General features: G+C 45.5%; 1 protein-coding gene across 1 annotated transcript; it reads left to right on the top strand.

Annotated features, from left to right (window-relative positions):
* The first annotated feature begins 1,582 nt into the window (after nucleotides 1-1,582).
* Nucleotides 1,583-40,567, top strand: CD58 (CD58 molecule). Its single transcript, XM_036864580.1, has 6 exons — nucleotides 1,583-1,596; nucleotides 1,798-2,294; nucleotides 23,421-23,717; nucleotides 32,399-32,668; nucleotides 37,848-37,919; nucleotides 40,540-40,567. The coding sequence occupies exons 1-6, from the start codon at nucleotides 1,583-1,585 to the stop codon at nucleotides 40,557-40,559; spliced, it is 1,170 nt and encodes a 389-aa protein (XP_036720475.1). The 3' UTR covers nucleotides 40,560-40,567.
* Nucleotides 40,568-121,896: the final 81,329 nt, after the last annotated feature.

The following is a 121,896-nucleotide window of genomic DNA, read 5'->3' as shown; positions in this document are numbered from 1 at the left end:
CCTGCCACAACTGGAGAAAGCCCTCGCACAGAAACGAAGACCCAACACAGCCAAAAATAAATTAATTAATTAATTAAAAAAAAACAAACTGGACCTCTCAACACTAGTCACAGGATGTAAAATACATCCAGCCCTCCTTTGGGTGGCCAGTCCTCAGTATATGGATAGGGCCTTTTAGGCCAGCTGCCTAATGCACTGCAGGTCCAGCCTTTCTGAGCCACTTTTGACTAATGAAGTCTGCTAGACCAGGCATATAAGGGCTTCTAAAAATGTTTGCTGGAAGCACAGCATCTCTCTTGATGAAAGAGCTGGCAATGGTTCGTTGGCCAGAGAAGCAGCCAAACAAGGAAGACCTACTGAACCATTCCTTACCTGGTACCTGGAGACCATGACCTGGGGAATACTTCCCAGCCCCAGGTGACTGGGCAGTCCTCTCCTCAGCCCTGCTCTTGAGGGGGTTGACAGCTTTTGCTGGCCAGTCCAAACAGCAGTATGGCTGCCCATCCTGTATGAAAGGGTAAGAGTGGTACTTTGGACTTACCCTTGGTTGGACTCCCAGTTCTGCACCTTACTCTGTGTCCATGGGCAAGTCATTTACCTTCTCAGAGCCTCAGTTTCCTAATCTGTAAAAACAAGGAAAGCAATAAGATTAAACTAATGCAGGTAATGCACTTAACACAGGGCTTGGCTCATAGTAAGTACTCAACAGATGTTTGCTGTTATATCACTTCCCAGCTCAAAAACTTAGGGGCTCCCCAGTGTTTAAAGGTCTGATCCCATCTTACCTTTCCAGGTTAGCCCGAGTTCTTACCAGTCCAGAGCAGAGGAGAAACTTGATCTTCTCACATTTTGTGCTACACACTGTACCTGCCTTACGTTCCCAATATCTTCAGATGATAGGGAATGTCTAAGCTCATGGTACAGAACATCAGTCCCAGAAATTTCACGGATATAGACACCTTTTACAATTTCATGGCTAATGTAAGAAATAATTTATGAAGGGCAGTTCAAGTGTCTTGAGTGGTTTGGGGGTCCCCACCTGAAGATGATGGTAATGACAGCAACAATAAAGCACACTTCCACCGCTTCACAACTGGCAAACATGTTGGTGTTTGTTAGGACATCAGGGAGTCCCGTTCAGGAGTCCAGTTCATGGGAGGAGTTTCCTGCTCACATGGTAACGAAGAGTTCCCTGAACTGCAATGGCTGAGCAGGGATCATTCTGGTGCCACTGTCTGAAAGAAAGGGGGCTGACCGGGAGGCTGATGCCAGTAGCTGGTTCTGGGAATACAGTGGTAACTGAGTCTGGGATCAGATGGATTTGAGGGGAGAGGACTGGCCAATAAGATGGGGAGTTCCAAGCGCCCACTGCAGCACGAGGGAGAGAGGTTTGGGGAGGCCAAACGGCGAGGGAGTGAACAGCCCTGACTCCCCAGCCTGAGGGCCAGTCCACAGTAGAGATGGAGGAAGAGTGAAAGAAAGAGGAAACGGAGAAGGGAGAAACCCAAGGCTGGAAATCCCAGCTCCCAGCGAGGGAGTGTTGTGGTGAGGTCCGTCTTAACGAAAAGGTGGCTGCGCTTGAATGAGGAGAAGCAGGCACTTGTGTGTGTGTTGCGGGGGGGGGGGGGAATTGGGGCCGCACCAGGGCACCCCACACAGTCTAGCAGTCGTCTAGAATGTTGCCCGTTTCCTTTTGTCTTAACATTTGAGGAAGCTGTCTTGTCCAGGGTCGTAGTAGCGAAGTGACTGGCAGGAAAAGCGAGGCTGCGCGACTGCGGCTGCTGGAAAGCGCTGAAGGAATAAAGCGCTTCAGAACCTCCCCCTCCCGGCACAGAGCTCTGCTGTCACCTCCAGCCGAGTGGGGCGCAGTTTTCGGGGAGCGACGGTCCGATACCCCCGGCTATGGGGGCGCCTCCATCACGTCCCAAATGCCAAGGAAAAGTGCGGGAGGTGCGGGAGGAACGAGGATAAACCTGGTTGTGGAAACGCAAGCTACTTTTGGGGGAGAGCTCCACCGAGCAGGGCGGGGGGCGGCAGAAGGGCAGGAAGGACCCGGGGCCCAGGCCGCGTTCTCGGGAGGGGGGAGGAGTCGCGCGCCAAGACGTCATCCGGGGCCTGGCGGGACGCGCGGGGCGGGGCGCACCGCGGGGCGGGCTCTCTCTCCCTCTGGCAGGCCGAGGCGACGCCCGGCTGGGTCCCTGTCGCGGAAGCTGGCCCGTCCGCTATGGCCGCGGGGAGCGACCCGGGGTGGGCCGTGGGGGTCCTCGGAGTGGTCTGCCTGTTGCTCCGGTTGGGTGAGTGGAGGCCTCCCCCGGGAGCCCGCGGGGACCGGCAGCGCGGGGTGTCAGTGGCCCCAGGGCTCCGGGGCCGGGTGGACGGGCGCGGCCCGAGGCGGCTGCAAGGTGGGGTGGTGGGGATGGCGTGGGGCACGCAGCCCGCGCGCGGGATCTGGTCGTGTCACCCACAGGTCTCCCTCGGGTGGTCAGCAGGAAACGTGGACCGCAGGCTCTGAAGCCTGTTTGGGAAAAAGAGGGACGGGACTCCGTCTCGTTCACCTCCCCTGCGCTCTTTCCTCCCTCTGGGGATCCTTCTTAACCTCCATGATCCTCGATTCCCGCTTGTGTTCCTCCGGAAGGGGTGCCTTTTCAGTGCGACTCAAGTGACTAAGTTACTACTTCCAGCCCAAGGTGCCGTAGCGCAGAACTTGAGGGGAACTTTTTTCACTGCTTCCGCAGCCCGGGAGCTTGACTAGGGCGGGCCTCCCTGGCCAAGGACCGCGCTGTCTGCGGGCGCGCCGGCCTCCGCGCTGGGGTGGACGCGCTGCGGCCAAAGCCAAGTCCGCCCGCGCCCACGCGGAGGGCGGCAGTTCAGAGCTGCCCTGCGGCAGGAAGGCGAGGGCCTCGATTCAGAATTCCTAGGGAGTGACGGCTGGTCCCCTTTCCCCTCCCTTCCGGACATGAAAGGACTAACATGTGAGTGTCTAGGACTGTGTTCATCCCTTTCACGCTTCCTCAGCTAAATCGTCACGGCAGCGCCATGAAATAGCTATCTTTGTCTCCATTTTTTACCTCCTCACCCTTATCAACCTCCCCCCACACAGGCCCCTAGTTAAGTCATAACCAAACCCCTGAAGCATAGTAACAACCCCCTTAACTAGTACTTCTTTCCTTGGAATTTCCTGCCACCGGCCCCTTAGCCCCCACCCCTCTCCCCTCTCCACTCTACGTTTAGCGTTTATTGAGTGCCTTTGGGGTGCATGCATCTATGGCTTACAGCCTGCGGAATGAGGGGTTGAGATACGCTCAAAAGTACCTACAGTGTAAGGCACAGAAGTAAATGTAAGAGAGGTAAAAGTAAAGTGCTGTGGGCGTGCAGAGGGAAGACGGCAACATCTTTTGTGAAATCAAATATCTTTTGTGAAGCAGAAACTTCATGGAAGGGAGGGTATTTGAACCTGGCCTCCGAGGACAGGTGGTATGTGAACATGCCATGATGTGGGAAAAGATTCCAAGAGCAGGAGACCAGGAAAGAAAGACAGGGGAGCAGGGTGTAGAGGGTGACCTTGGGCAGTAGGGAGTCATCAGTGTCCCTGGAGAGTTGCAGTGCCCACGGGAGCTTGAGGCCCCCTGGGGGAGCCCTGAATGTCCCCTTTGGGAGTTGGGGTTCTCTTCTGCAGGCAAAGGAGACCTCTTTCTGGACCTGACAGGATCAGAGCCATCCACTTAGGAAGAATGATCTGGCAGCAGTAAAGAGAAATGATTGTAGTTGAGAGGAATCGGAGGTGGGGGACCAGGGCAGGTACCATCACAGACCCCAAAGAGCTGTGAGGGTTTCATATGCTGGTGGCTGTGGGCAGGAGGGAGAGGCATATACAGAGGTTGAAGGGATGAGGTAACTCCTCCAGAGGCACGGGTCTCTCCCTGGTCCCAGAATGCGCCTTTGGTCACTACTGCCTGCTCTATGCTCTCTCTTCAACTGAAAACCCAGTTTACCCATCAAGCCACACCTCCTCTAGGAAGGTTCTTTGAACTAGCTGGTTTCTCCCACCTAATTCATTTATTTATTCAGAGGTCATTTCGTTCCGCAAGCATGAATATCGCCTTCTCTGAATAGGCTTTGCGCTAAGGGAAACTGTGTAGGTCTGCAGTGAGTCCTTTGGGGGCCAAGCCCACCTCACTAGGGAAAGCTGCCTAACAGTGATGAACAGTATCTGCTCCCAGAGAGATGCCTGGCCTCTGACCTGGCCCCGCCCCTCACAGTTAAAACTTCTGTAAGTTACCTTACTTCTGTGTGCCTCCATACCTTTGCCTTTAAAGAGAGCGCCACTCACATGAGAGAAAGGATAATAATAATATCTGCTTAACAGAATGATTGTGAGCATCAGTCATTCAACACGTACTTATGGACTATCAACTATGTGTCAGCACTGGGAAGCTTACATTATAGTGGGGGAGAGACAGTAAGGAAATAAAGCAGTAAATACGTAGTTGTTGGGTGGTGGTGAACATTTACTAATATAGAGATTACTAGTGCAGAGGCAAGGGAAATGGCAGTGGTTAATAGTTCCTTTTAATTTTTTAAAATTCTGGAACATTTAAAATCTTTAGAATAGTTGCAAAAATAGTAAAGTGAACACTTACACACCTTTCTTCTTGAATCACCACTTATTAACATTTTATCACATTTGGTTTACATCTCTCTGTACACCCACACCCACCCAGTTAACTTTTTTGTTGTTGTTGTTAAATCATTTGAGAATTGCAGTTCTTATGACAATTTAACCCTGAATATTTCAACATAGGTCTTCTTCTTTTTTTTTTTTTAATATTTGTTTATTTACTTTGGCTGTGCCAGGTCTTAGTGGCGGCACGCGTGCGGGATCTAGTTCCCCAACCAGGGATTGAACCTGGGCCCCCTGCATTGGGAGCGCATAGTCTTACCCACTGGACCACCAGGGAAGTTCCAACATAGGTCTTCTAAGAATAATATGTCTGCAGTTAAGCCCTGGCACCATTATCACAGTCAGGAAATACAGCATAATACAATACTGTTTTCAGATAGGGTCCAGAAGCCAATCTTGTATCACACACCAGATTTGGTAGCCATTCCTCTTTAATCCCCTTAAATCTAAAAATCTAAACTGTTGCCAGCTTCTTTTTTTCTTTTTCTCTTTTCTACTTTATGATATTGCCCTTTTTGAAGGGGTCTGGACTAGTTTTTTTTTTAATAAAAATGTCCCTCGATGTTGAAGTACATGCTTAGATTCTGGTGTAAACATTCCTGGGCAGGAATTCTCACAGGTGTGCATCTCATCAGGCTGCAGATGCAGTCAATTTGTCTCATTATTGGAGATGTTAATGTTGATGATTTGGTTAAGGTGAGGTCCACCAGATTTCTCCATTGTAGAGGAGAAAATACAAGCGTGTGAATACAGATTTTGCATGCTCGGTTCCAAACCACTGGAAATACCGCAATAAAGCAAGTCATACAAGTTTTTTGATTTCCTAGTATATTTAAAAGTGATGTTTATACTATACTGTAGCCTATTAAGTGTGCCATAGCATTATGTCTAAAAAAATGTACGTACCTTAATTAAAAGATACTTTATTGCTAAAAAATGCTAACCACCATCTGATGGTGCAGAGTTGTCACAAAACTTTAATTTGTAAAAAACACAATATCTACAAAGCACAATAAAGCAAAGCACAATAAAATGGGTATGTCTGTAATACCTGATTCTTCAAGTAACACTTTGAGATTGTTTGAATATGCTGTTTTCCAACAATCTTTCACCCAATGTTTTACAACCCAGTGGCGATTCTTCCCACTAAAATGTTTGTAGATAGCAATTTTTTAATCCCTATTTTCTTTATACTTTATTGACATTCTTCAGTAACAAAGAGCTTCTGCACCTCCCTTTTTTATTTTTAAAATTAATGGTTTTTTTTGTTTTGTTTTTTTAATTTTTATTTATTTATTTATTTATTTATGGCTGTGTTGGGTCTTCGTTTCTGTGCGAGGGCTTTCTCCAGTTGCGGCAAGCGGGGGGCCACTCTTCATCGCGGTGCGTGAGCCTCTCACTATCGCGGCCTCTCTTGTTGCGGAGCACAGGCTCCAGACGCGCAGGCTCAGCAATTGTGGCTCACGGGCCTAGTTGCTCCGCGGCATGTGGGAATCTTCCCAGACCAGGGCTTGAACCCGCGTCCCCTGCATTGGCAGGCAGACTCTCAACCACTGCGCCACCAGGGAATCCCTGCACCTCCCTTTTTAATTTTTTTTTTTTTTTTTTTTTAGTACTAGTAAGGACTCGTGTATTATTTAAGATGGCATTCCTGTCATTTTTCATTTTGATGCTCAGGGATTCTGTATTTGGCAAGTGGGAACCCTTCGAAGTTTCAGTGTCCTTTTGCCATGTTTCCCTCAGTTTTGAGCACTTCCTTACTTTCTGGTGTAGAAGGGTGTTCTGGACTCATTTTGTACTTTTCCTGACTCAGCCTTGGAATCATTAGATTCCTTTTTCCTTTTAGTGGGGGATGGTATTTAGAAATTAAGACCTGGGTGCTAGGTGTGCTCAAGACTCTTGGAGCCATAGCTTCTGGCCCTGTCAGTTTTCAGTGCTAGGAAATAGTTTTCACAAAGTCAGGCATTTATCTGGTTACCGCAAAGGCTAATCCAACAATTCAGTTCTTCCTTTTCCTCCATTCCATATTAGTACCTCCCTTCCCCAGGGTGAGAGTTCTATTCTTAGTAGCATTAGTATATTTTCCTAATCTACATTAAACACAAACTAATTCCATAATTGCTATGCCAATACTACTCCCAAGCACAAACTTTATTAAATACAGTTCAAGATTTCTTAGCAGTTCTTTTTATTCTTTCATATATCCCACTAAATATGTATAGAACACTGTATTTTCAAGTTATTTGAATTTTTCTTCTGTGTGGTTATGTTATCAAAGTGATACATAGTTGCATTAATTTGTTTCTGTCTCTTCAGTTTTAGGGTTTCCCCCACCTTGATTTAATTTTTAAATATGTAAACTATTAACATGGTTCAAATCAAAACCATATACAGCTGGCCTTCCATATTTGCAGATTCAACCAGCTGCAGATTAAAAATATTCAGGAAAAAAAAAAATTCCAGAAAGTCCCAGAAAGCAAAACTTGAATTTGCCACATTCTGACAACTATTTAAATAGCATTTACATTGTATTAGGCATTATAAGTAATCTGGAGATGATTTAAAGTACATGAGAGGATGTGCATAGGTTATATGCAAGTACTGTGCCATTTTATATGAAGGATTTGATCATCCTCAGATCTTGGTATCCACTGGGATCCGGGAACCAATTCCCTGTGGATACTGAGGGATGACCATAAAAAAATATGCTCAGAAATTCTATTCCCACCCCTTCCTCTCCCCCCATAACATATAATTTGTTTCAGTTTTATCTTTGTTTATTTTTGTAGTTATAAACAGATACATATGTTTATTTCTAACTCCCTTTTTTAAACAACAGTTAACATACTCTGTGTACTCTTTTGTACCTTGTTTTTGTCAGTTAACCATATGTCTGGAAAATCATTCCATATCAGTTCATAGAGATCATCCTCATTGTTTTACAGCTGCATAGTGCTCCATGGGATGGAGGTATGATATTTCATTGTCACTCTCTGGTGACTAGTATTTTATATAGTGTGGTCAGGGGAGAGTCTCTTTAAAAGGGAAACAGTTGAGTGTAGACTTAAAAGGAAATGATGGAGCAGGCCAGGTTACCATCTGGGAGAGTAGTATTCCAGACAGGACAGCAGCAAAAACCCTGAGATAGGCTTCAACCATTCAAAGAACGTCGAGGAGACCACTGTGCTGGAGAGTAAATAGGAAATGAAGTTGTACAAGTAGTCAGGGCTGGACCCTAGAAATAAAGTTTTGTGGGCCCTTTTTTTTTTTTTTAATAAATTTATTTATTTTTTGCTGCGTTGGCTCTTCGTTGCTGCGCGTGGGCTTTCTCTAGTTGCAGAGAGCGGGGGCTACTGTTCGTTGTGGTGCACGGGCTTCTCATTGCAGTGGCTTCTCTTGTTTCGGAGCACAGGCTCTAGGCACGTGGGCTCAGTAGTTGTGTCTCGTGGGCTCTAGAGTGCCGCAGGCTCAGTAGTTGTGGCGCACCGGCTTAGTTGCTTTGCGGCATGTGGGATCTTTCCAGACCAGGGCTCGAACCCATGTCCCCTGCATTGGCAGGCGGATTCTTAACCACTGCGCCACCAGGGAAGTTACCTGTGGCCCTTTTAAAGACTAACTCTTTTTTATTCCCAGTGAAATAGGAAGTCTCAGAGAGTTATGAACAGGAGTGAAATTGTGTTGAGTTGAGTGTTTAAATGAATTATTCTGGATGCTGGGTGGAGGATAGTCCTTGCTGATGAAAAAAGAGAAGCAGGGAGACCAGTTAGGAGGCTGCGGGAACAATGACTGGGTGGGGGTGGGTAAGAAATGACTGGGTGGGTGTGGGTAAGAAATGACTGGGGTTGGCGTGAGGAATTGGAGATAGCAGGGTGTGTTTTGAAGGTAGGGCTGGCAGGATTCGGCACTGGATTGCATCAGTGGGTAACATGTGGACAGGACCTAGGTAGTGCCGGGCAAGTAGCAAGCTCAAAAATAGGAACTGTTGTATTAGTTAGCTCTCATTAGCAGAGCCTGCCTTATTCTGCTGTGGTTGACCTTTTATGGATCCTTTATCTTGCCAGTTGTCTCTCCAGCTAGATTTTAGATCCTTGTATGCAGGAACCGAGTCATACACTACTTCATATAAAGTTTCTTTCATTGATTTATTTTAGTATTTTTAACAACACAAATTCTTAAATCTGGACATTAGATGATAAAGTATTGGTCAAACATTTCTCCATTTTAAATTATTATCTCACATTATTATGTGAGACTTGTTCATATGCTTTGCTTAATTAAGATTCAGAGAGCCTGTGAGGTTTTATTTATGAAAGGTAATCCAAATCAAAATAGTGTTGTGTTTTCCTCTCGAAAAAACTAGATCCAGTATTATAATGGGGTGTATATAATAGTTGCCCTGAATTAAGCACATGCTCTGTGCCAAGTGCTGTGCTTAGAGTTTTAGATTTTTGTTTTCAGTTAATTGTCACACCAGTTTTATAAGGTAGAGACTGTTAAGGAGGAGAACAAAGTTGAGGTAGGTTAAGTACCTTGTCCAAGTTCACACAACAAATAAGTGGTAGAACCTGCTAGCACTTAGGTCTATTTGACTCAAAGTCTATGTATTCCCAACCCAAGAATAGGTAAGCAACTCTTTGATGATTGGTGCAGCCATAGTTAACCTCTTACATGTAACGTATATATTGTCCAATATAATTTTGCTAAAGCGTGCGAAATTATATAAGACAGCAAATTACCAATCACATAGATTGTATTCAATATCGTAATCTACAGTAGAGGGGTGGGGGAACCTTCTTTGGGCCATAGAATTCAGAATGGGGGTTTATTTATGTATTCATTTATTAACATCTTGCCATAATTATACTTTCTTTATACACCCACACATCACTCCTGAATGCTTTGGCATAAGCCCAATAACATAATATTTATAAAAATTAACAGTAATCTCATAATATCACTTAACTTCTACTCTTATTCAAATTCCTCCAATTGTCACAAGAATGTCTTTTTTTAAATACCAGGATCTAATGAAATTTCACATTTTTGCATTTGTTGCTGTTTTAGTTTATTTTTGACAGGTATCTTTTAGGAATTTTGAAAAAGACTTACAGCTACTTTTAAAGAACTAGATCTAGGAATTTGTTTTATTGCCTTTTTTTTACTGTAATTAAAAAAAATTGAATTGTACACTTTATTATTGTTATTTGTTTTTTCCCTTTTTAAATTGACTTACAATATTATCGATACATTAGTTTCAGGTGTAAACATAGTGATTCAATATTTTTTTACATTACAAAATGGTCACAATAAGTCTAGTTACCACCTGTCACCACAGAAAGTTATTACAATATTATTGACTATATTCTCTATGCTATACATTACATCTCCATGACTTATTTATTTTATAACTGGAAGTTTGTACCTCTTAATCTCCCTCACCTATTTCACTCACCCCCTCTATCCATCTTCCCTCTGGTAACCACCAGTTTATTCTCTATATCTATGAGTCTATTTCTGTTTTGAATGTTTGTTTTGTTTTTTAGATTCCACATATAAGTGAAATCGTATGGTATTGGTCTTTCTCTGTCTCACTGATTTTACTTAGCACAATACCTTCTATATCTATCCATGTTGTCATAAAAGGCAAGATTTCATTTTTTATGGATGAGTAATAGTCCATTGTATATAAATACCACATCATCTTTATTCATTCATCTATCAATAGACACATAGGTTGCGTCCATATCTTGGCTATTGTAAATAATGCTGCAGTGAATATTGGTGTGCATATGTTTTTTTTCCAGTTAGTGTTTTTGATTTCTTCAGGTACACAGAAGTGAAATTGCTGGATCATATGGCAGTTTCTGTTAATTTTTTGAGGAACTGCCATACTGTTTTCCATAGTGGCTGCAACAGTTTATGTTCCCACCAACAATGCATGAGGGTTCCCTTTTCTCTGTCCTCTCCAACACTTGTTATTTGTTGTCTTTTTTGATGATAGCCATTCTGACAAGTGTGAGGTAACATCTCATTGTGGTTTTGATTTGCATTTCTCTGATGATTAGTGATGCTGAGCATCTTTTCATGTGCCTGTTGGCCATCTCTGTGGCTTCTTTGGACAATGTGTTTTCAGGTCCCCTTCCTATTTTCTAATCAGGTTTTGTTGTTGTTGTTGTTGTTTTTACTATGGAGTTGTATGAGTTCTTTGTATATTTTGGATATTAACCCCTTATCAGATATATCATTTGCAAATAGCTTCTCCCATTCGGCAGGCTGCTGTTTCATTTCGTTGATAGTTTCCTTCCCTGTGCAGAAGCTTTTTAGTTTGATATAGTCCCATTTGTTTATTTTTGCTTTTGTTTCCCTTGCCTGAGGAGGCAGATCCAAAAAAGTATTACTAAGATGGATGTAAAAAAAGCATACTACCTATGTTGATTTCTAGTCTTATAGCACTGTGGTTGGAAAAGATGCATCATATGATTTTAGTCTTCTTAAGTTTATTGAGACTTGTTTTGTGGCCCAGCATGTTATCTGTTCTGGAGAATATTCTATGTGTACTTGAAAAGAATGTGTATTCTACTGCTTTTGGATGTAATGTTCTATATATATCTATTAGGGTCATCTGGTCTCATGTATCATTTAAGGCCAATGTTTCCTAAATGATTTCCTGTCTGGATGATCTGACCATTGATGTAAGTGGGACATTAAAGTCCCCGAATATTATTGTGTTACTGTCAATTTTTCCCATTATGTTTGTTAATATTTGCATTATGTATTTAAGTGTTCCTATGTTGGGTGCATATATATTTACAATTGTTTTATCGTCTTGTTGGATTGGTTCCTTTATCATTATGTAATCTCTTTCTTTGTCTCTTGTTACAGTCTTTGTTTTATTTTTTTAAATTAATTAATTTATTTTTGGCTGTGTTGGGTCTTCGTTGCTGTGTGCAGGCTTTCTCTAGTTGCGGTGAGTGGGGGCTACTCTTCGTTGTGGTGTGTGGGCTTCTCATTGTTGTGGCTTCTCTTGTTGCGGAGCATGGGCTCTAGGCACGCAGGCTTCAGTAGTTGTGGCGCACGGGCTTAGTTGCTCTGCGGCATGTGGGATCTTCCTGGGCCAGGGCTCGAACCTGTGTCCCTTACATTGGCAGGCAGATTCTTAACTACTGTGCCACCAGGGAAGCCCCACAGTCTTTATTTTAAAGTCTGTTTTGTCTGATGTAAGTATTGCTTCCCCAGCTTTCTTTTTATTTCTATTTGCATGAATACCTTTTTCCGTCCACTCACTTTTAGTCTATGTCTTTAGATCTGAAGTGATTCTCTTATAGGCAGCATATAGATGGGTCTTGTTTTTTTTTTTTTTTTTTTAATCCACTTAGCCACTCTATGTCTTTTGGTTGGAGCATTTAGTCCATTCATTGAAAGTAATTATTGATAGGTGTGTACTTATTGCCATTTTGTTAATTGTTTTCTGGTTGTTTTTATGATTCTTTTTTGTTCCTTTTTTCTCCTTTTGCTCTCTTTTCTTGTGATTTGATGACTGTCTTTAGTGTTATGTTTGGATTCTTTTCTCTTCTTTGTGTATGTATCTATCATAGGTTTTTGGTTCCCATGATGTTCATATATAACTATATAATGAGTCAATTTTATGAGATTATTTTAAGTTGATGATCTCTTAAGTTTGAACACATTATAACAACCCTGCGTTTTTGCTCCCCACCCCACCCTCACAGTTAATGTTTTTGATGTCATGTTTTATATCTTTTTGTTTTGTGTATTCCCTAACTTTTTATTAAAGATATAGATGATTTTATCGCTTTTGTCTTTTAACCTTCCTACTAGCTTTTTATGGGGTTGACCTTTACTGTATGTTTGCCTTTACCAATGAGATTTTTCCTTTTTTAGTTTTCATATTTCTAGTTGTGGTCTTTTCTGCTTAGAGAAGTCCCTTTAACATTCCTTGTAAAGCTGGTTTAGTGACACTGAACTCTTTTAGCTTTTGCTTGTCTCCTTCATATCTGAATGATAGCCTTTCTGGGTAGAATATTCTTGGTTGTAAATTTTTTTCCTTTCATCACTTTAAGTACATCATGATACTCCCTTCTGGCCTGCAAAGATTCTGCTGAAATGTCAGCTGAAAGTCTTATGTGAGTTCCTTTGTGTGTACTGGTTGCTTTTCCCTTACTGCTTTTAAGATTCTCTTTTTATCTTTAATTTTTGCTGTTTTAATTGCAATGTGTCTTGGTGTGACCTCTTTGGGTTCATCTTGTTTGGGACTTTCTGTACTTCCTAAACTTGGATGTCTGTTTCCTTTCTCAGGTTAGAGAAGTTTTTAGCTGTTATCACTTCAAACAAGTCTTCTGTCGCTTTCTCTCTCTCTTCTCCTTCTGGGACCCGTATAATGTGAATGTTAGTATGCCTATTGTTGTCTCAGAGGTCTCTTAAACTATCCTTACTCTTTAAAGTTCTTTTTTTTTTCTGTTCAGCTTGGGTGAATTTCACTACTCTTGTCTTCCAGTTCACTGATGCATTCCTCTGTGTCATCTAATCTACTGTTGATTCCTTCTAGTGTATTTTTTAAATTTCAGTTGTTGTATTCTTCAGCTGTTTGAGTCTTCTTTATATTTTCTAACTCTTTGTTGAACTTCTCACAGTGTTCATTCATTCTTCTCTTGAGTTCACTGAGCATCTTTATGATCATTACCTGAAGTCTTTATTGGTTAGATTGCTTATCTCCACTCACTTAGTTATTCTTTGGGGGTTTGTCTTGTTCCTTTGTTTGTTATATATTTCTGTCTCCTCATTTTGTCTAATTCTCTGTGTTTATTTCTATGTAGCGGGTAGGTTGGTTACGCTTCCTGGTCTTGGAGAAGTGGCCTTATGTAAGAGATGTCCTGTGGGGCCCAGCAGGACTCTCCCCTTCCCCTTTGGTGACTAGAGTTATATGCTCTAGGGTGCCGCCTATATGGGCTGCATGCACCCTTCTGCTGTGGCAGAGCCAGCTACTGTGGGCACCTGACTCCACTGACTTCCCTGACTCCATTGGCTGCCAGGCCCCGCCTGGTGTGGAAGCTGCTGGCCTGCTGGGGGGTGGGGCTGGGTCCCAGCATGTCTCACTGTAATGTTTTTTAATTCATGTAGGCTTTGATGGTAGGCATTGCTTTCTCTGTTTTTTTTTTTTTAACATCTTTATTGAAGTATAATTGCCTTACAATGGTGTGTTAGCTTCTGCTTTATAACAAAGTGAATCAGTTATACACATACAATATGTTCCCATATCTCTCCCCTCTTGCATCTCCCTCCCTCCCACCCTCCCCATCCCACCCCTCTAGGTGGTCACAAAGCACCAAGCTGATCTCCCTGTGCTATGTTGCTGCTTCCCACTAGCTATCTATTTTACATTTGGTAGTGTATATGTGACAGGGTAAGAGAGTGTCATGGACATATATACACTGCTTTCTCTGTTTAAAAGCAGAAAGTTTGCCAGCATGCATCAGCCCTTGTTTGCACGAGTTTTCTGTCTTTTGGTTTCTTCTCATGTTGTTTTGTCTTGAGTACAGAAGGCTTTTTGAAGTTTTTACTTAAGGGCACACAGCACCTTAGATTCTGCAGTCACAGATAAAAGCTTCCATCTCAGGATTGAAGGTGAAACCTGGATACAGCCTTTTCCATTTGCTCAGACAAGTTTTAGTATGAGGTGTGACTAAAATAGTGATACCGTCCCCCCAGAAGTGTGGAAAACATTTTAGCAGTTCCTCTTTGGAGATAAGTTTCAGTGCCCATCTACCAGACTCAAAGGAAAATGTCCTTTAGCTACTTTATGGGCATGGGATTCTCTCCTTTGGCCTCTTTGTTTTCTTGTTTTCAGTCCCTTTCCCTTGTGCGCATTGGCCTTCTCCTTCTCCATGCTGCTCGTGCCTGTGCTGATGAGCTCTTAGCCCAAGGACTCTGGGGCTCAAAATGAAACCAGTGAAAGTGAGGGGACCTCTTGCCCAGAATCACTGTAAGAAATCATGTCTGCTCCCTGCCCCCATTTGAAAGTTATTAGTTCCGAGTTCTATCCTTTGTGACCTTGATCTATTCTGTTTAGCAAGTATCCATCTGAGGGAACCAAATTATTTTGATAGGCTTGTTCTGAGGAAATGAACCCGTTTTGGTTCCTAGTGACTTTCACTTTTCATAATGTTCCCCTGAATGTCTGTTAAGAACAGTGTCTGAATTTCCATCAGCCTCTCTGGTCTGTAGTTTCTGAATGTTTTTCCCATGTAACAGTTAAAAACTAGAAGAAAAAAAAATGAAGTTTACTGTACACATTCAGAAAATAATAAGAAATTCATATTAATAAACTAATAAGGCTCTGTCATCATAAATTAGTTGTAATAGAGTTTCTCAACTATGAACTGAGTAACTAGAAAATAATAGGGATTATAAAGAAATTTTTAATGAAATGGTCAATAGCATATTGAAATACCTTTAATCAGACTTTGGAGAATAGATTTTAAAAGACTTGCAGAGTATTAAATAGCTCTAGTAAGAACCTTATTCTCCAAAGCATGCTGTAGGTCTCAGATATATCCTATCTAAGACAAGAACAGTCAAAGGCAAATGTGGCTTTTGAGCGTGTTGTGATGTGGGTATCTTGAAAGAGCTGGCCAGAGTAGTGCTGTTAAATAGAAATATAATATGAAACAGGTAAAATTAATTTTAATAGTATATTTTATTTAACCTAATATACCCACAGTAGTTTCATTTCAACATGCAGTTGATATAGAGAATGTTAATGAGAGATTTTACATTCCCCTTTTCATACTTGATCTTCAAAGTCTGGTGTGTATCTTATACTAACAACACATCTCAATTTGGACTAACCATGTGGCATGGGCTCACGAGCCGCATTGGCTAGTGGCTACTGAATCGGACTGCACAGATGGAGAGGGGAATGTCTTGTGAAAGGAGGATTTTTAAGTGCAAGAATAAGGGGTTAAAAAGGCAAGTATTTTAGCATGACAGGAAACAGGGACGTTCAAGAGGAAGTTGATTTAAAGAACAAACATCTTAATTCTGGATGCACTCATCCAGGAGACAAGGAATAGCTTGACAACTGAGAGCATATGTGAGGCGAGTTCTGTGGAGTTTCTGGGATTGGGGGACCACGGGGTTTATTGTCTGTTGGGAGCCAGGGGGCTGCAGTTTCAGTCTGAAATAGATGAAGACAGGGCAGCCATGGTGGCATATCTGAGACCAGCAGATTTCTGCCTTTAGCACTCATGGAAGCAGAAATCACTGACTGGGACCGGATGCAGGTGGAATTGACAAGGAAGGACCAGGCATCTCACACTGTGGCTGACAGTGCAGGCTTTGGAGCTGGCCACCTGTGTCTGGACACCAGCTCTGCCCTGGACCAGCTGAGTGACCTCGGTCAGCTTCGGAACCTCTTTGAGCCCCAGTTTCCTCAGCTGTAACTTAGTGGTTCTCACTCTTTGAATGCTCTTCCCCATATGCTCAAGCTCACTCCCTCGTTTTTTCTGGGCCCTGCTCACATTGCCAGCTGTGACCACCTCACATATAATGGCAACCTCCCTTCTCATCATTAATCCTCCTCCCCAATACACTGCTTTATTTTTCTCAATAGCACTTAACATCACCTGTGATACTTACTTTTCCATTTAATGTGTTCCTCCCTGCCCCCCGTCCCCACCGTCACCAATAATGTAAACTCCAAGAGGGCAGGATTCTGTCTGATTTGTTTAGTGTTGTATCCTAACTGCTCAGTACAGTGCCTGGGACATAGCAGGTACTCAACAAATATTTGGTGAGTGAATAAATGAATAATAAGACCTACCTCACAGAGTTAAGTTGAGGAATAAATGAGCCTATCCATCCATCTATCTATCTCTTGGAACAAGTGCCTGGCACATAGTGAGCCTTCAGGAAGTGTGCTGCTGCCGTCGCTGTTGTTGAATATTATTATTGAGGCTGAGTTGGCCTAGGGCTCATTTGGATTGGATTTATTAAGAGCTAGGTTAAAGAAACGAGCTACACTAAACTTCCTTGAGTGAAAAGACTGTGCTCTTCTTTTGATGACCCACGTACCTGGTGAGCATATTTCGTATGCCAAAACTGGGACATGGGGGCTGACAAACAGAATGTTTGTAGACTTAACGGGACAGATTGTTTGACACCAGCACTGACGTAGACACGTGAGGAGAGTGGCTGCTCTCCGTACTGTGAGCATGTGTGTTTGTGTCTCCAGAGACTTAGTTTCCCAGGCTGCCACCACTCCAGTACCCCAAGTGGGTGTCAACTGAAAGTGTGCTGTGATGCTGAAGTGAGAGGAACAAGGTCATGGTCACAAGCCCCTGTCTGCAGGAGAAATCCAGCTGCTCACTTGGGTACAGAAATGCCCAAGGCCCTCCTATCTCCCAGCTTGAATGAATCTTTAACCGAATTGTCGTTATGGTGTCATACACACAGGGGGAAATACCAAGATTTATGTATTTGGGTACTGAAACTCAGGGGATTTTTTTTTTCTTTTCATCAAATGAATTTTTGCCTTAACTGCTAAAATCTGCAGCCATGTGGAACCTTGAAGAAATTTTAGGAAGAGAAGGAAGTATTTTAAAATCACATTGTTCGTTTCTAAGAAAAAAACTCCAGAAAAACCTTTCCTCCAAATCCCAGAAGAGTGGTTAGCTCGTCTCTCAGCAATGGCATCAGTGAAAAAATTGCATCTCCTCAAACCTCAGACAGGGTGTTAACATTGACGAAGGGCTGATATCCTGAGTGGGTGTAAGCTTATCTGGTGCAGTGCCCTGAAGCCCACAACATGTGGTAGGTGAAACCTAGCTAAACCTGAAGGGGACGGGGAGTGAGGAGCCAGCAGACCCTCCAGTCTTGCTTTGGTTCTGGAGGCAGGCAGTTGGGGAGGAAAGAGTTCTCTTCTGACTGCATACGAAGGGTCCCAGGCCATTTATTCTGCAGCTTCAGTTAAACGTCTCCACCTCTCCTTGCTGAGTCATGGTTCTTCAACCGGGTTCCACAGCGATTTGAGGTATTGCAAAGCTCAGGGTTTGGGGTGACTATCAAATATTGTAATTCTGTCAGGAAGCCCTGCCTTTTAGACTACATTTAAGTTGTATTTAAATCAGTTTAGTTAATTCACTCAGCAGATATTTATGGAATGTCCTTCACGTGCCGGGCAGTGGGGATGCAGCGAAGATGGACAACAGCCCTGTCTTTGTCCTCATGGGGCTGGCCTGACTAGGGGATACCCCTCGGCTCAGATTGGAGTTAATTGCCATCTAATTCCATAAAATTTGATTTTTGTGTTCACATAAATTTTGAACGTCCAGCATTTCTTGGAAACTTAGAAGATCTGGCAATTTCCACGTGTCCACGTGGGTAGGAGCTGAGGAGCCTCTCCCTAGGCGAGCCAGCCTCACTAGAGCTGCAGTCTCCACTGCTCCCTTTTGGGTCACACCTGGCGCGTCCGTGGCGCCTCTGTTGGCTGAATGGCTGGTCTCTATCTCAGGGCTTCATTTGCTCGCTCTCACAGGCTTCTCAGCTGCTCCTGTGATTTTGTGTCCTTATTTACTTCTTTGTTTGCCCCTTGTTTTCTCCCCACACACCCCGCTCCAGCTTTTCTTCCTTCCTGCATTCGAGTCTCTTTTGTCCCCTTACCCTCTCTTACTTTTTCACATGTCACATATTACTTGCCATCACACATGAGAAGTGCAAACTCTTAGACCTTACTTTCAACTTAGTTTCTCTTGGTCCTTAATTATGAAACCCTGTCTCATTTCCCACTGAACATCTAAAATTATTTTTAAAAAAACAACAGCATTATGAAACTTAGGTTTAAATTTGGGTTCCCATGTAACATTTTGGAGATTTGGGTTCATCGCTATCTTGCTCAATGAAATCTTCTCAATTTCCTCATGTATATGAGGATGGGTGTGGGGCAGGCCGGGGTCCTCTGAGGACCTGTCCAGCCCTGACATTCAGTGATTTGGTGACCACTGAGCTTATGCTTCACTTCTAGGTTTCAGAGGTGTGCTTCACTCCCGACTAGAATGGTTTGACTTTCTCATTCCCAACATCTGCTATTCCCATACGTTCTAGAAATTGCATTCTGACATACCCTGTATCACGTCACTGTCTTTAATAGCCATATACCACATAGCTAGCCAAGTAAGAAGCAATGGTTAAAAGTCAGACTGTCTGGGTTCAAAAGCAGTTTCACTACTTAATTAGCTAGTCAGTTAACGTTTGTGTGTCTCAGGTTCCTCATCTGCAAAATAGGGTTAAAAATAACAGCTGCTTGATATGTTGTTTTGTTTTTTTTTAGTTTTTTTTTTCTGTCTGTCTATCTGTCTGTCTATTTATTTATTTATTTATTTTTTGGCTGCGTTGTGTCTTTGTTGCTGCGCGCAGACTTTCTCTAGTTGCAGCCAGTGGGGGCTACTCTTCGTTGTGGTGCATGGGCTTCTCATTGTGGTGGCTTCTCTTGTTGCGGAGCATGGGCTCTAGGAGCACAGTCTTCAGTAGTTGTGGCACGCGGGCTCAGTAGTTGTGGCTCACGGGCTCTAGAGCACGGGCTCAGTAGTTGTGGTGCACGGGCTTAGTTGCTCCACAGCGTGTGGGATCTTCCAGGACCAGGGCTCGAATCTGTGTCCCCTGCATTGGCAGGCAGATTCTTAACCACTGCGCCACCAGGGAAGTCCTGATATGGTTTTTGAGAGGATTTGCTGAATACATATTTGTAGAGTTCTTCCAACTGCCTAGTAGATAGTAAGTGCTATATAAGTGTTTGATTAAATAAACTAAAAATAGCAGTCAATCTAAATCCCAGGACCTGGGACTTCCCTGGTGGTCCAGTGGATAAGAATTCACCTTCCAATGCAGGGGACGCGGGTTTGATCTCCGGTCGGGGAACTAAGATCCCACATGCCGCGGGGCAACTAAGCCTGCGTGCTCTAGAGACCGCACGCCACAACTAGAGAGCCTGTGGGCTGCAACTACTGAGCCTGCATGCTCTAGAGCCCACACGCCATAACAAAGAGCCTGCGCGCTGCAATGAAAGATCCTGTGTGCTGTAACTAAGACTCAGCGCAGCCAAATAAATAAATAAATATTAAAAACAAAAATCCCAGGACCCAAGTGAAAATGCGCAGAGAAATTTGTGGCTGGGAGTTGGGGGAGGTCCCATTTCATTAACCCAATAGTTACTATTACCATATTTTCTAAATCAAAAATCAGGTCACTTTGTCTGCAAAATATTTGAGTTCCACTTTGGACTTCAAGCCCTGTGAGAAGAACTATCAAAACTGGGTATAATGATGATGTTTTGTAAGACTACAAGAGTCTTTGAAATTGGAAATGAACGCAGTACATATAGGTATTAGGTACCCTCATATCTTTCAAAAGAAAAGATCATTCAGTATTCTTCAAAGCAAATAAACCTCTAACAGTTAAAAAAATTCTGTCTAGCACAGAATATCTGTTTAGGCAATCACTGATACATTTTCCCCCTACCTCTATCTCTCTCTACTTTGAAACAGCAAAAACTCACTCTATGCCCAATTCTCACACAGCCAGGGTCACCTACAGTGAATGCATTGATGGTGGCCGCCTGAATCATTGAAAGCAAAAGAGGGAAAACCCTGTTGAAAGCCTACTTCATTTCAGCCATTGTGTGAAGACTCTCAGTCTTATTCAAACCTCAAAACAATCTTTTGTGGTAGGCATTATGATTTGTTTTTTAGGCTGAGGAAACCTATTGTGGCAGAACTTTTGAAGGTTCACCCTGGGCGCATCTGCCTTGAAAGTCGGGGCCCTTTTCATTTTGCCCTCTGGCATGGTAAGGTAGCATCTCTGTGGTCCCTTTTCTGACCATTCACTGTTATCAGCAAAGTAACCAACTCACTGCTGACTCCTTTCCTTAGCTGCTGTTTGTTTGCTCGTTCTTTCATTCGTTCAGGGTGTGTGACCTTGAGAAAAAACTCACTCTCCTTTCTCCTATTCTTTTTCATTGGAAACAGTCGTATTGGTAACTTACCTTAGGATCAGTCTTGGAGGGGCAACAGAAAAGGCTTTACTATAGGAAGGAAATGGTAGACATAGCATCTAAAAATGTGATGAATCCCAAATCTGTATCTTCCCCTGGGAACCCCCAGACCTGTGGACCCTGCAGCCTCCTGGACAAGCTCCACGCAGATGTCTTACAGGCCGCTATGCTGCTTAGCATCCGTCAGTCAGCTGACGTCTGGGTGAGGAGGGGGAGGAGAGATGGCCAAGCAGACAGAGGAAGAAGCGCCTCTGAGGGGGCAGGTCCTGAATCAGGAAGGCACTTGGCGCGTCTGAGGAAATAAAGGCAGTTCCAAAAGGCTCAAAGGAAGAGAAGGCTCAAAGCAGTTCCGGAAGGCTCAAAGGGGGGAACGGGTGGGGAATGAGGCTGGGGAGGCCGGCAGGAGCCAGACCACAGGGTCTGTGAGCGAGGGGCCGGGCCGTGTCCGGTCTGTTCTGGTCCCTCAGCTACCATAAGCCTGCTGAGTGACCTGGAGCAATTGATAGGTCTCCCGGGGCCTGTTTCCTCATCTGAGAAATGGAGTTAGCAACACCACTGCACAGGGATGTGGAGAGGATTAAAAAGGGACACGAGTACGTGAACACGTAACTGGCAGAGGGTAAGCATTCAGTAACATCTTCTTCCATTTTTCTTGGTGCCCTGTCCTTTCACCTGTGAAATGGGGGTAATTTGACTGACTAATTGTTGGAGTTTTCTTCCAGCGCAAAATGACTATGATTTTTTCTGAACTGGTCTCCCCCTTTTTCCACCGTTAGCTCCATTCCAGACTTTTCTTCTTCCTGTTCTCAAGCCCAGGAAACATCACCTTCCCCTGGGAAAGACAGAAGCCAGCTTTATGCAGCCAGGGAGGGGCAGTTCAACTGAGACCTCTTCTCTTCCTCCACCACCCTACTTACTCTCATCCGTTCATTCATGTATTCATTTACAAGACATTTCGAGCCGCCTCTATTGTATGTGGATAGACTCTCACCCCTCAAATCTTATTCCTTTTCATGCCTTTCCATGGGCTCTGGTTGATTGGGAGAAATAGTGCATGGTCAGGAAAACCACAGAAGGATGCTGGTATATTGCAGGCAGCCTCCCTTGATTAAGGGAGGTGGGTTCTAAAAATCCTTGCACATAGACAAATGGGGCGTATTTGCTTCTTATTTGAAATTACTGGACACAATTGCCTGCAATTGGTCTATTTAATATTTTTGATTTTTCCTGTGCTCTGTCAATTACCCTGATTGCTTCTAGGCAAAAACTTCAATCAGTCAAGTTTTAATTTCTCTTTAATGTCTTTCCCCTAACAGCTGCTCTTCTCTCTTAACAAGAAAGTCAAGTCTGGAGCAAGATGCATTGAAGCCCATTTTGGGGTATCAAGAATATCCCAATCTAGTAGTAATAGTAAATGTTTAACAACTGGATTGGTGTGGAGGAGGTGGGAGGTTCTGATTTGAAGCATGAGTCAGTTTCTCTGCTATAAACACTCCCATTGTGGTGCACTCCAAGCTCTCCAGGCTTCACTGAACGGAGTCCAGCAGAGAGGCTAACAGTTGGTTCCAACACGCCACCGCACCCAGGCCTTGAGACCTTAATCTTCATCACACTCCCTGACTTCCTTCCTGGTCATTCTGATTTCAGTTAATGGCACCTCAGTCAGCCAAAAAAGAGGCCTGGCAGTCACCATTAGCTCCTCTCATCCAATCACTAAATCCTGTTCATTTCCCTCTCAAATGTAGAGTCTGTCCACTTATCCATCCCCACCGCCAGCACCCTGGTCTGGTCTCCCGGTCCAGCCTTCTTTCACCGCTACCGCACTGACTGCTCTTCTGGGTTTTCTCTGCCCTCCATCCTTACCCTGTCGACCAGTGTCCACCCTGCAGACAAGGTCAACCTACTGAAACTTAAATTATGTCATGCCGGTCTGCTGTTTAAAACCTGTCCATGACCTTCGCTTGCCGTTAGGATAAGTTCCAAACGCTTAGCATATCTTACCGGACACGGCCCGGCCCCTCACTCACAGACCCTGTGGTCTGGCTCCTGCCTACCTCTCCAGCCTCATTCCCCACCCGTTCCCCCCTTGCTCTCCTCCTTCGAGCCTTTTGGGACTGCTTTTATTTCCTCAGACACGCCAAGCGCCTTCCTGATTCAAGGCCTGCCTCTTCAGAGGGGCTGCTTGGCCATCTCTCCTCCCACTCCTCACCCAGCTGTCAGCTTGCAGACTCCTCTTATCTTCCGGTGGTTTGCTGTCCTGTGTCAGTTTCAGCGTGATTTCCTAGGAAAGGCCTTTGCCTGGGTGGCTCTCCTTGCCTGCTCAGTGTCTCCTCCCTTGAGGGCCTGGAGTGACACCTGTCTTGTTTGCCGCCATATTCCCAGCATCGCCCACAGTACCTGGCACGTAGTTGGTGCTCCATAAACGTTGAATCCATTTCTTGTATTTATGTGGGCCCCAGTTCCCTATTAAAGAATAAACTCTTACAGGGTCAAGCATGTTCTCCTTCTTGTACTTTTTATCAGCAGTTTATCAGCTTAGTACAAAAAGTAGCTGACGAATAATTTTTACCACTAAATTTAATCATTTTCCCCCCACAAGGTATCTTGGAAGATAATTTTCTGCTTTTGATCAAGTCATGCTATTTTCCCTAACCAATTTCTTTTTTTTCCTCCTAGATTTCATTAGCTGTGATTCCCAAGTAATATATGGAGCTGTGAACAAGAATGTAACTTTATACGCATCAAGTTTTAAACCCTTTAAGGAGATCGTGTGGAAAAGAGGAAAGGATAAAGTTGTAGAATGGGATGACCAATCTGAAGTCAGAGCTTTTCTATCTTTTAAAGATAGAGTTCATTTAGACACTGTGTCGGGTAACCTCACAATCTCCAAGTTAACACAATCAGACGAAGATGAGTACGGAATTGAATCCCCAAGTGTTAGAAATAACAGCAAGTTCACCCTCAAAGTGATCGGTGAGTATCCCATAAATTGGTTTGTTCAAATGGCAGATTTCTAACTATTTTAAGAGACTAATACTAATCATTGGTTTATGAGAAATAAAAATTAGTCATCATAGGGACTTCCCTGGTGGCACAGTGGTTAAGAATCTGCATGCCAATGCAGGGGACACAGGTTCGATCCCTGGTCTGGGAAGATCCCACATGCTGTGGAGTGGCTAGGCCCGTGCGCCACAACTACTGAAGCCCACACGCCTAGAGCCCGTGCTCCCCAATAAGGGGGGGCCACTGCAATAAGAGGCCTGCGCACTGTATCTAAGAGTAGCCTTCGCTCTCTGCAACTAGAGAGAGCCTGCGTGCAGCAAGGAAGACCCAACGCAGCCAAAAAAAAAAAAAAAAAAATTAAAAAAAAAAAAATTAGTCATCACCTGTTGTCAGGGTTTTCCTCTCTTTCCAGTACACAGGAGCCACTTTCAGCTCCCTTGTCATCCTCTTGGTGAGGAGAGGATGTGACTGAGGTCAGGAGAACAGCGCAAGTTGGGCAGAGCTGCTGGCAGCAGCATCCCTTGTCTTGCTGGGAATGTTCTGGAAAGGGATGTAGTGGCATCAATGAGCTCAGAACTCTGAACCATGGATAGTTGGTGCTCTATAAATTAGAGTTCCTGCTTCCCCTTGCAGCTCGCACAGGAGATGGGATTTTTTTTTTCCTCCTCTATCACTTTAAACTGGAACTGGGGATAGGATACAGGTTCCTCTGTGCTTCTTGCTGATGTTTCCAGGTTATTCTCCTTCCCTCATCTCTAAAGCACTTTCCTTGTTGCAGTCATCCAGAGGCTGATGGGTACACTTTAATGTTTCTTTTTTTCCCCAGTTTTATTGAGAAATAATTGACATCCATCACTGTACAAGTTGAAGGCGTACAGCATGGTGGTTTGATTTACAGGCACTGCGAAATGATTACCACAGTAGGTTCAGCTAACATCCGTCTTCTCATATAGATACCAGAAAAAGAAAAGAAAGAAAAAAAGAAAAAAAAGGAAAAAAATGTTCTTCCTGTGATGAGAACTCGTAGTATCTTCTCTCTTAACAACTTACCTACCTACCGTACAGCAGTGTTAGCTGTAGTCATCATGTGGCACATTGTATCCCTAGTATTTATATGTTTTATAACTGGAAGTTTATACCTTTTGACCACTTTCCTCCAAATCCCCTTCCTCCCACCCTCCACCTCTGGTAACCACAAGTCTGATCTCCTTTTCTATGAGCTTGGTTTTTTTCTTTTTAGATTCCACTAACTCTAAAAAGATTTCTAGAGATTTCTCTCTTTTTAGAGATCCTACAGTATTTGCATTCTCAGTCTGATTTATTTCACTTAGCATAATGCCTTCAGGGTCTATCTATGTTGTCACAAATGGTAGGATTTTCTCACTTTTTTTTATGGCTGAATAATAGTCCATTTATATATACCACATCTTCTTTACCCTTTCATCTGTTGATGGACACTTACAATGTTTCCATGTCTTGGCTGTTGTAAATAGTGCTGCTAAGAACCTCACCCCAATATTTCCTGGTTATTTTAGTGCCTGGTTCCTTTTCACTGTTTCTGGTGTTCCTGCTGTCATAATTCTTGGTGCTTGTAGTATTTAAATAAAAGTTCTTTCTAATATCCTGACTTCTTAGTCCTTGCTCTCCTCTCCTGTAATGATCTTCTCCTTCACTCTGTCTTACCTCTCCCCACAGATATAATCTAGAACTTGTCTTTACCAGTGATTCCATTCCCTCCATCGTCTCAGTATCTCAGTTCCACTTCCTCGACTGGAAGCTCAGTTCCTCTGCTCTGCCAGCTCTGACAGTCCTTCCCCCACGGATGCCCTCCCCGCCCTCCTTCTGCAGCCCCAGTGCTGTGCTCACTCCCTGGGCTCACTCTGTTGCAGACACACATAGCTTCTTTGCTCCTTTTCTGATTGGTCATGCTCAGTGATTGAACTTTGAATGGACGAGCCCAGGCCAGCCAGGTTCAATCCAACGTTCTGTGCTCACGCCTTGTAGCTGCAGAAAAGCACATCACCTTGCAGAGTCCCACACTTTAAAATTCTGGTTATTTACTGCAACTAAACCCAATATGTTCCTAGTGTCTTCACTCACCCACTCCCAGCAGTTACCTTTCCTCTCCTCAAACCTTGAACACCTCCTTCTCCAGACCCACTCCTCAGCTGAAGGCTTTGCTTCTTGTTTCACTGAGGAAAACAAGCAACCAGAAGAGAACTTCTACAAGCTCTCACCACCAGCCTATCTGCTTACCTGTGCCTGACCCTATATACCCTGTTCTCTACCATTCCTGTTTGGCATTTCTTATTTTCAGCTTGCTGAGTTCTCATCTGGAGCCAAACCCTCTACTTGTGCCCTGGATCCCACCTCCTCTCATTATACTCAGGGATGTCACTTCTATAATTCTACCCACTCTCTCCTTACAGTAATTTCCTCCACGAGCTAATGGCTCATTCCCATCAGCATACAAATAAGCGATTATCTGTACCATCATTGCAAGCCCTCTTCTGGCCCCTCTCCTCCTCCACCTACCACCCACTTTCTGCCTTCAGTTTATAGAGAATCTACTCGAAGAGCTGTCTATATACCCCCTTTCTCCTATTCACTTTTAACCTACTCCAAACAGGCTTTCATCCCCACTGCTGTACCCAAACTCCTCATGACTTCCTCATGAATACATCCAGTGACTCATTCTCCATCCACATCTTTCTCTCAGAAGTTTTTGAAACAGCTAATCACTCCCTTCTCTGTGAAACATCTCCTTCACCTAGCATCTAGGCACCACCCGACTCCGGTTTCCTTTTAACTCACTAACAGTTCCTTCTCAGTTTCCTTTGCTGGTTCGTTCCCTCATCCTCTTGCATCCCCCAACCTCTTTTTTTTTAAATTTATTTTTGGCCACGTTAGGTCTTCGTTGCTGCACGCGGGCTTCCCTCTAGTTGCGGTGAGCGGGGGCTACTCTTCCTTGCGGTGCGCGGGCTTCTCATTGCAGTGGCTTCTCTTGTTGCAGAGCATGGGCTCTAGGCCTTCAGTAGTTGTGGCTCGCGGGCTCTAGGGTGCACGGGCTTCAGTAGTTGTGGCACATGGGCTCAGTAGTTGTGGCGTGCGGGCTCTAGAGCTCATGCTCCATAGTTGTGACGCACGGGCTTAGTTGTTCTGCGGCATGTGGGATCTTCCCAGACCGGGGGTTGAACCCGTGTCCCCTGCATTGGCAGGCGGACTCCTAACCACTGCGCCACCAGGGAAGTCCCTCCCCCAAGCTCTTAACATTGGCGACTTCAAGGCTTAAGCCTTGGACCTCTTCCCTTCTCTGCCTGCATTCACACGCAGGTGGGTGGGCTTATCACATGTCAGGGCTTTAAATAGCATTCAGTGCTGATAATGCATAGATTTAGAGCTCTAACCCAGACCTCCACTGAGCTCCTTAGGTGTTTATCTGACTGCCTACTCTGTCTCCACTCAGATATCTAAGTGGCCTCTCAAATCTCACATGTCCAGAAGTGAGCTCATGACCTTTCCCTCAAAACCTGTTCCTCCCCAAATCTTCCCCCTCTTGGTTAATGGCAGCTCCATCCTTGCAGTTGCTCAAGCTGAAACCTTGGTATCATCCTTGACACCTCTCTTTCTCTTGAACACCATATTCACTCCACCAGAAAATTTTGTTGGTTCTGCCTTCAAAATATAACCAGAATCTGACCACCTCTCATCACGTCCTCTGGTCTGATCCAGGACTGCTTCATTCTCACCTGGAGGATTGCAATAGCCTGCTAATTGGTCTCCCAGCTTCCACCCTTGCCCCTCTACAGTTTAATTTTAAACACAGAAGCCAGAGTGGTCTTTTTTTAAAAATTTTATTTAATTAATTAATTTATTTTTAAAAAAATTTATTTATTTATATGTATTTTTTGGCTGCGTTGGGTCTTCGTTGCTGCGCACAGGCTTTCTCTAGTTGCAGCGAGCGGGGGCCCCTCTTCATTGCGGTGCGCGAGCTTCTCATTGCAGTGGCTTCTCTTGTTGAGGAGCACTGGCTCTAGGTGCGCGGGCTTCAGTAGTTGTGGCACGCGGCCTCAGTAGTTGTGGCTCACAGGCTCTAGAGCGCAGGCTCAGTAGTTGTGGCGCACGGGCTTAGTTGCTCCATGGCATGTGGGATCTTCCCAGACCAGGGATCGAACCCACGTCCCCTGCATTGGCAGGCAGATTCTTAACCACTGCGCCATCAGGGAAGTCCCCAGAGTGGTCTTCTTAAAACAGAAGTCAGATCACATCACTCCTCTGCTTAGAACTTTCTAGTGGCCCCATCTGACTCTGAGTTACAGCTAAAATCTTTACAGTGGCCTACAAGGCTATGTGAGATCCGGCTCCTGTGACCTCCCCTTGCTTTTCTCAGATGTCCTAGTAATGCTTTTGCCTCATAGCTGCCTTTTCTGTGCCGCCACCCAGCACAACTCAACCTGTACCCATCTGTCCCCTCTGCTGCGTCACAGTTGCACTTGTTTTATCCAAGATGTGGGTATAGTTCTAGGCCTACTTCCTCTATGTTAAAGGGTGTTTTAGGAAGATCCAACTGGTGGCAAACTGTGTAAGATGGTTTCCAGGGGATGGAGAAGAGGCAGAGTGCAATATAGCAGTTCAAGTCTGAGCTGTTTGAGGTGGTCTCAGTAGAACAGGATATAGCTGGATGAATAGCTGTCCCTCACCGGTTCAACTACCCAGTATCGGAGACAGTGGGAGGAAGAGAGAATTTCTCTGTTGTTCACCATTGTACCCCCAGAGCCCAGCAAAGGATTTGAATAGGTAATGGGCACTCAGCAGATATGGAAGCAATTGATCTGGATGATTGGGAGGTGGGATGCGCAATTTACAGTAATGGGGGGGTCTCAGACTGGGTGACTGGTTTGTCCAGGAGATGATGAACTCCTTTTAGATAAGTGAAGCTTGTTAAGGTGTGCAGGCATCCTGTTAGAAGGATCAATCAATGCCTTTGAAGAAGCAAAATCCTTAAAACCTGCAAGCTGGAGATTTGGCAGTTGTAGGGCAAGCAAACAAAAAGATTGATTCAGAATTTAAGTTAGAATAGAATGCATCTTACGAGCCCCTTTATAGAGTTTGTAAAACTGAATTCGAAACATTTAAGTTTTTCTTTTTAAAACTTGATGAAATGTTTAAGAGTAATAATTTAAAAATAATTTAATTTTAAAAATTCCATGGTGACTCAACAAAGGTGCTGGATTTTGGTAGTTAGACTAACTGGATAGTCCTTAGGAAGCTCAGCAAAGGCCTGCAGAGGAGCAAGGTGCAGGGGAGGCGAGTTTCAATCAGGAGGCAATGAGTGATATTGGCCGTTAATGTGTTGACTTCAAGTTCTGGTTTGGGAATCGGGGTTTTAGCCTGTGGGAGTGGAGAGCCACTGTATCTGATACTGGAGCAGAGAAGTGCCTTGATGAAATATATTTCTGGAAGTTTAATCAGATGGGAGGTATTTACGGTGGATTAGAAAAAGGAGACGCCAGGTTGGAAGCTACTGTGATCATCCAGGTAGACAGAGGTGTTAGTAGTAGATGTTTGGAAAGGAAAGAATCAGGAGACACTTCCAAGAAAGAGTTAATAAGATTTAGATTTTGGTTATAAAAATACATACCTGAGGGCTTCCCTGGTGGCGCAGTGGTTGAGAGTCTGCCTGCCGGTGCAGGGGACACGGGTTCGAGCCCTGGTCTGGGAGGATCCCACATGCCGCGGAGCGACTAGGCCCGTGAGCCACAATTGCTGAGCCTGCGCGTCTGGAGCCTGTGCTCCGCAGCAAGAGAGGCCGTGATAGTGAGAGGCCCGTGCACCGCGATGAAGAGTGGCCCCCACTTGCCACAACTAGAGAAAGCCCTCGCACAGAAACGAAGACCCAACACAGCCATAAATAAATAAATAAATAAAAATTAAAAAAAAAAAAATGAGACAAATAATTCCTGGAAAAAAAAAATACATACCTGAATGTCAAAACGATTAGTCATACTTTTTTTTTTTTTTTTTTTTTTAGAAATGAGGAAGTCATACTTCCGTGAGGGTATGTTAAGACTAAAATAATAAGACTCAGTAATCTTCCGGAGACACCAGACCCTTTCAGAAAGGATATTTTAGACAGGGGGATTTCCTGGCACCTCTAGGTTCAGAGCACCTACGTCCTTCTGTGTAAGTGAACATCTGGCTTTCCTCCTTCCCTCAAAGTCCCCTTAAAAATTTCCACCATCAGCGTTTAACAGTCCTTGCCCATCCTCTGATAACCTTTATTGCATGGAGGCTGGTAGTGTTCAGGTAAATAGAATTAACTGCTCTATCCTTAAAAGGTCTGGACTGGCATATGACTTTTTATTAAAGTTTATGGAAATATACAAATGTCATCAGATATGTATAAGAAATTCTCATTTCTTACAGAATAGTGAGCTGAACTCATTAATTATAAGTTGACTAAGTCTTAGGGATGAAGTAGGCACATCTCTTGCCAGTTGCTTAAGGCACAGATGTAACTAATATTTGTTAGATTATAGCTGTGGTAAGTCCCGTCATGGGCAGCGGGACATTGGCTGAACTAGATCAATAAACTAGAATCTGTAACAGACCAGGTGAACTTTTCATCTTCCAAACTGAAACTCTGTACCCATTAAACACGAACTCCCCTTTCCCCCCTCCCCCAGTTCCCTGGCAACCACCATTCTATTTTCTGTCTCTAAGAATCTGGCTACTGTAAGAACCTCTTATCAGTGGAATCGTGTAAGATTTATTCTTTTGTGACTGGCTTATTTCACTTAGCATAACATCTTCAAGGTTCATCCATGTTGTAGCATGTGTCTGAATTTCCTTTCTTTTAAGGCTGAGTACAAATGTGATTTTGAATGATCATGGTTAGGATTATCTGTGGTTTTCCAGTAGACCATGGGATTCTGAAGTGATTATTAGAAGAGGCTCCAAATTGCTACTTGAGCCCTGGGCTCAGCAGTCATTTCTGCTCAGAACCTGTTCTTGGCCAAATCATGAAGCATGGCTTCTGGGCCTTCCAAGTGTCCCCTCCCCTTCCTTATCCCTTTTCCCTTGAAACCAAGCTTTGTTGGTGCCTGCCTCTGCCACAACTCACCACTCGTCACCCTGCTTACCGATAGCAGGTAGTCTGCAGTGAATACACACTTGTGTGTGTGTATGTATGTGTGTCTTAGAGTTCTTTTAACTAAAAAACACAACTTCAAGGCAGCATGTAATGAATTATGTGAGCTAGATTAAACCTAAAACTTGAGGAAACGCCAAGCAGAAAGGGAAGTCGCGTGTGACTCAGGTCTAACAAGACAGGCTGGGTGTGTTATTTAACTGAGCCAGAAAGAATTCAGGAGGAGAAGAGGGAGGCAAGATGAGATGAACATATTTATTTTTTAGATTATTAAGTGGAGCTTGTGTTCCTTTGTCTTAGAAAATATTTTAAATGACAGCATAGTATCGCATCATCTTGATGAACTTTAATTCGCTTTTTAGTAGATGTTTGCAAGGTATTGAAATTTTATTAGCCAAATGCTACCATGACCAATTTTTGTATCTTCCATATATTTTTACATGTTTCTCAAATCTCTTATGATTAGTTTTTGGTGGAAAGGAGAGATGCAAGAAGGTATATGAATTAATAAATAAACCACTGACTAATGGGGTGAGCCGATTGGCTTTGAGGTTAAATTTAGAGGGTGATAGTGGCGTGTCATGACTTTTGTCTTATCCATCCTTGCAACTCCAGCTGCCTTAGCCAGCAGGAGGTGCTTCCAGAATAAACGTGGGGATGAGGCCTCTAGACCGACAGCACTGTGACAAGTGCCATGCCCTCCTCTACCTCAGGGTGGGGCCAGCCCACAGTACAGCTCCTCAGGACCTTTTGCAAAATCCTTTGAGTCAGGTGTGCTTTGGAATTCAGCCTTCTTCAGATTTTAGAAAGGCAATACATATAAACTGTTTCCTCTGTGTGTGTTAAGAAGCACTTCACTTAGTTATGGAGAGCCGCTTACTCAAGCATGTAAGTATTTTTAGTAAAACATGGTAATAAATATTTGTGAAAAATCTTTTGGCTTTCAGAACTCTGGATTTCAGAATTGAGGATAAGTGATTTGGGGCCTGTATCTGTGCTGAATTTGAGCAGATAGATCTGACTCAGAAGAAGAGAGAATTCTCTCCCCTTGGTGCTCAAGGGGGTGGACTGCTCGTCTTTTCAAGCTCATAAGGAAATTAGGAGCTCGCTCTTTTTTTTTTTTTTTAATTTTTGGCTGTGTTGGGTCTTCGTTGCTGCACACGGGCTTTCTCTAGTTGCAGCAAGCGGGGGCTAGTCTTCATTGTGGTGCACGGGCTTCTCATTGCAGTGGCTTCGCGTATTGCAGAGCACAGGCTCTAGGTGTGTGGGCTTCAGTAGTTGTGGTGTGCAGGCTCAGTAGTTGTGGCACACGGGCTCAGTTGCTCCGTGGCATGTGGGATCTTCCCGGACCAGGGATTGAACCCATGTCCCCTGCATTGGCAGGTAGATTCTTAACCACTGTGCCACCAGGGAAGTCCCTGGAAGCTCTTTCTGAATTTGCAGATGAGGAGTCTAAATATTACTCTTTTCTGTACTAAACATTACTTTTTTTTTTTCCCAGAGTCTCTTCCATCACCAACACTATCTTGCGCATTGACTGACGGGAACATTACACTCCAGTGCATGATCGTGGAAGCTTACGACACCCATGTAGAACTCATACAGTACTCCTGGGACTGTCCTTCGACAATACAGTGTCAGAGTGGCTCAAAACCATCTGAAGCGTATGTTACGAAGGAAGGTGATCTTTCACAGGAAATTCAGTGTATCATTAGCAATCCATTATTCAGAAGGACAACGTCAATCCTTTTGTCAACCTGTGTCCCGAGTGGTAAGTGACTGCATGTGTCATGGTAGAGATCCTATATACACGCGGGGTTCATGGACCTACATACAAGTAGTGGCTCATGAATTGCATACCACAGATGCAGTAACTAACATACACTTCATAAATGTGAAACTTAAATTGAGTTACAGTTTTCACAGACACTTTATTACAGATATAAAGCTAATATTTTTTAGTACTTTCTGTGTCAAGTACCATTCTAATACATATGTTAATTAATTCCATCCCCACGCAATCTAGTAATTATCCTTATTTCATGAGGAGAAACCAAGACATAGTTGGGAGTTTAAGTTGCTTGTCCAAGGTCAACAGCCAGTAAGTGGTAGAGCCTGGTTTTGAAATCAGGCCATCCGGCTTCAGAGCCCATGCTCTTAATTATTCACAATACTGCTTCCTAATATTCTTCATTACCACTGTGTTCTTCAAGGTTGCACACGTGCAACAGGAAGGTGCCTTCAGGGACTTCCCTGGTGGTCCAGTGGTTAAGACACCAAGCTCCCAATGCAGGGGACCTGGGTTCGATCCCTGGTCAGGGAACTAGATCCCACATACATGCTACAACTAAGAGCCCGCATGCCGCAACTAAGAGCCCTCATGCCGCAACTAAAAGATCCCACACGCGGCAACGAAGATCCTGTGTGCCGCAACTAAGACCTGGCATAGCCTAATTAATTAATTAATTATTTTCAAAAAAGTGCATTCAATACGTTTGTCTAGGCTAATGCTTGGTTAATAGCATGACAGTCTGTCTCAGCTATGGTCTTTTTATGTTGCTTAAGCATCATGTATATTTGTAATTTACAATTCTTCTTATCTGTTTTATACATTATACCCCCAGTTTATAAACAGACGGATCAGTAATTTTAAAGTGGTTCACTAAAGCATAAGAGATGAAAATGGTAAATACTGTATTTCAGGATAATATCACAATTGTGAGGTGTGAACAGGATTCTAGGGCAGATAAAAAATGTGAGTCTCCTTGGGCTGGGGTAGGGTGATTCTGCAAATAAATATTTTTCTTTTTTTAAAAAATATTTATTTAGGTCACTTAAGTAATGGAAATAGAATCGAAATTTAAGTCTTCCGATTTCTGGAGTTTTTTTCCATGACACCATCCTGACTCTTTATATTATATATCTCAAAATAAATCAAATTAAAAAAATGTTTTTGGACTGATTCACGGGAATTGACTAGTGAGAACCATACCATGTTAAATGAAAGTACAGACTGTGGAAGATTTTATAGGACTGAAGATCAAGTTTCTTCAATAAATAAATTATAAGGGGAGGAAAAAGAGAGGTAATGGGGGGACTTAAAGTTTAAGGAAATTTAAGAAACATATCAATTAATTGCAATGTATGGACCTTATTAGGTCCTGATTCAAACAGAAAAGAGTGAAAAACAGGAGCAGTTTAAACAGAGATCCCATGTTTGATGATGTTGAACACAATATTTTAAGTCTGATGATGCCATGGTTGTGTTTTACAAAGAATCCTTATCTTTCGGAAATACATACTGAAACGCTTATAGCTTATAAATTGTGCTCTCTGGAGTCAAACAGGGGCTCGCATCTCTGATTGCTCCATAGCAAGTGGGAGGGGAGAAGGAGAGGGATGGAACCTGGTCCTCCCCTTTAAAGATCAAGTGTGGCATGCATCACTTCCATTCACACCCCCTTGACCAGTCTGAGTTCATGGCCACACCTAGCTGAGGGGGGCTGAGAAGTGCCATCTTTTGCTGGCCATGTGCCCAGTTAAAACACAGGGGTTCTCTTCCCAGAGTGAAAAGGAGAGATTGGTTATTGGGGAACAACAGATACTTCTACCACAATGTACTACAAAATGAATATAACTCATACAATTTAAAAACATATACAAAATCTAAAAAACTTAAAGAATGACATAAGTAGTAAAAATAAATAGAGGTTCTAATTTTTTTTTTTTGCACCTCATTGGTCATCTTATGTTCTCCCTGGGGGTTATGTGCCTAATTAGGAAACTCTTGGTCTAAGCAAGAGAAGATGGTGTCTTGGACTAGTAGAGTTGGGAGAAGCAGTTCCAATGAGGCTACATTTTGAAAATAGAAACAAGAGGATTTTCTAATGGTTTGAGTGGGGAAGAAGGGTGCCTAATAAGAAATACTCAGATGACCCCTAGATTTCTGGCCCAAGCAACGGAATGAATCGTGTTGCTATTAGACTGGAAAGCAGGGGAACAGCAGGTGTGTGGAAGAAATAGAGTTTGGTTTGGGACATGTTGTTTGAGATTCCCATTAGATTTCAAATGGAGACGTCAAATACGGTGCTTTGATTTATGAGTCTAGGTCTCTCGTGAGTGGTTAGGGCTGGAGATAGAGATCTGGGCATAATCAGAGTAAAGTAGGCATTTAAAGCCTTGGGACTAGAAGAGATCATGTGGAGGAAGCAGTCGTCAGAGAGGGGTGCTGAGACTGAGTCCTGAGGACTCCAGCATGTAGGGGCTGCTAAGGGAAGAGGATCCAGCAAAGGAGACTGAAAAGGATCGCTAGGGAGGAAGGCAGAAAACCCCAAGAACTTGGTATCTCCAAAGCCGAGTGAAGAGAGAGCAAACAACTGTCAGTGCACTGGCCAGGTCAAGAAGGAAGAACGTAATCAAGAACTTGTATCATTGTTGTTTCATCTCCCCTAAATATCTGCTGTCCCAAAGCGATGGATGACAGCATCTGGCATCATCCCATGGGAGAAAGGATTTTGGAAGGGACTGTATCAAGTAGCATTAGATTCAGCTGTTTAAAAAATTTTTTTGAAGTATCAGTGGCTTAAAAATGTAGATTACTTCTTTCATGCTAAAAAAAAACCCAACAAAACATTGGGGAGGGAGGGATAAATTATGAGTTTGGGATTAAAAGATACACACTACTATATATAAAATAGATAAACAAGGATCTACCGTATAGTACAGGGAACTATATTCAATATCTTGTAATAACCTATAATGGAAAAGAATCTGTAAAAGAATGTGTGTGTGTGTGTGTGTGTGTGTTGTGTGTGTGTATACACACACACACACACGGTTGGCCAAAAAGTTTGTTTGGGTTTTTCTATAACATCTTACAGAAAAGGTAAAGTATATCAGGTATATCGCTGTGCTGTATACCTGAAACTAACACAACATTGTAAATCAACTATACTTCAATTTTTTTAAAAAAGGATAAATGATTAACTTTTCTCAACTAAAAAGAAATAATAATAATAATTGGAGGTAGGCAGCCCTGGGCTCATTGCTACTTTATGCAGTTGTGTGGTCCAGCTCCTGCACCTTCCCTGCTATCTCAGGCAACGGGACCCAGGGAGGGGAAAAGGGTGTGTCTTACCCCTTTCAGGGAGACTTTTGAGAAATACCACACAACCCTTCTTGCATCTCGCGGCCCAGAACTTGCCACATGGTTAAACCTTGCTACAGGAAAGGCTGAGAAACTAATCTTTTAGTGGAGTGGTGGTGTGCCCAGCTGAAAGTCTGAATTCTTTTATTAAAGAGGGGAGAATGGGTATGGGGAGCAACTAGCAGTTTCTGGCCAGGGGCCTCTCAAATCAAACCAATGGATTATTGCCTATTTGCTCTAACTCACCTGTGTTCCTACTAAGAGGAAAGGGTGTGTGTTCATACTCTCATTCATTCATTCGTTTTCTCTCTACCCTTCCCTCTCTTCCCCTTCCCTCTCCTCCCCTCCCCTCCTCTCTCCTCCTCTCCCCTCCTCTCCCCTCTCTCTTATCCATGTTGTACTGGCTGTTAGTGACCCCACCTTCTCCCTTAGCAATGTGTGGTGATCATTTTGCCATATCCTCAGTATTCTGCCCTTAGATTTTTAGTAGGTGGATAGAGTCCACCTCATGAACACATCATTCTTTTCTATTGTGGACACTTCGGTTGTTTTAGCTTTTTGATATTGTAAGACTGTGGTAAATATCTTTGTGCCTTTTTTGGAGGGAGGAGAGGGGCACATAACTGATAGTTTCTGTAGGTTAATATCTTAGAAATGGAATTGCAGGATCAAAGGACGTTAGTAGAGATTCCAATAGCATCAATTCAATAGGTTCATGGCAACAGCTAATAGCTGTTCTTAAGTGTATTGACTCAATTAATGCTCACAGTTACCCTAGGAGGCATATTTATCAGTTCCATTTAGAGTGATCCCCAAGAGGAAACTGAGACACTGAGAGGTTAGAGCACTAATCCAACGTTGTCGCAATGATTCGGTGAGCCTGTAGGCACATCATTTAGCACAGTGTCAGCGGCTGTATGATGAACATTTCTCAGGCTTGCTATGCATGGCTGCCACATTGCCCTGCCAAGCACACGATACCAAGCTGTGCTCCCACCGGCCAGACGGGATGGCTGAATAGTGGACTATTTGCTGCTTTTAATAAACAGCACTGGGCCTGATATATATCAACCTTGTGCATATACGTTTATTTAGAAATACAGTCGATTCTCTTTATTCACGGTAGTTATGTTTTATTGTCACTATAAACACAGAATTAGTGCATATTGAACCATTGCTCCCAGGGGAGATACAGGTTTAGGTTCCTGCAAGCCTCCGGTCACAACATTTTTGGCAAGGAATCAATACAGAACCTTGCTTTACGTGTGTTTCTGTTTAAAGACACCTCATTTAATATATGTGGTTGATGCATGAACAGTGAATTCACAGCACCATAACTGATGCCTAAATGAAGCTTATCTAACACATGTGTTTTCTCTGTAAGGCACACACAGCCTTCTTGTGCTTGGGAACACGAGACAGCATTTCAGCACTGTGCTTGGGGGCCGTTTTAGACAGTGAAATAGCCAACAAAAAAGTACAAAAATGTGAAACGCATGACACTAAATAGACCACCAATAGGGCACATGTCTACAGTACAAGGGCTAAAACACAAGGACAGAGCATTGCCTTGAACCTCAGCTTGGGAATGTGTACATCAGGCAACACAGTTTTCACCATTCTGTGGCCCATGTCAGTGCATGACCGTGAAAGCGCTGCAGGTATTGGTTTGGGGAATACAACTAAATTTTAGCAAGTAGATAATTTGCAAATACGGAATCTACAAATAAAGAGGATCAACTGTATGTCTGTTTTGGTCAGTTCCAGCTAATTGTATTTCTTTCTTTCTTTTTCTTTTTTTCAGACAATACAAGGCACAGGTTTGTGCTTTTAGCCATACTGCCAGCACTAATATGTGGTTTGCTGTTTATAAAATGTACGTATACTTTCTTTTTTTAAAAAAATAAGTTTTCAAACTGGAATTGGTTTTTCAAAGGCCAGAAAATGATTAATTTGAAGATGAAAACAAAGTTTGAAATTTTAGCTGTTTCGAAAGAAACAAAACCTTTTTTGTTGTACTTGGTGTCTGGGGTTGCTGAGCATGTCGGGTTTCCCAAGATTCTGCATTATCTTGAGGTGGAATGAATCCTTGGGCCATAGAGAGCTGTACAGGAGTGGGAACACAGCCGAATATACTTAGGACTGTTCCACAGCCTCATATCTGTGGCCCACCTCAACGTATAGTTATACTTCTGGTCTCAAGCCAGATTTTGCAAAAACCTTCTTACTCTTGGCTGCCATGGTCATAATTTTCATGACTTATAGCCCAGAAGGAGGTCCCAGGTAGGAAGGAGCATTTGTTGAGTCGGGTGACATGGAGTGGGTAAAATGACCTGGTATTACCCGTGTTGCCTTCCTGAGCCTTCCTCAGTCTCCAGAAAGCAACCCATATGCCCTGGAGAACTGGTAACCTCATCCCAGCCTGTTCTTTCCTGGTGCCAAGAAACCCCTCCTCAAGTCCCAGAGGATGTTGCCCAGGCTGTAAATTTCAGAGTAGAGGTTCTTGAAGCCCCATCAGTTTCCACATCAGCCTTCACCAAAAGGAAATTTACGAGACTGATTTGTCACTCTCACAGGGAATGTTGAAGAGGAAGCTTTCTGCAAGGTGATGGCATCTGGGGTCCATGTCATTTCACAGTCATGTCTTGAATCAAGTTCACAGACTAGATTTAAGTTTCCCTAGACCTGCACTGTTCAATACAGTGGGAACTAGCCACGTACAGTGATCTAAATATAAATTCTAATTAATGAAGATTAAATAAAATTTAAAATTTAGTTCCTCAGTCATACTAGCCACATTTCAAGTGCTCGGTAGCCACAGATGGCTAGTGGGTACCATGTGAGACCAGATAGAGAACAATTCCATCATTGCAGAAAGTTCTGTTGGTCAGTGCTGACCTAGACTATTTTGGGGTATTGGCACTAGAATATGATTTCCCAAAGGTACCATTTCTATATTACAGGTTTCAAATACCACGAAGATCCCTAAGTAATAGATTATCAGTCAACTGAATCTCCTCCAAACGAGTTATAAAAAAATCAGCTGAAGAAAGTTTTAAGCCATTGTTACCAATAAGTAAAACATTTGGGGAACTCAGGTGTTCTTTTTAAAAAGTTATTTTTAATCCCCAAATAGAAGTATTATAGTTAATCATCTCCTTAACAGATTGGTCCCCAGAAACCAAAATAATTTTCCACTCATGTGTTTTTCTTGGGAGGGAAGGGGCGGGTGGGGGGGGTCTACCACCAGAACTCCTGAACCGAAGAAAAGTAGCACTGAGTACTTTTCTGGCTGATTTAACTTATTTAAAACAACTGGCTGATTTAACTTATTAAAAAAAAAAAAAGTTTATTCAGTGGAGGGAAACTTACATCAGTGATCAGTACTGGTAGCACCATATAACCTGAAAAAGAAAAATTGTTCTAAAAAATAATTACTTCAGCAAGCATCTCAACCCTAAAGCCATTAATTGGGAAAGTGAGGCATTCGGCATGGAGCCTTCAGAAGGGGAGAGAGTTGAATGTAAACAGCTCCGTCGGCTAGTTGTAGTTGACACTTTTACAAGCTCAGTCAAGCCTGTGGACTTGGCTTCTGGACCATTAGCATGGCTCCAGGCTAGCTGATGCCTTCGATGGGGAGGAACCTGATGCATACATGTGGGACCGTATCTGACCGTCCAAACCGGTGCTGTCCAAAATGGTAGCCACAAGCCACCTGTGGCTGTTGAACCCTTGAAACAGGAGAGTCCAAATTGAGATGTGCCATCAGTATAAAATAGACGCCGGATTTGTAAGACTTCTTATTTAAAAAAGGAATGTAAAGTATCTCATTAATAATGTTTATATTGATTACACGTTAGAATAGTATCTTTGGTATGTTGGTCTAGTCAATAAAATATATCGTGAAAATTAATTTCATCCATTTCTTTTTTTTAAAAATATAATTGCTCTACTACTATTTTTATTTTATTTTATTTTATTTTACTTTATTTTATTTTATTAATGTTTTGGCTATGCTGCGTGGCATGCGGGATCTTAGTTCCCCAACCAGGGATTGAACCTGCGCCGCCTGCAGTGGAAGCACAGAGTCTTAACCACTGGACCGCCAGGGAAGTCCCCATCCATTTCTTTTTACTGTGTAATGTGGCTACTAAGCATTTTAAATTACTTACGTGGCTCACATGATATCCCTGTCAGGCAGCGCTGGTCCAGAACATTCCAGCCTTCCCTCCATCTTTAGCTTTATGCACAAGCTGCTATAGAAAAAAACATTCGTCAACAGTTTTTGTTTTTCTATCATCTGATGACCAGTTTTTGAACAACTCTTTGGCCCAACTCTATGGCCAATTTGATGTAAGCATTTAGGAGAGTAGGAAATACCAGCTCGACAGGGCTCTGCTTTAGAGTTTTCCCAGTTCAGGCCTCTAGCCAGCAACTCCAGATTCCAGCTTTTCTTTTCAGCTCTTTAATTGAGATGAAAATGTCTTCATTTGTAGGTTTTCTGGGACGCCCATAGCAGATAAACACAGAGAACTAGGTAAGTATCCTGTAAGACTGCTCAGTGGGTACATTGTATATCGTGTACTAGAAGCAGAACAGCCTGATGTAGAGGGCCTATTCCTTGGGGAGCCAGATTCTACTTATCTGTCAGTTAGTTGCCTTGAACAGTAATAAGTAACATCAGCAGATATACTCACCACAGTTCATTAAGCACCAACTGGCCACTTTCCATGTAACATCTCATTGAACCCTCTCAGTGAGCTTTTTGCAAGGGGGTATCTTTACAGCTTGTTTAGAGACAGCAAACGTGAGACTCGGAGAAGTCAAGTCACATCGCTCATAAATGTAGAGCTGGGATTCAAATCTAGGTCTTCAGACTCCAAGAGTTATCCTGTTACCCACCACAATCTACTCCCTCCTTCTCCCATCCCAGGAAAATTGAGCCGAGGATAGGGTTCACTTCAAGAGCCAGGGTCAGAGCTGGGCCCGTATCATGAACAAAAGATAGTATCCAAACACAATGAACGGTGGCGGTGGGTGAAGTAAGTTGCCGTAAGGAGGCTCCAGAAGGTCCTGTCCTGGCAGAGCCCCCGTGGTCAGGAGGCAGGGACCCATGAGCCGGGCTTTGAGGGATGAAGGGAAGAGTAAAGGCCCAGAGCTGTAAAAGGCAGGGTAGGGGGTGGCAAGTCATCCCTTTTGGGGGCAGCATATGTTGGTGGGATAGAGGTTGAGCCAGGCCAAGATATTGAGAGAGAGTTGCCAGGAGGTTGGGTGATTTTTTTGGGGAAAGCACTGAGGATTGATTGATTGATTTTATTTATTTTTGGCTGTGTTGGGTCTCCGTTGCTGCATGTGGGCTTTCTCTGGTTGCGGCAAGCGGGGGCTACTCTTCGTTGCGGTGCACGGGCTTCTCATTGCGGTGGCTTCTCTTGTTGCGGAGCACGGGCTCTAGAGCGCAGGCTCATGGGCTTAGTTGCTCCGCGGCATGTGGGATCTTCCCCAACCAGGGATCGAACCCGTGTCCCCTGCATTGGCAGGTGGATGGATTCTTAACCACTGTGCCACCAGGGAAGTCCCCACTGAGGATTTTTGAGCAGAGCTATGCTTTGGGAAGATCGCTCTGCTGCTAAAGCATAGGGTGAATTAATAGACAAGAGGCTAGAGATGGGGACACTGGTTGGTGGATAAATAAAATAATCCAGCCAAAGCAGAGGAGAGGCTGAATTGGGGTGGTCATGGCAGAAATGAAGGAGGGCTAGGTTTCAGAGAAAGTATGGATATCGTATGAACAAAGTCTCTGCGGAGGGTGTAGTCTGGTGCCAGACTCCCCGGGGTTAAATGGCAGCTCTGTCTCTCACAGGCCTCGGACAAGTCAAGTAAACTCTCTGCACCTCAGTTTTCTTCTGTGGAAAATGGGCATAACAATAGTATAGAACTAACAATGATAGTGTGGGTAATAATAGCATAGAAATAATATGTACAAACAAGTTAGTGTAAGCAAAATGCTTTGAAGAGTGACTGGCTCATAATGGTGCCCAATAAATGTTAGCTATTATGGTTATGATTCTTCTTCAAGAAAGGAGCCAAGGGACTTCCCTGGTGGCGCAGTGGTTAAGAATCCACCTGCCACTGCAGGGGACACAGGTTTGAGCCCTGGTCCGGGAAGATCCCACATGCCGCGGAGTGAGTAAGCCCACATGCCACAACTACTGAAGCCCGCACGCCTAGAGCCCGTGCTCTGCAACAAGAGAAGCCACCGCAATGAGAAGCCCACGCCCTGCAACGAAGAGTAGACCCCGCTGCTGCAACTAGAGAAAGCCCGCGTGCAGCAACAAAGACACAATGCAGCCAAAAATATAAATAAATAAATAAATAAATTAATTAATTAATTAATTAGTTTTTTAATGAAAGAAAGAAAGGAGCCAAAAGGGACAGGAATTCTGACCCTTGGCAGCATGCCAGGCACAGCGGAGGACTCAGGCGGGGCCCTTGTTTGGGAAGGTGAATTTGTGCTCTGACAGGCTGAGCTTGGGGTGCAGGCACATCACGTGGATAGGGGTGTCCAGCATATAACTGGAGAAGTGGCTTTAGGGGCTGGGGTTACAGGTTGGGGAGCACCTTCGTCAGAACAGTAATGGATTCCCTGAGCATCTGAGGTCACCAAGAAAGAGAAGCTGAAGGCCTTTGAGTGGTGGGCGAGGCAGAGGAGCCAGGAGGAGACCCAAGCGGCACCCTGTTGGGGGTCCGAGGGGGAGGCCACGTGTTAGAGCTGCAAGGAGGCAAAGGGGGAGGCGGTGGTCAAGACCTTTGGCTTGGTTGAACGAGTTGCGGACTTTCATGAAAGCCCCTGGGTGAGTGGTTGGAGTGGAGGGATCGCAGCACAGCAGTGAGGGCCTGGGGGCAGTCAGACCAATGGATGGGCCTGGGAGGCTTCCTTTCTCCCCAGCTGCCGGCCAGGACGGTGACCAGGTCACCCGGGAAGTCAGCTGCAGCAGAAGGCCTGGGGCAAGGGGTTCTAGGGGACAGCTCAGCCAGCTTCAGGGTGCAGGGTGGGCAGGGGTAGTGAGTCTGCGAGGGGTTGATGGTCCAGGAGGCCCCATGGAGAGGGGGTGGAGAGGAGTCAAGTAGCCATGGATGAGGTGAGGGGCAGGTGTGCTAGCAGTGTGGGGAGACGTGGAAGACCCGGGGGTTATGGTCAGAGGTGGGGTGTTTCAGATTTGAAGTAACGTGTGTGAGGGCAGGTGACGGTGAGGTCGGAGGAGCGCCTCTGCTGAGATCCACATGGTAGCAGTGGAGGCCTGGCCATCACAGACAGTGACGGGGAATGCTGGTCACGGGAGCGCTGTCATCCAGGGCCACTGAGAAAGGTGACGGCGTATCCCAGAACTCATTCCTTTACCTTGCTCCTTTATTCATTCAACAAATAACTTACTGAGATTACTAGATGTCAGGCACTGTGTTAGCCCATGGCTTGAGATCCATGTACCCAGTGAGGCTAGACATTGTGTGGGATTCAGAGAAAGCATATATTAAGGCTCCTACCCTGAGAAGCTTATGGTCACAGTGGGGAGAATGGATGAGTGTGTAAGAAACAGAAAGACTTAGGCAAGAAGCACATGGTGATGGGCCGGAATGGATGGTCAGGGCTGGGCAACCAACAAGGGGGAGGTGAAGAGGCCAGAATCATCATGAAGACTCTGAAGGGAGTACGATGTGAGCTAGATCTTCAAAGCAAGAGCAGAGTGGAAAAGGCATTCCAGCTGGGAGAATCAGCAGAGACATGGAGGGGAACGAAACCTGTCGTGGTTATTTGATAAAGACATCAACCTGCTTAGCATCAAGTTGAAGAAATAGCAAAAGAATATTTGCAAGAAAAGTTTTGGAAGTCAAGGGCATTAAAATCAAGTGATATGGGAGTAGGGGGTCATTGTAGGTTCTGGAGCAGGAGAGTTTTGCATGAAAAACATTGCTTTGGAATGATGAGCTAGGAAGGTAAAACTGACTTCTTAAGGTAACATCCCGGGGAGAAACCTAGGTAGGATGGGGTTGGGTTTGGGAGAGGAGCTTACTTTTCTTGGAGTATTTTTGTTTGCTATTCAGATTTTGTACTTTGTGTGTTTCCTACCCTATTTAATAATACTTTTTAGATTTAAAGAGCCCATTGTGGCTGCAGGGAGGAGTTCCCTAGACTCAGTTATTGAAGGGTTACACATATGATGGAGGGGCAGGGCTTGGGGGAGGAGCTGGGGAGGGGCAAGCACAACCAGGAAGAAATGTGCACTTGTCACATCTCCGTGAGACCAGTGTTAGGAAGAGCTAAACCCAATTAAAAATATCTGAGGGCAACCAAGTAAATATCAGATATCTGAGGGAAGATGGATGTGATATTACACTTCTCACCAAGACAGTTCAATTTAGACAGTTTCTGGGAGTGCTGGTATTCTTCACTCTTGGTAAATGTCTGGAAAACAGGCCACAGAGCCAACCAAATTAAAAAGGGAGCAGAGTCCCCCATCTCTCTGGGAAGAAAGACTTGCAGGTGCTACCTCAGCCTGAAGGAGAACTGGAGATGCAGGCCTGATTCTCTGGCAGTGGTTGCACCTGGCTGTGGGAGAGGGTGAGGAAGTCCCTGTGGAAGAGCGTGTGCCTGCCAGGGCTAGATGGAGAGCTGCTGCCCACTTTATCCCCCTCAGAAATCCACAGCACCCATTTTCATGTTCTACAGGGTTCTTCGTAAGGAAAACTCCTATTTCCTTTACCTAACCCCTGTGACCCCAGCACTAAATTTTTATGAATTCCTGTTACCAAAGGAATGCAGATATTTTGGGAGCTCTGGTCTGATCTGGCCTATGGAAATATAGACCGTGGGGAAGACAAAAAAAGCCATGAAATGGAATCTCAGTTCAAAGGGACTTGCTCAGGCAAGGCTGTAGCTGGGTGTTTGGGCTGATTTCCTCTGAGTTACCCAGGGGTGCTCTGTCATCACCACAGAGATGACTAATCAGAAAGAGAAGCTGAAAGAAGAAAACCACACCCGGGGATTCACGTGGCAAAGAAGGAGATGACTGTTAGAAGGGGTGACAGTTTACATATGGGTCTTACGGGCTCAGCTCTGTTGTTTGGAGATTTCAGTTATACTCAAAGACTGAGTTGGTTTGAGAAGATGGGACTGTGAATTAGTGCTGTGCACTGAGGGTAGCACTTCTGGTGGATCCCCAGCTACCATCTCATGAGGGCCAAAGACCAATCTCCCTCCATCTCTGCTCCCTAGAACCCTTGCTTTTGATGGGTTTATTACAAAAGGGCTACCCACATTAGAATAGGAGGGTAATTTAGACTCATAGACTGCAGCACAGATTGACTGCATTTTATACTAATATGAGACATTTCTTTTATAGCACCTGTTGTTTGGTAACAGAAGATGAAGTCAAACGCATGCTCATTAAGTTATTTCAGTCACTTTGAGAAGGCATCTGATTTACCATTTGAGTATTACCTCATCCTTGAGGAAACTTTGGAAGTCTAACCTGAATGGACCCTTTATAAGAAGCAATGTTTCAGGACTTCCCTGGTGGCGCAGTGGTTAAGAATCCGTCTGCCAATGCAGGGCACATGGGTTCGATCCCTGTTCCGCAAAGATCCCACATGCCGCGGAGCAGCTAAGCCCGTGCGCCACAACTACTGAGCCGGCGCTCTAGAGCCTGCGAACCACAACTACTGAGCCTGCGTGCCACAACTACTGAAGCCTGCACGCCTGGAGCCCATGCTCCGCAACAAGAGAAGCCACTGCAATGAGAAGCCCGCACATTGCAACGAAGAGTAGTCCCCACTCGCCACAACTAGAGAAAGCCCATGCACAGCAACAAAGACCCAACACAGCCAAAAATAAAACAAATAAATAAATAAATTTATAACAACAAAAAACAATGTTTCATTTAAGAAACAAGGACTAACAAACAACAGACATTAGTTTCTACTCTGTCACCAACACTGAGTATCACCAGATACTATTTTGTCCCGCAATTGTTTATTATAAATTGTATTTTTGGAGAAATGTAAATCTTTGTAAATAATGTAAGTATGTATATATATATATGTGACTAAGTGGCTCTTTTTTTCCTTGGGTTGTAAAACAAAATAGTCACGACTCATGAGGTGAAGGTTTTTTACTAAAATCTATAATCCACTCCTCTTTTGTTTTAGAGGAAAAACAGTTCTTTGCAGGATCAGTAGCATAGTAGTTTATCATGTTACCTGTCACATTGGCAGGTAAACAGCAGAGAACTCTTAAACCAACGATACTCCAATAAAAATTAATTTTAAAAAAAGAAAATTAAAATTTTAATTGTATATTTAGAGAATTTGTTTCAGAAGCATAAGTTTATCATTCATTTAAAAATACATTTCTGTTGTACAATGTGCATTATCTGTAAATTATGAGAATATAAATAACAATTTCATGTTCTTCCCAAATGTTTAAATTTTAAGTAACCAATATATGTACTATCGTATATGTTTGAAATAACTTCTTCAATCTTACTTGCACTGTCTCCTCTCAATAGAAAATACTAACCTGAAAAAATTCTTCTTCTATTTTTTTCCTCTTTCCTAACTGTAATCAGTCTTAAGTGAGAAATGAATTATTCTTGGAATTCATACTTTAAAGTGGCAAAAATGGGAAAAGTTATAAAATACTTTGGGTGTTAAAATCTGTATCCTGATCAGCACCCAAAACAAACAAACGAAAAAACAAAGTATAAAGTATATACACTTTATATACTTTATACATATAAAGTATATACACTTTATATACTTTATACATATAAAGTATATACACAGGGGTCCCCAACCCCCGGGCCTCGGGCCGGTAGCGGTCCTCGGCCTCTTAGGAATGGGGCCACCCAGCAGGAGGTGAGCGGCGAGCGAGCGAAGCTTCACCTGCCGCTCCCCATCGCTCTCATTACCGCCTGAATCGTACACCCTCCCCCAACCCCCGGCCCGCACCACTGGTCCGTAGAAAAATTGTCTTCCAGGAAGCCAGTCCCCGGCGCCAAAAAGGTTGGGGACCGCTGCTCTACACATGCAGGACGGCAGCTTCTCCTGCATAAAGAGGTGAATTGCCCCAGCTCTCCCCTGGGTAGCCATCATGGAAACCCGAGATCCCCGGAGTCAGGAGGCACCGTGCAAAGGCCTTGGCTCCTGAGCCCGCACTCTCCCTGCAGTTCCTGTCGTGTGAGCGTCTTCAGCCTGAAAGAGGAGACGTTTCTTCCCTCCAAGGTGGGTGTTTGCAAAGGGGCCCTGGGACACAGTGGCATCCAGCTCCCCACAGCGTCAGCAAGAGGGAGACCGAGGCCTGGGAGCCGTGCGCGCCCCCGAGAAGAGCCCCCCTTGGCCTCCAGGTGGCTTAGCTGTCTAACGAAATGTGTCTTCCGTACTTTGGTCCCCGTACGCTCTCTCTGGCCCTTTCTGACCCCATCAATCAACAGTAAAATTCCTAGTATCCTCTTCAACGAATGTTCACGTCCCCTTTCTGTTGTCATGAACCCTGGCTCTCCCCCAGGTTGCTGCTTCCCGCAGTCCTCTCAAGGGGAAGCTCTCCTCTCCTGTGCGCCTTGTATGCTGGGCCCAGAGGGAGGGGGGGGGGCGTCCTCCCGGCTCGTTTCTGCTTCCAGACCAGTGCTCCTTCCCCAGCTTTGATGCTCACTCCAGCAGATCACCACCACCTGATAGCCCTTTTCCGAGTTATCCTTTGTATTCTTCGTGGTGTAAAGATTTTTAGCACCAGGTGGAAATCACTCTCCCTTAACACTGCTCCTTTCAGAATCTGAGTGTTTTCAAAACCTGCGAATCATGGTCTCCCCCAGGGCTCTTCCTTCCCCAGCACCGCCCTGGCCCTGCTCCTGACCTTTTTATCAGTAAAACCCGCGGTCCCTCACCATCTCAGCTACAAGCATGCCCTCCCTGCTTGTTATCTTCCTCGCCACACCCTTGAGGGCCCCGAATCCAAAACTCCTGCCACCCCACCAGGACCTGCAAGCCAGCCATCCTGCCTCCTCCCTGGCCCTCAGCTGCTCGAAGTCCTCGTTCTCCTCACTGTTTGGGGTCTTCAGCGCCCATCAGTGTAATCACTCCTCTACCCTCACTCTTTACCCCCTCACTTGGCCCAACCCCAGCTGTGGTTGTAGTCGCCTCTACTAGTTCCCTCCCTGCATCCAAAGTGCTGAACATCCTGGAGAAAAACACACCACCCGGCCGACAAGTTTGATTTCAATGACCGCAGACCTCAAGGGGACTCACAGTGTTTCTCAGATGTCCTCGTTGCATTGCCCTGGTCCGTTCACTGCCTCCTCATCGCTCTTCTTAGACCTGCAAGGCTACAACTCTCAACTGCTCACCTTGCTTCCCATATCACTGAAAACAAACAAAAGCATTGAGGAGAACCCTTCTCCCACCTCCCACCTTCCCACCACACATCTCACCCAGCTGCATGGCACCCATGTGCTTTGCCTCCTGTTACCGTGGATGAAATCTCCTTGCTCCTAAAACCAATCTCTCCACTTGTCTTAGTGTGCTCGGGTTGCCATAACAAAATACCGTAGACTGGTTGGCTTAAAACACAGAAATTTATTTGTCCCAGTTCTAGAGGCTGGGAAGTCCCACATCAGGTGCCGGCCACTGTGGTTCCTGGTGAGAGCTCTTCTTGTCTGGCTGTGTCCTCACACGGCAGGGAGAAGAGCTCTGGTGTCTCTTCCTCTTAGAAGGACACCAATCTACTGGATTGGGGACCTCCCCTTATGACCTCATTTAACGTTTATCACCTCCTCGCAGGCCTTATCTCCAAATACAGTCACAGTGGGGGTTAGGGTTTCAACGTGAATTTTGGGGGACGAATCATTCACACTGCATATGCACAGGACACCATCTCCCCTCATCTGCGTAGGGACATCACTCTTGTCTTTATCCACCTGTCTCCGCATCATCAACTTTTACCTTTCAAAGACATCATACAAACATACTGTCATTTCTCATATCTTCAAAAAACCAAAGTACTCTTTGCTACACTTCCCCATCCAGCTCTTGTCTCATTTTTCTGCTCTCTTTTATGAAAAGTTCCTCAAAAGAATGATCTGTACTTCATTTTTCTGACTCCTCTCTCCCCATTCTTTCTTTCTTTTTTTTTTTAAGATGTTTATTATTTATTGACTTTATTTATTTTTATTTTTGGCTGCGTCGGGTCCTAGTTGCGGCACGCAGGATCTTCGTTGAGGCATGCGGGATCTTCCGTTGGGGCTCACAGGCTTCTCTCTAGTTGTGGTGTGCAGGTTTTCTCTTCTCTAGTTGTGGCACGTGGGCTCGAGGGCGCGTGGGCTCTGTAGTGTGCGGCGCACAGCCTCTCTAGCTGAGGTGCATGAGGTCAGTAGTTGAGGTGGGGGGGCTTAGTTGCCCCACGGCATGTGGGATCTTAGTTCCCCGACCAGGGATCGAACCCCGTGTCCCCTGCGTTGGAAGGTGGATTCTTTACCACTGGACCACCGGGGAAGTCCCCCCCATTCTTTCTTGAACACACTTCAATCAGCCTTTCACCCCCACTACTTGCCAAGCTTACCAATGACCCCCTCATTGTAAGATCCGATGGTCAGTTCCCAGGCCTCGTCTTACTCTGTCTGTAAGCATCATCTGAAGCAGTGGAAGGCCGCCCACACATTTGTTTAGTGCTTTCTAGGTGCTAGTTTCCATGGGGTATTCGAAGGAAGCTCGTAGCATGACAGGGCAAGCAGACCTGTGGGCACTTGTGAGGAGTATACCACATCCTAAAATGCAAGTGTATGCAAAGAATGAAGGAAGTATAACCATATGACCCAGCAATTCCACCCCTTGGTATATACCCAAGAAAAATATACACATATGTCCACAGAAAAACTTGTACACGGATGTTCATAGATCATTATTGACAACAGCCAAATAATGGAAATAATCCAAATATACATCCACTGATGAACAGATCAATAAAATGTGGTCTATCCACACAGTGGAATAATATTCAGTATAAAAAGTAATGAAGGTCTTTAGTGATGCAGACTATATTGTTTGGTGATATATGGTAAAGAAAAGGTCATTCGTGCTCTAGATGACGGGGGGGGGGAGGGAATACTGACTGTGAAGGGGCGTGAGGGCTTCAGGGGAGTTGACGTTGTTATTTCTTGACCCACATAGTGTTTACGAGAGAATATACTCTATGGTGTGTTCGTATAATATTAAAAAACATTTTTCATGCCACGGAGCAACTTAGCCCATGCACCACAACTACTGAGCCTGTGCTCTACAGCCCGTGAGCCACAACTACTGAGCCCACGTGCCACAACTACTGAAGCCCGTGCACCTAGAGCCTGTGCTCCACAACAAGAGAAGCCACCGCAATGAGAAGCCCGTGCACCACAACGAAGAGTAGCCCCCACTCGCCACAACTAGAGAAAGCCCGCGCGCAGCAACGAAGACCCAACGCAGCCAAAAATAAATTAATTAATTAATTAATTAATTAAAGAAAAAAGAAGAGAAAATCAGAGGTGATTCTCAAGTTGGACATTGTGTCCAGGCTCCCATGAGGTGCCATTAAAAAAACAAAAACAAAAACTGAAAAAATATTGGGAGAGTTATCATTTAGCTTAATGTTCTACTTTTAGGATTTCAAACCTAATTACATTTGCATTTGGATAACAGAAACCTACCTATATCTGCGTAGAATGAGTTTCATATTGAATTTATAACTAGCTAGCACTTAATTATTTAAGGCAACGATAGAAGATAGGTCATATTTGAACACCTATCTTTTACCAGTAAATATTCTTAGATCCTGTTCTTCAGCAGTTTCTGGGTCAGAGTTTATTGTAATTTGTTACTGTTTCCACCAAGATGGTAATTTGTTCAATCTTCAGTGTCACTTGCCCTTCAGATGGTTTTCCTGTTATCGGAGGAGGGCTTATGTGCAGATTTGGACTCGGTTATATAAGCTCTCTTGGTCTCATGTATAAAACAGGGATAACAGCATCTACCACATGGGATTGTTGGAGATGACAGATACAAATCGTTAAGCACAAGGCCTAGCTTATAAACAGTAGCTACTACTATTGCCCATTCTCTTCTGTGAATAAGGTTGGAGGTTTTCCTGAGTTTGGTACTAACTGGCCGAAAGTTAGAGAACGGACCAATCTTTTAGGATGTCAGCCAATCTCTACTGGTATTCTAAACCTGGAATAGATCTTGAATGCAAAGTTCCTATTTTACTAATCCAGATTTTTTTCTCTCTCCCTTGAAAATATTGTGGGGTTCCCCCCCCCATTATATAAATAATATATGCTCTTATTTTAAAAAGTATAAGATAAAAAATTTTAATAAATAAATAAATAAAATAAAAATAAAAAACATTTTTTAAAACTAAAAAAAAAAGGTAATGAAGGTCTGACTCATGCTACTACATGGATGAACCTTGAGAACATGCTAAGTGAAAGAAGCCAGTCAAAAAAGACCATATATTATACAATTTTATTTATACAAAATTTCCAGAATAGGGCTGGGAGGGGGATGTTGGGTGGGGGGAGGGAGTGACTGCTCATGAGGACAAGGTTTCTTTTGGGGGATGATGAAAATGTTCTAGAACTGGTTGCAGTGATTGCACAACTCTGAACACACTAAAACTATTGAATTGTACACTTTAAATGGGTGGATTCTATAGTATATGGATCGTCCTAATAAAACTGTTATTACTAAAAAAGAAACTAAGGAATTGGGACTTCCCTGGTGGTCCAGTGGTTAAGACTGTGCGCTTCCACTGCAGGGGGCACAGGTTCAATCCCTGGTGGGGAAACTAAGATCCCGCAAGCTGCGTGGCGTGGCCAAAAGGGAAAAAAAAAAAGAATTATAGGAGGAGGCTGGCATCCCACCCTGAAGTAGGCCTTCCCCGTCAGCTTCTCAGCCCAGTCTCAGCTCTCAGCTCTTTGGAGGCTGAAAGGCTATGTACGCAACTTCCTTCCCCTCAGGACTCTAACTTCATTTCGCCTCTCTACCCGGGGCTGAAAGTTACCAGGTCAAAAAGCAACTTTCTGTTTGGAAGTCTGAGCAAAGAACTAGATTCAGACGCTAGCTAGTGAGTCTATGAAAGCCCTTTAAACCAGAGTTTAATGTAGAATCTTGAGACAGTTTGTCCCATTGTGTTTCTCCCTCCTCCCCTCTTAGCCAGGCTCTACCCAGTGTACACGTCCCCCAGTCCTCTGCCTTCTTCTGCCTGCCCATTTCTACACTGCCCCATGCTTCCTGCCCCTCTCCTCCTTCTGGGTGTGTCCTCGTGCAAAGCCACTGGAACCTCCTTTCCACTGTCAACAGTCTACCCTGCAGCCTCAGCCCTCAGCCTTGTGTTTTAATCACACCCATCTCTGCATCCCCTGGCCCTTCTCCCCAAAAACTCTGTCTCCACTGGCAGCCCTCTCCAAGGGACAAGCAGGTACTATCACTCTCCTTGTTTCACAAAAGAGAAAACTGACATGTACTTGTTCGAGGTCAGTCAGTTACAAGTGGCAGAACCAGGATTCAAACCCAGGCAGTGTGGCCCCAGTGGGCCTCTCGACCACCAAGCCACACTGTGATAATATAGATGTGTGTGGTCTATTTTTCCACATATAGTTGGGAGTCCTCAGAAATGCTTTTCCAAGTTTTGTTCTGTTTACTCAAAGGAAGAGTGTATCTTCAGGTATTCTCTAGAGAGAGGGCTTGCTTTTAACCACTTGTGTTGACCATGGATCAAAGGCACCAAATATTATGCTGAATTCTGCCTTCTAGACTCCAAGCTGGAGGGGTTTTCAGAGGTCTCATTAGACAGATGAGAAGACTGGGGCTTAGAGAGGGAAGGGAACTGGACCAAACACTCACAGCTAGTCCAGTGAAAGGCCCAGAAGCAGGAGCCCTAAAATCTTGGCCTTGTCTCCAATGCCTTCCTTTGACACCAGGGTGCCTCCCAACATCCACCCTCAGTTTTTTGTTTCTTTTTAATTTTTATTTTCAGTACATTAAATTTACTCATAAAAACATTCTAAAAATGTATAATTTTTCCTTTTTTACAAAGTATAATAAAACATAAAACCCCCCCAAACAGAATACTTGACATTTACAATTCAAAATCAAATTAGCAGAATATTAAATACTTATAAAACTATATCTTTTAAAAATATTTATAAAGTTACATGCAATTTTGTAGAATTGACATAAAAGAATAGCTCAAACATGGGAGAATTTTCCTTCATTCCTAAAAAGAAAATCTGTCCAATAGAAGCTGTGAAGATTCTTTTTTTTTATATATATATAAATTTATTTTATTATTTATTTATTTATTTATTTTTGGCTGCGTTGGGTCTTTGTTGCTGTGCGTGGGCTTTCTCTAGTTGTGGTGAGCTGGGGGCTACTCTTCGGTGTGGTGCGCGGGCTTCTCGTTGCAGTGGTTTCACTTGTTGCAGAGCATGGGCTCTAGGCACACGGGCTTCAGTAGTTGTGGCACGCAGGCTCATTAGTTGTGGCTCGTGGGCTCTAGAGCGCAGGCTCAGTAGTTGTGGCGCACGGGCTTAGTTGCTCCGCCGCATGTGGGATCTTCCCAAACCAGGGCTCGAACCTGTGTCCCCTGCATTGGCAGGCGGATTCTTAACCACTGCGCCACCAGGGAAGTACCTGTGAAGATTCTTGAGTACACGAGGTCTTCAGTTTCAGTACCAAAGTCTGTCTTTGTGTATCTAAGACCTTTACGTATGTGAGGGGCTTCTTACAACCCCAAGATGGACTGGCTGCCTCGCCTCCCTCCAAAAACAGTGTAGTAACATTGACCTTTGGCCTCAGCCAGCATGATGTATAATTTGCGATGCTGAGTAAAGATACTCACTTTGATTCAGAACCTCAGGACTTTTCAGTAATTGAGCTTCTTCGGTTTTAACCCCCGACCAAGTGTCAGATTTGTACACCAGCCCGAGGAAGCACAGCGCTGGCTCTTGGGACCACGTAGTGGTAGGCCTGGCTCAGCTCAGCCCCCCTTGAGGGGTTGTGGTGCGAGCCGTCTTGGGTGGTACCCATTCCTCTGGGTCGGAACGGCAGAAGTGAGAGCAAAGTGAGCAAGTGTGTGGGTTGCACGGGCTGCCTGTGTTAATGTCTGATGCCTGGGGAATAAGAAAGCCCTTCCTCTTTTGCCAGCCTCTTCCTCTTCTTGATCTCTTTTTCTTCCTCAAGATTTCTTTCTCAAGATCCTTTCCTGCAGAGAGAAAGCTAGTGATCAAATAGGCCTATGTGTCTTGATTTGGGAATCATTGAAAAGTGCCCCAATCAAGACCAGCTCGCTCACCAGCCTCCTGAAATCCCCTCACCTCCTCCTCCTTTATCTTTTTAATATTTATCCTTTTTAAACATGTTTTTTATTGAGGTTATATCAGTTTATAACATTACATAAGTTTCATGAGTACGTTGTATTTCTACTTCTGTAAACACTACAACATGCTCAGCACCAAAAATTTCATTTCCAACCGTCACTATACAGTTGATCCCTGTTACCTATTTTGCCCTCCCCCCTCCCCTCAACCCTGTCACCTCTGGTAACCATTACTCTAGTCTCTGTATCTTCGTGTTTAGTTTGGTTTGGTTTGTTCATTTATTTTGTTTTTTGTTTGTTTTGTTTTTTATATTCCACATAGGAGTGAAATTATAGGTTATTTTCTTTTATTTCACTTAACATAATAACCTCAAGGTCCATCCACGCTATTGCAAATGGCAAGATTTCAGCTTTTTCTATTTATATATATATTTTATATATATATATATATATATATATATATATATATATAAAATATATATATATGCATGTATTTTCTTAATAGGTCATATTTTTCCAGAACATTAAAATAGCTAAAAAAATGAAAAATTGAGAAATAGGTATATTAAAACTCAACATTATTTTACATTTAAACATTTTATTTATACCAAAAAACCAGAATTTATTAGACTGTTACTTTCCTATTAGACTGTAACTTTATTAATGAAAGAAATTCATTAATAAAGTTTCAAAGTCTGCTTCTTTGCTTACCTTATTTTCAGTTCAGAACATTGCCATATTTGAGAATTTCTCTTGACCAAGTGACCATCTTAAATAATTTTCAATTAACTTTAGCTCACTGCAATTTCTTTCGGATCATGTCTTTATTTAAAACTTTGAGATTTTGTTCATCACAGATTTTTTGGCATTAATTTTGATTTTTTAAACTATTGCATTAAATATCATTTATCTTGATTACTGAGTTTTCTTGGTGCCCCCTTAAATTTTGCACCCAAAGTGAGTGCCTCACTGACCTCACCCTAGTTGCAGCCCAGACGAGAATCTTCTGAAAGCACAAATATCAGGGAAGAAAGGAAACCAATTCATCCATTCAACAGTGAAGTCACTCAATCACCCATCCCATCCATCCAGCAATCCATCCATCCATTTTTTCATTCAACACATTTATTGAGTGCCTATTATGCGCCAGGCACTGTTCTGGGCACTTGGGATATAACAATAAAACAGATGAAAACCTGTCTTCATGGGCCTGCATTCTAGTGGGTGGAAACAGACACTAAACAAGATAAATAAGGAAAGTACAGTACTAAGGGCTATAGAGAAGAATAAAGTGAGGAAGGGGTAGGGAACACCAGAAGTGGGGAGGAAGAGCCTTGCTGGTAGAGCTTTGAGAATATGAAAAATGGATCCCTGGGGATCAGCATTCCCAGCAGAGTTGGAGGTCAGGGAATGCCGATTGTGGCCACAGAGCAGTAAAGAGGCCCATTTGCCCACAGGTGTGTTTTGTTTGGCACTCACAGTGTTAAACATTTGTTTTGGATTTGGATACTTTTAGATGGGCATGGCTTTATCCACAGGCCCTACTCTTCCCTATTGTATTGCACTCATTTTTGCGCCAAGCCACAAAGATAATTATGTGCTCTAACTATGTCCTGGAAGCAATAGAGAGCCACAGGACAAATGGACAGGGCAAAGGACATCCAGCCCAACCTGTGTGGGTGAAAGATCAAGGTCAAGCACCCTCCACCCCCAGGTCCTTCACCACATCAAACCACAGTCCGCAGCGCCAAAGTGGAGGGTGGTCCCCAGGAAGGACTGGGGTTGAAGTTTTCCACCAACAAAGAGAAATGAGAACTCAGAGTCAGAAATAAGTTGAGTTATAGAAACTAGAGGACATGACATTTCTTTCAGATCTTAGCTTGTGGACTAAGAGTCACGTCCACAAGAATGATACCTACCTGGCCTCTCCTGTGTTCCAGACAACTTTGCACTCTAACCTCTATTTAATTCTCACCGTAACTGCTCAAGCTCGATGTGATTTTCCCACTCTTGTTCTCCATGTCTCAGATGACAAAGCTGATGACTTGCCCAAGGATGTGCAGTGAATTCCTGGTGAAAGTGCATCCAGATCCCATACATCTGCCTCCAAAGGGTAGGTTCCTTGTTGTAAACCTTGCTGCTTGTTGTAAGGATGGAGTCCCTCACCCCATGCCATTGTTACAGATGTTATCTAGGGTGTACACATATGAAAATAATCCAGATGATACTGTCGTTGTGACGAATACTTTTAAGAACATTCCTCTCATGTGAGCCTCAAAAGAACTCTGTGAATTAGACAGTGTCACCCCATTTTGCAGACAAGGGAACAGGTGTAGTGATGTAAGATGACATTCCCACAGTTATGCAGGAGGTTAGGGGATTTGAAGCTGGGCCAGAGTCCTTAACCAGCCCTGCATCACCTGTTCTGAGACAGGATTATAAGCATGAGGTCTGCCCTCCTCAGCCAGGCTACTTGCCCCAGACTTTTTGCCATGTTAGCCAAAATGCTACATGATGTATTGAAAGAGAAGGCTGTAATCCTCCATGCTTCCTCACTCTCACATCCACTTGCAACCTTAGATATTTCGATCATAGAATAATCGACAGAGTCACATGGTCTGAGAGCTGGATGTGATCCAACAGGGGTTACCAATTCACAGCACATAAGGGTTTTCAATGAAGTTCTACCTCTTGTAACTGACCGGCCAGGATCCATGACCCTGTGCATTCTCTCTGTGAAACATACTGACTGGTGCTCCCTCGCAGGGAGTGGGGGGCACTGAATGTGCCACCAGAGGGTTCCCACACCTCCCGGGATGCCCTATACAGTGGCATCTACCTGTTGACATGAATGTCACCCACACTGAGATGTATTTATTCCCAAGCCTGTTTAATGCCAGTTGTACCATAACAAAATGCCACATAAACTGAAGAAATGTGAATGTAAGAGAAAAAGAATTATTGTTTCTGTAAGAACCAAGTTGACAGTTTTGGAAAGACAGTAAAGGAGAGATCCTAAAATAAGATTATTGTTGAATTGGGTGTAGGCAAGACAACTGAATAAGTTGGGGGGGGAAGCATAATATCTGAAAGATTCCCGTACAAACTTGTTTTCCAAGTGTCTAAGTCCTCACTCCACTCTACAGAAACTAAAATTAGAAATTGCAGACAAAGCATTAAGGGTGTGATTTTTGTACAAAAGGCAGAGTGGGGCAGAACCCATCCCCCCAAACAGACTTATCCTCAGTGAAAAGATCTTGGCTGTCTGTCAAACTATTGGTGAAGGAATGTACATTTGGATGCTTTAGGTTAACAAAAATTTTTAAGATACGTATATATAATTTAGAATTTTCTTCTTTTTTTTTTTTTTTTTAAAGATTGATTGATTGATTGATTGATTACTATGTTGGGTCTTCGTTTCTGTGCTAGGGCTTCCTGTAGTTGTGGCAAGCGGGGGCTACTCTTCATCGCGGTGTGCGGGCCTCTCACTATGGCGGCCTCTCTTGTTGCGGAGCACAGGCTCCAGACGCGCAGGCTCAGTAATTGTGGCTCACGGGCCCAGTTGCTCTGCAGCATGTGGGATCTTCCCAGGCCAGGGCGCGAACCCGTGTCCCCTGCATTAGCAGGCAGACTCTCAACCACTGCGCCACCAAGGAAGCCCTAGAATTTTCTTCTTACATCTACTTACACAGATACTTTTACGTTAATACATAAATATATTATACATATATATATTAATACATATATATGTATTAATTTCAATGCAGTCTTTTTCTCTTTTCCTTTTTCTTTAGATTGGGTCCTCCCTCCCTTTATCCCTTCCCTCTCCTGCCACAGGACAGTCCTTCCCTCAAAAACCATGATGACCATTGGGTCGGGATGCTGCCACGTTCTTCCCCATGCTCATGTGTGTTGGCTCACATGCACAATGGGGGCCGGGGGTGGGGAGGGTGGCATTATTTCTTCTTTAAAATGGAATGATTTAAAATTTTATAACCAATTTCCTGCACTTTGCTTTTTCTCATCAATTATTCATGGCAATCCCTGTGAGGCACCTGATATAACTCCAATTTATTCTTTTTAATGGCTGTAGAATATTCCCTGGCATGTCATAATATATTCAACAATACTCCTTTTGAAGGACATTTTCTCTGTTTCTAGGTTTTGTTTGTTTTCCACCATAAACAATTCATTCTACATATTTGTGCACATAGCCATACATTCGGGTATTTTTATTTCCATAGGGTAGATTTTCAGGAGTGGAACTGCTAGGTCAAAAGGTTTATGTATTTTATTTTTATTTATTTTTTATAATAATTTTTTAAAAATTTATTTTATTTTTGGCTGCGTTGGGTCTTCGTTGCTGCGCACGGGCTTCCTCTAGTTACGGCGAGCAGGGGCCACTCTTTGTTGCGGTGCACAGGCTTCTCACTGTGGTGGCTTCTCTCGTTGCGGAGCTCGGGCTCTAGACGTGTGGGCTTCAGTAGTTGTGGCACACGGACTCAGTAGTTGGGGCTCGCTGACTCTAGAGCGCAGGCTCAGTAGTTGTGGCGCAGGGGCTTTGTTGCTCCGCGGCATGTGGGAACTTCCCGGACCAGGGCTCGAACCCGTGTCCCCTGTACTGGCAGGTGGATTCCCAACCACTGCGCCACCAGGAAAGTCCCAAAAGGTTTATGTATTTTTAATTTTAATTTTAATAGATGCTGCCAGATTGCTTTCCAAAAGCCCATGGAATCCAAGAGCAATGATCCAAGTAAACTTTTCCCCTGCATCCCCGCCAGCAAATGGTATTATCAGTCTTTTGAAATTTTGATCATTCTGATAGAAGTAAAGAAGCAGCTCATTGCTATTTACATTTATATTTCCCTGATTACTAGAGTCTGAAACCTTTGCATATGTTTTTTGATCATATGGACTTGCTCTTCTGTGAATTGCCTATTTGCGTCCTTTGCAAATTTTCATTCTTTTTTCTTAAAAAAAATAATTCATTGCTCCAATTAATTTTTGCAGCTAGTCCATCAGTTTCCATTCCCTGTCCTGTTGGATAAGACTGAAAAATGTTATAAATGTTGATATGTTGCTATTATAAACCTTTAAAAACAGACAGAGGACATGAAAGCTGCAAAAGGTTATGAAAAAAAATGGTATAGAAGAGGTTAGAACCAAAGGCAAAAGGAAGGATGAAATAAGATATCAAGATGCTTGAGAAGATAGAAATGATTAGCCCTGTGGTGCTCAAATTGGTATGTGGTAGAAAAAAACACAGTAAATTCGAGTGCTCAGGAGAGATACACACATTCACACACACACACACACACACACACACAGAGTCATTCACTGAACATTTGCTATGGGCCAGTCACTGTGCTAAGTGCATTGCCTGCTGCATCTCACCCCTCACTAGGAGGTAGGTAGTACTATGATTCCCATTACACCAATAGAAAAACAGGGGTTTGTAGAAGTGTAGCAACATGGTTAAGTTTGCATTGCTAATAAGTGGTAGAACCGGGATTTGAACCCAGGTCTGCCTGACCCCAAGACCTTAGCTGATAGATGACGGGACCTGAGAATTATCCAGGAGCAAATGGTGTGGACAAAGTCAGCACCTAGGAGCTTGGGCGTACACTGGGGTTCCGAGCTTGCCAGGAAGGGGTCACAAGTGGGGCAAAGTCAAAAAGCTGAAGCCTGGTGGGGTAGTTTCCTGAGGAACTGGTGTGGTTAGAGGGGCACTGGGGAGAGGTTTCAGTGCTTTGAAACTGACTGAGGCCCTGCTCTGGGGCAGGCAGGGCTGACGAGTGCCACAGAACACTGCCCGGGGTGTAAGCACCAACCGGATGAAGTGACTCACCCGCCCCCGTGTCACGCCATGCTCTCGGCAGCAGTAATTACTGGCAAAGGGAACGTCATCGTCATAGCAAGTTGAAGGATGTGCATATTTAAGGAACTGTTATTGACTCAATCCCTTGTTACCACTGAATTCACAAGTGCTTTGACTGTGTGCCCTTCCCTCGCTTCAGCCTCTGGGTGACAAGAACCCCTTAGCCCTTAGGGCAAAAGACTGAAAGGTCAGAGGAGCCACCTTGGCAAGATGCAAAGCACAGTGATGCGGGGAAAGATTCTCAGCAGTGGGCGTGGGGGGGCGTGGCGTCCAGCAAATCAGGGAAGGTACCGAGCCTGGTCCCACCTGAAAGGTAAGGATAACGATACTCTCCCCCACCTCACAGCGGGTGAGTGAAATCACTGTAAAACATCAAGGCACTATGTAAATAGTAACTTTTACGAGGAGCTGGAGTGTCAATGCCAGAAAAGCCTTGACTAACTGTAGGAAGCGGTTGAGAGATCCCCTTGCCCCAGGTGGACGTAAGGCTGGCTCCATTCCAGCCACAACCAAGGGCGGGAGGGCCCTTGTTCCAGCCCCTCCTCACACCACCAGGAATATGAGGATGTTAAATACAACTATATAACACTGGGGCTTCCCAGAGCAACCCCCAAGCTAAATCCTCTCCCAGTGGACTTGTGCCCCACAGCATCTGTCCCAGAGGTGTCTCTGGGAATCTGTGAAAAGACTCTTTGGGGTTGGATCCAGCAGACAGACGTTCAGATCTCAGTTCTATTTATGAGCTGAAGCCCTCCCTGACCGTCGGTGTCTTCTTCTGTACGGTAGTAGAGTAGCACTAGATATTCACCTCATTGTGAATACATGAATGTATGAAAGAGTAGGGCAAAACACATTTGAGGCTCAATAAACACTTGCTGAATTTGAATCCGGTTTAATTCCATTCTCCACTTTCATTTTTTCCCTCCCCAGTGGGAGGAGGGGGAGGGGGAGTGGGAGGAGGACAGATGATTTGTAGGAATTCTACCAGGTCCTATGCTAGGTGCTCTCTCTATGGAAACTCACCTAACCTCTCGGCCACCCTGTGAGGTGTGCATCTTTCACAAACGAGGCATCTGGGGCTCAGAGAGGGTCATCTGTCCACCCAAGCCCTGACTTTTGAACCTGGGCCTGACACCCAAACCTGTGCCATTTAGATAACACAGCACCCACAATCTATTCAAATCTACAATCATTTTTCTCACTGACAATGAGAAAACCTCAAGGTTCAAAACAAAGGCTGAGAAGTTTCAAACCCCATCTCTAGCTGTTCAATGGCTCTGCGGTCACTGATTAAATCTTCTCTTGGATGTCTCTTGATCACCACTGTGTTTGTTCTTATCTCACTCACCTGCACCCCAGGCCTAGGCTGGAAAAGCATAAAACCACAGAGTATAAGAGGCCATCCCAGGCTTCCCTGGTGGCGCAGTGGTTGAGAATCCGCCTGCCAAGGCAGGGGACACGGGTTCGAGCCCTGGTCTGGGAAGATCCCACATGCCGCAGAGCAGCTGGGCCCGTGAGCCACAACTACTGAGCCTGCGCGTCTGGAGCCTGTGCTCCGCAACGAGAGAGGCCGCGATAGTGAAAGGCCCGCGCACCGCGATGAAGAGTGGCCCCCGCTTGCCGCAACTAGAGAAAGCCCTCGCACAGAAACGAAGACCCAACACAGCCATAAAAATAAATAAATAAATAAATAAATAAATAAATAAATAAATAAATAAATAAATAAGAAAAGAGGCCATCCCATCCAGTCCTGCCCTCTAGAGGGAGGAAACTGAGTTCCAGGACAAGAGCCCAAAGTCACCCAGGAGGAGGCAGGAGCTCCTGAGGGCCAGCCCCGTGGCCTTCCCTGAGCCCCGCCTCCCGGGGGCACACAGGGCTTCTTCTCCCTCCCCTCCCTGTGCCCGTTTCTCTGAAGCAGGGGTCAGAGACTCAACACTCAGGATAGGGGTGCACCACTGCATTTTCCTTTGAACAGGATAGCCAGGCCACTGGACCGCCACTTTCTTCTTCCAGATCTAGGACATCTGATTGCTGAGGAATTAATGTTTCCATAGACAGTGGAAATAAAAAATGCTTTTGCTAAGAAGTCTGGGGGGTAAAGGTAGGGCACAGCCTGGAGAAGTAGGACAGTGCATTGAGCTCAAGGCTCATCACCTCGGTCCTTCTCTGCCCAGCCCCAGTTCCTCCCCGACTTGTGCATTCTGTGCTTCTTGTTCCCCAACCAGCCCTTCCCCCTTGGGTCCTAGGTCCTGCTCTCTCATTCTTCTCACGTTGATTTCTCATATTCTGAACAGGAATAAGGTCTGTTCTTCTTCAAGGCTGTGCTGCATCATGATGTAAGAATTTGTTCAGGAATCTCACACATTCAGTCTAAAAAACCATTCTTGCACTGACTAGCTGTGTGACTTTTGGAAGCTCAGTCTCTGGACCTGTTTCTTCATCTGTCAGTGGAGAGAATAACATTTCTTTGGCAGAGCTCGTGTCAGTATCAACTAAACAGTGTCCCTTACAGGGTTTTGCACATTCTAAGAGCATGGCAGACGGTCACTTTTCTTCTTCCAGCAGGTTGATTATCCCGGGTCTTACATGCCCACTAAATGCAGCCATAGTGCCCCAGGAGCCCACCTGGAGGGGGCCCAGAGATCTGCTCTGCTCCTGCGTATGACAAAGGGACCCAGCTGCAGCCTGATTCTATTTCGCCACCTCTGTCTGGAGCCAGGCCAGGCATGCCTCCAAAGCCATAATTTTCAGGGCGCAATTATCCATCTCAGCCCGAAGAGGCCCACAGAGGCCCCAGAGCAAAGAATGATAGAGTGGAAAAGAAATGTGCCTTGGAAACTTGGGTCCAACTTTCTGCTGCATCACTAGCTAGTTCTGTGAATTTGAGCAAGTCATTTTGGTTCTCTCTGGTTCAACTGTAGAAAGTCATTAGTAATTCTTCCCTTCCCTCTCCCCCTGGCTACCACTTTCCTTCAACAAACATGAATTAGGCATCTAGGCACCAGGGATATAAAAATGAATAGAAACAGATAAAATACCTCCATGATGGCATCATTGAACTCATCGTCCAATGAGGCACGAGTACCGTAAATAAATACTTGCAGAATTCCATCCCTGAGGAATGCGAGCTGTGCCAGAGAAGGTCATGGTACCTGCGTGAGTCTAATGGTGGGATTGACCTAGTTGGGGAGGTCAGGGGATGCTTTCTGATGAGGTCGTGGCTGAATGGAGATCTGAAGGATAGGAGGCAGCCAGGGGCCAAGAGGGGATGGAAGAGATTTCCAGGCAGAGGACAGGGTCATTGTAAAGACCCAGCAGTAGTGGGGAACTAAGGTGTGTGGGAGGAACTGGGAGAAGGTGGGGGGAATGCCGGGTGGAGGGTGGGGTGGGGGAGTGGCCGGTGGACAGAAGGGCCTTTTGGACCTTGCTGAGGATTTTGTCTTCAGTCTCCAAAGAGCAATGGGAAGCCCTGGGATGGTTTTAAAAGGAGTTTTTGGAAGAGTGACTAAGTCCCTTAACACCTTATCTTCCCATTCGTTTATCAGATGAAGCTGTCAGTCATTTAGAAGGGGTTGAACATTTGGGACACAGAAGAGGATGTTTTGATGGAGGACATTTTGCTAGACAAAGGGCATAGGGAAAATCTGGAAGGTGAGGTGACGTCTCAGAGTTCAGGCCTCAACACTGTGTTACAGCGGGGTCCCCAGGCCCCTTGTCGGGACCTCAGGGCACTGGGCACATGGCATCAGAAGAGAGTCAAGACAGGTATCCTGAGGAAGAGAGGGGAAGAGTCCGGTGTCTTTAACACCAGAGATACTTAGCCTGCTTCATAATTGGGATAAGGGCTAGCCATTCTTGAATACATTATGGGTAGAGAAAGAGGAAAACCTAGTGATTGTTTGGGGTCTTTGCTGAGCCAGACACACCCCCTAAACCAGTGGGAGGAGCCATTATCTGACAAGGTAAAATGCGTATGTCCATAACTGAAATTCAGTTCAACCCTCTGGCTCATAAAGATATTTTATATCTGTTTAACCTAACTTTCTACCATCTCATGGAATCAAATCCAGGTCTGCCTGCTTGCCTGACCACAGCAGTTAATTGCATGGGGAAGATACTTGCTGTTTGATCCTGGGCAAGTCGCTTAAGGGTGGTGAAGCCCAGTTTCTGCATGTGTGAGTTGAGAACAGTGATACTAATGCACTGGGTTAGATGAGAGAATGTACGTGCCATGCTTAGCATAGTGTCTGGTCCTGTGGCAACAGTTATTATTATGGCAGTTATTCCGTATATGTGATATAACTATAACGCTTCCATAGAGACAAGGAAGGCAATGTAATCAACAGCAGGGCAGGCAATAAGAGGTAATAGGGAGGAGTGAGGACTGTGGCAAACTGGAGAATACTTCTAAGGGGGCGGCAGCTCCTCAGCTTCAACCACTGGCTTCAACACTTAGAACCAGTGTTGTCTGACTTTTCCAGAAATGCTAGGAATCCTAATTTATGATTGTGGTATTTAATTCCAATTTAAAAAAAAAACAACCCACAGACAATAGCAACATTCCAAGCTAACAACTTTATGAGACACACTAAACAGGTCCTGGAGCAAAGTTAGACTGAAGGAAGCATAAACAAAGCTTCACAAAGGCCAACCGTTCCCAGGAGTCAGATGTGCCCCACAGATAAGACTCTAAAAGCACAGGGAAGGCCATGAAGGCAGGCCTAGGAAGCACTCCTAGCACGTCCTGTGAAATGGCAGCACTGTGAGTGCATGCAGACACCAACCTCCCTCAGGGAGGGTTTTGAGGAGGACAACACTCATTTGGTTTCACGTACTGGGACAATTACTCCAATATGGCACCAGGTTTTTACACTCTCAGCCCAAGAAGTGAGCTCCTGGAAGCCTGAGGGTGTTTCTAGAAAGACTCTTAGGAGCTGCAATACCACTAATTTCCACTGGGGGTCTCTCTCACACCAGTGATGGCGTTGCCATCCTCAGGTCTGCGGGATGCAAGGTCCTCCAGATCTCTGTGGGAGGATTGCTGTGGCTCCCTGATCTTCAGAGTTATGTGACTACCTGTTTAATCTTTACAGAAGCCAAACATGGATTTGAAAGGACCGCTTTCCTGCCAGCCAGTCAGCCAGTAGCCTTTCCTGTGCGCAGAAAGCCCTTGGAGATATTCTGCACACAAGGATTTCATGAGAATCTTAGGAGTGTCTGTACAGGTCAGCCTGGTTGCTTTCCATACCCGGTGTCTCTCTCTGATGCTGCACCAAGGGACCTGCTTGCTGCCTCCTTCCCTGATGGGGCTGAACAAGAGGTAGACTCCAGGCTTCAGGGATTGCCCTTTCCAGAGCAGCTTTGCCTGGTCCAAAATCCCTATTAGCTGTGTGACCTTGGGTAAACCTTAACCTTTTGGTCCTCAGTTTCCTCATCTGTAAAATGGGACAAATACTAATCTCCAAAAATGTTTCCAGTATGAAATAGGAAGGTGTGTGCAGCACTAAAAGCTGGAATACCAGTGAGTCATTTATATTAGTACTTTGAAGCAGGGCTTGGCGAATGTTTTCTGTAAAAGGCCAGGTAGTAATTATTTCAGGCTTTGCTGGTCTCTGTGGCAAGTGTCCAATTCTGCTATTGCAGCCTGAAAGCAGCCACAGACAGTACATAGCATGGCTGTGTTCCCATACAACTTCATTTTACAAAAACAGGCAGTGGGCTGGATTTGGCCCACGGGCTGTACCTTGCCCACCTTTACAGTCTGTTTTTGTAAGGCCTTTGAGCTAAGAAAGGTTTTTACATTTCTAAAGGGTTGTAGGAAACAAACCAAAAATAGATGACAGAAACCAGACTGTAGATGGCTCAGAAAGACTAAAGTGTTTGCCATATGGCTCTTTATAGAAGGTGGCCAACCCCTGCCCTTGAGTGTCTCAGGCTTGTCTTAGCCCAGGAGACAGCAGCTCTGTCCCCGGGGGTGATGGGACCTGGTGATACGTCACAGTAAGACAGGCAGGAGCCAGGGCCTGGGACGCCGAGTCACTCCCACAGGGGAAGCTCTGGGGCTGGAGGAAGGAGGGGAAACGAGGCCTCCTAGTTCTCTTTTCCGATGTCTATTTTAGATGGGTTTTATGCAAGAGGCTCAGAAAAGATTCCTTCAGAAAATGATCAAGTCCAAGGTGCTTTCATTTCCTGAATTGTTTCTAGTGTGCGAGGCTGTGCTGTCATCTGGAACTGCCGAGCTCTTATGAACAGGAGCTCTGAGTCATGGGAGAGCCCGGGATTTCCACCCACTTGGGGAGGCAGGGGCTCTGACACAGAGACCAGATGAGGCGCTCCGTCAGGCCTGAGACCTGCCCCTGGAGCCATGATGTTGCTTCTTCGTTTTAGATTCAGTCACTCACCTGAGCAGAGCCAGGAGGTACCAGGCCCAGAGACAGTCCCCAAAGAAAAGAGAGCGAAAACCTGAGGGAGGAAAGCTGGTTGTGCCCGTGAAACCATGGCCCACAGCAGCAGGGCCTTCTCTGGAGGAGGTCTGGGAGCCCGGATCCTTGGGAGTGCTTATGTTTGCGTGTGTACCAGGCAGAGGAGAGCAGGGTGAATGTCACAGCTGTTGCTGGTTCCGTTTTCACTCCTCTCTCCCCTCCTCAGCGCTCCCCACCACTGATCCCAAGACAAGATGCTGGTGGCTAAACAGGGGCTTCTTGTCACCACTGAGTTCCCCATCCACCATCAGAGACTGGAGGTTCCTCCCAGTGTCCTTGTGGCTCCAAGGAGCTCAGGACAGACCTGGTGCCACTCAGACCCCAGAGGGTCTACCAAAGAATGGTCCTGGAGAAGACTTCATTTATTGCTTTTTGTGACTAAAAGTGATATATAGCTACTGCAGAAAATTTGGAAAATATAGACATGTGTAAAGAAGAAAATGTACAGAATGATTTTAGATGGAAAACCAACCTGATTAATTCAGGAAACAAGTATTTAATGGAGCACCTACTATATGCCAGGCACTGTTCTCGGTGCTGCGGATAGTGCATGAACAAAAAAAAGTGCTTTTCCTCCTGGAGCTTCTATTCTAGTAGAGGAGACACTCGGCAGAGTAGAGGAAGACACTAGAGGCTGATGGAATGGGGCACCATTTTGGGTAGGTGGTCAGGAAAAGAGGAAGCAGCTAGGCGGGCATCTGGGGAAGAGCGTTTCAGGCCGAAGGAACGGAATGTGGCAGGAGCCCACCTGGTGCGTTTAGGGCACGTAGAAGGCAGTGTGGCTGGAGCTGATGAGCGAGGGGGAAGCTGGGCGAGGACATGTGGAGACTCCTAGGCTGTGGTGAGGACCTCAGATAGACAGTGGGTGAGTGAAATGGAAATCTAACGCAGGCTCTTGAACAAAAGAGCTACCTGACCGGCATTATGCTTTGAAGTAATCATTCTGGACACTGGATGGAAAATAGACAAGGGCTGGGGCTGGGGGCTGGCTGGGCCTGGGGGTTGGCAAGGGCGGAAACTGGGAAGCCAGAGCTGTGATTGCAATAGTGTAGGGAGGGGAAAGTTTTCCTTCTCCCTCTTAGGGTCCCTGGCTGGGTCTGAAAATTAAACTGACAAAGACAGATCAATGAGAGAAAAGCATATACATTTTATTTATTTTTTTACATGTACATGGAAGTCTTCACAGGAGAATGAAGACTCGAAGAAGTGACCAGAGCAGGAAGCTTCTATACCTTTTAGACAAAGAAACAATACATTTGTGAAGAATTGACAAGACAAGGGAGTAAAAGTGAAGAGGTAACAGGGTTTGTTTATACTGCCTTCTGGGCCCTAAATTTCCTGTGATAAGGAAATTTAAATTTCTGGTGATAAGGACGCCTTCCTTCCTCCTAATACAAAGAGGGTCCTTTTGCATGGGAGATTCATCTCCTGCTTTCAAGAGGACAAAGTAGGGTCAGGGTGTTTTTTACACCGGCTATTTCATAAGTCCTTTTAATTCAAAATGACCAATAGGTCAAGGTGGCATATTTTGGGGTGACATTTTCTCCTCTTTAATGGTAACATAAAGTTGTACAAGGGGAGGGGGCTGCCCTGAGTGAAGGGGAGAGGTGGATGGGAGCCTGAAGCCCCTCCCCATGGAACCCCAGGGTGCCTAGGAGCACAGTTTGCAAACCACTGGACTGGAGAGTCTCTGGGCTCCTGTGCTCTTGTGCAGGCCCGGTCTCTACCATCCAGGCTTCTGAAAATGTGACCTTGAAAACCAGCCCTGTGCAGGGGTTATAAAGATGAGTAAACAAAGTATCTGCCCCAAGAAACTCACCAGCTGGGATGGGAGCTAGGAAGTCACACAAATGACCTAAGTACACTGTAAAGGGTCTGTGGCCCCCTCCCCTTGCCTTTCTTCCTTGTGCCCCTGGGCCAGTGGTTCCCAAACTGGGCTGGTCTTGAGGTCACCTGGGGAACTTTATACAGACTCCCAGAGGGCTCCTCCAGGGATTCTAATTCACTTGGCCCCGGTGGCGCCTGGGAGTCTGTATGTTAAAAGCTCCCTGGGGCGGGGAGGGGAGGGGAACAGATTTGCTGCTGGGTTGGGGAAGCTTGGGAACCCCCTGCCCCAGACTCCTTGGCCGGCTACCCATACTTGGGTTAACTCTTTATTATCTTATCTCAGAACATCTCTCCTGGGCTGAGCTATTGATCTGTGAAACCACTTACTGGCCTGAAATATCCCCAGAATACAACCAACACTGAAGAAAATATTCTTATAGAGCGTCACAAATCTCACTGAGGGGAAAACTTACAGGTGGGGTATGGCATGCTGAACGGGTGGGACCCTCAAATTCACTCCAGAACCTGAAGAAAATCAGACATTCCCAAACAGAAAGAGAGAAGAGAGGGGAGGGTGGGGGAGGGAAGGGGAGAGTGAACTGCATGTGAATGAATGGTCATTTTCTCTCAGTTACCGGGAAGAAGAAGTATATCAGCAAAATCAGACCAAGAGCCATCAACGAAAAAGATTTCTCTGAGTCAGACTTCTTCCCTGAAAGCCGTGAACTTTATCCTCCAGCAGCCATTAATCTAATATTAAGCCCCTTAACCTTCCTAATCGTTCTCTTTCAGCATCGGCTGGTTTCATATTAACCTTTCAATCTTTCCTGTAATGCAGTCAACCTCCAACTCCAGCCAGACCTGGTCCAGGTGCTCCTGTCGGCCCCGTCCTTTTCCTCTCCTGGCTGTGTGTCCCCCTTTCCACCAGCCTCTATGCCCTTTCTTTCTTTCTTTCCTTTCTTTTTCCTCTTTCTCTTTCTTTCTCTCTTTCCCTTCCTTGCTCCCTTTCTTTCTTTCTCTCTCCCTCTCTCTCTCTCTTCCTCCCTCCCTCCCTTCCCTCCTTCCTTTCCTGTGAAGTAGCCATCTGGCGTGGTGTCTGACTCCTGGATCTGGGCTGACAGAGCATAAGGAACATATTTTGCAAACGGGCTGTGATGGTTCCTCTATTATTTCAGACGAGGCTGTCCGTGGGAGACCACAGCTACCGGCCAGTCAGGGCTGATCAGCCTCAGGCTATTTCTGTGACTCTGGTATTTGAGCTTTTGTTTTTCCTCTCTCCTGGGAAGAACTCATTGAGATTATTTCTTTGGAAAAGACCAAGCATGTCACCCAGCTGCTCAAGGAACATTTGGAAGCTGGCTGTCTTGGGTTCCCCCTTGTGCCCCATGAGGGGTGAGGGCCACTGGGCTCTAAAGCTGGACTCTGGTTCTGTCTCCAGAGCAGGCAACTCAGAAGGAGCCCTCTGTGGCCGCCACACAGCCTGAGTTTGAATTCTGGCCCCTCCTTTGATCAGTGAGTGAGTTTTGGACAGGGCCCTTGACTCCTTGGGTAACGGTAATAAATGTGAGCAGTGAGGGCTGGGGGAAGGTCTTTTGTCCCACAGGTGATGCCACTGGGGCACTTCCTCTTCTCGTTTACAGTCAGGGCAGAGCTAGAAGGAAACTCAATATCACTATCCAAATCCTCATCCCATGGGGAACAGAGGCCTTGCCTCAACCTGGGGCTGCAGCAGGGCTGAGGCTGGTGAGAGGCCTTCACCACACCTACTCTGGGAAGGGCAGGGACAAGCTTCCCAACAGGCATTGGGCAGACAAGGCTGGGGCAAGGGGGTGTCCCCGACTGAGGCCCTTCTCCCAGCCGCCATGGACCAAAGCCAGCTCTTCCACGGCCCCCCTGCCAGGGGCATCCAGGTTTGGTGTTTGTTTGGGGCCTTTGCCTGGTGAGGACACCCTGCTAGCACCTCCTCAGGCCTCAGGGCGCCCCCCCCCCCCCACCCCGCCAAATGAAAGCAGCTCTGAGGGTGGGAAAAGGCAGGCCCCTTGCACATCCGGGTCCTCTCTCGCAGCTCGGCACGTGCCCACACAGAGCCCACCCCCTGTCCCCACGGCAGACCCGCTTCTCTGGGGTGTCAGGCTTCCCAGGCACAGGGCCCCTTTCCATAAGCGGACCAGCCCTGGGCTGAGTGCTGGGGGGAGCCGTACTCTCGCTGCTGGGCCCAGCGTGCCTTCCCCGGGCAGCTCTGGCCTGCATGCCCGTGGTTTCCTGCAGAGAGTCTCTGGGAAGTGGCGTCCAGCTCCAAGGTTGATTCTCCCCTGGAGGCACCCTGACTTCTGCGCCTTTCTCACCTCAGTGGGATACTTCTACCAGTTTACTCACACCTCGGGGGACTGGAGGGCAGGTTCCAGAAAAAGGAGGTTGGGACCCCCAAACCAACGTTGCCTCCCTCACCCTGTGGCCCAGCACAGCTCGGCTTGCTTACAACCACACACAGCAAGGGGGGGACTTCACCGGCCCTGCGCTCCCAGGCTCTATGAGACATTGCCCGTTGGACAAAGGGAAGGCCCCAAATCTACACCTCATGTCTGTAAGCTTAACCTTGCCCTAAAGAGCACTCTGGAAGGGCTCCAGCCTCTCCCAGGCACGAGGAGCTGCCCTTAGGTTGGGCGGTCTCGCATAGCCCTTCACGTGAAAATGCAGAAGAGGGTCTCTGGGCCACGTTAACTGAAGGGGGTCATGGGCCTCAGGGGTAAACGTTTCCCTGGGTTTATCCCAGGTGACAGGCAAATGAGACTAAAGAAAAACTTGAAACAGGAAACTGATTTAATACCCACAAAAATAAAACACTTCTAAATAACAAAGCACTGCTTTTTCATTCTTTATCAGCTCAGGGTATTTCAGGGAACTGAAGCTTTAGAGTTCTTCCCTCTTTCGGTTGTCAAATGTTCAAAATGATATCCAGAGCTATACAATTTGCCTGTCGCTCCAGGCGTTTGAGCCTTAAGAAGTAAGATTGAGTAGGTTTAATTGGACAGGCTTGGAGGTTGAGTCTGTCATCTCTGGGAGTCAGGGAGCAGCATTTACCAAGGACCTGTGATCAGCAGAGCCCGGCCTGGGATCTGTGGGACGATGCACCCAACTGGCCCAGGTGTGCTCTCATGGGGCCGCAGTACTATTGGGAAGAGAATTTATAGGAACTTGATAAGAAGGAAAAAAAAAAAATAGCATAATGAGAAACCAAGCAAGTGATTCCACTCAAATACATTAAATGCAAACTCACTAGAATTGGGAGGTTTCGATTGGAGAAGGGATTGGCCAGGTGTGGTTAACCCCGGAGTGGGGAAGCGAGCTCTAAGCTGGACTTGGAGGTGGAAGAGAGAAGGTAGGGGAAGGTTTTCCTCTTTGGGTGCAGTGGTTAGTGGGGGTGGGAGGAGGGAAGGGTGTGGATAAGAGAAGTCACATACACACACAGTTTTGGGAGGAAAAGGAGCAGAGGGGCCACGTTGGCCTAGAGAAATCTGTCACTAGTCTAACAGGTCACACCCGGGATTCTGCGACACCTCCTCCCTCCTCCACTCCCCCCCCCCGCGCCCCCCCCCCCCCCCCCCCCCCCGCTACGTGCAGTGCTCAGCTTCTCTGCAGGCAGGCCTGTGCCCGGGGTGGTACAGTCATTTCCATAGCAACCAATTGTTCTGTCACAGAGACACGATTCTGACTCCAGGTGGGTTCTGAACAGAGGGAACATATGAAACCACTAAGCGACAGAGATCTAGTTTTCCAGTAAGCGCCCCTGCTCATAATAAAGAAGAGAAAATGTACAAACCACAAGATAAATGGAACAGGGAAGAGCAAATGCTAAATTTTCCGGGAGGCATCAGCTGTTTGCTGCAAACGATAATAACTACCTAATGGGTTCAACAAAAACGATGTTTGGTGGGGAAGTGGGGGGGAGGGAGCCAGAACAGCCTCTATCAAGCTGCAGATGAAGGGTGGCAGCAGGGCTGGGGATTCACAATGCCACATCTGGGAGGTGGAGAGGAACGCCTTCGGTGTGTTGTCTCAATCTTGCACACATTCCTAGTGCTTTTGCTGGGAAAGCGGAACTGTGGCGGTCGTGAATCCAGCAGGATCTAACAGGATCCCAGGATCCCTGACTGCCTACACGTGTTCTTCCGAGGAGGATTCATCAATGCTAGCTATGGTTAGCAGCCCAAGGACAAACCTCACTAATTAGAAATCACTGGGAGAAAATGAAGTCTGAATTACAAGGTCCTTTAGGAGCAAAGCAAGCGTAATATTACTCTGAAGTCATGACTGAGACGGTGCCTTTGTCATGGAATCAGAGAGTCTGGTCCAGTCTGATCTGCAACTCACACCGCATGACCCTGGGCAAGTCACTTCCCTGTCTGTGTTCTCATCTTGTAGACTTAAGGCCCTCCAGATGCAGCACCTATGCTAGTCCGTGCTTCCAAGTCCTGTCTAGTGCAGGGACCTCCTGGCAGGGACTGAACTGTGAATGTAAGATTGATCTGCTGCATTGAGTGCTTTCATAGAGCAGAACCAAGACCATTTATTCATTTGCCATTCATTTCCACCTTCAGTTAACACCGATTGAGCACCTTCTACGTGGTGATCACAGGGCCAGGCATCAGGAATCAAGGTAAGAGGTGGCGATGCCTTTGGGTGTCGTCCCAGCTGAGTGGGGGAGACAGGCAGGTGCATGCTCAGGCCCAGGGGCAGGGCTGGCCTCTGCGTGTGGATGGGGCCCAGGGGGGCCCCAGGAAGGGCGTCTGTGGGTGCGGCTGCAGTGCTCTCCATGCCCCACGTGTGGCTGGAAGGAGAGGCGGGAGGCTGCATGGAGGGGTGGTGCTGACCCCAAAGGACCAGGGACCTGGGGACCTGGGGCGGGGGGAGAGGTGGGAGCAGGCATGCCACGTGGGCGTCGGTGCTCAGACCTCATCGTTCTTCTGACAGAGCTGGAGATAAACGGGCCACTCAGAGAGGAAAGACAGTAAGTTAAGAGGAAAGAAAACAGGCAGAATCCCAGGGGGGAAGAAAATGAGATCTGGGGTTTGTGCCGGTGGATGTGTCCCTAGAGGAGACGCGAGGCATTGTTGGTGGCCAGTGTGGTTAGGCCATCATCACGGAGTCCCTGGGGAGGGGCTAGGCGTGAGCACCCAGACTTGGGAAGAAGACCAAGGGAACAGGTAAGGCTGCCGGAAAGCCTGGACCACTCCCGCCGAGCCCCCTGGACCCAGTGGGCAGGGTGCTTCCCACCACCCCGTGCTCCCGCCCAGGACTGGCAGATGGTTGAAGGCATGGATTTTGTGTAGGGCAATGGCAGTCTCCTCTGAGACCCCCAGAAAGCTGGGGAGAGGATTATGGACTCTGGTGCAAAGGTGAATCTTGGCTAAAGAGCCAGAGATAGCAACCACCTGTCTGAGTTTTCCGTGCTTCTCTACTTAAAGGAATCACAGGGACTTCCATAGCCTCTCCTAAAAATTCACCAGGAATCATTCAGTACCTGTTATTATTTGTTATGCTAAGCCTTCTCAGGGCTCCACAAGGCCAGTGTCCACACCCTTGAGGAGTTTAGAGCCCACCTGGGAGTTTACAAATGCATGTGCAAGTTTAAATGAGCTGAGCTATGGTCCCTGTGAGGGCTGAGCATGGATCACAGGCTGAGAGGGTCAGAGGGCAAGAGAGAAGGAGGGAGAAATCTCTTGGAACTGTGTGCTCAGGAACTGTTCATGGGGAAAGTGGCATTTGCAAGGGTCTTGAAGGGTAAAGAGTTGGAGAGAAAGAGGTCAGAACAAAGCTGTGTTTGGAAGGCAGCGGAGAGACAAAGCTTCCAGAAGCATCCGGTCAGTGACTGCCATTACTTGTCTCAGAGGAGGTGTTGACGAAAATAATCAATAAACAATCAATAATAAGAATAGAAAAGAGTTTTATTTGAGCCAAACTGAGGACTAGCCCGGAAGCCAGTTTTCCAGATTATTCTGAGAAACTGCTCCAGAGAAGCAGGGTTTTCAGCACAGTTTTATATCTGGACAGGAAAAAGAACATTAAACAAGTCAGGGCTACATTTCTTCAAGGTTTCAAAAAAAACAGACCAACACGTACACGTACAGCACATACAGTGTGGCCTTGGCACCTGGGAAGGGAGTCTTATCATCAAATGAAGGGGGGCATTTAATCTTTAACATGGACGTTCGTTACTTCTGGTCAGTGTGCCCTTTTCTTTAACAATTAAAGCAGATGTACAATATATGTTTGATAGGCCACAAAGAGGCTATTGTAGTTAACATCAAATTCAAGTTAACTCATGTGTAAGTCAGAATGACTTCTCTATAGCTCAATATGTGAAAATTTCTTTTATCCAAAGTCTGGGCGCCAGCATGGAAAGGACCCTCTTTTCTGGCACTGGAAATATCCGTCAATGTCAACCTGGACCCAGGTTTGATTCCTGGGTCTGCCATTTAGTAGCTGGCTGGGCCTGGCCACCCACCTCCTAAATTTCCTCATCTGTAAAGCGGGAATGGCCATAATGATTATTTCAAAGGGCTGTTGGGGGGATGCAATTGAATGTGGCAACAGGTAAAGCACCCAGCATTTAGCAGGCTTCCAGGAACACTGGTCCCTTCCTTTCCTGGCCCATTGAGGGCTACATTTGAGACTGAAGGGAATAAACATTCCAGAAGTCCTCTGAGTGCCCTTGCAGAGGTAAATACACAGATTGATCAGTGGGGAAAAATATGTTCTCTTCCAGCCTGTGGGGCGAGTTGACCACGCACACTTGTCTCCGGATGTTTGACTTCCTGAGGCTTCCCTGAACAATGCCGTCTCTGTCTTGGCACTGCTGACGAGCAGTCCCATGAGAGCCAGGTCCTTGTCACATGTCCTTTTCCTGGAGTGAGTCACTAGGGAATTGGGCCGTAGTCATAACCTTCACCGGCTAAGGGAGGTGAAAGTGGGTTGGAATGAACACAAACACAGAACAACTTGGTGCTTAATGTTCCCTTCCATCAACATGTTGCCCTGGGCCTCAACCTGGCAACTCAAAAGTCGGGTCGCATAATGAATGAGATAAACTGAGTGACCCCCTTGTAATCCACGAACAAAGGGCCTTTCAATAGTCTGTGGTCCTAAGTCTTATCTATTGCACTAAAATCTAAGCAGTTACAAACTGGAGTGAGAATGGGTGCTCCTAGTAAGACTTCTCAGCCCCAACAGAAAATCAGAAAAGCCACTAAAAAAAATTTTTTTTAATGGAAGTATAGCTGATTTACAATGTTGTATTAGTTTCTCCTGTAGAGCAAAGTAACTCAGTTTTATATATATATATATCCTTTTTCAAATTCTTTTCCATTATGGTTTATTACAGGATATTGAATATAGTTCCCTGTGCTATACAGTAGGACTTTGTTGTTTATTTTATATATAGTAAGTTGTAAGGAAAAGCCATTTTGATACTTTCCCAAGGAAAAAAGGTGACAATGAACAGAGAAGGGGAAAATCTAAATAGCAGATGTAAAGACATATAGAATTTAAACTTTGAAAATTGACTGCAGGTCTTCCTTCTTTGGTTGTATAAGCATAAAATAATTTTATGATGGCTAGCATAAAAATAAACACACACATCTATGTATAACCTCTACGACCTCGTATTTCCCAAAACTTGAGGTTTCCTTGGGAATCGATGGTGTCTTTAACCTGGACAGCTCATGTAGTGGAGCAGAAAAATAGTAGCCAGGGAACTGGGGCAGTCTAAGTGCCAACCTACGCTCTGGCCATGTGATCCTGAGCAAGCCACCTTGCTGCTCTGGGACTGAGGTTCCTCAACTGAGAAATGAAAGCTTTGTCTAGATAATTTAAAGTTTCCTGTCAATGCCTTGTCCCCCCAGAAAGCTTTGATGTTCATGGCTACTCATACTTTGATCCTTCTGAAAAAAAAAAAAAAGGGAGCAATGCCAGGCATCCTTACCGGCCCCACTCCATTCCCTCACATGGCCCCTCAAACACAAGCCCAGAAGGGGCTCCCCTTTTGTGGAAGGTTTGTACCGACATTTGTAAATTCAGGTGGAGCCAAAACGTTGGCTCCCCGAGTGGTGTAAATGGTCACCCTGGCTTTCTGGCTTCCAGCAGGCTCACAGGTCATTGTGTGAGGTGTTCACATTCACACCCAGTCCCCACGTGCCCCTCTTCCATGGAGCACTAGTCCTACTCTGCAAATCCATTCTACAAACATTTATTCTGAGTCACCGACATGGCAGGCTCTAGTGCCAGATGCCAGCAAGCATGGCCCCAGCCCCGTGGAAGCTTACGCCCTAGTAGGGAATGCAGAAATACTTTCAGGCCAAGCCTAATAGAAGCATAAGCTCCTATGACAATGCTTGGGAGGGTGGGAGTAACTCAAGCTTGGGTAAGGCTCCATGGAAGAGGAAGGCTTTGACCTGAGCTTTGCGAGATAGGTAAGATTTAGACAGGCTGAGGAGGGAAGAGATGCCAACAGAGCAGAGCCCAGGCAGAGGGGCAGAAGGGCACAGTCATATCCCAGGAAGGGTGAGCAGCCCTTTCTTGCTGGAGCTTCAGATGCGTGAGGGAAATTCAGACAAAGGCCTATTCATAGAAAGTCTTCAAAATTCTAAGGAATTTGGACTTTGGGGAAGGAACTGGGAAACTGTTCTGGGACATTCTTGAGCAGGGATGTGTCATGGTGGGACTTGTGCTTTAGGAAGAGTGATCTGTCGGCTGCAGGGCTTGAAGGAGAACAAGAGTGGAGGCAGAAAGAACAAAGTGATTATTACAATCACCCAGATTGGTGGTCAGGGAGGCCTGAACTCCAGTGGGGAGACTGGGGCCGGGAAGAGTGATCTGTCGGCTGCAGGGCTTGAAGGAGAGCAAGAGTGGAGGCAGAAAGAACAAAGTGATTATTACAATCACCCAGATTGGTGGTCAGGGAGGCCTGAACTCCAGTGGGGAGACTGGGGCCGGAAAGGAGGGAAACTTTGGGAAGGAGCTGTAGAGGCAACAGAGTGGAGCTCCGTGCCTGATGGGATGTGGGAGTTGTAGTCTCACCGAGGACCACAGAGAGAACGTTCCAGAGGGAATCTAGCCACCTGCCCCGGTCTGGGCTCACGGCAGCTTATCCTGGGGGTTGTCATGCAGAAGTGCCCTGAAGTCAAGATGTGAACAGGCTTAGAGAAACTGACCTACTGTGGTAGAGTCTGTGGGTTCCCCCCCAATATCTGTTCTTCCTTTCCTAAAAATAGAGCCCCTAATTTTTAGTTAGACACATGCCTCCTACCCCCACTTTGAACAAAGACCCTTTCCACCTTTCCTGCAGCTCGCTGTGGTCACATGACTACATTTGACCTGTAATCAGAAGCGTCAAACTTTTGGTTTCCTGCTGGCCAGAAGGCGATATGACTTAGGAGGATTCGGGTCTTGTTGTTACAATCAGATTTGAATCCTGCCCTTTCTGAACTTACATACTGGATGCCTTAACTGGCCAGGAACTCACTTACAGAAAATCTTCTGCACTTCTGCTGGTGTCCATTGTTTGTGTCTTTAATGCTTTTACATTCACCTTACCACCTTATTTCTACGCTCTAGGGGATCCCTTGTCTTATGTACTAACTGCAGGGGACATGTACAAACGAATAGCCAAAAGTGAGTCTGATGTCAAAATGTAGCTGCTGGGGAGGATGGAGGAACCAATCCCCACCTCCCAACCCTGTGAAGGACACCTAGAGGTGAAACTGATTTTAGTAGGGAGATGGCAGGATCAGTTCCAAGCCTGCTGAGTTGTGATTCTAATCAATAACTGATGATATTTAACATGTATTGAGCACTTACTTTGTGCCGGGCAACGTTCTAAGCGTTTAGAACTGCATCACCTCACAACTACCATTTGAGGGGCTGCTAATATTACCCCCACTCAAGATAGAGAAACTGGGAGCTAAAGAGGTGAAGCCATTTGCTTCATTGTCCTGCAGTTCACGAGTAGAAGAGCTGTCACTTGAATCCAGGTGTTTCTGATGCCAGGGCCATTAACTATTAAGTAATTGTTCTTAGGGAGTTTTTAAAAAAAATGTCTTTCCCACAGCCTCCCTCTTATCAGAATATATCTTTTTTCTCTGATACTGATTTCATACTAGGTGGTTTATCTGAGAAAACCCCCTGCTAACGGACTGATATGGTCCATCTCCCAGGTGACAATATTTGAAGCTTGACAGGGGCTTTGCAGTGGTGTGCTGACAGATGCACCGGAGGGGGTGGGAGAGCTCTAATTTGTAGCATTTGCCAATTTCCCACCACCTATTGCAGCTTTTAAAATTCCTGAATATTTAATCATGGACTCTGGTGCAGTCCGCTCCAGCGCACCCCTGGGGCCCAGAGGATTGTACTGTAGCTAAAAGAGCGCCCATGCTAGCTGGGAATTCTTGGCATCCACAGCCGGACTGATAGAGTGCAGGCACTGAGGGGGCTTCCAGTGCTCTTCCAGGTGTGCCTTTGAGGGGGTCCCTGGCTGCTTCTCGCTAGAGGTCTGGCCCTGGGCATTCCAGGAGGCCTTGCTGTGGCTGGTGGGCTTAGCAGCCCCTGGCTCGCCCGTCAGCTTTCCTCTGGAGGCTTCAGCTCACCTCCTGAAAACAGCCCCTGTGGCCAGCAGATGGCAGCACTCTGGCATTCAACACTCGGTGCCCAAGCAAAATGAGGGGCCTTTGTTCTGAACCAGAGGCGGTGTCACCAAGAGAAAGGCCCAAAGGGGCAAGCTAATCGCTTGTCCTTAACTGACCTTCGCCTAAAGAGCCAGTGGACAGGCTCCCGCAGCTTGATATAATGAGTCACCTTAGCAAACGACAGAGACAGCCCAGTCTCAGCACCACCGCCTGCCCATCCTAGGGGCTTAGGCTCCGCCTGGGCTGGCATCATGGAAACAGGCACTGGGGTCCTTTCAGGAAGGGAGCTAAGTGCCAAGAAGGTGTTTCCAGTTCTACGGGGGAAACTCTTTATTCCTACCTGTCATTGCCCACAGGCCACACTGTGCTGTGATTTAACTACTAGATCATTGACTCTACAGGATGGTCAACTCCTACTTAGGTGACCAGCTGTCCCAGTTTGCCTGGGACTGTCCTGGGTTTAGTACTGAAAGTCTCATGTCCTGGGAGCTCCCAGTACCAGCAAATACGACGGTCAGCCACCAGAACTCCCAGGCCCAGTCCATGCAGAGTGCCGAGCTGGCACACAGTAGGCACTTTATATTGTGGTTACCACTGCAGATGGTGGTCCTGATAGAGAGGGGCAAAGCGGAAGTTGAGTGGGATCACAGGGGCCGACCAAATCCAACAGACAGAACTTGATTTCATTTCATTTAAAAAACCTACTCCCTTTGCTTTTTATCAAAGGAAAGGTCTGGAATGTGTGAGGGGGAAACTCCAGAACAGTCCCTTTCTTCTCCCTTCTCCCTTTCCATCTTTGACCTCCCTCCTGATTTCCTTCTTCCCGCCCCACCTCGCTGCAGCACAGCTTGCATCTTGTACCTGGTCCAGGGCCCTTCCAGAGTCCACAGCAGAGAACTCCATGTTCCAGGGGAGGGTGGGGCCGTTTCTGGGGAAGCGGGCAGGGGTGGGGAAGCGGGCAGGCCGGAGGAGGGGTGAGGCAGGCAGAGGCTCTTCCGCCCTAGAAATGGAGGAACGGGCGAAAGCTGCCCAAAGGAGCCCGAGGTTCCCTGGAGCCCTTGGCTGGTCCCCTCAACTCCGGGCAGGGCCATGGGCATTCCTCTCTCCTCCTATGGCTCAAGCCTCATTGTAATGTGGCTGATCTGCTTTGTCTCGTTGAATCCTCTAGATGGTTCACTTCTACTCCAAGTGGCTAGCTCAGGAGAGTCAGGGTCCGCAAACACCAACCTGCACTACCGCTTGAATCAGGGCAAGAAAGCTTTGCTGAAACCGATGTAAGACATTTTCAAATTCTTCTTCCCTGCTCTGGACATCGGGGTAAAGGGCAAACCTTTAACCATCGGGATAAAGTGGCCCCCCAGTTCTGCACAGATTGTTCCCTATCAATTCTCCAACCTTATCTCGTGCCGCTTTCCCCAGTGCTCACAGTGGCAATCACCCTGGCCGTCCGCCAGTCCCTAAAAATGCCACGCTCTGTCCTGCCCCAGCAGGTGGAATCTGGCTTCGAAGGGGTGGTCCTAGAAGCCACTGTGAGAGGGTGAAATTGAAGCTTTGATGGGAAGGATGAGAAGGGAGCACATCGTCAAACTGGGGAGCAGGGAGAGCAGTGAGGACGCTTTCAACGTGGCAGGTATCAGCTCTTCTGGGCCCTCGGTGCTGAGAAATACAGACTTCTCATGGGTTTTTGTTTCAAAATTTCTGAATAACCCACCACTCCTCATGTCAAAATCTATCATTCTCGGTGGGTTCATATTTATTTTCCACTGGTGACAAATTAATGCAGGCATAGCCCTGTTCTAGATAGAAATTGGCCACGCAGGTGAAATCCTGCTGACTTCTGTCTACCAGCCAATATTTGGATTTGCTGGAGCCTGAATTAACCCCGGGGTCTCAACAGGGACTCTTAGGACTTGGTGATTGTCATTAATAGGCATAATCTTTCACCTTAAAGAACAAAGGGCAGGATTTTGAGTTATTTTCAGCCACAAGATAATGGTAAATGAATATGGGGTTTGCTGAAGAAATGCTGGGTTTGCGACAGGGCGTTTGCCAGGTAAACCAAATCCTAGAGAGTGAGCACAGCAGCTCTGGTTATTAAGGCATGGACATCTCTAAATCTCCAAAGTTTTGAGGGGGTTGGTGAGAGCCCTTACTGGTGTCAAAGAAGGGCCTCCCCTTCACCTCCAGGGCTAGAGGAATCTTAACTCTTCCACAGGGGTCATAGCAGCTGAACCCAACGTAAGGTACATGAAGAATACCTGGAAGGGATGCAGGCACAGAGGAGATGCTCGTGCCAGCTCCTCACTGAGGCTATATTGAGCCATGAAATGATTCCCGTGAAAACTGGTGTGCCTTGTCCATCTATGAACCAGTCACCTTTGGGGTCCTGGGGACTGAAACCTTGGGTTTAAATGGCCTTTATCCTTTTCAAAGAGGCAGTGTCTACAACTTCCTCCTTTCCAGGCTAGCTCCAGGCACTTTCCCCTTATCCTCCTGGAAGGGGGAAGCTGAGCTTCTGGGAAGAGGTCCAGGGTCTGGGGTCTCAAGGCAGTTTCAGAGACATTGCATCATGGCTGCTCTTTGCCTCTATCTATTATCTAAAAATGTAGACTTTCCAGGTTGCCCAGGGCGAGCAGTCAAAAGCTGGGAGGTGAAGGTATGGCTGCAGGGAGGGGAAAATGGAAGGAAAGGCTCCTCCATCCTGTGTTGGTTCCCACCATCCCCTCGGGCAGTCTTAATCCTGCCTTCCTGTCTGTGCCTGAAGAGTCCCCAGGCAGCCTGAGCTCCACCAGCACCCCAGCCGGCCTGCCCTTTTCATCTCCCCTGCCACTGGCTTTTCTGTAAGAAGAAGCCTCACCCTGAGCAGAACACTGGAGTTCTGTCCCAGAGTCTGGGAGGCAGCCGGCGGGTGTGGAGGGGGGGAGGGCAGTCAGAGTTGTAAGGGAGGAGGAAAAAGGAAAAGGGACTCTTTGATTCCTCCCTTACAAACCCTGGGTCCCACCTGTTGCCAGAGAGCTGAGGTGACAGGGTGGTTAAATGACATCTTGCTCGCCACATTTGGTGACCCTTTGTAACACCCCCGACTTGGCTTCTCTGCTTCGAGACCACTACCACCTACAGTGCATTTACGGAGCGCCAGTGGATACCAGGCACTGTGCTAGGCGCAGGGGCTGGGAGTTTATGCTCTGCTGGGATCCACCGTCAAGGAAACAGCTAACAGCTATTGTGGGCGTGCTACAGTGGATGATGCAAATATAAAATCTCCCTTCTGAGAACTGGAAACACGGCATCTTCAAACAATGGTTACCTTCCTCCTTAGAGGAGCTCCAGCTGCCTCTTCCCATGATGCCACCCAGGCACGTGGGGTGGGGAAGGGGGGGGTGTTGAGACTGTGCCTTCTCTGTTGACTGATGGTGTTCCCATCATATCATCTTGCCTGTCCACTTGGGTCCCCACAGGTGAAGGTCAGCAGGCTGGACAGCTTGCCCTGCAGGACCTCTTTCTTTAAGGAAACACAGTCTGGGACCCACACAAAGAGGCAGTGTCTACAACTACAGTGTCTACAAAGGCCGCTAGGTGGGTGGATGAGGGCTCAGTACCCACTGGTGAGCCCCTGGGATGACCGCTCCTGTAGTGGCCGTGTTGGACTTACCAATGGTCTTAATGTGGATGAGGAACTGAACAGATAATTAATATTAGGTGTAAAAATATAATCAGACATAAAATTTGTGAATTAGCTCATTCTTCCCTACACTGGGTACGTAAACCAGCGTTTGTAGTGGAGCTTTGTACTATTTTCCAATCGCAGAGATAATTTAACCATGACGGGGCATCCAGAACCTGATTTTCTCCCCTCTGCTTTTAGGGAAGTAACTATGTGTGACGGTCCACAGGATAGCACACGGGATTCCATAAACTTGAATCACCTGGCACATGATGTGATTTATAGGAGTAGATTAAGGAACAGGAAAGAGAATTCAGAGACCTGTTGAAACTGACAGGTGATTTCAATAAAGGCGATGGTGTTTACAAGGAGCCAGCTCTTGATTATACAGAATATGAAATTATTATAATACATCCTGATAAAAATAATGAGCAGAAGAGGCAAAAGCCTGGCTCTGGAGGACTTATTTGGGTTGCAGATATCTTTCCCATTGGCAGTTTGGCCACCATCCCTCAGCCCATCTGTGTGCTGGTCTCAAGGAGCCGGAGCACGAGCATGAACAGGATGGACACCACTTCTTGTGGGGACATCTGGATGGCCTAGCTTGGGCGAGGGGACCCAGCGAGTGAGGCCCCCTGGGGGATTGCATCAACCATAGGCTTGAGGGTAGGAGGAGAGGGTCATCGTCTTGTAGGGCAAGGAGGAGGCTCAGCAGAAAGGAAGCACACGACTGATGCCACTGTCACCTTCCCAAACCTGTTTCCAGAAGCTCCCACGCCCCCATTGCAGAGGGGTGCTGAGAGACATGACAGTCCCAGCTGCTGAAACACCATCAGCTTGATGCAGGGCTGTTTTGTTTTGGTCTTTTATGATGGTTAGAGGTTTAGTGAGCCCCTGGACACTATTGTACAGTTTCTCTTTGTGCACGTTGTTCTGGGGAGAAAACATGTCCTCCAATCGTCAAGAGCCCATGACTCCCCATAATACAACATAAGCAGAACCTTCTGCTAATAACCACTCCCGGGAGACCTCTCCTTAGGAACTGACTCAACCCAGCTTTCCACCAATGTGGCCCAGGGCAGGAGGAGCCCCCGCTAAATATGCTCAGGCCTGTTTGATCCAACACAGCCCATGGGAGAAAGGCCCGCCAGCCACCTGCCCCCTTTCTCCTGACCCTTCCCTTTCTTCTTTTTCTTCCCTTTTCCTTCTCTGGTTTTGCCTCCTCTCTTCCCTTCCCACCTCCCACCGACCCCATGCTCACTCTGACATCACTTCCCTGATCACCTCTCCTGCGATATTGATTTGATGTATTAATCATTACAACAGCAGCTAAGAATTCCACTGTGCTTCATTAATCCAGAGGAAAATACCATGTTAGCTGATGAGTGCTCTAGGGTACACTCATACATTCTTCCCGGGGTCCAAGATAGTGGAAATTTCTCACTTTCCATTTGTCACAAAACAGGAAGCCGTTATGGAAAGCCACAGTGAGCCCGGGTGGGGGATTGGCAAGGGGAGGGTGGGCTGCAGTCCATGAAGACATTAGTCACCCATCACGGACTCTGGCAGACCTTGGGCTATTCAAGGACTCTCGTTGTAGAGGCTGAGTTGTAAAATCCTATTAGGGTGGCCAAGACGAGAACAGTGTGACTTTAATAAGGTTAAAGTTTGGCTTTTTTACAGCTTTTATTATGATAAGGTTCTTAGTCACATGAGGGGGAAAGAACGAGAGTGGGTCTGTCCAAACTTCGCTGGTTAGACCTCAGGTATGGTCAGGCATGGCTTTCTGACAGGTGCCCCAGGTTGTCCTTTGTCATGCTGCGGGTCCCGCTTTCCAGCTACAAGTTCTTCCCTGCATGTCAGAAAGCCTGTTTATCCAACTCTAGCTGCTGGGACTGATAGGAGAAATGGGTCCAGGCAGCGATTTTCAGACAGGTAGAGTCCTTGAGACAAGCGGACTTACTAGAGAGAAACAAGTGCCCCATTCCCTAGCCAAAGGTGTCACCTGAACTTGCATTGTCATCAAGCCGTCACCCATAATAGCAGCGGGGGGGACGATTCCATTCCCAAAGCATGGTCAGGTTTGGATGCCTTTAATATCCTCTGGCCTAGAACACTCTGTTGTCCATCTGGATCTCTCCAACCTTCAAACGTCCCCTCCTTTGGGAGACCTTCTCAAACTCCATCCTCCTTTTCTGACCCCAGGAAGAATCCTCATTCCAGAGAGCTTAGGCCATAATTCTCAGCAGCGCCCATCCCAGTGTAATGCGTTCATTGTAAATACACCTTTGGTCCCACTAGACTGGGAGCCCTCCATTCAGGGCCCACCTGTGCCTTGTTTAATTTGAGTACCCAGCCTGGTACACAGTAGGTGCCCGTAAATGTTGAATGAAGGTATGATTTAGCAGGAGGCCCTGCCCTTTTATTGGGAAAACAGCCTAAATGCTATGTCTTCCACACACGGATCATCTTTGCTCACGAAGAATAGTAAAAAGTATAATTTCTTTTAAAAAATTATTTTTAAATTGAAGTATAGTTGATTTACAATGCTGTGTCAGTTCCTGGCATACAGCAAAGTGATTCAGTTAATATATATATATATAACTCTTTGATTCTTTTCCATTATAGTTTATTCAAGATATTGAATATAGTTCCCTGTGCTGTACAGTAGGACCATGTTGTTTTATCTATTTTGTATATAGTAGTGTGTATCTGCTAATCCCAAACTCCTAATATATCGCTCCCCCCTCCCTTTCCCCTTTAGTAACCATAAATTTGTTTTCTATGTCTGTGAGTCTGTTTTGTAAATAAGTTCATTTGTATAATTTTTTTTAGATTCCACATATAAGTGATATCATATGATATTTAGGACCAGAGAGTGACCTCTCCAGGGTGGCCGGTGCTAAGAATGGGGAAGAATCACCCACACTTCAGCTCACACACAACCTCGCACCCAACCTTAGCTCTGTATTCCACAGCACATGAGCTTGTAATATGGTGGCCAGGAGCAGGTGGCACTGGGGGCTCAGTGTGACATCTGGGAACTGCCCTTCCATGGTTGCTCCACTTGGCTTTCCTACCCAAGATGTTAGAGCACAGCCTGAGCCACCTGGTGGGGGCCTTGGCCTCCTTGGGGGGTGGGAGGGGCTGTGGATGGTCTCCTGTGTTTGCTTTGGAGCCTGGACAAAGGTGGCCATTAGGAAGGGTCCAAGGACACATGGCTCCCATGTGGAGAGGAATCGGGCTGATATTACTACTAAATGCACACTCTGGATCCTAAGTCCTCCTGCAGGGGCAGGAGATATCCCTGGAAACGCCCCTCCTGGCCTCTGGAGTGCCCTCAGCTGCCCTGGAGAGGCAGGTCCCCTTTGCCTCAGGCCACTCCCTGCTCGTGAATGAGGCTTGTGACACATCTGTGGGCCAGGCAGCCGCAGTTAAGGGAGCCTAAATCAAATGCCAGGCAGACGCAAATAGCACGCTTTGCTTTCCTATGAATAGCCTCCCCAGCTGTTCCGCGGGAGGCCGAGCCATGTTCTCATCCAAAGTACATTTGTTCTTATTTACGAGCCGCATCAGGCACCATTGGCTGCCTACCTTTGGCCCCTCAAGGCCAGCTTCGTGTTCTTTGTTCCCTCAAGTCTCACCAAAGTGAAATATTAACCGGTGGTGGGACAAAAGGGCCTGGGAGCCTCTGAAGGCAGGGCTGATGAAGAAGGATACCTGGAGGGAGGGTTGTTCACTGACCTGGAATTTTCCATTCCTCTGACGCTCACATGACCAGGGCAGTGTTTTCTGCAAGCCACACAGCGAAGATGGGTGCCAGGGTGGCAGGTGCTTAGGAACTGGACAGTGGGTGACCACAGCTGTTTGTAGCATCCTGGTCACTGGTGATACTAATCTCGGCCATGCAGGGGGTGATGGGAAGTATCAGACCCGAGAGCCAAGAGACCCGGGGCCAGGCCGTGGCTCTGCCTTCGGGATAGCCTGGGGAGCCCTGGGGGAGACACTAGTCATCTCAGGGCTTCTGTTCCCTTGGCTATAAAAGGAGGGACTGAATGAAGGCACGGAGGTCCTTTCTGGGAACTTCCCTGGTGGTCCAGTGGTTAAGTCTCCATGCTCCCGGTGCAGGGGGCCCGGGTTCGATCCCATGTCAGTGAATTAGATCCCGTATTCCGCAATTAAGACCCGGTGCAGCCAAATAAATAAATAAATAAATAATTTAAAAAAAGAAGCAAAACCCCCAAAACCCAAAGGTCCTTTCCCGCTTGGACATTTTCTGCCCTGGATGCTGAGACCAGTGAATTCCATTTGTAGCTATTTGTAATAACGTATTTCTTTCTCTTCTCTGAGAAGTTATTAGGGCCCGCCCTCTGCTCCCTTTGCTTCTCTCTTCTTTCCCTTCTCTCCATCGGCCTCACTGCTGCTTGGCCTCATTCCCTTTATCTCACTTCCCTTATCTTTATCTTAGGGCTGAGGACAACTCCTTCGAAGCTGGAACACAACTTAATCAGGTGTCTTTGAGTCAAGTGGGCCCTCACTTGCCACTTTCTAGCTCTACTTCCTGGCTACGTGACCTTGGCCAAATGATCTCTCTGGGTGTCAGTTTCTCATCTATCAAAAGGGAACCATATTAGGGTTTTTGGAAGAATTACAATATCTCATACATGAAGGTTCCTTAAATATAAACCCTTATATGATTATAACTGAAAAGTTGGCACACACAAACAACTAATCCTTTAGCCTCTGTTTCTGCTAATAGGGATACTCTCCTCCAATTACTGGGCTTTGGACTGGATGTCACCTTGACCTTTCTTCTCATTTGTTCCCTGCAATAAGTATCTCTGGAAGACTTCCTCACAGCTCCCCTGGGCCTGACAGTTGCGGGCAGAAGGTCTGTAGGTCCAGGGCCAAGCAAGGGCTCAGTCCTCTGAGGAGGTGGAGGTACTATCTTTGGGAATTGTGCGAAGATTTCCTCATCCAGGCACTTTTCTTGGGGGAATTAAGTCAAGTCATGGTTGATTAGCCAGGATTCCCTGAACGTGGGTGTGGGCTTCATTGGTGGGGGTCACGTGGATCAGGTTACACTTTCTTTGGATTTGCTATTGACCTCCTTACTGTCCAGAATCTGGTCTTGTGCAGATTCACGTTCCCTGGGCACTGAAGGTTGTCATGGGGCTCTTTTAGAGAGACATGAACTTGAAACGTGTAGGGAAGGTGGGCACTTCCAGATAGCCCATATAATGCTTTGGGAATATAGTTAAAAATTGCTTCCTCTGGAAGATGCAGTTCTGTGGGCATGTAGAGGAATGTAAACTGGGTTTCAGTACCCACTCACCCCCTTGGCCAAGAGCCTTTGTGCAGAGCCGAACCTGTCCAACCTTAAGTGCAGTGCTGGCACTCACCCATTAGATTTCAAGTTCCACGAAGGTATGGTCCCTGTCTCTTTCATCAGCAAAGCCTGAATACTTAGCAAAAGGCCTGGCACGATGTAGATGCTCACTAAGTATTGATGAATATTGAATGAATGAAGGAAAGGTGACTTCTAGCTAGGGACGCTTGATGTATTTGGGGCCCAAGAGCCCTGATGCCAACAGAGTTGGGTAGTTAAGTGCATTTGCTTTGGAATCAGACAAAACTGAGTTTGGCTTTTGCCCTACCTCTTAATAGATGCATGATCGTAATTTCTTTGAGTCTCAGTTTCTCCATTTTTAGGGGCATAATAGCACCCGCCCCAGTAGTGTGGTGGTGAGGATTCACCGAGACGACATATGTAAAGCACCTACATCAGTGTTTGAGAAAAGGTTGTGTTGTAATTGATGCCACCCGGAGAACACCGAGGACGGCATTCCCCAGGCCCTCCCAAATCTGAACGGCTTTAGGGCTGCCAGAGCCTGGAGCCTTTCCAGTCATTCTCAGTGGGAATCTCAGATATGGATTGAGGTGGCTTGTGGTCACAATGATTGCTTGCTCCTGGCATCCACCCCTACACATTTACTGGGACCTCAAAACCCATTAGGCTCGCAAGCAATCAGTACTTCAGTTTTCCAGGAAAGGCATGACTTATGTTGGTTAGATTACAAATATCTTCTGCAATTTATGGCTTCCCATTACTGTACCCCTAGTTGCTCTTTCACTTGGTCTTGGAGGTCAGCCATCGTCATTTAGCTGATCTCATGCTGTCAGCAAAGGCAAGGAAAACAAGGGCCTCTCTACAGGACTCTGCCCTCCGACCAGCTCAGGGACCACAGAGCATGCAGGCTGGAGTGGAAAAGTAACCTCCCCAGCTTCTGAGGATGTTCAGCTGAGAAATATGATACATGCACATACTCACTGGTGTCGTGTCTGTGTTTTTAAAGCTCACAGCACCATCTGAGAGAGTGCATCAATACGTTTCATCCTTCAGCAGTGCTGCAAGTGGGAATTTGTAAAAGGCTGTGCAGAGGAGCTGGAGAAAAGTTGGTGAAGAAACTCAGACTAGGGCTTCCCTGGTGGCAGAGTGGTTAAGAATCCGCCTGCCATTGCAGGGGACATGGGTTCGAGCCCTGGTCCGGGAAGATCCCACATGCCGTGGAGCAACTAAGCCCATGTGCCACAACTACTGAGCCTGTGCTCTAGAGCCCGTGAGCCACAACTACTGAAGCCCACGCACCTAGAGCCTGTGCTCCGCAACAAGAGAAGCCACTGCAATGAGAAGCCTGTGCACCACAACGAAGAGTAACCCCTGTTCACCGCAACTAAAGAAAGCCCGCACAGCAAGGAAGACCCAATGCAGCCAAAATTAAATAAATAAATAAATAAAAATAAAGTTCCCTTTAAAAAAAAAAAAGAAACTCAGACTAGAGGGAAAAAGTGGGAGAGAATTTTTCTATCAGTGGGTGCATGTGTCTATAGGGACCTGAAGAGTGCCTTGAATTTATCAAGCCTAAAATTTGCTATTTACAAACATCACTATTGGCCCACCCACGCCAATTGATCAGGGGCTGAAGTGACTTTCATGGGGTGGGTGTGAGGGGGTCAGGGGCAGTAAAGTGTGGAGTTCATGGAATAATGGAATGAATGCAGGACTGCGGGTCAAAAAACTTAGGTTTAAACCTCTGTTTTGTCCCTGATTGATTATGCGTTTGATTGATCTGACATCATCTGCCAGTGCCTCTGTTTCTCTGTCGTATGCGAGCAGCACAGAGATGTGTGTGTGGCAATCATCATCAGAGCTTGTGGCTTTGAGTGTGTGCCCAACACGCGGTGGGTGGGAAGCCATGAGGGATGGGACCGTCTGAGCCCTGCAGTCAGCCGGGGCAGGCAGCCCATATTCTTGTTCTACAGCCTCTTTGCGGGGTCCAGGGGACACTTTCGAGAGAAGGAAACAGAAAAGAGAGCTGTAGGGGATTTGGGACCTTTTTCCATGGGGGTGCTGTGTTGATGATTCAGCCAATGAGCATGTCCTTCCCTGCCCAGATGACAGGATCTCACAGGTGTTAAAGAGCTTCTTCCATTGTAAAGCAAGGCAGCTGTGAGTGGAGGGGAGAGAGGAGGGAGACGAGCAGACTGCAGAGAACACACAGCCCAAGGGTGGATGTTGGGGTGAGATGGTGTTGAGGAGAGATAGAGAGATCAGAGAGAAGCAGCGGTGAGAGCAGTATGCAGGGCGCTCAGACTGCTAGAGAGGGAGGGGAAGGCAAAACTGGAAAGGCAGAGAGAACCAGGGAAGCAGAGTGAGCCTTAAGGATCAACAGTTACTCAGCCCAGATGACAACTGATGTCAAGCTGCTGCAGAGGGACTCTGAGTGTCCCCTGCAACACAGGTACTGGAAGGCAGACCCTCCCCCCGGGGCCTCTGGCAATAGGAGTAGGCATAAAATTTTGGGGGGGGGTAGCAAAAAAAAAAAAAAAAAAGAAGCTTCAGTAATCAAAATAAATGATATCCCATAGCAATTTTTTAAATAGACTTTATTTTTTAGAGCAATTTTAGGTTCATAGCACAACTGAACAGAAGGTACAGAGGTTTCCCATATATGCCCTGACCCTACCCATACATAGCTTCCCCCATAATCAACATCCCCCGTCAGAGTGGTACACTTGTTACAGCTGATGAACCTACACTCATACATCATCATCACCCAAAGTCTATGATTTACATTAGGGTTTGCTCTTGGTGTTGTATATTCTAGGGGTTTTGACTAATACATAACGACATGTATCCACCACTATAGTATCACACAGAGTCGTTTCCTGACCCTAGAAATCCTCTGCGCTCCACCTATTCATCCCTCCCTTCTCCCTAATGCCTGGCGACCTCTATCTTTTTACCATCTTCATAGTTTTGACTTTGCCAGATGTCGTATAGTTGGAATCATACAGTACATAGCATTTTCAAATTGGCCTCTTTCACTTAATAATATGCATTTAATGTTCCGCCATGTCTTTTCATGCTTTGATAACTTAGTTCTTTTTAGGGCTGAATAATATCGCATTGTCTGGTTGTACCACAGTTTATTTATCCATCACTTACTGAAGGTCATCTTGGTTGCTTCCAAGTTTTGTCAGTTATGAATAAAGCGGCTATAAACGTTTGTGTACAGGGTTTTGTGTGACATACGTTTTCAACTCCTTTTGGTAAATGCTAAGGAGAGCAACTTCAGGATTAATGCAATATTTAAAAGAAATAAAAATTCATGAAAAATAAGTACAAATGATCAAAAATTTAAATAAAGACACAATCTGACCTTGCACTTGTGTGACTTGGCCTCCTCGCCTTCCTCTAATCCTGGCTTCGTGGGTTTTACCCCAGCAACTGAGCAGCTTTTTGAGGGAAACTTTCCTACTCAACCCACATGTCTGAGAGACTCTACCCATAGTAACTCCAGAATGATTTAGTCTTTATTGGAGTGGAGTAATACTATTAGCGGTCCTAAGTAATTCTCGGATACTTTTCTCATTAGAGAAGATTAAACACACACCACATGTACACACATTTTATGCCTGGTGAGGGCAGTCTGCGACCCTCAGGCGTATGTGCGCTGGGAAAAGGAGGTGTAAATATCTAGGGGGCAGGAGTGCTGCATGATTTTATGCACTGAAATATTGACTTGGGCCTAATTGTTTGCAAATGGTTGTTTTTGTATATGTTCAGCTTCCTACTTCCTCACCAACCGGATATTGAAGGTTAGGGGCACTCCCTCATTTGTGCGTTCAGTACATATTTGTCAAGCTCCTATGTGACGGGCATTGCTTGGTGCAGGGGACTCAGAGTTACACAGGCCTGACCTAGAAGTGTTTGCAGCCGGGTGGGGGGACATGTAAGGGACAGTGAGGGGGGATGAGGGCAATAAAGGATTATTATTATTAACTGGAGTCACAGTTGTATAAAAAAAAAGAGATTTGAATAGTAATCCTACAGGATGCAAAATTGCTAGATTTCTAGAATATGGTGGTGGCAGTGAAATCCACCCTTCATGATTTCCTGCCCTTCAACCCAGAACCTGAAGAGCAGGGAAATGGGAGAAACCTCTAGAACTTAAACGGGTAAAATCTGTCTCTAACGGATATGCTTAGCCATCTGCAGTTGTAAACCAAAATGATGTATTTGACTGAAGGGTTTAGGAATACCCAAACACTAATCAAAGTGATCGTGGTGTAACCTAAGGAAGATAGGCCTGTATGGGATTGCAAATCAGAAAGCAGGAACCTAATGGCTTATATGTCACGTTACTGTATCAACTGTGATGTGACACTGCTTGCAAGGGGGGGTCTACATGGAACCCACATCAAAATTACCTGGAGATTGTGTAAAGGTAGGTATGGGTGGTTAAAATGCGTATTCCAGGGTCCCATATCCCAGAACCATGAATCAGAATCACTGGCAATGAGGTCAGGGAATCTGTACTTTTAAGACATACCCCAGGTTCCAGAACAACGATTTTTTAGAGTCTGTTTGATAACAATCCACTTAGAGACATCTCCTTAAGGCAAAAGCAACTTTGGAAAGATTTCAGAAGAAGAAATAAATGATGTAGGGAAACTAGGGCTTGTTTATAAAGGAAAATTAAATATGTATAGGATTGGACTTTATGAAGTAATGACTATGGTTTATAAATATTTGAAAGGAACAGATTCAAGTGGTGGGATCTAGATGTTTATTCAGGTACCAGACGGCGTAAGTAGGAGTAATGGAATGACATAGGCAAAAAGAACTTGGGCTGGACATCAAGGAAAACATCCGACAGTGTTAAAAAAACCGTCATAGAATTGCTTCACGTGGTTAAGTCAACCAAAATATCAGTCCATTTGGTGGAAAAAAACAGTTGGGCAGCATTTGAAAAAACAACCAATTGAGAGCTTAAATCTCCTCTCTCTCTTTTTTTTAAATGGTTGTTTTGATGTCTGAACCTTTGTTATTCCTAAGTCACAGGAATCAAGATGATTCTTAATAAGTGAAAATATGGCTCGTGAAAAATGTTTGGGACAGGAAGCGCCTACTGGTTCTGGCTGAGAGCTAGAACAAGGAGAAGCAGAAAGTTAGCATAAAACTACCTCCAGCGAGCGTCTTTATGTTACCTTAGACCCCCTGCTGGAAATGGTACGAGCATCAAAAAAGCTGACTATGTGTCAGGCCCTGTCTCATTTAATCTGCACAGCTCCGTCAGATAGGTGTTATTATTCCCATTTCATGGCTGAGGACAGTCAGGCTTAAAGAGTATGAATAACTAGGAAATGAAAGTCTGGAATCTGAACTCTCATCTATATGACTCCAAAGTCCATGCTTTTTCTCTGCCATCAGGTATTGGGTACAAAGCTCTGTAGTCCTCCTTGGTCTTTCTTTCTTTCTGTCTGTCTTTTTTTTTTTTTTTTTTAACTTTTAATTTTATATTGGAGTATAGTTGATTAACAATGTTGTATTAGTTTCAGGTGTACAACAAAGTGATTCAGTTATACATATACATGTCTCTATTCTTTTTCAAATTCTTTTCCCAGTTTGGTTGTTACAGAGTATTGAGCAGAGTTCCCTGTGCTATACAGTAGGTCCTTGTTGGTTATCCCTTTTAAATATAGTGGTGTGTACATGTCAATCCCCAACTCCCTAACTATGCCTCCCCTGCACCCTCCCCCCCCCAGTAACCATAAGTTAGTTCTCTAAGTCTGTGAGTCTGTTTCTGCTTTGTAAATAAGCTTACAAACTCTGTAGTCCTCCTTGGTATTTCTTTCTGTACCTAAAGGTGACAAAGTATGCTAAAGAGTAATGACACCTACAGATGATCTAACTCTCTCCAAGTGACCTTGTTACTAGGAAGCTCTGTGAGAAATTACTGTATTTGTCTCATTTCAGATCCAGACACTGTCCACAAAAACTTGATGATTTTGAATGCTAGTAAAATCAGAGTTGATGGGGCAGCTAGTGGAAGGGAATGCTCTTTGGGCAAACTTCAAGTCAAGATCTCAGAATCAGAAGCAATAATGACAGAAATGTGTCCTTCCCTCTACCACCCCCCCCTTTCCTCATCATCCTCATTTTCCACTTCTTCCTCCACCACCAACCTCATCCCCATCAGTACCAGCACCAGGACCACTACCACCACCATCACCTGTTTATGAAGAGAAATTTAATATTATCTATTCAACGTTTGTGAATGTTACTTCTCACCACTCCCAACCCAAGGAACCCAAATCAATGTTCTGTGCTAGATACTTCTCCCTTTCATACCAGCCACACTTTGGAAGCATGAAGTAGACCCATTATGCCCACAGGAAAACAAAAACAGAATTACAATTCCTTACTGCAACCATTGCAAAAGAACAAGCCGGGTGCCAAATTGCTACGGCTTCAGAATCTCTTTAAACAGATATAAAGAGAGCTCAGTTTTCTTCATGCACCCTTGGGGCAGCTACAGAATCACTGGGTTAAAGAAAGCAGCGTCTGGTAAGCCCCAGACATTATGGTGCCAATCCGTCTCTTCACACCTGGGCCTGAGTGGGAGCTCAGAGATGTGGTCTAAGAGGGTGCCTCAGAACCTGTCTCACTCATAGACACATGACAAATAAAGTTCTGCAGCAAAGGCTCTAGCCCCACTGGGAAATCTCTGACTCGAGAACCTGCTGACATAAACAAGGGGAAAGGCTTGGTAGCAAGTCAGAAGGCTTGTTTTTGGAAGCTGCAACCCGACTTGGGCAACCATGGTTCTCCACAGCTCCCTAATTGGGGAGGCCTAGGACGCCCTCGGGGGCCCCCTGGGGTTTGTAACCAGCTCTGCTTAGGTCAGAGCTCTGTGCAAATAAGCCCCCTTGGGCCTGCAGACATGTAAACAGCTCTGCACTGACATTCAGACGTAAACTCAGCATTCACGTGACCAGATCTCGGATCCAGGAGTGCAGAAGAGGGGCTGGGCCTCCACCTGTGCCGGAGGAGTGGGACCCAGAGATGGGCTGCAGGACGTTGGCTGATTTATTAGTGAGCCAAGGATGAATGATATGAAAGAGGGGGTCCAGTGAGAAGACGGAACCAGCTCGGACATGGCTTGGAAAGGGAATGTGTAGTCCGCTAGGGTTGCTCTGGTAAAGACAAGTTTTGCTGACAAAGTAGGAGAGTGACAAAGAAAGAGATTGGAGAGGGAGACAGAAGAAAAGAGGGAAAGGGTAAGTTTCAGTGAAAAGCCAAGTGAGGCAGTCAAGTGCCTTTCCAGGAACTTACTGTCATAAGGGGCAAGGGGGAAATGTTCTTGTTTGTCTGCCAGGTCAAAATTACAATACAAAATTAAGTAGATTTGGGGTGCAATCCCAAAGCACTGGGGTGTTTTGATCGATTAAAAAAAAAAAGAGGTTGAAGGTAAAATCTGACTGGGAAAGCACGTACTGAAAAAACCTGGCCATCAGTGAGGCCACGTCTCCACATCTTGATACTTTAGGCAACTGGTAAGTCAGTGAAGGGAGAAGTAGTTCAAATATGATCAATAGGAATTTCTCTCTCCTATGGACTGCATCGGCTTTGTGTCTTGGCTTCCCATTCTGGGCATGGCTGGCATGTCACTTGCCCCTAAGTATTCCCCCCAGTCTCTGATGCCTTCAGTCTTGCAAGAAATAACACTAAGTCCTGTTTTCCCCACATCGTGGTTGCCCTCAAAGGGAGGGATTCTTCCTTCCTGAGTGGGACCCCCAACTAGGACTCCTTGTGTTGCTAAAATAGACACTGACTTCTGAGTGTCCCCTCTAAAACATCTCTTTTTCCAGCTCTGCAGCCTTCCTGCCCATCATTTTATTTTCTGTTCTCACTAGTCAAGCTCCTACGCAGAAAGGAGCAAGAGGCCTTCTTGGTTTCATTAGAAAACAGGGAGGGGTGTGTGAGAGGCCAGAATGGGACATGAGAGGAGCATGTAAAGAATCCATAGTTCTTTAATTTCCTGCCAGCCACCCAAAAGGATTATGTTATTTTCTGATTTTAACATTTTACAATTATCTGTCATTTAATGCGAAAGAGGCATATCAGTGAGGTTGACAGTGAAGTGAGTTTCAAAAATTCCAAATCCATTTTTCACTGACCTCACGTGAGACTGTAGCTGTGTTCCCACAGGAAAAGGAAATCCTCCAATAATCGGAGGTGAAACCTCTTCAGGTGAAGAGGTTAAGAAGAGGCCAGTTCTGTGGCGAACAGGATAATGTGTTATTCTAGCGGGATTATGCCTGCCTGGAATCCAGTGATGTGGGACAGGATGATACAGAGAAAAGAGTACAGGATTTGGAGTTAAGCACGTTTGGGGCTCAGCTCTGCCTCCTATGTAACGTTACCTGTAACATTAATTTAAATTTAAATTAAATCTCTGAGCTTCAGTGTCCATACCCTTGAAAGGGTGATCATCATACTTATTTTGTAGGGTTATTATGAGGCTGAAATGAGAAAATGTTATAAAGTACTTGGTATATAGTAGGTACCCATAAATGATACTTATGCTTACCTAACAGCTCTCTTTCCTTTAGAGGTAAGAACTAACTCGTATTGAGGGCCTACTGTGTGCTGCTCACTGGCTACAGACCCTCTGCATGCCATAACAGCTACTATTTACTGAATACATAAAAGTGACAGGTGCCTTGTGACTCTGCTGATGATACTTAACAACAGCTCTGCACAGCAAGTGTCCATCTCCCCATTCTACAGATGAAGAAACAGGGGCCCAGATTTTCATACAACACCCTCACGGAACTTGAGCCACTCCAGGATGTCCTTCTGTTTGTCTCCCAGCTACTCTTCTGGGTCGTGGGGGTTACTTGCATATCTTGGATTTAGGGTTGCCAAATTGAGCAAAAAATACAGGATGCCTAGTTAAATTTGAATTTCAGAGAAACAGCAAATACAATTTTGGTATAAGTATGTCCCATGCAATATTTGGGACATATTTAAACTGAAAAGAGAATTTGTTGTCCTCTGGCAGCCCTACTTGAATTCCACGTACTGCGTTCTGCTTGTCCTATCAGGACCGACCACGTCTGGAAACACTGGGCCGTGCTAGCCCACTTCTGAGCAATGGTGCCTCTCCTACGATCTACGCTCCCGGCACGTTCTCCAGCTTCAAAGCATCAAGCATCCACCAGGGTGGATTTAAAGTGACTGTATGTGCATTTTCCTTAGAAATGAGACTTTCTGCATTTATTTCTGCTGAAACCTGTAAATATTTTATTTGCTGCTGCTACTCTGTTAGAACCCCCAATTTCACCATGCTCAGATTGGCAAATAGTTGAAGTGTTTGATTTTAAAACAGTTCCAGTTCTGTTTTAATTAGGTATTTAACTTAATTGACTGCTAGTCAATGGTTTCAGGATATTTATTTTTGGCTTGGTGAGAATGGCAAAGGGACCAGTTTTGTGTATAATAGCTCGCTGGTTGTCCTCGTTTTTGGTGATGCCTTTGCTCTTACTGTTCCTCCTTAATGCCATGAATATTGGCTCCTCAGAAAGTTAAATATCAGGCCTGACTAGAAGCTGCTCTGATAAGTCCCCTTCTATATTGAAAATGACCATAGGGACTTCCCTGGTGGCGCAGTGGTTAAGAATCCGCCTGCCAATGCAGGGGACACGGCTTCGAGCTCTGGTCCGGGAAGATCCCATGTGCTGTGGAGCAACTAAGCCCGTGTGCCACAACTACTGAGCCTGCGCTCTAGAGCCCGCGAGCCACAACTACTGAGCCTGCGTGCCACAACTACTGAAGCCCATGTGCCTAGAGCCCATGCTCTGCAACGAGAAGCCACTGCAATGAGAAGCCTGCGCACCACAACGAAGAGCAGCCCCCGCTCGCCGCAACTAGAGAAAGCCCGCACGCAGCAACGAAGGCCCAATGCAGCCAAAAATAGATAAATAAATGTATTAAAAAAGAAAGAAAGAAAGAAAGAAAATGCCCATAGAAACACTGAAGGTAGGAGAGCAGAGGGTAAGGCAGGGCAGGGGATTCAGGAAAACTGAAGCCCATTATAGAACAATCAAACTAGAACTTGACAATCTGGTAGCAGGTTCCCGAACTACCTTGGGCATGTGGGAGGCTGGGGAGGAGGGTCGGACTGACTCTCTGGCTGTGTCAGGGGAAGGGATATGAAATGTTTTAGCTCAGGATACTTCATCATGGGACCCTCAAATGCTCCCATTTGCTTTCTTCCCTGGAAAAAAACAAAAAAGAAAGAAAAGAAAAAAATGTGTAAAGAAAAAAAGTTGCCTGCCATTCCAGTTCTACAAGGATCAAGCCATTAGCTACGGTAGTCAACACCGACAATGCCAGTGCACCCTGAGAGGAATTTAGGGTGGAGAAAAACAGGAACCATTCTGTGCTTTGGATATACTGGCCCTTAGATAGTTAAGATGCGTATCTAAGGAAAAATTTCAAACGACCCCAGATTTTTGCATCTTCCCATCCATAGAAGAGCGCTAAAATCATTAACTTGAGATGTCTGTTTTTTGTGATGAGTGGTAATCTTTCGATGCATGACTACATGTTTTCCTCAGCAAAAAAGTTTATGTATATCCTGGCTCCTCCCTTACCTCTCGGGAGCAGTTCCTCAGAGCTGCCTGAGGGGCTGTCTCCCAGGCTATAGTCCTCCGTAAGTTCTCTGAATAAAACTTAACTCACAGTTCTTAAGCTGTGCGTTTTCTTTCAGTTGACATCCCAACTCCCACCAAGCATTGTCCTTAAGTTGAGCAGATCCTTTGCATTCACAAAGCTTATATCCCCAGATCTTAGTAAATTCTCAAACTTGCAAAGATATCCATGACATATCATTTCTATCAGGTCTCCTGTTCCCTTTACGTTTTCTTACACCTCAAGGCTACACCTTTTCATCTTTCACACAATTTTCCAGACAGATATTTGTAGAGATTAACAAATTGCTTATTCTTAGGTTTTTGTTTTTTTTTTTTAAGAAGATACTGGCTAAGTCTTTTTTTCTTTTTTTTATAAATTTATTTATTTATTTATTTATTTATTTTTGGCTGTGTTGGGTCTTCGTTTCTGTGTGAGGGCTTTCTCCAGTTGCGGCGAGCAGGGGCCACTCTTCATCGCGGTGCGCGGGCCTCTCACTGTCGCGGCCTCTCTTGTTGCGGAGCACAGGCTCCAGACACGCAGGCTCAGTAATTGTGGCTCACGGGCCCAGCCGCTCCACGGCATGTGGGATCTTCCCAGACCAGGGCTCGAACCCGTGTCCCCTGCATTGGCAGGCAGACTCCCAACCACTGCGCCACCAGGGAAGCCCTATTCTTAGGTTTTATACAGAGCTTATGGTGAACTTGTTCATGGCACAGACCCGAGTCACTGCCAACTTGATTTTCTACTCCTTCATTTGTTCATAGCTCCTATTTTGAGGAAGGAATGATAATTTTTAAAAATCTCTTTGTCTCCATCACTGGCACCAGCAGTTGTAACTCTTGTGGTATCCATTTTCCAGAGAGAAACATCAGTTTTTGTTATCACAAGAGGCTCTATGTGAACAACAGCAGATAAAGGATGATAAACCCGTGATGTGATGCAGGTAACAAGCAGGTGGCTCAGCTCACTCACTCACTGAAAGACCAGTGCCCATAAACTCACTTCCAAATAGTATCTATGATTCAGATTTGTGCCTCAGCAAAATTAGAAATTACTATCTGTTATGGGTCATCAGACAAACCAGCTCGTATGAAATACAGGAATGCCAAAGGTCAGGCACCCAGAATCACTTTGTGTAGTTTTGTATCCCTGACTTGACGAGAACTGGCCATTTACCAAGTGACCTCTTTTTCATAGTCCAATGTTACATAGTAAAAAGGTAGAAGAGTTGAGGCTATGCTGAGGTAATATATTAATCCTGATACCATTTGCCAAACACCTATTATATGCCAGGTGTTTTCCATTAGACTCTGCATAGTGGCTACATTTCCTGGGTTTGAATCCTGACTCTGCAACTTACCAGTTGGATGATCTTGGAAAAGTTACTTTATCTCTCTGTGGCTCAATGTCCTCATCTATAAAATAAGGATATGAGCAGTGTCTGCCTCATAGGGCTGTTATGAGGGTTAAAGGAGCTTGTATGTGTCGAGTGCTTAAAAGAGAGGCTGGCACATGGGAAGCACTGAGGGTCTGGAATATGTATTCTCTGGCTGCTGAGGGATCAGGAGGAGAAAGGGAGCCTGCCTTTCCCTGAGAGGGGCCTGGAAGGGAAGGAGTGCATCAACCAAAGAAAAACGCACAACCTAAAAGTTGCAAGTTAAGTTTTATCTGGGGCCCTTACTGAGGACTATAGCCCAGGAGGCAGCCTCTCAGATAGCTCTGAGGTACTGAGCTCAGAGGTAAGGGAGGAGACAGGATATATAGGAATTTTTGCTGAAAAAAAAACAAAAACAAAAAAGAAAACCATGTGGTGGAACATCAAAAGATTACTGCTAAACCCAGAAAACAGACATCCCAAGGTAATGATTTTAGTGCTTTTCTTTGTATGGGAAGATGCAAGAGTCTGAGCTCATTGAAATTATACCTTAGATATGCATCGTAACTAGCTGGGGTCAGTATCCAGAGCACAGAATATTTCCTGCTTTTCTCCACCCTGAATTCCCCTCAGGGTACACTGTGGTGGGTGGGTGGGTGGGTAGGGTAATTGCAGAGGCTGATGGCTTGATGGTAGGCAACATTTGTTGTTTACTGGAATGGCAAGCAACTATCCCTTTCCACAAGTGTGACACACAGAGGCAGGGAGCCACACAGAGGGATGCCATCACGGACATCATGAATTTTTCACTGCAAAGCTAAGAGTCCAACTTAGCCCTGATCTTAGAGCCTCTTGAGATCTGAAGGTCCAGGAGTCTGCTCTGAGGATGGGTCAGGAAGCCCATCCCTCCAGACTTGGTTTCTTCAGGGTCTGATGCTCCCCTTCTACCCTGTAGCGTGGGGTCCTGTTACTGAATGAAACTTGGGTCTTCTCCACAGTGTGGAGCCAATTTACTGACCCCAGGTTGTAGTGAAGGAAAGTACAGTGTTTATTGCAGTTGCCAAGCAAGGAGAACAGGCAGCTCATGCTCAAAAGACCCAAACTCCCCAGTGGCTTTCAAGGAAAGGCTTTCAAAGGCAACATTTGGGGTGAGGGTTGCAGGGGGCATGACTTTCTTCTGATTGCTTGGTAGTGAGGTAACAGGTTGATATTTCAGGAATCTTAATCACCAATCTTCTGGTTCCAACTGGTCTGATGTCTCCATGCTTGTGGTCAGCATGTAATCACCATCCTCTGCCTGGGTGTGTGGGGTGTTAGCTCCTGAAGAACAACTCAAAGACCTACGTCAGATTGTTAGGTATATCCCTTGAGGACACTGAACTATTTTCTTGAATGCTTTCCCTTTGTTTCTGCATTCCCTCACTTCCCTAATTAGTAACTGCTTGAATCTACTCTTTGGAACTCAGGGAAGGTCTAGGAGACTAAAGCCTTTTTCTACAAACAAGAAACAGGGGACACGGAGGGGCTTTTGTATCTGGGAAGGCCCTGCAGGGTCCTGCTCAGTTTTAATCTCCTCCTTTTCTTTGATACATCTCAATCAGGAAGGGAACTGGGGGCAGGACAAGAAAGAGAATAAAGTTTTGGATAGAGAGGTTAATCATAAATTTAGTAGGGGCACTCGGTTTTAGGGGCACTCGGTTTCAGACCCAGTGTTCCAACATCTCAGTGCACAGGTCTCATCTACAGAAGACCTGAGAATGGAACCCCCCATCTGCCTTTTTTGGGGAGGGGCATCAGGGGAGCTGAGCTGTAGGGGTGAGATGCTGTCCTTCATTTCTGGGGGCTGGAATGGGGACTGCTGTGGGTTGAGCTGAGATCTTTTAAGTCCAAAAGGCTAGAATTGGGTGGTTTGCCGAATCAAAGGAGCCAGGAGCAGATAAAAGATCCTGGGTACAAAATCAGGAATTTGAGAACGAGGAGATGAGAGCAAACACCAAGTGGGCTGAGAGTCAAGAGAGGGGTGCCCTTCTCGGCTGGTGTGGTTCATGGATGGGTCAGCTGAGCTCTCGGCAAAGAGCCTAAAGCCAGGGATCTCCTGAGGCCAGTCCCTCAGCTCCCCCACTGCACTCTTCCATCCACGGGGCCCAGCCTGGGAAGAAAGAGATGTTGCTACCTGGGCTTTCCATCCTTACTGTAACTGCTTGAATCCTCAAGTCACATTTCTATCTCCCAAGGCTCTCACGCCTGAAGGAGTGGGGATTTTAAACACCGCCCTCCCTCCCTGGGCTATAGCCACCATCACCTTTGTCAGCCATGTTCCAGATGTAGCAATGATGGTTTCTTTTTCTTTCTATTTATTTATTTATTTAGGCTGCTCCGGGTCTCAGTTGCGACACGTGAGATCTTTGTTGCAGCAGGTGGGAGTTCCCACGCATGTGGGATCTAGTTCCCCGACCAGGGATCGAACCCAGGTCCCTTGCATTGGGAGCACAGAGTCTTACCCACTGGACCACCAGGGAAGTCCTAATGATGGTTTCTTTTTAGTTTCTTTTTAGGCTGAAAGCCTCTGTAACTAATCAATTCCTCTTGGGTGATGGACAAATCACCCCATGAAACCCTGCGATGGGCTGGGGTCAGGAGGAAGAGTAGGACCAATGGAAGGTGGGATCCATTGGCTACCTTTTCTTCACAGCTCCCAGACTGATTGCAAGTGCCTGGGCTAGACTCCTGGCTGCCTGAGTTAAGATGGGCGGATCTGAACAAGGCGCCTGACTGCTCTTTAATTTTATTTATTTATTTATTTATTTATGGCTGTGTTGGGTCTTCGCCTCTGTGCGAGGGCTCTCCCTAGCCGTGGCAAGCGGGGGCCACTCTTCATTGCGGTGCGCGGGCCTCTCACCATCACGGCCTCTCCCGTTGCGGAGCACAAGCTCCAGACGCGCAGGCTCAGCAGTCGTGGCTCACGGGCCCAGCCGCTCCGTGGCATGTGGGAGCTTCCCAGACCAGGGCCCGAACCCGTGTCCCCTGCATTGGCAGGCAGACTCCCAACCACTGCGCCACCAGGGAAGCCCCTGACTGCTCTTAACAATTTGTTTTGTTTCGTTTTTACAATGGAGGATGACCCTAAAATTAAAAAAATAGCATTGGCCTGATTCAATAGTTGAATCAGCGACAAAATGTGGGCATAAAATTGGTCTTCTGAGTTTTCCGAGAGGTAGGCCTATTTTGGAGTGTACTTGCCCTTTTTCTGATGGGTCTCACCCGTGTACTTCTGTGCTGCAGTGGGAATTTGCCACTTCCTGCTGTGTTCCTGGGCTCTGCAAGCCTTAAAAGAACCTCAGAGATGGAGGTACCTGCCGGCGATGCCTCAGGGCCATCTGTACCCCCATGAGCTGCAGACTCTGGTCATGGAACTGTTCTTTTTGTTGTTGTTGTTGTTGTTTGTTGTTGTTGTTGTTTTGGCTGCACTGCGTGGCATGCGGGATCATAGTTCCCTGACCAGGGATCGAACGGGCACCCCCTGCAGTGGAAGCGTGGAGTCTTAACCACTGGACTGCCAGTGAAGTCCCGGAACTGTTCTTTATTCTCTCAGGAGCACATAGGGTGACTTCCAAGGCTGTTTGGGCGTCAGGCTGTTCCTGGGAAGGGATGAGGTGACAGAGGGTTGGGATTCCACTGGTCCTGCCCCGGCTGCACCCTGAATGCCGTCTGTTCAAGTGCCAAAGCAGCGCTGACGGGAGCTCAGCAGGTGACATGCAGCTGTGAGGCATTTATAGTGGAAAGAGAGTCGCAGATGGCCCAGCGGCCCATCCTGCTGAGTTGTTCTCTTCACACAATTTTCACAAGGGTGAGGGTAAGAGTAGCTTGTGCTATAAATAAGCTAAGTCCCCCAGCAGCCGCTGTCCAAGTTACTGGCTTTGTCTGTGAGTGTTAACATACTGGTTGAGAAGAATGAGGAATGGCAGGGTCTCCCTGGAGAGAAGGTCTGAGGCTCTTTTCTTCTGGCCCTGGGGTCTGGAGGCCCTCTCCCCTGCTCCCTTGGCTTGTGGAGGCACATCTGGTACAGCTACTGACCTTACCCATTCACATATTATCATGCAAATTATTAATGTTAATATTGTTATTAATCATCTCGCAACTCAAAGGTCGATCGTAAAAGTCTACTGATTCCAGGCAGCCCTGGATAGGTGAGGGTTTAGAAATGTTTCTGCACGCTAGATGTCTCACATCAGGGCCCTTCCCAATCTGCCATCACGTGACCCTGAGATGCTCCCTTTTCTTTGACTTGTCCCTAGATACTGGCAACTTTAGGCGGGGTCATTGGGCCACACTTCTGGGCAGTGTATGAAGAAGCAGCAGATAGGGGGAGAGGCTGGTATTAGGAGAGACCTTTAACTACAGGCCCTGTGGAAGAGAACTCAACAGTATCCAACAAAATTCCATATGCATTGACCCTTTGGCCCAGCAATAGTACTTCTAGGATGCTATCCCAAAGATATGTTGGCAAAAAATTTAAATATGATACTCAAGGCCACTCACTGAGTCACCATTAAGAGAGTAAAAGACTGGAAATGAATCAAATGTCTGTTGGTAGAGAAATGGTTGAATAAACAATGGTATATCCACTAAATGGAACATTATGCAGCTGTGAAAAGGAATGAAGGTGATTCTACGTACTGCTGTGCAGTTATCTCCAGGGTACAATGTTAACTCAAGTTAGAAAAGGCAATGTACAGCATTTTCTCTTTTATCTAAGAAAGGGAGGATATGAATATTTACACATATTTGCTTATTTTTTAATGGAAACATAAATCATTAAATAAATTAAAAGATTACTAATGGAAGAGAGAGTGGACAGGGAAGAGAGAACTGAATCAGGGGTGGATTGACTGAAAAGGTAATAAAACTTAAGCCTCAGGACCCCTTGTGTGTAAACACCTTTTTCAAGGCCCTAAGAGAAGTCCAAGCAACTTCTTACTCCTTTTCTTAAAGAGGCATAAAAATTTACATACAATTCCTTCTTTAGACAGCTTCTATTGTGCCTCAGTTGCAGGTGATACCCAAAAGTGCTTGTTGAATGTATGCACAAATATGCTGATGGTAAATCAGCCGCATCATAGTACCACTTTTGATCTTAGTTCTAATGGCCTGGAGAAACATGGAACAACCCACTTCCTCTTTCATGTACCCTCTACCCAGCCTTCAGATATTTAAACACCAAGTATTCTCCTCTCTGGTAGTCTCAATGACTCTTACTCATGATAAGTCATTGGGATCTCCTTTCAATCCTGAAATTTTCCTCTGAACGAGCTTCAGTATTTCTACAAATGGTAAGAAAGGCACACACTAAAATGGAGCCATTGCTTCAGAGCTGTCTTCAGAATCCAAATGCATAAAGATGTTATCTGAGAAGACTAACCCATTAGTTTATGGCCATCAAAGTTCATTTCAATTTCTCTCATTCTTTCATTCATTCACCTATTTATTTATTCAATAACATTTATTTGGCACCTGTTACTTGTTGGCACTAAGTCAGCTCTGGGGCATACAACAGTGAATAAAGTCTGTCCCCCTCTAGCTTTAGAATACTAAAAATTAGAGCAACCAAGTGAAAAAAGGCTTTGAGATGTTGGCACTTCTACTTTTTTGCTGTGTAACCTTGGGCATGTTATTTCACCTCTGAGCTTCAGGTTCTTATTTACAAAATGGTGGTATCAACAACTACCCTGGAGGGTTGTTATAAGGTGGATGATATGCCATTTGTAAAGTGCTTATTATAGTGACTGGAATGTAGTTGATCAGTTAGTTAATATTCTTTCCCTTCTGAAGGACTCACAGTTTGGCTGTTGAAATATGTATAACGGTGTTGCAGGAAAATGAGGCGAAAGAAGACGGTTGTGGCCCAGGTCTTGGGTGAGTCCCTGGGACAGGCCACCAAGTGAGGGTCCTTGGCTTTGTGGAGGAAAGAATTCAAGAGCGAGCCATAGTAAAGTGAAAGTAGTTTATTGAGAGAGATACACATTCCATAGACAGAATGCGGTCCATCTCAGAAGGCGAGAGTGGCCCAAAATATGGGGTGGTTAGTTGTTTTGTTTTTTTCTTTCCCTGGGGGACAGAGGACCCCAGGCCCTGAATTTTTTTTTTTTAATTAATTAATTAATTTTTTTTTGGCTGTGTTGGGTCCTCGTTTCTGTGGGAGGGCTTTCTCTAGTTGCGGCAAGCGGGGGCCACTCTTCATCGCGGTGCGCGGGCCTCTCACTATCGCGGCCTCTCTTGTTGCGGAGCACAGGCTCCAGACGCGCAGGCTCAGTAGTTGTGGCTCACGGGCCAAGTTTCTCTGCAGCATGTGGGAACTTCCCAGTCCAGGGCTCGAACCCGTGTCCCCTGCATTGGCAGGCAGATTCTCAACCACTGCGCCACCAAGGAAGCCCAGTGGTTAGTTTTTATGTGCTGGGTAATTTCATAGGCTAACAAGTGGGAGGATTATTCCAACTATTTGGGGGGAGGGGTGGGGATTTCCAGGAATTGGGCCACTGCCCACTTTTTTGGCCTTTTATGGTCAGGACCATCCTGGCACCTGTGGGTGTGTCATGTAGCATATGCTAATGTATTACAGTGAGCATATAATGAGGCTACTGGAAGTCAAATCTTCCGCCATCTTGAGCCTAATCAGTTCTAACCAGTTTATGTCATATCCTTAAGGGCTATGTCATGCTTTTAATGGTTGTTGCCTGTCCCCCTTCCCTCCTCTCTCAACTTGAGTGGGGGAAGGGAAGTATGGGTTAATTTTGGAGGGAGCGGGTAGGGGTTTAGGAAATCTGGAACATGGGGCGCTGTGCAGGGTGAGGCACCTTAGACAGCTAGAGCAGCATGTGGGTTTGGGGCACTTGCCAGCATGAAGGTCAAATATGGGGGTCACCAAGGGTGTGTCTGTGTATTGAGGTTGAGTGGGAGGGAAAGAGGCTGAAGACAACCTTCGCCATTTTGCTCAAAACCAGGCCGTGTTCTGTGAGCAGTAAACAAGGATTGTTTGTTTTGACCTAAATAATCAGTCTCTGGTACTCAGAGACTCTGCTTTTGTTTGTTTTCGCATCACTTCAGAACTTATTTTATTTGTTTGATTGAGCATGGGTAGATCTAAAGTACGACACCCTTCCTAGTGGAATGGCCATAGAAGCATGGTTCTGGATGTCCCTTTGGGGCAGGTTTAGGGCAGCTCACAGGCAAGCTCTGGGGGTCTGACAGTCCACAGTGGGCCTGGGACCAGAGAAGAAACCTCTTCTGGACGTTCATGCAGAATGGATGAGAGGGGCTGAAGGGTGGGGAGGAAGGATGGAGACGGCTTCGGTGCTGGCCTCAGGCAGGCCCACCCTGAGGAGGAAGAGGCCGGAGCGGGAGGAGGATAGTGAGAGAAAGTGCTGGCTCCTCACTTAGGGCACATCCCTGCCCAGCCCCATAGGAAGCGTTCCTCGGGGACGGTCTCTGACTTGGCCTTGCTTGCTAACCACCCTCTCAAAGTCCTCCCGACCCTCCCCACTTCTCCACAGAGAGCGCTCCGAGTCTGGACAGTCCCAGCTTCTGAGCTTGGCTGGAGCGTCTTCTCCTGCTCTTTCTGGACCTGGTGTTTGGTCCAGGCCTGCCTATTTCATTTCTGACTATATTAAAGACTCACCCCTCTGGAATTGCCTCTAGTTTCCATCCCCAGACTGGGCCCACCCATTCTCAAGCCCAGCCTGGGCCTCAGAGACGCATGGCAGGCAGACTGGACATCTGTCTTCATTTGGTGTCTGTTTGTGCTGCCTGCACCCTTCTCTTCTCACCCCTTCTGAAGCCCTCTCCCCTCTTCTCCTCTCCCTCCTGCCCTCTCTGTCCCTCCTCCCTCCCCCTTTGGTATCTCCTGCCTGGGTTGCCCACACTGAGGGATGGTTCCAAGCAAGCAGCCAAGACAGTGAGCGCAGTGGCCTCGGCTGAGATGGGCACCTTCGGTGAGGGGTGAGGCGTACCCTTGGGCAGTCTTTGCCTCCCGACAAAGCCCCACGCGGAACCTCACGAATCTGCTGCTGAGTGAGTCTGTCCTGACAGAAAAGATGCTTCTCTGGCCTGAAGGCAGGTTACGGGGCCTCCAGGTCTACACAGCCACAAGTCATTCCTCTCCACTCCCCGGTGGCAGAAAACCATCTCTCTCTTCTCTTCCATTGCTGTGCCCCCCACCGCCATAACCACACCAGGGGGAGGGATCCAAATTCAGCTCATCTCAAGCAATTGAAAAGACCAACACAGGTCCAAAGTACGCTGCAGGCTGCCAGAGGTGAGTTTGCAGAAACCAGCTCTCTTCCAAGGTTATTAGCCTTGGCGCTGGGGGTGACACAGGCAACATTTACATAATCCCTGGACTCAAGAGAAAGCAGCAGAAACAAGAGGGGTCATGAGGCTTTCTAGTGTAAGACTTGGAGAGTGGAGTTTCCATCAATCTTGTTTACCCAGTTGTAAAGTGGGGAAGTTTTACAGCAGGACAAACAGGTTAAATGAGATGGGGGTAAGTAGTAGTAACTGCTCCATAAATATGGCTGCTGGAATCATAATTACCCTTCTTTAGCCTGCCGCCTGGGTAGCACTGAGCCATGGCATTCACAAAGCTTTGGTTTTTCTCCACTCCCTTCTGGCAAGGCTGCTAGGAAGAGACATGCTTTAGGGTTCCGCCCTTTATGGCCTAGGAAAGTCACACTGGTTCAGAATTAGCCATCCTCCTGCCCTTGTCTTCAGAACCGATGCTCGCCCTGAGGAAAATTTAGCTCTGGATCCAAATCCTGCCTCTGCCCCTAGCTTTGTGACCCATTTGGACAGATAACTCCCCTCTCTGACTCTTTCCTTCTTTATCTGTAAAATTCCTATCTGATAGGATTGGTTTGAGGTTTCCATGAGGTAATACCTATAGAGAGGGTAACACAGAGCTAATCTGGCCAGAGCAGGGGCTCAATAAGCAGTATTAGTAATTAGCAGTATAATTAGAATTAACGCTCATTTTAGGGAGTTCGAAGTCTTAAGAAATAAGGAATATTCAACTCTCAAAAAAAGAAAAAAAGAAAAGAAAAGCAGATTTCTTAATGTGTGTTAACCTTATTCTAGGTCTGTGGTCTTCGGCCTGCAAATTCACTGTCTAAATCCTCCTTGGACAGATTTCTATTGTCTGAAAAAGAATTTCATGGTGTTTGAGTCTCTGGCCCATCTTGTCAGAGTAGATATTAATACTCCCATTTTGAAGACAAGAAAACTGAGATTCACGAAGGTGAAGTGGTTTATGTAAAGCCTCATTTCTGGTTATCTAGAGAGCCAGGACCCCAATCCAGGTCCTCTGCTACAAACCTTCGTCCTCCCTCCGTCACTGACAATGCCTCATAGCTGCCACACTCCCGCCGTCTCCTGGGCCACTCCAGTGCTCCCTGACCCAGAGCAGCCCCTAGCTGATGAGATCATGTCTTCAAAAGGCCCCTCTTTGGTTCCACTTTACCATCAGACTAACACTTTGGGAACCTCAAAACTGACAAGTCCCAGACTTTATTATTATGAAAAATCAGAATCCTGTTGGGATTTTCTTGTATTAAGTCATCAAGCTATTCCATTTGTATAACAGGAAAACTGTCTACTCCTGGGCACTATGTCTCTTGACAAAATCCCTGATGCCGATATATATCTCACACCTTTATCTTTTGCCCTCTGGTCTCTCTCTCTCTCTCTCTGTTCTATTTCATAGGCAGAGCAAAAGAATCTCCCAAATCGACAAGATCGCTATCTAATAAACGGGGGAAAGTATTCGTCACGATAGGGCTCAGGAGTGAACTGATTTTCCTGCAGGCTGAGACTCCTAAGATCCACTTAGGGGGGGTATTAGCGGAGCCCGTAAGATGCTGGCTTTGTAAAGTGGTGTGACATGTTGGCAACGCTGGAGAATCAATGCTTGGCCTGAATTCAGTGGAGAAATGCAGAGACGAGAAAGCTGGAAGGGACCAGACACCTGATTTCTTGGGCCCAAGGCAGAGCCTCAGGTGAGGGTCTGCAGTGGGTAGGTGAGTGCAAATGTGGAATGGGCCAAAGGACACTGCCTTGCAGACTGTGTCAGGAGCCCAGCAGTTCACCTTTTGTCTTCGTTCATCATATGCGTCAGACTTCACGTACCCACATATTATTGATTGTCTGCTCTGTGCTGGGCAAACACTCTCCCTCTGAGCTTCTAGAGCACTTCTCTTGAAGCTCATCTAAAGCACCTATTTCATTCTTCCTGGTATTAGAGTCAGCTTTTTATAATCTTCCACTGGGTTTTAAGTTTCTTCATATCAGGAGCTGTGTCTTACTCATCTCTGGCCTTTGAGCCTTGTGGGAGTGAGGCTCATTTGTATACATTTGCTGAATAAATGAATTAAGGAATCAATGAACCAGTCGGTTGCTTAGTAAATATTTATGGACTATGTACTATAATAGGGTTTGGGCCGAATAATCCCTTTTCTGGACTGGGTAGCTCCTTAGCAGAGTCCACTTTAGAAAGAGACTGTCCTTGGTTATCAATACTTGACTGTTCCTTAAAGTAGCTGAAACTTCTAGGCATAACTATGAAACTGGCTGATGCAAAGTGACTATATCCCCAATAATTTGGTAGGTGGGGTTAAGTGACTATGCTGTGGTTGAAATGTTAAGAGCCTAATTTCTTGTAGCTAAATGTTTTTGAAAGTTTGGGGAATTATTTGTGCATGGGCAGCCCAGTCCTTGAATGGATGGTCATTCTCATTAAGAATCCAGATGATGGGGCTTCCCTGGTGGCACAGTGGTTGAGAATCTGCCTGCCGATGCAGGGGACACGGGTTCGGGCCCTGGTCCGGGAAGATCCCACATGCCAGGGAGCAACTAGGCCCGTGAGCCACAACTACTGACCCTGCGTGTCTGGAGCCTGTGCTCCGCAGCAAGAGAGGCCACGATAGTGAGAGGCCCGCGCACCGTGATGAAGAGTGGCCCCCGCTTGCCGCAACTAGAGAAAGCCCTCGCACAGAAATGAAGACCCAACACAGCCATCAATCAATCAATCAATCAATCAATCAATCCAGATGATAAGCAGCTGGCCGCATGAGAGATGGCCAGTGTGACTGCTTCTTGGGACAGGCTGAAGCCTTTGACACCTCTCTACCTAGTATGGGCTGCTTAGGTTGGATCAGTCTTTGGAAGTTCTGTTCTTCCCCCACTTGGAAAGATGGTTTCCTGGGGTGGGACTCTTAGGCTATTGGAAGGAACCCCCGTACACACTTTTCACCTCAGCTTGTACCACACCCTGAATGGACTGATAGGAAACCATATCCCTTAATTCACCTTTTGTCTGGATATCCTCCCTCTCTTTCCTAATGGATCTTGGGAGGATGAAAACAGAATGTAACTATACTTGTGTTTTACCAACGTCTGAGTCTTCATGTAAAGGACCATTTGCTAGAAAATTAGTTCTGAAGCAGAATTTTTAAAAAACTGGCATTACCATAGGACTCTTAGAAGAGAACATAGGCAAAACATTCTCAGACATAAATTGTAGCAATATTTTCTTAGACCAGCCTCCCAAGGCAAAAGAAACAAAAGCAAAAATAAACAAATGGGACCTAATCAAACTTAAACGCTTTTTCACAGCAAAGGAAATCATCAACAAAATGAAAAGACAACCTGCAGAATGGGAGAAGATATTTGCAAACGATGCAACTGACAAGGGCTTAATTTCCAAAATATACAAACAGCTCATACAACTCAATATCAAAAAAACAACCTCATCAAAAAATGAGCAGAAGACCTAAATAGACATTTCTCCAAAGAAATACAGATGGCCAACAGGCACATGAGAAGATGCTCAGCATCGCTAATTATTAAAGAAATACAAATCAAAACCACAATGAGGTATCACTTCACACCAGTCAGAATGGCCGTCATTAAAATGTCTACAAACAATAAATGCTGGAGAGGGTGTGGAGAAAACGGAATCCTCCTACACTGTTGGTGGGGATGTAAATTGGTGCAACTACTATGGAAAACAGTATGGAAGGTCCTTAAAAAGCTAAAAATAGAGCTGTAATATGATCCAGCAATCCCACTCCTGGACATATATCCAGAAAAGATGAGAACTCTAATTTGAAAAGATACATGCACCCCCAGTGTTCATAGCAGCTCTATTTACAAGACATGGAAGCAACCTAAGTGTCCAACAACAGATGAATGGATAAAGAAGATGTGGTATATATATATATATATATATATATATATATATATATATACAATGGAATACTGCTCAACCACAAAAAGAATGAAATATTGCCATTTACAGCAACATGGATGGACCTAGAGAATATCATGCTAAGTGAATTAAGTCAGACAGAGAAAGGCAAATATTATATGATATTACTTATATGTGGAATCTAAAAAAATAATACAAATGAATTTATTTACAAAACAGAAACAGATGTACAGACATAGAAAACAAACTTATGGTTACCAAAGGGGAAAAGGGGAGGGGATAAATTAGCATTATGGAATTAACAGATATACACTACTATATGTAAAATAGATAAGCAACAGGGATTTACTGTATAGCATGGGGAACTATATTCAACATCCTGTAATAACCTATAATGGGAAATAATATGAAAAGATGTAAATATAACTGAATCACTTTGCCATACACTTGAAACTAACACAATATTGTAAGTCAACTATACTTCAATAAAAAAATAACTGTCATCTGTTGAGTTTTTATCTGCCAGCCACTGATAAACACTTTGCATGCATCATCTTCCTTTAATTCACAAAGCACCATTAGGAGGTAGGCATTTTAATTCCTATTTTGCAGATGAAGAAATGGTTCATGAGTTCATGGTACTTGACTTGTTAACTTTCCCAGAGTCACATGGTGATTAAATGGCTGAACCAGGACTCCATCCTAAGCATAATCAAACACGAAAGCCTCTCATCATAACCACTGTTTTACTGGGTGCCGTGTCAATGGCCGTGAGTATCCAAGGATGAGCATCTTCTGCTTCTCTGGATGCTTAAGGGACAAATGGGCTAACTTCACAGGAATGTATCTTAGTCCTCACACCATCAGATATTCTTACTTGATTGCACTACGAGTTTACATGCGGTTCCTCGGACACACCCTATACACACTCTGTAATGGTTAATTCAGAGGGAAACTCAGAGCATCCTTTGTTGAGACTGTTTTAAAAATCAGGTGCTGGGTTGTTTCTGTTTTCCTCTTTGATGAGCTGAAGGCCCTTAGCTACGAATGGCCTTTTGAGGTATGTGTTTTCCTGCCCATCTGGCTTTGCCTGAGCTCCTGTGGAATAGATGTTTGCAGGGAACTGCACCAGTTCTCCCAAAGGGACAGCAGGCAGGGACAGGCCCTCAGTGGCATCCACTAAATGAGACTGGAGCTTCAATTAATCTTTGGGGAATAGGCCTTCCTACATAGGAAAGGGGTCCTCTGACCTCAGGTTTGAATATGTTGAAAGCCAGTGAGGCAGGATGCTCCAGATGTGGACATATAGTCCCCTGAAGGAGGTGAGTGACCTTTCACATACTACCATCCTTTGGTCCTGGAGCGCTCTTGCTAGAAATTCCCCTGACCTCCACCTGAGCTTACCCCCGCCAGCTTGGTCAGTGGTGTTTGAAATTCCTTTAAGATATAAAGTTTAAAATGCAGCTGCTCCTTGAAAATGTGGACTTCTATTCACACTGCTATGACTACTCCTCACATTTATGTGGAACTTTACAGTGTGTAAATCATTTGCGTTACCTTATGTCATTGTGAATGCTCACAGCAATCTGTGGGGTAAGCCCTGCTCATGTCTCAGTTTATATAAAGAGAGCAAGAGAAGTACAGTTGTATGTGTCACCAAAGACAGCAGGTGACAGAGATAGAATTAAGACCTGGATTTTATGGTTCTAAGTCCAGAACTCTTTCACTATAGCAGAACTGCTTCTTACTCGTATACATACACTGAGCTATAAGTGGCCATTATCCCCAAAGCTAGAATTGCTGGTAGGAAGAGATGTCCACAGCCTTAGAACTTAGGTACCTGCAGGTAGCAGGTCTCCTGAGAGATGCAGGGGAGGAGTGGAGGTAGAGAAGATGCAGGAAGTGTAGGGAGCATACTAGGAGAGGTCTGCCAGCTTTACACCCCTGCCAAGGAGTGAGTCTGCTGGTAGGTCAGAAGTGGCCACAGAACCCCTCCTAGTCCTAGAAGACTTTAAAAAATGTTTTGGGGGACTTCCCTGGTGGTGCAGTGGTTAAGAATCTGCCTGCCAATGCAAGGGACATGGGTTCGAGCCCTTGGTCCGGGAAGATCCCACATTCTGCGGAGCAACTAAGCCTGTGTGCCACAACTACTGAACCTGTGCTCTAGAGCCCATGAGCCACAACTACTGAAGCCTGCACACTCTAGGGCCCATGTGCCGCAACGACTGAGCCCACGTGCTGCAACTACTGAAGCCTGCGTGCCTAGAGCCCATGCTCTGCAACAAGAGAAGCCACTACAATGAGAAACCCGCGCACTGCAATGAAGAGTAGCGCCCACTCGCCACAACTAGCGAAAGCCTGTGTGCAGCAACGAAGACCCAACACAGCCAAATATAAATAATTAATTAATTAAAATTTTTTTTAAAAAAATTAAAATGTTGTTGTTGTTTTATGACTTGCCTGGAGCATTTTCTCCAGATAAGCAGTAATGGAAGACAGTGAGCAAATGCCAACTCGGTGATCCCCTGGGAACCCTTCTGGGCAGTGGTGTTTACATAGGATGAGATTGGAAGAGCTGCTACCAGCTGGCGGGCACTGGGAGTGCAGAGTGCGTGCGGGAGCTGCAGAGTCTGGAGCCCCGGCTGCAGGGCACAGGCAGTCTTTCTCGGCAACAAGAGGCATGGTGAGAGTCATTTGAATTTCTTGCCTTGGTTACTTCAAAGCAGATTAATAGCAGAGCACTTTGTATTCTCAGCAGGAAAAAAGGTAGAAGGAGTAACCGCCACTGCACTGATGCTCACTTTCTCTTCCTTCATTCTGTCCATAGATGTTTCTCCATATAACTGCACTGGGAAGGTGCTGGGGATTCTCTACTCTCATCCACAAGTAGCTCACAGTCTAGGTGGGGAGACAGATACGTCAATAAAGGAATGATAATTCAGAGGGTTAAACACCAAAAAAAGCAGATTGAACCAGGCAGAGTGGCAACAGGAAAGGCGCAGAATTAACTCTAAGGGAGGGTATCCACAAAGGCTTCCTGGAGGAAGTGTCATGTGAGCTGAGCTCCCACGTGAGTTTCAGCATACAAAAAAACTGCACACGTCATTACTATACAATTTGATGAGTTTTCACAAATTGGAATAAACCTGTGGAACTAGCACCCAGATCAGGAAACACGACCAGCATCCCAGAAGGCCCACTCCTGTCCCCTCCCCATTGCTAGCCACCTCCCTCCCTGGCCCCCAAGGAGTAGCCTCTCTCCTGACACTAAAGCATAGATTTGTTTTGCCTGTTTTGAACTTTATGTAAATCGAGCCATTCTACATAAGCTCCTTGATGACTGAGACAGAGCTAAAAGAGCAAATAGGAATTCATCAGGGGGCAGGGTAGAGAAGTGCATTGTGGGAAGAAGGGGTAGTATGCTCAAAGCAGAGATGGAATAACAGCGTGTGTGAGAACTGTCAGCTTTCAGCAGTGCTGGAGCATAATATTCAAGAGGGGGAAGGGGCACGAAAGGTTACCAGAGAGGAAGGCAGGGGGAGATACATCATGGACCGCCTTCCATACCATGCAAAGGCATTGGGATTTTAGCCTGGAAACCTGTGGTTCCCAAAGCTGACTGATCATCAAGGTCACCTGGGCAACTTTTTTTTTTTTTTTTCTAGCACTGGGTTTCTCCACCATGGCTTTATTGACACTTGAGGGTGAAGAGGTCTTCTTTGAGTAGATGACCTGGACAACTTTTAAGGCACACAGATCCCAGGACCCACCATCAGAGATTTGAGTTTTGTAAAGTTCTTTCCAAAGGGTTCTCATAATTAGCTGAGTTTGGAAACCATTTTATAGAGAGACTGGGGAGCCACTGAAGGATTATAAGCAAGGGAGTGGGAGGTCTGACTTGAGTTTTGAAGGATGATGTAGGTTGTTTAATGAGGAGGTTGTGGCAGTAGACACAAGATGCCCCAGCCTGATCTGGGAAGTGGCACAGGGTTTGGAGTGGGGAGGACAATCTTGAGAGATAATTAGGAGGCAGAAGGAACCAAATGTGCTGATCAGTTGGCCATGGAAGGTGGTGGAGTGGGAAGACCCGAGGAAGATACCCAGGTTTCTGGCTTGTGCCTATTCCACAGGCATGAGCAGACTTTGGGGGCAGAAAAAGTAACATCATATTTTTGTTTAATTAACTTATCTATAATAACTTCACCCCAGTTTCTCTACATATCTTTGTTGAACCATTTATTCATTCAGCAAATGTTTTTTAAATGCCAAATGTATATCTGACACTGTTCCAAGCACTGAATCATATGTAAGAGACAGAATCAAAAGGATACAAAATATTGAGAATTCACTGTTAGGGTTTGAGAAAAAATATTGGCCTTTTTATTCCTTTCAATTCACTAAATATATGCCAGGAAGCAGTCATATGTCAAGTTAGATCTAAGAGGAGAATATATGAGTTAGTGATGTGGTGGGGAGAGGGAAGAGGGCTAGAACCACCCAGAGGTGGGTAACAGTGGTTATTTCAACCTTGTGTTAAGAGCCTACAATACTATTCTACTCCTTATAGCAACTCTATATTTATTGTATTTATTTTCTACATTTGTACAGATGAGGAAATGAATAATTCATCCTCAGGTGCACAGCTAATAAGTAATAATGCTAAGATTCAAACAGGATTATGTGCCTCACTGCAAACCAAAACGTAGGGAGAAAAGTTCCCTCGTTTTCATATGAGGAAACTGAAACTGTGAGTGGTTTGGTCTTTGGCCCAAGGTTGAATAGCAAACTAATGGCAAAGCCCAGCTGAGTAGACATAAGCCTTGATCTGTAGCCCTGGCCTGTGACCACACCCAGCTCAGTCACTACAGGAAGCTCAGCCCATCCTGAGCATGACCCAGGGTTCTGTAAGCCGCCTCTGAACGTTTTATTGTTGGGAGCAGGCTGGAGGTCAGGTTTAGGACTGGGCTGAGTTTGGGGTGTCTCTTTGCTGGAGAGTCTTCCACAAGCCAAGGACAGGACACAGTGGGTCAGGAAAGCACTGTCTATCCTTTCTAGAACTTTTGCCAAAATATACTCCAGGTGGTTAGGGGCACAGCCTTGACCCCAGTTTCTGGGTAACCCTCTCATGTGTTGAGTTAGACTGGGGCCAGTCTAGAAAAGGAGTCCACAATTAGCGCAGATTTCTTTAGCCATCTGCAATCAAGAAAGTAAGAGAGCTCTGCTTTGAGTTGGGAAGTAGGGGAATCAAAGAACAACTCAAGACACACATTGCACTCAGAGGAACTTCAGCCTGCCCTTCCCTCAGTTTGTTCTTTCCTACAGCCCTCAGAGCCCTTCCCCGGAAAGAAGTACTTGGACATCTAGGACACAAAGTTTCCTGAAGGAACTTATTACAGGGGCTGTTGGAACAGGTGCTAAGGAGGAGACAAGAGACTGGATTATCCAAAACTCGGGGATTGAGGTCAGGCAGGATGGCAGACACACAGGGCAGTTTTTTTTTTTTTTAATTAATTAATTAATTAATTAATTAATTTGTTTTTGGCTGTGTTGGGTCTTCGTTGCTACGCGTGGGCTTTCTCTAGTTGTGGCGAGCGGGGGTTACTCTTTGTTGTGGTGCGCAGGCTTCTCGCTGTCGTGGCTTCTCTTGTTGCAGAGCACGGGCTCTAGGCGTGCAGGCTTCAGTAGTTGTAGCACGTGGGCTCAGTAGTTGTGGCTTGCCGGCTCTAGAGCTCAGGCTCAGTAGTTGTGGCGCACGGGCTTAGTTGCTCCGCGGCATGTGGGATCTTCCCGGGCCAGGGCTTGAACCTGTGTCCCTTGCATTGGCAGGCAGATTCTTAACCACTGTGCCACCAGGGAAGTCCAACACAGGGCAGTTTTTAATAGTCAGTGCTGACCTCCCATTTTCAAAAGGGCCAGGTCTCTTCATCCAAACTTACAGGCTGGGGGCCACCTTGCAGAGGAGCAAGAGGGCACAATGGCCTCACACGCACCCTCCCAGGGTGCCCTTTCATGCCTCTGCCCACTTCCGGGCAAGGCCTCCTGCTGGTCACCATCACAGCAGGCCATCACCATCACTGAGGACACACTCTCCACCTCCATCCTCCACTACCACTGGCTCCTGGAAAGATGATTTCTCTCAGAGCACTCTGAATGGTTAGGATGCTTCAAGGGAATTTATGCTAAAGAAAATCCTAACCAAATGATCAGAAGACAAAAGGATGTTAGGACAAATGTCTACATCATCTGAACTGGACAAACCTGACATCAAGCCACGGGGGTGGGGCTGCAATAACTTCCACTTTAAAATGGCTGTTGCTGAGAAGTGACTCAGGAAAGCAATGGAGAGTGGTGGGAGAAAGAGGTAAATCCAGCCAGGATCTGGTTTGTTGGCATGTTGCCTCCCTTCTCTGCAAAAATCCAGGTATATATTATATAAAAGGCTCCAACATCAGGCTAATAGGAGTTTCTGAAAGAGAGAAGAATTAAATCAGATGAGAGGAGATGATAAAAAAAAATAGTACAAGAACATTTCTGCAAACTGAAGCACATGTCTTCAGAATGAAAGAGGCCTTGGAATGTCTGCTACAATGAATGAATAAAATCCCAGACCAATGCACTTTATTGTTGAATTTCAGAACACAGCAGATAAAGAGAAGCTCCTGTATTCTTCTGGAAAGAAAAAGAGGTCCATGCAATCAAGAATCAGAAAGTTATCAGACGTCTCAACAACAACACTAGAAGCGAGAATACAATGAAGAAATGCATTAAAAACTTGGAGGGAAAATTATTTTCAATCTAGGTTTCTATAACCAGCTAAACTATTAATCAAATATGAGAATAGAATAATTCATTTTGGGACATCAATGGATTGGAAAATAACTTGACACATATTCTTTTTTAAAAAGGTACCAGAGAATGCACTCCAGAAAAATGAGTAAATTAAAAAGAAAAAAACTTGGTATCTAGGAACCTGGGCTATAACATAGGGGAACATTGAAAGGAAGTCCTAGAATAACAACCATGTCACAGTCCTGGAGAGCAACTAGTTCAGTTGGAAAAGAACATAGAGGACTTTCCTTAGGTTTAGGAAATATCCAGGAAAAAAAATGGCATGGATACGTTTGAGCATATGAAAAGTTTGATAGGAATTTGGTATAATTGTTAAAGAATTTAATTAAAAGAGACAATATGGAAATAGATAGACCAAAAAAATTTTAAAGGCAATTAACTCCAGGGGGAAGTTTTTAACAAGAAAGGAAATGTAGGGACTTCCCTGGTGGCTGAGTGGATAGGATTCCACGCTCTCAATGAAGAGGGCCTGGGTTCAATCCCTGGTCAGGGAACTAGATCCCACGTGCATGCCACAACTAAGAGTTTGAATACCGCAACTAAGGAGCTGGCTAGCTGCAACTAAGGAGCCCTTGAGCTGCAACTAAGAAGCCCGCCTGCCTCAACAAAGACCTGGTGCAACCAAATAAATAAATAAATAAATATTTTTTTTTAAAAAAAGAAAGGAAATGTAAAAATAAGTATGGCACAGGAACCTACTATATTCTAAACTTTATTCTGAAAGCAACATGAGTCCATGAACAATTTCTGTTTTATTGTATTCTCAGGACAGAGCACAGTGCCTGACACATAATGGGAACTAAATAAATAGTATTTGAATGAATGAAGAAAAGTGCTAGGTTCTAGGAAGAAAGCAAAATGAAGTAGATATAGTCCCTGCTATCTAGAAGATCACAACTGAAACCAAGTACTCATCAAATGTCCAAGCCCAGTGTCCTACTTTATTGGATTTTGTGAGTCATGAAGAGAATGGGGCATGGGAAGGGACTACACTATTTTGAATGTGAACTTTAAGTGGGCTGTGACTTCTGTTGGTGAAAGAAAATAGTCCTAATGTGGCCAAGGCTACATGTTTGAGCTCAGGAGGAGTACTTAGCAGGCAGAAAGCTATGGTGTAACAGCTGTATTAGATTGCTTTATTCCTCTCTTCTTTCTCTCTCTTTGCTTTATTCCTCTCTTCTTTCTCTCTCTTTGCTTTAGTTTTATAATATTCAAAAGTTGTTATGGGGCTTCCCTGGTGGCGCAGTGGTTGAGAGTCCGCTTGCCAATGCAGGGGACACGGGTTCAAGCCCTGGTCTGGGAAGATCCCACATGCCACGGAGCAACTGGGCCCGTGAGCCACAATTACTGAGCCTGCGCGTCTGGAGCCTGTGCTCCGCAACAAGAGAGGCCGCGATGGTGAGAGGCCCGCGCACCGCGATGAAGAGTGGTCCCCACTTGCCACAACTAGAGAGAAAGCCCTCGCACAGAAACGAAGACCCAACACAGTCATAAATAAATAAATAAATAAATAAATAAATAAATAAAAGACCGTGAATTTCTTAAAAAAAAAAAAGTTGTTATGGTATTCGGGATATATAAAAAATACTCAAAATTCAACAGGAAAAAAACAAACAGGTCAGTGGAAAAAATGGGCAAAAGACTTGAATAGACAATTCACCCAAGAGGATGTGTTGATGGCAATTAAGCTCATGAGAAAAGTGTCAAGTGTTATTAGCTATTAGGGAAATGCAAATTAAGCCACAATGAGATACCATTACCCACCTATTAGAATGGCTAAAATAAAAATAATAAAAACACCGAGTGTGGGTGAGGATGTGGAGTAACAGGAACTGTCATATACTACTGGTGAGAATGCAAATGGTACAGACATTCTGGAAAACAGGTTAGCAGTTTCTTATAAAGTTTAACATACAATCCAGCAATTCTACTCCTGGGTGTTTGCCATAGAAAAATAAAAACTTGTGTTCATGCAAAAATCTGTGCATGAATATTTATAGCAGCTCTTTTCATAAGCCCCCAAACTAGAAAAAAAACAAAATTTCCTTCAAAAGATGAATGTATAGACAAACTGGTACATGTAATAGAATACTCAGCAATTTAAAAAAGAAAAAAAGAGAGAGAGAACAAGATATCGATACACGGAACAGCATAGATGAATCCCAAAGGCCTTATGTTGAGTAGAAGAAGCCAGTCTCAAAGGCTACGTAGCAACTTCTGCTTCTGGGAAGATGGAGTACTTCCCGCTATTCCTCTAAGAAGTAGCCTGGAAATTATATATAAAAGAAACATAAAAACATTCTCTGAGAGTTGAGAGAAGGGACTTTCCCCTTGATATATCTAAGAATGAGTGCTGGAGAAGCTGGCACCCTGGATATGCCAGTGGGCGCAGACCAAACAAGCT

The sequence above is a fragment of the Balaenoptera musculus genome, chromosome 1 (assembly GCF_009873245.2).
Source record: "Balaenoptera musculus isolate JJ_BM4_2016_0621 chromosome 1, mBalMus1.pri.v3, whole genome shotgun sequence".
Taxonomy (NCBI): Eukaryota; Metazoa; Chordata; class Mammalia; order Artiodactyla; family Balaenopteridae; genus Balaenoptera; species Balaenoptera musculus.
This window is presented reverse-complemented; position numbering and strand designations above follow the sequence as displayed.

Excerpts from the sequence above, each read along its gene's own strand:
- CD58 (XM_036864580.1), top strand. Across the intron at positions 23,718-32,398 it reads GTTCACCCTCAAAGTGATCG|AGTCTCTTCCATCACCAACA; the intron begins GTGAGTATCCCA and ends TTTTTTTCCCAG. Across the intron at positions 37,920-40,539 it reads TGGTTTGCTGTTTATAAAAT|GTTTTCTGGGACGCCCATAG; the intron begins GTACGTATACTT and ends CTTCATTTGTAG.